This window comes from Notothenia rossii (assembly GCF_949606895.1).
Source record: "Notothenia rossii genome assembly, chromosome: 9".
Taxonomy (NCBI): Eukaryota; Metazoa; Chordata; class Actinopteri; order Perciformes; family Nototheniidae; genus Notothenia; species Notothenia rossii.
The window spans coordinates 37,326,087-37,470,265 of record NC_136907.1 but is presented as its reverse complement, the minus strand read 5'-3'; the positions used below and the strand labels follow the sequence as shown (position 1 = coordinate 37,470,265).

At 40.6% G+C, this 144,179-nt stretch overlaps 3 protein-coding genes and 6 long non-coding RNA genes across 12 annotated transcripts in view; 5 read left to right on the top strand and 4 right to left on the bottom strand.

Moving 5' to 3' along the window:
• Window positions 1–21,605: 21,605 nt before the first annotated feature.
• LOC307019689 (uncharacterized protein) lies at window positions 21,606–25,847 on the bottom strand. The gene is made up of 4 exons (XM_079650736.1): window positions 24,220–25,847; window positions 23,212–23,364; window positions 22,929–23,018; window positions 21,606–22,264 (listed from the first exon to the last, which is right to left on the bottom strand). The coding sequence occupies exons 1-4, from the start codon at window positions 25,228–25,230 to the stop codon at window positions 21,956–21,958; spliced, it is 1,563 nt and encodes a 520-aa protein (XP_079506862.1). The 5' UTR covers window positions 25,231–25,847; the 3' UTR covers window positions 21,606–21,955.
• Window positions 25,848–41,838: 15,991 nt separating this feature from the next.
• Window positions 41,839–43,915, bottom strand: LOC307019577. Its single transcript, XR_013802694.1, has 2 exons — window positions 42,436–43,915; window positions 41,839–41,972 (listed from the first exon to the last, which is right to left on the bottom strand). It is a non-coding gene; the product is annotated as an uncharacterized lncRNA (long non-coding RNA).
• Window positions 43,916–44,943: 1,028 nt separating this feature from the next.
• On the top strand, window positions 44,944–52,603 carry LOC307019688. The gene is made up of 5 exons (XR_013802723.1): window positions 44,944–46,992; window positions 47,707–50,654; window positions 50,748–50,903; window positions 50,989–51,081; window positions 51,453–52,603. It is a non-coding gene; the product is annotated as an uncharacterized lncRNA (long non-coding RNA).
• Window positions 52,604–60,059: 7,456 nt separating this feature from the next.
• Window positions 60,060–94,363, top strand: cUnh5orf22 (chromosome Un C5orf22 homolog). 2 transcript variants are annotated; one of them, XM_079647930.1, is made up of 10 exons: window positions 60,060–60,338; window positions 64,902–65,047; window positions 71,041–71,190; window positions 72,355–72,488; window positions 73,312–73,598; window positions 76,157–76,219; window positions 76,505–76,626; window positions 93,010–93,076; window positions 93,447–93,586; window positions 93,687–94,363. In XM_079647930.1, exons 1-10 carry the CDS (start codon window positions 60,270–60,272, stop codon window positions 93,841–93,843), a joined length of 1,335 nt encoding a protein of 444 aa, XP_079504056.1. In that variant the 5' UTR covers window positions 60,060–60,269; the 3' UTR covers window positions 93,844–94,363. The 2 variants fall into 2 exon arrangements, with proteins under 2 accessions (XP_079504056.1, XP_079504057.1); XM_079647931.1 differs by lacking the exon at window positions 64,902–65,047.
• A 1,947-nt stretch (window positions 94,364–96,310) lies between these two features.
• Window positions 96,311–128,923, top strand: LOC307017949 (uncharacterized protein). The gene is made up of 7 exons (XM_079647934.1): window positions 96,311–96,499; window positions 117,438–117,582; window positions 117,675–117,770; window positions 119,761–119,905; window positions 120,005–120,150; window positions 121,153–121,292; window positions 126,473–128,923. The coding sequence occupies exons 1-7, from the start codon at window positions 96,400–96,402 to the stop codon at window positions 126,619–126,621; spliced, it is 921 nt and encodes a 306-aa protein (XP_079504060.1). The 5' UTR covers window positions 96,311–96,399; the 3' UTR covers window positions 126,622–128,923.
• Window positions 100,400–101,650, top strand: LOC307017952. The gene is made up of 2 exons (XR_013802310.1): window positions 100,400–100,477; window positions 100,622–101,650. It is a non-coding gene; the product is annotated as an uncharacterized lncRNA (long non-coding RNA).
• On the top strand, window positions 103,125–114,543 carry LOC307017951. 3 transcript variants are annotated; one of them, XR_013802307.1, is made up of 5 exons: window positions 103,125–105,005; window positions 105,719–105,766; window positions 105,958–112,206; window positions 112,597–112,851; window positions 113,195–114,543. It is a non-coding gene; the product is annotated as an uncharacterized lncRNA (long non-coding RNA). The 3 variants fall into 3 exon arrangements; XR_013802308.1 differs by having other exon boundaries at window positions 105,958–112,851; window positions 113,195–113,320; window positions 113,500–114,543; XR_013802309.1 differs by having other exon boundaries at window positions 105,958–112,851.
• A 4,630-nt stretch (window positions 128,924–133,553) lies between the features above and the next one.
• On the bottom strand, window positions 133,554–135,442 carry LOC307020729. Its single transcript, XR_013802966.1, has 2 exons — window positions 134,531–135,442; window positions 133,554–134,359 (listed from the first exon to the last, which is right to left on the bottom strand). It is a non-coding gene; the product is annotated as an uncharacterized lncRNA (long non-coding RNA).
• A 3,026-nt stretch (window positions 135,443–138,468) lies between these two features.
• The window catches only part of LOC307018739, a 6,538-nt gene continuing 827 nt past the window's right edge, over window positions 138,469–144,179 (bottom strand). The window contains exons 1-2 of the long non-coding RNA XR_013802487.1: window positions 141,533–144,179; window positions 138,469–141,361 (exon numbers count right to left, since the gene is read on the bottom strand). The exon at window positions 141,533–144,179 is cut by the window's right edge and continues 827 nt beyond it. This is a non-coding gene — a long non-coding RNA (uncharacterized lncRNA). The remainder of the gene's footprint in view (window positions 141,362–141,532) is intronic.

Below are 144,179 nucleotides of genomic sequence, written 5' to 3'. Positions count from 1 at the left end.
TGGAGTAAGTCTCCCAAGGGGGATGCTCACATTCCACAGCTCCACAGCTCCATTGCACAACAGTTGTTGGGATGCACAGGCTCTTTAAACTGTCGCACTTTCTGTTGTTTCTATCGCGCATTGCCGGTATGAAAGGGTCTGTGCCGGAAATATCTAACATTTAATAAAAGTGAAAAACAATGAACAAGACTTAACGTATTAATAATAATTAATTGTATTTATTCCGTTTGGATGTAGGATTTTTGACTTTGTTTAGAGCAATGATCTTCAGCAGAGAGCTAAGTGCTGTCAGACCGGACCTAACCTTGAAAAGTATTATCATCTGAAATTAATCATTATGTTATTCATATTAAATACATATTGTACTTTTACAACTTGTATTTAGAAATACTCTGTTGTAATTATTGATGCATAAATGTGTGCATCCATTCAATGTGGCATCTGCTATAATGGGGTTAATGTATGATATTACTTAATAATACAATACATTATAATATATGATATGATAATTATATTTTAGTTTTATTCATTTCTTATTTCATAGTTTCTCATTATTATTATTTTTATCGCTCATCTTATTTTTGATTTTATTAATCTGTGTGAATCTGTGCTATCCTGTTTTTCACTCTTTCCCTGTTGCTGTTTGAACTACTGAATTTCCCAACTGGGATTAATAAAAGTCCATCTTATCTTATCTTAATGTATAAATTGATTTACTTCAATCTACTGTAATGTGTAAAAACACCCCAACAATATTACAAAAAATATACTGCATAAAGCAAACTATATACTTTATTTGATCTAAAATATTGATGTTTTTTCATTATAGTAGCCTGTGAAAACCATAACAAATAAGTGATTAAATGCTACAGTATTCAGCAAACACAACTGCAGAGCTGCAAACATTGCAAACAGAATAAGTTCTACAACACCCAGTTGTCTTTGTGTATTTGTGAATGAAGCGCCATCTCATGGTTAAATCCTGTAATTGAACAAATGGGGAAATTTGGCAACGCCCTCTAGCAATTTGGCAACACCCCCAGCCACTGGGATCTGCTGGGCTTTTGACTGGGACACACCCATGTGAGTCCTATCTGGAGTGCTACATCTGTATACATCCAAATCCGATTTTTCAGAAATTCAGATCTCTCTTCAATCGGATTTTAATATCTTACAGGACTGGCTATCACACAATAAACTACTGCTTAACAAAACAAAATCTTATACCATGGTCTTTGGTACCAGGCAGAAGCTCAAATCCAAACCTAATGTACTAATAACATGTAAGGATGGCACTTCTCTGCATAAAGTTGATAGCTTTACATATCTTGGTGTATGGCTAAACTCTGAACTTTAATTTAAACTACATATAAAGCATGTAATACAAAAAGTCAATTACGGAATCAGTGTTTTACACCGCTCTCGCAATTGTTTTACGCTCAGTGTCCGAAAGAGAATTGCTTCTCAACTTATTCTTCCGATTATGGACTATTGTGATATTGTCTACCAAAATGCACATAAATCAGATCTTGCTCCACTCAACATAGCCTACAATAGACTATGCATATTTGTTCTTGGTTGTCCTTTTCGTACACATCACTGCACAATGCAGAGGTGGGAGTAAGTCCTACATGTGCAAGTCATGAGCAAGTCTCAAGTCTTGACCTACAAGTATCAAGCAAGTCCCAAGTCACTGTGGTGAGAGTCAAGCAAGTCAAGTCAAGTCATTGCTCAGGTCAAGCAAGTCGAGTCAAGTCATAGGAAATTCTGATGAATAAGCCCAATTTCCGCATTTAAATCAGTTAAAAGACAGTGGTTATGAAAATGGATTCAACCCACACTATGATCTTCATTACATACACAGTTAATCATTTGAAATCCAATTTAGACCGATGACAATCATATTAGATTCATATTAACCCCAGAACTGTAGACAATATAGCTAGGACTCAAAAAGTCTGTTCAAAAAGGCAGAATTCCAGGTAAGAAAGTCATATATGGCATTTTCCATTACACATATTTAATTTAAATTTCTGTTAACACTAGAACCGCCAACAGCGTCAGCACCTACATAGATATGATTTTCAAACCATTTAATTTGTTCCTCTTCATAATTTCCTTATAACTAAGCAGAACGATTTAAAACTCACTTAATTGGGTTAATTTAGAAATGGCTTCAGTTTATCATCATAACAGATCAAAAAGTTCAGATTCATTTTACAATAAATCAAGGAATGATGCACTTCTACAAACAAAAACAACATAATTAAAACATTTAAACAAACTATTAAAAGTAGATGAACTACATTATTCAAAAGTTTCCAGTAACTTCTGATAATAACACAGGGGAAATAAACGAGGCATCTCTTTTCCTCTCTCTCTCTCCTGACATCCCGTCAGTATCAGGGTAAGTCAAAATGAATCCCTTGGCGGTTCTAGTGTTCATTTACCCCGTTTTGTCTGCTCTTTGCTTAATCGATTTGAAACCAAGTCTAACATAGCTTAAACTTAACGTTAGCTTTCTAGCTAACACAACACAGTCACGTAGCCGACCTTTCTCTGTGTTTTTTTTTTGTAGTGACGAATGAAGTTGGATGTTGTGGTGGTCCTGTCACTGATCTTTATGCTGCAGACCCTGTATACCGCTGTTCTCTTCTTATTAGCGTCATCGACAAAATAATCCTTGAATCGAAACTTAACTATTTTTGGAGTAAAGCTAGCCGCTGCCATGTTAACTGTTGCCAGGTTTGCGCGCATGGCGTTATAATCACGTTTTTCGAAAAAACTAAACATAATATCCCACTACAAAAACAAATGCAAATATTACATTTTAAACAGTCAAGTCCTTTCAAGTCATCTGTCTCAAGCTTAAGTCAAGTCTCAAGTCATGAATACCAAGTCAAAGTCAAGTCAAGTCTTTTATCAATGTTAGTCAAGCAAGTCTCAAGTCAAAAAATATGCGATTCGAGTCTGACTCGAGTCAAGTCATGTGACTCGAGTCCCCACCTCTGGCAAAATGTATAACCAACTTAAATGGCCTTCTTTAAATGTAAGAAGACACACGCATTGGCTTCAGCTGATATTTAAATTAGGGCCGGGACTTTAACGCGTTAATCAAGATTAATTAATTACACAAAAATTAACGCGTTAAAAAAATTAACGCATTTTAATCGCACTTATTTTTGCACCGCGGAACGTTTCTCACTGGATGAGTTTCAGGGGTACCGATCAGGGCCGGCCCGTAGCACTGGCGTTATAGATGTTCGCCTAGGGCGCCAGATCTGGGGAGGCGCTGCGCTGGTAGAAAAACATTTTTGACCGTTGGTGCTCATCCTAATTTTCGGCCTTGATGTAACAACATTCATAATTAAGTAAATGTAACACCCTTTTTTGACCCCGGTTACACTTTTCATTTGCCCTGTACGATGGGCGCTGTAAGTGATGAAAATGGGGGATGTTGGCTTATCTGGCGCCCGCAGCTCACAGCCAAAGTGCTAGTGAGCTTGGGAGCGAATGAGGGAGAGAGGGAGGGTGCACGGTTATGGCTAGAAAGGATCCGTCTAGTGTAAATATGACGTCACGTTCTCGTTGTAACTCTCGTTGTAATCGGAGCGGCTCGGAAACACATCTACAGAAGTAACATGATGCAGAGGCGTCAATTGGGTATGGCAAGGTATGGCAGCTGCCACACCTTGGCTCCAGGGGAAAATGTAAATGTTCGTTTTAAAAAAATAAATTTATGGAATTACTCTGTGTCAATTTGTATTGATTATTCTATTATTTAATACATATAAATTAAATACAAATGAAAATCAGAACAACACAATCGATTTCTCTAGTCTAGATATTATCTTTCCCAATACTTATCGTAACGTATCCCCCCTCCCTATCTTGAAATGTGGTATCTCCTGACGAGAAGCCGCCGGAGGTCAGAGCGGGTCATGTTATCGCGGTTTTTTTTATTTTTCGGCTAAGCTAATTAACTAAAATGAAAAGAAAGCAAAGAACTTTAGAATCTTTTTTTATCAAAAAAAAGGCAGGTGAAGGTGATGGCTCCAATGTTGCCCCAGCAGCAGAGGGAGAAGGACCAGGTAGTGAAGGTGGGATTCAAGCTGTTAACGAGGCTGTTAGCCACTCCAGCACCTGCGCCGGGGATGCAGATGCTAACAGGGAGACGGAGACTACATGCATGGAGGCTGAGAACTCGTCCACACCGACTTCTCGAATTGAATCCGAGTCTGAGTCCCCACCAATTTCTCAGATTGAAAGAGCTGGATCAGACGTGGACAGCGATAAGGAAGGTCAAGGCCCGGGTGCAGCAGCAGTAGCAGCCTCTGGGTCAACTGGAGCAGAGAAGAAGGATATTAGTGGATGTAAAACAGACGGACTCAGGCGTCCTCGTTTGACCCACTTCCCAACTAGAAATGGAAGACGCTTTAATGTCAGTGTGTATCAGGAATATGACTGGGTTGAATATTCTGCGCAAGAAGATGCAGTTTATTGCTTTGCATGCCGTCATTTTGGAGGAGCCTCAACTTTAACAGGTGACAGGCATGGACTGCGTGTGTTCATAGACACTGGATACACATGTTGGAAGAACATGAAAAAAAATCTCCGGGATCATCAAGGGAGCAGTAGACACAATTGTGCTGCATTAGCGTGGTCTAACTTTAAGGCTGTGATCAGCGGACATAAGGAATCCATCGCAAGTCGGATTGACGCAAACAGGACAGATGAGGTGCAGGAGAACCGGGCTCACGTCAAATCCTTGTTCAAAATCACGTCATTTCTGGGAAGACAGGCCCTCCCTCTCCGTGGCCACAACGAGAGAGATGAGGATGAAAATAAAGGAAATTTCCTTGAACTTTTGGACGTTATTGCAACAGATGACAGGAACGTGAAAAGCAAACAGGAACGCAGGTATGCGCACTATTCTTCCCCAGAAGCCCAGAATGATATGGTGAGAGTTATTGGGGAAAATATCAGAAGTATAATCATAAATGAAGTAGGAGAAGCACGGTACTTTTCAGTGTTAGTGGATGAAACGAAAGACCTGTCTAAGAAGGAGCAGCTGGCCATTTTGATCCGTTATGTACATGACGGGATTATAAAGGAAAGAGCCATTGGAACCTATCACATGAAGGACCTGACAGCTGAATCCCTGGCCCAGAAAATAATAAAGGAATTATCGAGTTTAGATATTCAGCTGTGTGTTGCACAATGCTACGATGGTGCAAGTGTTATGCGGGGTAATGTGCGTGGAGTGCAGGCTTTAATACGTGAAAAAGTGCCGCATGCAGCGTATATACACTGTCATGCACATAGACTAAATCTTAAATACCAGAGATGGCAGAGTTTTTTGGTGTTGTTCAAACACTATATACTTGTATTGCAAATAGCAATACCAGACACATGCTTTTCATTGAGGCTCAAAAGAAGTTGGGACACAACAAAATACTGCACTTGGAGCGCACCTGTCCCACTCGGTGGCTGTATTGGTATAGGGCTCTACAGAAGATAAAACTGCGCTACGAGGCTATACTAGCTGTGTTAGATGCCACTATTGACGCTCATGCAGAGGGTTCAACTGAAGCTGCTGGACTTCGGACAAATATGCTGACAGTCACTTTTGTTGTGCGTCTTCATGTCCTAGAAAAAAATCTTAAATCTCACTTATGGACTGTCTGAACAGCTTCAGACAAAAGACATTGCAATCACGATGGCTTCCAACCTCATACGGAGTACTAAGGCCCAGCTGGAAAAGATGAGGTCAGATAAAGAGTACCAGGACACACTGAGCAGAGCCAAGGCATTTTCCACAGAGCTCGGCCTCCCAAGCAGCGACACTGCCCCTCTGCGACCAGCAAGAGCACGGAGTGTGTCCAAAGCCTTGGCAGGGTTTATTGTCGGATCATCCAGTGGCCAGAGACAAACAGGAGATGACCAAGAAAAAAGACTATACTTTGAAACACTGGACCGCTTCATCTCTGAGTTAGATCGCCGATTTACAGATAATGATGAGCTACTTAATGCTATCCAGGCATTTGATTGTTCATCTCCCCATTTCATGGATGTAGTTAAAATGGAACAGTTTGCACAACTCTATGATGAACTGATCGACACCACCCTTCTCAGTTCCCAGTGTCACACAGCAAAAGCTTTCCTTGAACTTGAGATGAAGGAAGACGTGGAGGAGGAGAAAAACATAATGCTGGCTTTGACACGACTGAAGACCATGTCTGTCGCTTTTTCAGAGGTCATCAAGCTATTCAAGATCGCAGCAACAATTCCTGTCTCCACTGCATCCAACGAAAGATTCTTTTCCGTTTTAAAAAGAGTCAAGACTTACCTGCGGACCACCATGAGCGATGACAGGCTCGCAAACCTCATGTTGATGGCTGTTGAGCCTGCTGTCGTAAAATCCCTGGACGCAGATGAACTCGTCAATAACTTTGCTGCTTTGAGGACCCGCCGTTATCCACTTGTGGAATAATTAATAAAGTTCATCTCAAAGTAAGATACCCAAACATCTTATTAATATGATTTATCTTTCTCTTTTCTTCTCCCTCCCTCCCTCTCCTCTCTCCCTCCCTCCCTCCCTCCCTCTCCTCTTTATATTTGGACTTTAACAGTTTACAGCAGTTTACCTGGTATGTTCACGTGATATTGTTGCAATTACATAGTGAATGAAGTGAACAGAAAGAGTGAAATTGTGTCAGAAAGGCTATTCCTGCTGTCTAACCCTGCCGCTTGCTATCCATGGTGCTGAAAACGGATGCGTAACGGCGCATTTGACTGAATTGATTGATTGACGTGCGTAGTTAAGTGTTTGTGTCCATAGTTACTTGCGCTAGCGGGATGTGAGTGAGGCTGCATTTGAAAAAGTTCAAATTTTCCTAACCACACAGAAAAGCTACAAAGCAGACTTGTCACTTTTGTTATGATTATTTGCTGGGCATGTATATTGATTGATACTGTAGTTAAGTCATGTGACTAGTAACCTTGCCATACCTTAGCTTTGGCTGAATTGACGCCACTGACATGATGCAACAGCAACATACACATTAATGCAGCAGCAATATTAATAGAGAAACATCAGACATAATAGTAAAACACTGCAAGTGAACATTTTATTGCACCAGGAACTATCTTGGGACTTTTACTGCGACAACGTTGATTTGCCTTTGAATAAAAAATAAACCATAGTGTTGGTGATCTACAGTGTTGTCATTCTTCTTTGAACACCAGCAAGACCGCTAACACCCTATTTCAACAATCACACTCCCTGTAATTGACATAATTAATAGATAGTTTAGCTTCTCATCATCATTTGCTGTGGCCCACTGATGTTAACGATCGTAACTAAAAGGCTGCCTGCCAAACGTAAACATTCAGCCACGTGACATTCAGCCAAACTCTCGCGAGAGTTTTACACAAGACGGATCCTTTCTAGCCATAACCAGGGTGCACCGGTACCGGCGCTGTTGTTATTAGAATCTGGTGCTAGCTGCTCTAACGGATATTAGAAGAAGACGTTTCTACAATAATGTGGAGGGAGAGTCCTCTCCAGTCAGACTGAGAGGCTGATAACTACAGCTCAGTGAGGTAAAGGACTCTGAGTGTTTAGATAGTTAACTTTAGTCTAAGTTATCTCAATGGGTCTCAAACGGTTTGGTCACAATTGATGTAAACAAATATTTCCAAGGCACTCCTTTATAATTATTGGGATAAAACCGGTTTGAAATCATTTCAATGTATACTATAGGACAGTAAACCAAAAATATTGTTTTAAACTGGAGAGATTAAAAAAAATTCACGAATAAATAAATGTTAATAGGTCAAATAAGATATGAATGAACAACAAAAATAAAATAAGTTACATTTATTTGTTATTGGTTATGGTAGGTTATTAGTTATGTTCACATACTTATTTGATTTATGAAATGTAAACCAATCTTTTTCATATGGGTGTTTAGAGTTGTACCCCCTAGATCTAGTAGTAATTCTGCTTAAAGTGCACCAGATTGAAGCATTTTACTTTAAAGGTCACATGTCATGGCCATTTCCACTGATCATAATTCCATTGTTGAGGTATACTAAAATAGAGAAAATACTGTGCAATTTTCCAAACTCACATTTGTTTCACATACAGCATCTCTGTAAAGTATACATCACTGCAGCTCCTCCCTCCCCCCCCCCCCCCGCCCCTCCGTGATTTCCTTGTTTAGCGATACACAGCCAAACACAGCCAAACTCAACCTGAACACACACAAAGTCACAGCCGAAATTAAAAGAATAAGTGTGGCTTGATATTGAGTAAGAAAAAGGTTTATAGATTGATAAACGCTGTGAGAATGGGTCTGCAGAGAGAATTTTGCGCGATCCCAACTGTCTTTTATCAGCCTGCAGCACGGAGCAGAAATCAGCAGGGCTGCCTGCACTGAGTGTGTGTGTTTGGATTGGTCAATTTGGACCAATCAGCGGGGGCTTAACGTAACGGCTCCGCGGACGTAACGTAACGGCTCCACGGATTGGCCCATTTAGTTCCGGGTACGTGCTTTCGTAAGCACGTACCCGGAAGAATCAAATGGATGATGACGTCATGATGATGTTTCACCAACGAGGCGTTTTGGGGAGGTATTTTCTGTTTTAGAGTTTTACTCGCTACAGGGTGTACTTTGGGGGTTTGTGACTCTGCAGACCGTTTACATGCAGAAAAACCTTCATAACACACAAGGGGACAGGTAATAACCAGAAAAGCATGACATGTGACCTTTAAAATGTTAAAGAAGTCTTCCCGGGGGGGCATACCTCCGGACCCCCCTAGAGGATGTGACGTCCACCCCCCAATCTATTGTGTATTCCTTGGATACTCTATTGATCTTTATCTTTTCTATTGTACGATTCTCTGGCTGGGGCGCCAACTCAAATCTCGCCTAGGGCTGCAAATTGTCTAGAGCCGGCCCTGGTACCGATTATACTGGAGCACCAACTAACGTTCATGACTTCAGACAACAACAAACCACAGTGAACAATAGTCAAACATGAACGAAGAAGCTGATGAGACCGCTTTGGTTGGCCCCGTGGATGGGACATTTTGTTTTAAAAAACGGACGGATGTAAGCGTCGATAAGAGCGCTGTTGTTTGCAAATTATGCAAAAAGGAATTTGCATATCCCCGCAGTACATCAAGCCTCAAGTATCACCTCAATGCAAAACATATAGCAGCTAGCGTGGAAGCTAGCGTGGACGTTAGCCCGGCTCGGAGTACAAGGACCCACACCCAATTTGCGTTAATCAAACAGTGGCCTATGCAACAGAGAGATTTTATTTTTCATCAGGATATTGGAAGAATAGGAGGGATTGAGGTCAATCACTGGCACTTTTTTATTTTATTTTGAATGGTACACTTTATGTTGAACTATTTATTATGTTGTTGGTGCAACTGGCACTTTATGTTGAACTGTTTATTGTTTTGGCCAAGGTTATTGAGAGAGTTGGACTGAAATTGATTAGATTTTTTAAATCAACTGTTGGTAAATCAACAAAGTCTGTTATGGCCTCTGAAGCAACAGAGAGATGTTTTCTAATAGTCAGGGTTTCCAATGTTCTGAATGTACTTGAAAGTATTGTGTTTTACTTAAAAAACAAAGTGTTATAGTTTACAGAAGGTCTACCTACCTATAGGCTACCTGAATCTCTGAAATGTACTATATTCCTAAATATGCTATTGCTACACTTTATGGCAAAAATTGCACTTTTCTGTTGGTCTTGGTTAAGTACCACCTTGAAAAAAATAAACAATGTTTTGTTGCTTAAGCTTATGTATTCATTCATTATTCAATGGTATACTAAAATCCATGTGAAAAAAATTGCTTCTCACTGTTCTCAGGTCAAATATTGATGTGATTAAAAATGCGATTAATTTCGATTAATTAATTACAAAGCTACGGAGCCCCTAAAGGGACATGGAAAAAAAAAATGGAGAGAGAAAAAAAATAAAGTCAGGAAAACGGATTCGTTTCTCGTGCGCACGAGAAACAAATCCGTTTTCCTGACTTAATTTTTTTTGAGAAAGTTACCGATGCACCAAGGAGGAAGGGGAACACACATTAGACAACCATTTCATTGCAGACTGTTATGTTTACGTGGGGAAATGACAGAGCATACATTATTTGAGATAGACTATATTTTGAAGTCAGACTTAATTTTATGGACATTTCGGCCAGGGGTGTAGAGCTATTGGTTTAAGCACAGGATTGGCAAAACAGGAGAGTTTGTAAACCAGTCTGCTTTGATCTATGAATTAATGTCTGTGACTCGCAGAGTACCTGCTTCCCCCGCAGCTTCTTTATAGGGAAACAAACACTCAGAACACACACACAGAGCCAGTGGCGGACTGCCCCACCCAGGGCCGTGGGAAGTAGGGGTGCTGAGGGTGCTGCAGCACCCCCTGGTGGAGGACAGAGGATCTGCACTTCCACAAGATGTACCGGCGGGGATTGTTGTTAGCTTCTGCTGCGCTAACGGATATAAGAAGCTGTTTCTACAATAATGTGGAGAGAGAGTTCTGTCCTGTCAGACTGAGAGGCTCAGTGAGGTAAAGGACTCTGAGGGTTTAGATAGTTCACTTTAGTCTAAGTTATCTCAGTGGGTCTCAAACGTTTTGATCACAATTTATGTAAGCAAATACTTCAAAGGGACACCTTTATAATTATTAGGATAAATAAAAACAGGTTTGAAATCATTCCAATGTATACTATAGGACAGTAAACCAAAAATATTGTTTAAAACTGGAGAGATTTAAAAATATGCATAAATAAATGTTAACTGGTAAAATAAGATATAAATGAACCACAAAAATAAAACAAGTTAGCCTACATTTATTTGTTATTGGCTATGGTAGGTTATTGGTTATGTTCACATACAAACCGATCTTTTTCACATGGGTGTTTAGAGTTGTATCCCCTAGATCAGTCTCTAGTAATTGGGCGCTCAAAGTGCACCAGATTGAAGTATTTTACTTTAAAATGTTAAAAAAATCTTCCCGGGGGGACACCCCCGGACCCCCTTAGAGGATCTGAAGTCCACCCCCCAATTCAACATGTTCATGCAATACTAAATACATTTGAAGCCTTTTTATATAAGCTGTCCACCATATCAATTCGTTTCTCTTTTTGTAGTGTATTAGTCTTTTGTAGAGGTTTTTCATTGCCAGCTAAAATCTTGCCTAGTGCAGCAAATTGGTCAAAACCGGCCCTGGTGTCATCCCCACAGCACCCCCCATTTGAAACATGTTCCCACGGCTATGGCCCCACCCCCCTGATTTTTAGTCCCAGTCCGCCCATCATGCGTCCTGATGACCGGCGATCTCCTTCATAAAAGTAATAAAAGGGGGAGTAATCGGGCAGTTCGGTGTGTGTGTAGAGGTGTGTGTGGCTAAAACGGCCTGTGGTCACTCTTTATAGCTGTTCAATGAAGGTAAACACAGAAGGCGGTGCGTAAAAGCTCTTTGAGCGCTGGTGCTGCTCTTCTCTGAGTTACACGTCCCGCTGCCTCCTGGAGTGACCACACACCCCTGGCCGAAATGTCCTTAAAGTGAAGTCTGAGTAGGAAATATATCTCAAATAATGCACTGTCATTTCCCCACGTAAACATAACAGTCTGCAATGAAATGGTTGTGTCCTGTGCGCTGCACTTCCTCCTTGGCGCACCGGTAACTTTCTCCCCCAAAAAAAGTCAGGATAACGACTTAGTATCTCGTGCGCACGAGATAACTAACCCGTTATCCTGACTTTTTATTTTCTCTCTCTGTTTTTTTTTTTTTTTTTCATGTCCCTTTAGGGGCTCCGTACAAAGCCTCTAATTAATTAGATTATTTTTTTTAATCGAGTCCCGGCCCTAATTTAAATGCATTTGTCTTAACTATCCCCCTTACTTAAAGCAGTATTTAGTACCCTACTCGTCAAATCATCAAGTTAGACATTCTGTTCAGATTTATTTCTCTTTCCCCTCTGCAAAAAAAATTGATTGGCAGAAGAGCGTTCATTTTCAAAGCCCCAACAGACTGGAATACTTTACCTGCTGCTATTAGATCTCTTGTATCATTGGGTATGTTTAAAAATGCGAAATCATCTCACTTTCAACTGGTCTGTACTTGTTATTAATTAAACTGATATTGATGAAACTCATTTGCTCGACTGTATCTCAAATGGTAATGATTGTATGCATTGCTTGAATTGTACTTAACAGACTGTATGTGGTTTTTCTTGTGTCTCGTGTTTTGCATTTTGTCTTTTTGTTTATGTATGTCTGTAAGTTGTTGCTATTGTCGGGACCCCCTTGAAAACGAGATGGTGCATCTCAAGGGGTTTATCCCAATGAATACATTTTTTTATATATAACAAGACCTGAATTTAAATGTGCAACCTCTTTTTGAGATAGATTTTTGCATGAAATTATAATTCTTCTGAATTATATTCCTATTCACAGCTAGTTTCTATGTGAACATTATGAGATGGATAGCCAGAGAGAATACATGAAAAACAGTTATCCATAGATCTCTTAATTTTGCTCTAAATGCACCAGATTGATGCATTTAACTTCAATATTTAAAAAAGATCCCCCTCCCACCGCACCCGCACGCCGCACCCCCAACTCTGATTGACTTCCCGCGTCCCTGCCTTAGCCCATGGATGTATAATAAGAACTGGATAGTATACAGCGTGGAATGCGGGACCTCATTCATTCCTATGAGAGTTGCTCATTGGCGCATGGATGACAAAATGGCCCAACTTTTGAGAGAGTGAAAAGTCACAGATTACCCAGCATGCCTGAGAAGTACCCGCATGTGCGCTCATAGAGCATGCGCAACTTTAACCACGCCCCCCAAAAGGCTCGTTCACATCACAAGCACGTCAATTTGCGTACACGTAACAGCACCTCGCGTTCTGGATTGTTATTGTCACTACCCGATCCGTCCCCCTGCCCGATCTGTACTGCGCATGTGCGAGATGGTCCGCCATATTGGAGAACTCCGGACGGCAACCCAGGAAGGACAATGGATTTGATATTAACGAATAACGAGGCGGCCTCGGCAGTTAGCAGCTAGCAGCTAGCGGCTAGCTAGTGTAACGTCCGAGCCATTAGTAATTATGCTAATGTACACATCAATCATTATATACTTGTTTTCAAGGCAGGTCACTCAACAGAAACTGCTCTCCTTGCCAGTAGCGTGGCGTGGGGAAAAAATTAGGGGAAACCAATAATACGTCCTTTCTTTTGGGGTGGGGGGGGGGGGTTGTGGTGGTCAATGTAATAACGTAACCAGATGAGTGATTACAGCGCCCGGTATCATTTTACACACATTTGTATCATACAGATGCAGGACTTACACACGCCTGTTATCTGACCGACAGGTCCGCACGCACTCTCCAGCCGAAACTCTTAATAAGCATTCATTCACAAACTAAATCAGGAGACCTTTAACGTTTTATGTCCGGTTCGCTCCTTTGTTCCTCGCTGTACACAGATCCAGTTTGGGCATTGGCCTGTTATCAGATTGTATTTGTTGTTGCTGCTGCAGCGGAAGTTTAGTACAATCATTTTTGATTAAATACTGCAAATCTCCACCCTCCATAATTGCACTTGCTTCAGTTGCTTGCTACTTTCTAACGGCGGTGAGAGTGGTGCAGTGACGCTATCTATCTTCTATCGATTAGATTTATGATTCGAAAATTATAAAAGTAGGGTATACATGTGGATATTATCCGACTGAACAAAACGTGCATTTACCTAACAGGTTCTTTTTCCACTGACCTTTTTTCGAGCTATTTTCCAAAATCCTATGGAGAAATACCATTGCTATTTTGTCGAGGGAAACCGAGCGCAGCTTACTTCCGCTTTTTGGGACGCGTCACTGCACCACTAAGTTGATGCGATTTGATTGGATTGTGAGGCAAGGGAAGCCAGCCGCCTCTAGCTTCCCTTGGCATGGCCCTGACCAATCACAGGTTGGCAGGGGCATGACGTGAGCCTCATCTGATTGGTCAATCCCTCCATTTTTTTTCACCAAGGGAAGCACATTTCGTCTGGCCTCCTCTCGCAACAGAGAGTGCAATCTACTGTTTCACCATAACATCTAGAGGGGCGCTGTTTCACTCTTTGTAAAATACTCAATGAGAATGGAGGAGAGAAGCGCCGGCAGCAACACACAACAAAGAATTTTCGAAACTAAACAACTTATTTATTAAAATGATAACTACAATCCGAAAAAACAGGGGAAGCCTGGCTTCCCTTGGCCTCCAGGAGAAAACGCCACTGCTCCTTGCTGTCTCTGAGGAACTGCACACTGCTAAAGCAGCATCCCTCAGCTCTTTCATCATCCTTCTGGACCTGTCTGCTGCATTCGACACAGTGAACCATCAGATCCTCCTTCGCATTCTCCAAAAAGTTGGAGTTTCAGGCACTGCACTTTCCCTCCTCACCTCATACCTCAAAGACCGCACCTACAGGGTAACTTGGAGAGGGTCCGAGTCCGACCCTTGTCAATTAACTACAGGGGTCCCTCGTGGCTCGGTTCTTGGTCCCCTCCTCTTCTCCTTGTACACAAACTCGCTCGGATCTGTCATTAGCCCGCATGGTTTTTCATACCACTGCTACGCTGACGACACCCAATTAATTCTGTCCTTTCCCCGCTCAGAGACCCAGGTCGTCGCACGTATCTCTGCTTGTCTAGCTGACATCTCTTAGTGGATGTCTGCTCATCACCTCAAGCTCAACCTTGACAAGACTGAACTGCTTTTCCTTCCGGGAAAAGATTGTCCCACTCTTGATCTAACAATCAACATCGGCACCTCTGTTGTTTCCCCGACTCAGACTGCAAGGAATCTAGGTGTGACCCTAGATAACAAACTGTCCTTCACTGCAAACATTGCTGCTACAACCCGCTGCTGCAGATACGCGCTTTACAACATCAGGAGGATACGTCCCCAGCTGACCCAGAAAGCAGCGCAGATTCTGGTCCAGGCTCTCATCATCTCACGCCTAGACTACTGCAACTCCCTCCTGGCTGGTCTGCCTGCATGTGCCATCCGACCTCTGCAGCTCATCCAGAATGCAGCGGCTCGTCTGCTCGTCAAGCTTCCAAAATTCTCCCACACCACGCCGCTCCTCCGCTCCCTTCACTGGCTTCCGGTAACTGCTAGAATCCACTTCAAGACACTGGTACTTGCGTACCATGCTGCGAATGGATCTGGCCCTTCCTACATCCAGGACATGGTTAAACCATGCACTCCGCTCTGCATCAGCCAAACGGCTCGCTGCAACCGCACTGCGAGGGGGGCCCAAGTTCCCATCAGTAAAAACACGTGGGTTTGCTATCCTGGCTCCAAAATGGTGGAATGAGCTCCCCATTGAAATCAGGACAGCAGATAGCTTGCACATCTTCCGGCGCAGACTGAAAACTCATCTTTTACGACTCCACTTCGAGCGATAGAATTACTAACAAAGAACTGCTAACAGAGCACTTATATACTAATAAAGGACTGGCTTATCTATAGCCAGTTGAGTAGCACTTGAAATGTTTGGCTCTATGAAACCTGATGTACTTATATGATTCTGTTTTCTTCAAGGTTGTATCTTCCTGGTCGAATGTACTTATTGTAAATCGCTTTGGATAAAAGCGTCAGCTAAATGCAATGTAATGTAATGTTGTAAGGATATATATATATTGCATGTTAGTTCACCAGTCCACTAGGTGGCACTGTGACATTGAAGTTGTTGCCGTTCAATAGGCAGAGCAGAGGAACTGGGGGCTATGTTGTTATCCTAAATATGTGATGAACCGGAGTTGCAGTTCGGCGCTACCAGAAACAATAAACTCCACTATGCTCACCAGAAGCCTCCTGTGAGTTGCTACATAATGGCGACGAAGATAAAAGTACAGCAGATGCCTGGTGGAAATGCACGCAAATGCGCGAGACTGTGTTGAGTGGCTACGTTAACGGCACAAAACACCAGACAGTGGTGTGAGCTAGAAGATGGTGGCGGCAACGGTAGGAAACACCAACACACTCTCACTCTATAAACGTCCAGGAGCGACGCTTGGTCAGGGTCCCGTGGCGTGCAGTTGTGACGCTCCTTGGCTCCTTCAGCTTCATAAAGGGACGCAAATAGCTTTCAACTGATTGCAATGTATTCCCCATCTGCGGTTCACTACACTAACCAGAATCCCCAGCTATCGTTTAGGACTACACCATGTGCTCTGTTTGACAAACCCCGTGATTAGTTCTCAAGCTCTGTGATTGGTTGACCTCCAACTGCATTCCATTCATTCCAATGGCTGGCGTCTATAGCTGTGTCCCAATTCAGACTCCTGAGGACCAAGCCTCCGCGGACTGCGAAATGAAACGGTCTACGGAGCATGTCCTTGTACGTCACCGGCAGTTACCCCTACATTTTGCCGCCCCCGTCACCTAGCAACCAGCTGCAGTCACAAGTGCCGGTAATAATTTCTGACACTAGGCAAAATATTTTCAAACTGTTTTCAAACTGTTTTCAAACTGTTTTCAAAACTGTTTTCAAAACTGTTCAATATGGAGTCAGATCTAGCTGTACTTATTTTGGTGTTATATAATATTTTTAAATTATTTTCCCGAGGTCGCAACAGGCCCCCGTGAAGAGGGCTTCATTCTCCCCGCGCATCTGGATAAATTGCGCAGTCTGCTCCTTGCTCCCTATCAAAACAAAATTGTTGCAGTAAGATTTGTATAACAAAAGCAGTTAAATAAATAAATTAGCTTAATAATGAATCCCAACAATATGAAAACCAAACAGGGTTTAGAAATATTTTCACTTCATATTATTTTATGTATGTAATATAAAGAAGACATCTCCAATTGCCCGTATATTTAAATACGCAAATTAAATAGGTTTACTTTTCTTTCATGTCGTTTACTATTTGGGTGAGTACATTTAAAAACTAATCCAGCTGAAACCGTTGTAGCCGTTGATGGGACGTTACAAGCCATATATTTTTTTTAAAACTCATTCGTCACAGTCACCCGTTGCATCCTGGGATATGGTACACCGTGGAGTGTACATCAGATGTATCCTCTAAATCTGGGGAAAGAAAGCTGCATTTGCGGGCCGCATTCGGAGGAGTCTTGTCTTTTTTTAAAAATTGGGACAGCCTTCGTTTGGCGGAAGTGACGTATGCGGTCTCCGAATGCATCCTCAGGAGGATGCGGCCGCTGAATTGGGACACAGCTTATGTCACGTTATCTTCAAATTTGTCCCTGCAGAGAAAAAAAAACATGGCCGAACTTCGTTTTATTCTCGGTGGAAAATGCCTATTTTAAAGTTAGTTTGGCCATTAAAATGTGTTTTGATGTCATTTGATGCAAGAAATATGAGTTGTTATTTCAGATTATGTATGCAGTGGATGTACATGATCTTTAGTTTGCTAGTTATTACGAAGATTACTTCAGGAAATTGCGTCCATAGAACGTTTTCTTTGTTACCAAGGTGGTTGCTAGGGACGCTGCTATCGATATTATTTCTGTTATGTTGTGTAACTGTTTAATGGTGTTATCTTTATTGCTACCCCCTTCCCCGTCGATGTATAGGGTTGTTCCACAGCGCAAACGTATTCCAACAAAATCCGCATCTAAAATTGTGGCATAGATACGTTATTTTCCCCTGTGCAATTCCAGTCTCACATCTCACATCACATCGTCATTAACACATACCGGAAACAGATCAAAAACATTTTAAAAAAATTAAATAATACTTTATTCCGAGTGTGCTTGCTTTTCTCTTTCAAAGTCATCACATAACGGCATTGTAATACACGGTTCGGCTGCATTAAATATTACATATCTGCCGTAGTTCTCTATTTATAGAGCCCTGATGAGAAGACTTCTAGACAAACATGAGGAACTGCCGCCAGCACTGAAAACGTGAAGTGGATCATAAATATATCAGCAATTAAACAACATCTTACATTTCTTTTCACACAATACGTCTCCTAGCAGTATCAACAGTAATTCGGCTGACTTTTATATTTGATCCAATTGGTAGATAGGCTGTATTTACACCATAAAGGTGCACAGCTGATATAAAGGGACACCTAGTTGTTAAAGCATGTTATTGAATTTCATTATTTTTATTATTAGATATTAATAGGATCCCTATAAAGTATATTCATTACTCGTTATTCTCGACTAATAGTTCATAAAAGACTGTATATAATGACTATTTTGCACATCCCTTTCAAGATTTCAAGATTTTCTAAGGTTTATTGACATATCCAATTCACAAACGGTGTAGTTATGCAATGAATGAAAAACTTGGGTCGCAGGTTCCTCAATAGTGCATTACAAAGACATCTATCAATATTTGTGCATACCTCCAGCAATGTTAACTATGTTGAAGCACTTATTTTAACTGATATTATACATTACGTATTATACTCTTATAAGATGTATGTAGATATTTCATCTCCGACCTTGTCAGGTATTGAACAATCAATAAATAAAGAACACAGAATTATTAAATATAAAACACAGAATTTGTGTGATTATACTAAATGACGTGGTGGACCCGTTCAAATCCAGTTTTGGACAGTCTGCCGTGGTTCCATCCCATTTCAAGTGCTGTTCGACGCTCGGCGTAACCCTCGGAGCACACTCTCTGTTGGAGATTAGGAGGATGTTTAAAACCAACCTCGTCTCCGCGTGTCGTTTGATAAGCTGGGTAAATTCGTAAAAAGGAAGGGATTAAGAAACACCAGAATGCAAGTTAAACAATAATCTTGTTTTAATGATAAAAAGTAACAATACAAATACAAAGAAAGTACTTCCTGCTCTTCCTCCAATCTCACGGATCTGGTCAGTTTGAAGAAAAGAAGAGACTGAAAACACAGGCTTATATCCAAAAAACCCAGGAGGAGCTATGCGGCTGCCCCCCCCCCCCCCCGAGGGGTCCTCCACTTAGAAAAGACAGCCAATCAGCGCAAGCCAGAGGCGACCCTTACATTCGAGATAACAAACCCCTCCTTGCAAGGTTCACATACTTTTGGCATTTTATAAAGATAGGTTTAAGATATAGTTTTTTATAGTTGGATTATACAAATAACACATGTGAGTTACCTTAACCTCAAACAATAATAACAAGAGGAAAACATCAGCTCTGATCTCAAGCAGTTAAAAAGTACCGCACACTCATTTAGCCTGCAGCTCTTCCAGACACTTGAGCTATTGTTCTTTAAGAATATTCCTGCAGAATCTTTATTTCAAAAAAAGGTTTCACATTTCATATTTCCAGCTTCCTTTACACATACTGTTATTATTAATACAAAGTAATCAACCACACACATCTATTTAAAACAAGTAGATTTCCCTGATCATTGACATGCTGAAAATCTCAAGAAGAATATCCCCTCCCCCAGCTCTCTCGTCCCTGTCATAAAATCTGCTTCCATTTCATATAGAGTAATAAAACATGTTTAAGTTAATTTCTCCAAAATGTTTGTAGCCCTCCAGTACCCACATATGAAAGAATTGAAACAGAGGAATCAAATAAAACACCAATACAGGAATAGTTGATAAATGATTATACAGTAAGGAATACACACACATATTCTCTATGAAGTGACCCTTGTTATAGGTCCGAATGTCCTGTCCCCTGAAAGTCATGAGTTTTGGTTGATTAACAGAAGTTTAATTGTTCTTGTGGCTTAATGGCTTCCCTGAACTTCCCTTCACCCCAAAGTCAACTTACTAGGAATGAATACATTTTATTGATAAGCTCAAAAGAACGTTTATCTTGTTTACTGCTGGGTGACCCAAGTCTCAAGGCCTGCAGGATGTGGAGGAGATAAACATTAATTCTACAAGACTTTAACTGCCTTATATCTGAAAATGTATCTGGGAATTCCCCTGTTAATTGCAAGGACTATTGATAATTAACAGAGAGACCCTAGGGGCCTCTTCTTGGTATCTGCTAGGCAGAAGTCACTCAATGCAGAAATCACAAGTTTAACACACATTCTATATAAGGTGACATTAAAATGAATATACCAGATTGAACTTTCCTGCCATAACACATTACTTTAATCCTTCAAATAATTCAAATAATCCTTCAATTCAATCACAGAGCTTGAGGACTATCACAGGGTTTGTCAAGCGAAGCGGAGAGAATACTTACTTCCTGGTGCAATATTCTCTAAAGCAAATTAGCTGCTCCGACCCTCGATCCTGACGGATTCCAACTTGTGTTTATTAATCAAACAAATAAATAAACACAAGGATAATTATGTGTTATTGTTGAGTAAATGGAGAATTGCACAGGGGAAAATAACGTAGGCTATCTATGCCACAATTTTAGATGTGGATTTTGTTAAACTAATACGTTTGCGCTGTGGACCAACACTATAAATTGACGGGGAAGGGGGTAGCAATAAAGATAACACCATTAAACAGCTACACAACATAACAGAAATAATATCGATAGCAGCGCCCCTCGCAACAAGTTAATAATAATAAAAAACATTAAGAAAAAGGCATTTTAAACAGTCATTAAAAAGCAACACAATCTACCTGCATTACTCTAAACGTGTAATAAGTGCTTTAACCAGTAGGTGGTTTGGGTTAAAAAGCTGTCAAGTTTCCAGTGTTAACAAAATAAAATATACTGCTGCTTCTGGTTTAGTTTGACGGATATATTTAGTTATTGTTTTGATATTTGTAACACAAAAGCGATGGAAAAAACCCACAGCAACACAGAAAAGATGGGCTTAACATGACCCAGCGGTTTAGTAGTTAATAAAAAACAATAATATCAAAACAAAATATTACTACTAACTTTATTGTGAAATTCAAACTGAAGGTAAAAGAATAGTTTCCGGTCTATTCTGAGCCCGATCTCTGTAGATAAATAAAAATAAAGAACTATGACAGATGTGTAATATTTAATGCAGCCGAACCATTTATTACAATGCATTCATCTGATGACTTTCAAAGAGTAAAGCAAGCACTGCTGTATAAAGTATGATTTTATCTTTTACAAAACTTTTTTTTCATATGGAATGTATTTGGAGGTCAACCAATCACAGAGCTTGAGAACTAATCACGGGGTTTGTCAAACAGAGCACATGGTGTACACTGAAAAAAAGAACACATTGGATTTACTCAATTCAATTGTGGACATTTGTTGCACACAAATAATTTGCTTTGGCAGCAACCTATAGAATTGTTTTAAATCAACACAAACGATTTATGTCCAATCAACGCAATTACTTTGTGTTGATTCAAAGTTATTGAAATGTGTTTCAATAAAGTAAATTAAACACTTTCATCATTTTACTCCAACCCATGTTGATCACTTTATTCAAACACAATTCAATCCCTTTTATTCCAACACTATTTTATCACATAACTCTAGCAATATTTGTTATTTTAATATTCCCATGTCTATTACATGTTTTCAGAATTGTAATTTTTTTTGTTATACATTATATTTATAAATATAATTTTATGTAAATATGAAACAGATTTTAAAAGTAAACATAACCCACTTTTTTTGCATTGAAAACGATTAGAAAGTTTTGTTTCAAGACCTTTATTCAAGAACCTGGAGATTAAATAATCACTCAAGTCTTTCCAAAACTAATCTCCAATTTGAGAAGTACAAATATTAAAAAGGACCTTACATATTGTTTAGCAATTTCGTTACAACAACAACAACGTAAACTAAAAAACAATATATATATATATATATATATATATATAAATAAAGCATCCCCTGCTTTTTATAAGGCATCAATAACTGCGATGGTGGGAGAACCAGCCACACCACTCAGTCCAGGAATGTATACTCTGCATCTCAACTACAAGAACAGTGTAGGAACAGCGAGCCGTGAACATGGACAGTGAACATGGACAGTGAGCTCTCTTCACTCGTGCATTTTCCTCTTCAAGTTTTGGGCCTTTCTTGAAAGGTCAGATGCATCCACCTCCATTATAAGCTTCTGAATAACTTCTAAGGTGTTGCGGAGCTTCAACGGGTAATTCATGTTTAGGGCATACATGAGTCCAAACAGCATTACAGCTGCAAGAGCCACATTCTCCAGATCCTGAAGCACCACCACACCCTCGAGGATAACTCCGACATCAGAATAGTCACTGCTGGGAGTCTCTCTGGCAACATAGATCCCCACTGTTGTTTCTTCTACCTCACGTAGTGTGTTGGCCTCAGTCATGTCCTGGTGGAAGATAAATTATTTCTTTAAGGATAAGATTTTTTTTACTCGGACCTCATTAAGACACAATTTGCTTATTTGACTCTACTGTGGCACTACACTAATTAGCACAATGCTTGCGAAGAAGAATACCTGGTTTGTTTTCACCTGTGGGTTTCACCAGCCTGGCTATCAGATTGTAGGTTGTACATTAAATTGAGTGAATGGTAATTATTATTGGTAATATATATATCAGCGACTTTAAAAAGAGGAGAAGGTTGGAGAGAATAAACAGGTGAAATGAAATGACACCAAATGCTGGAGACTAATGAGCAAAGCATTAGGTACTACTCCTGATTCATAATTCATCCTATGTGATGTAATATAAGCCCTACAGGTGGAAGATACTGCAGCCTGAGGAGGATAGAGCTGTCCTTAAGACTATTGCATTAGTATTTGAATGTGTTTCTGGAATCAGAAGAACACAAATCATGATAGACCATGTTAATTCTAACAAAACCAATTATAATATCAATTTCAGGAAGACAGCTAAGTAACATGTCTGGTAATATGGTCTGGTATATCTGGTCAAATGAGGTTCTTTTAACTGAGGCTATTTTTCTTCTTAAAAACATGTTCAAACTAACTTCTTTTTTGTATGTGGCCTACTACTTTAGCACACACTTACCATGTACTCCTTCACCAGATCCTCAGGATCCTCATTGAGGTAGATGCAGAGTCCTTTAATGAGGCACTCCCTGTCAGCATCGATGTCTTCCTTAAGGATTAAAACAAAGAATATAGGGACATTTTAATCAAATTGAACCTATGGAGTGGTCACATTTTGGGATAATTTACCATTGTAATTGATTTTAGACTGACCTAATGCCAAAAAGGAAATATTATATATATACACACACACACACACACACACACATATCTACACATATACACAGTTCAAAAGTTCTTACCGTCATCATGGCAGCCATGTCTTTTAACTTCTTGCCCTGCTGCCCCGATTTTTTCGAGAACACCCTCAGCAGACTTGCGGAGTGTAGGTCAAGCTGTGACAGGAACCTTGACTGTAGAGCCATAGTTGTAATCCGCTTGAACTCTGCGTTAACCTGAAAAAAAAATGAAACCATTTTTTAACAACACGGCCCACTGACATACACACATTTGTTTCATTAAACTTACAGCTGCCAATCACATAACTGTATGCACTATGCATGTTTGCTCAGCATTTGATTTCGGCTATGGAATATTGGGTGTGAATGCTGAAAGCATTTTGCTCTACCGAGATGTAATCCAGCTTGACGCGATCTGATATATTTTAGACAAACTTATTTTTTTAGGCGGCTTTGATGTAGTGCTAACTTATACAATCATATTCGCCACAGTAGATACGAGATTTGGACCTGAAAATCGCCAATAATATGTTTGTGAATGTGTGACGAATCTGATGACAGAGGCAGACCACAACTGTTGTGTTCGGTAAACACAACATGTGGAAACCAGTTAGTCTGAAAACCAGTAGGGACATGACACCAGCAGTATGTGCTGTGTGTTTCTGTTCTCAAGGAGGTTTAATAAGAACTTGTGCTAAACAAAACTTGCAGTCATTTTAATTTATGACGTTATCACGGTATTTTTCCTTTTAACTCTAAGCCCAAATTCCTCGCTAAATAAATGTTCCTCCTCCTCAATCCTATTTTTTTCGGCCCCCGGGATGACGGACATCCTTAAACTCAAGCCCTACTCATCTGCTTCAATCATGTTCCCACTTTTTCAAATATTCCTACTACTTCACCTTCTTCTTACACATTTAAGCCAGCAATGCAGTGAAGCATCAGCTTTTCAACATCCAGCATTCATTTGCACCTACTTCTGAACAACATCGTAATGGGGCCAAGCTTTACTCTAACAGTTGCATATACCATCTACAGCACAAAAAGTTACACCATTATCTTTGTACTCACCTCCATTACACCAAAGAGAGCTGGCCATCTCTCTTGTACATCACTGGTCATGGGAACATCACTAATGACTTCTTGTCTTCTCAATGCAAATGTTTTCTCCATTTTAGCCTTAACTGTCTCTCTGTTATTACGCTTCTTGTAATCTGAAAGGAGTTCAACCCTCATCTTCTCCAAGGACTGGGCGCATTCTCCAAGTGGAAAGTCAGGGCAGTAGGCCACTTCACCCCTCTTTGGTTTCTTAACTTTAAAAGCAGGAGAACGTTTCCCTTCTGGTTTATGTTTCAAAGTATTTACACATACTTCAGGACATCCCACTTTCCGGAGATGTGTGCGGTAGTTGGACAACTTGTATTTGAGACTAGTCTTCCATCCCCCATAGCCAGAGGCTGAGCCTTTTTCTTGTAAACATGGATGCTTCATGACGAGCGCCTCTGCAACTTGGTCAAACTCCCTGTCCGTGGCGTAGACTTTGTGCTTAACTACCTCCTGAATCAACCCCTCTAGTATATCAGACTTGAGCTTTGAATCAGGGATCAACAGTGTCCCTTCTTCTCTGAGAACTCTGTGGGCCTTTTCAAGCTTAATCTCTGCATCATACGAAAAACGGGGAACATGGAACACACCTGGCCATGAAGACCGTGAAGAAGTGGACTCTGGAGATGTGAGAATCCCGGTGCTGTCGCCTAGAGAAGATGTGGTGTCATCAGGATGACTGGTTGGTGGAAAGGAGCAACTGTCCACACATTGATCTGCATCAGCATTGAGAGGTCTGCATGATGTGTATATGACCTTGACTGTAGCTTTGTCTTGTATTTCTCCCATGGAAGTTAAGTTCATAAATTCATCGCCAAAAAGCGTGTCCATGAACTGCAGCCGAAAGGGTTCCTTTACATTACACTGAGTCTTTATCTCATTCTCCAGTTCATTCACAGTTGAAGGCAGGCCAGCAGAAATCACCACCCTCTGACAGCTGTCAGCCCCTAGGATTACTCTGAGAACAGCTGATGTCATCACGGTCTTTCTTCACCGTCTGTTAGGAAAGAGAGTATATAAACAATAAAAGGTTTAGAATTAGTTTTATTTCAAGTACATGGGGCTTGGTAGAAGAGTGAATGCTTGTCATTTTTTAAAAGGGTTCATTGTGAAGAACAATAACAATGTTATTGGACCAATGTATAGGGTTGGGTACTGTTCACATTTGAACCCATAGATATAAACAATAGATGGCTCACCCATGCTGCTGGCCAATGGAGACCGACGTTGCAACATGGCCGCCATCTTGCTGCAGTCAGCTCGCTCATTCATAACATTATGGTTTACTATTTAAATAACCATAGTTTGCTCAATTTTCAAACGGGTTGGTTTGTTATAAACATCAAAGATGTAGTTATGGTACTGCATACTTATAATTATGATTTTTTTTTCAACATGTCTTGTTGTCTCCTGTATCATAGCCATGCTAATAACGTTTATAATAAACCAAACCGTTTGTAAATCAGTCAAGATTTCAGCGAGTTAAGAGTATTTTTGTGCAGATCACTCACCTTACAACAGTAGCTGGTGACTGCAGCAAGATGGCGGCCGGTGAGCTACGCTGGAAAATCTCCCATGAGCCATCTATTGTTTATATATATATATATGTGTTTGAACCGATACCAGTACCCAACGGTACCTATTCTCTGTACTTTAGTCTGTACCTGCCCAAGCAGTGTTTAATTTGTTACTTTACCTCAGACACAGATTGATCTCTTCAAGGTCACCATCCGCACACATCCAACCAGATAGGCGGCCAAGGGATACTCATCGACCAGTTCACAGACTTCCACAAGAGCAAGTTCTCGTGACGGAAATGGAGTCACCTCAAAGGCTCTGTAGTGCTCACTATACCATCCACACAGCAGTTTCAAGACAAAAAACACTCTCTGATGCAAAATGCATATTTGATGGATTTCCCCAAATTCGGGCAAGCCACCTTCCGACCCATGGACAACTACCATACCTGTCCTGTAGTTTATTCCCTTGCTCCAAACATTTTTTGCAAGGTGTATTTCAGATATGTCAGGATCTTTCTGTTTAAAAGCTTGAACTAGCTCCTCCTTCAAAACATCTAAGGGGACAGAAGATACATCTGAGACATCCAGCATTTGTTTATCAATACTTGGAGACGACAAGTGGTAGCCAATCATAAACTGATGTTTCACAGCCAGAGATAGGGGCACGTTTTTAAAGCAACTGGTGTGTTTGATTATGTTTTTAAAGAAACTGTGCTTTGCCTCAAACCTCATAGTCCAAAGTCCCACAAGAGGCCCAAAAAACCTTATTAGTTGTGGGTAATGTTCTATGTAGTGGTGTTTGGGACGCAGTCTATTGTTAGGAAAAACCTCTTGATACCTTTGTCTATGGTCTGAAATTTTGCTCTCAAGGTATGCAATAGACTCGTCGTTGTGAACTGGGGAAACCACAAGCTCAACAATCTGTTTTAGGTCCAACAAGACCTGCCATGCTGGATCATGCTCAGGAATCTTAGGCCCAATTATAAATGGGAGCAATCTTAACAAGCACCAGTTTTCATGGGCATTACCACCTATGGTTTTCCTGTGTGAGAGATTTTGTGGCAAAATATGAGGCTTATTTGTTTTGTCTGTCCACTTGTATGGGAAATGTAGAATGGAATTGTTAATATCTTCCAAGGTTATGTACTTCTTTGAGATTAGAAATGTTAGACAATGTGCTATTTCAACAGGCACAATGCCTTCAAAGAGATCGTGGGCAATGTCAGGAGGGTAGCCACTGATAACATTAAAATGAGAAAGCGCTTTAGTCAAAGGACAAGCTCTTTTAACTCCAAAACAGCTGCTGCCACTATCTAGGGCTGTTCTGACATGAGTGTCATGTATTTCTTTTGTTCTGAGGCTGAAAGTTCCTGCTCTAACCTCATTTGATGCAATGTCTGAAGCTGTTGCAGTACAAAAACGACAAAAATAGGTGCCTGAAAAATTCTCAACAAAACCCGCTAATCCATGAGCTCCTAAATTGTCTGCAGCAATAGTTTGAACTGTACCTTTGAGCGATGTTCCCAGTTGTGGGACAAAAATTCCATCAACTTCCAAAGACCTGAGATCACGTAGAAGTGGCTCTAAAACCTTGTCATAGCCATAGGTCTTAACATTGTCTGTTTTGCACAAAATAGCTAAGTAAATGGAGGACAAAGAGGAATGAGACCCTGGGGGTAGGTTACTCAGCACCCAGTACACAGCACAAAGTTTGTGGGTTTTACGGGAGGTGCCAAGAGGGTTACAGACCTCAAAGTCATCAACATACAAACCAATAGATACCCTTAACTCTTGACCTGACAATAAACTGTTTTGCTTACAATGCAGACCATCCCTGAAACACTTGTACACAATTTATTTTGCTGTCTCTGTTTCCCTTTGCGTTTTGTGACTACAAACTAACTTGTCCACAATATCTTTCCTATTCAACAGCACCTGTAGAGATTCAAGAATGGGGACATACTGGAAGGTTTTCTTCTCTTTAGCATCCAAAATACATTCAACTGGTTCAACAATATTAAAGTTTGCCTTGTAATACTGCTTACGTTGATATGTAGAACTCAAAGGACCACCCTTCTCTATGGCTTTATTTATAGGATTCCCAGTGCACAGAGAAGTGGTTATTTCCTCTATGATAGCTCTGTCAACCTGGAGTTTGTGCTTCTGAAAAATATCAACTAGAACGCCATCAGTGTGGGAACTCGAGAGAGAGCTAGTTAAGTTGTGAAGCTCTAGCAAAAAATCATTGATTGCTGTGCTTGGTACATGGGTTAAATGTTCCAACTTTAACAAAGCTGCTGCAAAAGTTTGTTCAATTACATTTGGAAGGTCATTCGGGGCATAAACACTGCAATCTGGTTGTGCATCAGAGTATGCCTCACCTATTTCATCATCTGAAGTATTTTGCGCAGATTCCAGAGAAACAAAGGTGGTTGATGTCACAATTTCTGGTTTAAAATCTGTAATTGAATAATAAGTATGTTTTCTGCTCCAGTGGGATTTAAATGTTCCGTAGATATTTGTTTGAAAGTTGCAATCTAAAAACATGCAAGTTACAACCTCATTTTTGTTAAGGTGTGCATTAATGTGAGCCCAGTAATACCTTTCCGAGACAAGATCCTTACAAGGACATAACTGGCACCTAAATATACAGCTCTTGGATTGATGACTGGTTTTAGTCACATGAAATCTATTCAAATGAATTAAAAGCGCATTCCACGTTTTAAAAGTGCAGGGGCAGCTTACATATACACAAGGAAAACGATTATTATTCCCATAATATCTATGTTTCACTCGATATTGTTTTAATATTTGGGACCTACTTGGTAAAACTGAGGGGCAGGCCTTACAACGCCACATTCACAGCAACATTCTGGCAAACTTGCAGCACCATTCACTGCAAAAGACAAATGGAAACAAAGAAGGATTAATGTCTAATGAGAAAATTCTGACAAAAATGTAAGACAAGCTGTCAAAATGAAATAACAAACATCAATCAATAATAAAATGGGGAAGGTCTAAGTAACAGTAGTGACACAACTGTTTATAAAAAGCATTTCAAAAAGTATGACACATCACACAATGGCCAATCACACCGAGTGGGACAGGGTTAAACCAAAATACAATTGTATTCTCACCACATCAATTTGAGCCCACAGTAAAAGCGCCGACTCCAGACACGCACAGAGTTCGCGTTTCAATCTGCTGCAACAAAGAGCAACACAAAAAACACTTATACAATGCAAAACAGTATTTCTATAGACAAAAATTGTAAATACTCTACACATACGGGAAGTAGGGGTTCTGGAGGTGCTGCAGCACCCCCTGTTGGTGAATGGTGTACATTTTTTAATGGTTACTATTATGTTCATGTTACTGTTGAAATCTCTCCCCACTTTTGGCCTCACCCCCTAAGTAAAATGACTTCCCACGGCTATGACTCTACAGGTCAACAGATTATGTTATTTTGAGGGATGATGCCAATCTTTTTTATAGCAGATCAACAAATAGCCAATATACATGTCTGCATCTGAAAATGTAAATGACACCATTGCTCCCTTCAATGTACATGTATATATACGGCTGGGTACCTACCGAAATAATCTGGTACCAAGTAGTATCGACTTCTCAAGTCAAAGGATACCTATCCTTATCATAATAATCACTGCTACATGGGGCACTGGGAAAGTCAGATGATGTCAGTCTGCATAATAATTAACCATGTGCTGCATAATAATTAGCCATGTGCTTCTGGTAACTAGAGCATATAGCCTGTCTGTATCACCTAGAATGACGCACAAACATATATGCCCTAAAGCTGATGCACCGGACTGCTAACCATGCTAAGCCGTTAGCCCTTAAGTAGCCGTTAGCCCCGTTAGTACCTGTTAACTGTGTTCGTTATTCTCCCGACCAGGGGAGAAGCTTTAAAATAGGAGACTAAATGGAGTCTCTGTGAAAGTTCAATTGGGTACTTTAATTTAAAAAGGCGCGGGTTGGTCACAAGCATGATATTGTTCAGTCAGACAAACAGCTGTGATCTGGCTCTCCTCGATAGGGAAGAGAAGAGAATAGATCTCTCCTCCGGTGCTGTTTATATATCCTCTGCTGGCTCCTCCCCGCCAGCCGGCTCACCTCGTCTCCAATGTCCGTTATTGCATTTAAACAGAGGATAGGTTCTTTTCACATTCAATATATGCTTAACACGCCGTTTCTCCTCATATTCTCTTTCATCACTTTTCATTTAACACATTCTAAACGCTGTAATCAATACTCTAAACAATACTTCTCGGCTCGTTTGGTTTCCGGTCATTCCGGATGTTGTCACATGCTACTCTCGTCTGTAAACAATAATGTATTCAAATAAACTGTACCTTCATTTAATATTCAGCATGGTAGTACCTCGACATCTATAGTTGTAGTGTTAAATCAGTAGGCTTCGGTTTGCACCACTCCATATCATTTCGCTACTAAATTCACCTCTTTAGGAAATCGTATATTAGCCACATGCTAAATGCTAACCGGAGATGAAGGATTTTCAGAATAAAAGCTTAACTGCTTGTGCACAAGAATTTCTGGTTTTTCAGTATAAAAGAGCATTAAAACTGACGGCATGTTTAAACTACATTTCCCCATTAAAACATTGATTTTAATTTCTAACATACCCCAATCAGGTTTTAAGGGTAGCCTACTGGTATCATAATTCTGATAAACGATACCCACACTTCTAATCCTGTTATTTACAGATAAAATACATACTCACCACAGAACTTGAGCCACAGCAGAGGCACTACGGTCGTCTGACGGCAATCTACAGCAGCAATCTGCAGCAGCAACAACAGCATTGACATTAAAAAAGTATTGCCGTTTTTCCCTTGCTAAAATTTAGCATAACTTTGGAGCGTGGCTTGGTTAAAAAGTGAGCGCCCCAGCCTCTTAATTAAAAGACAGTAATGTAAACTCGTACTGCTCGTTGACCAAAGCTTTCGTTTGAAAGCTAACGTTAATCCTAATGCGACGTTAGCTAACAATGGCTAAATTAACAGATAGCATTAAGTAACTACGAACCAACACCTTGCGGCGGGCCCCACCCGCCATTTTCACAGAGGAAACGTAGCACATGGTAATTCAACAGCACGAGAGCAAATAACTTCATGACAGTTCATTAACTTATGTTGGTGACTTTCAATGCATTATATTACATATAGTTACGCATTAACTAATATTCCAATGTATTCCAACCATCCATACTTACCGATCCAAGCTGGGTAATGGCGGGACAGAGCTGCCTTCCTTGCTGCTGTCTTCTTCCACAAAGAAATGCATTGCGCGATTTCGCGGGGTATATTGCGGTGGAATTGATACATTTATTTGATTGACTCATTTTATCCCAACATGACCTAAACAAGTTCATGTACTCTCTCCACATAAAATGTAGATTCTACTCAATACTATTACATTTTGCTTCGGAACATGAGGCAATTGTATAACATTCACACAATAGGCTTGGATAAATCCAACAGATGGCCAGTCCCCCTTTTTTCAGTGTAGTCCTAAACGATAGCTGGGGATTCTGCGTAGTGTAGTGTCTTCTGCCATCCTTTACTCCTTTATTGAACAATATAAAAGCATTGCACACAATTTAAACCGATCAATGTTGTGTAATTAACAAGGATAATCTGGTGTTTTTTAGTCGATGAGTAGTGCAGATATCACTGTAAAATCAATCGACAGTAAGGGGAATACTTACTTCCGGGTGTACAATTCTCCGTTATCCAATGGGAATGGACGCTCACATTGCCTTTAAGGGCAGTCGACACAAACGAATCCGGTGCTTCCATGAGCGTCAAATCCCGCGCAGATGGGAATACATTGCTATCAGTCACGGGACCCTGACCAAGCGTCGCTCCTGGACGTTTATGGAGTGAGAGTGTGTTGGAAACACAACTCCTTTTTTTTAATATATATATTAACAATATATTTATTGATTTTTTCAATTTTCACAACACAATAATGACGTAGCATATACATGACAAGTACATAATTACAAAGAAAAAAGACAAAACATGACAACAAAAAAAAACATTAAAAAAACCAACAAAAAAAACAGCTCAGTCTCAAACATATCCATATGAAGGTAGTTACAGGAATATCACATTTATGATTGATGATGAATTTATAATGACAGGCGATTCATGAGATTCCTTTAACAATAATAGCTGACAATTCAGGTCCAAGGAAATCTAAGTAAGGCTGCCAGATTTTATAGAACTGATCAGATTTGGCATGTAAAACATTTGTGAGATATTCTAGGGGAACCAACTCAAATATAATTTTGCGCCAGCCTTTGAGAGATGGGACCTGATCCTTAGTCCACTGTAACAAAATATTTTTCCTAGCAGCAAAAGTAAGGACATTATATAATCTTCTGTTCGCAGCAGTAGGTAGTGATTTGACTGGTAGACCTAAAATCAAAGACAGCGGGTCCATATCTAAATGTCTATGAAATATCTTCTCCATTTCAACTAATATGTCAGACCAATATTTCTGAAGTTCGCAGCATGACCAGAAGCAATGCGCAGGGTTTATATTTCTGTTTTACATTTTAGACACATGGGGGAGAGTGAGGGGTTAAAACAGTGCCTGCGATTAGGGGATATATGTATCCTGTGTATAATTCTCAACTGTATTGCTTTTGCTCTGGCACATATGGATATCTTTTTGGCATAATTCCAGACATCTTCCCATGTCTCCTCATCGATAGTCACTGACAATTCCCTCTCCCAAGCCCCTTTGACTCTTTGCGTATTATTAGGAGTCATGCCTCGCATTACTTCATAAAAAAAACTGAGAGACAATCTCCCTGGTTGACGGTACAGGAATTTCTCAATGACAGATACCTCCCTGTGATCCATAAGGGTTGTATTATTGGTGATATAATGCCTGATCTGCAAAAAACGAAAGAAGTCGTGCCTTCGGAGCTGATACTTTGTCCTTAATTGATCAAATGACATGAGACAACTGTCATTGAACAAGTCCCCCAATTTAGTTTAGCCTTTCTTACGCCACTGCTGAAAGCTAGGGTCCATTACTCCTGGCAAAAAGTCTGGGTTGTTGGTTATCGGGGTGAAAATGGAAGTCAATTTGTCTTCCATACGGCGAGATGACCGCCATGCTTTCAAAGCATTAATTGTGATTGGGTTGGTACATTTTTCTTTTATGTTTTTAAAACTCCCAAAATACAGTAAGTCCTGTAGAGCACATTTTGATAATGAGGATTCAATATCCAACCATGTAGAAGAGACATCATTCTTTATCCATTGAGATATTGCTGTCAGGTGAGCACAGAGCTGATACACTTTCATATTTGGCAGGTCTAAGCCACCCATAGAGCCAGGCAGCTGCAGCACTGACATTTTTTGTCTAGGTCTACGTTTGTCCCATATGAAAGAGCTAAGCCAGCTGTTCAGATCCTTAAGCACCCTGTTTGAAAATAAAATAGGAATCATCTGAATGGGATAAAGCAACCTGGGTAATACATTCATTTTAATCAGAGCTATTCGCCCAAGCCAGGAGATAGGGAGTGAGGTCCAGCGATCTAAATCTTGTTTTACCTTACCAAATAATGGAGTAAAATTGGCTTTGTACAGTTGATTAAATGACGGGGTAATAAATATACCTAAATATACAAAACCGGATGGAGACCATTTAAAAGGAAAGGATGGCATTGTATTTGGTATAGTCCTAAGACTACCCAGAGGCATAGCTTCGGATTTATTTAAAGTCCATGAAATGTCCAAAATAAACGTTATTCTGTGTTAATAAATCGCTTCATCACTTTCCACTGTTTCATTTGACATATCAACATTAATGATTCTTTCCATAAATACCCCCCAAATAACATGAAATGTGTGCCACTTTCCCGTGTTATTCCGCTCCGGTAGCGAAAAGCTTGCCAGCCATTAACCCAGCTGTGTGACGTCACACGTGGCAAACACCAGCCTCGTCTGGATTGTTTGTTTTGTATCCTTCCGCTATTTTCGCTCAACATATGTGTAACCGGACCACGCTAAACTTTTTTTATCTAACAATTCATGATGGGGAAGCGATGTGTAGTTGTGAGCTGTGAATGTTTCCTGATTGCTATAAACATTGATCATGGGTGCTGGAAGATTGTGCACAAAACTCGGGTCAGAATTAAGTTACTACAGGTGTTATGCCAGCTTGAGCTAAATGTCACCAGAGTACAGTGAACTTGCCTAGTGACTGAAATATATAAAAGGTGAAGTGAAATAAGTAAGGCCAAAAATGAATTACGTCTGAATATCTTTTATTATTTTTACCACTTTTAATTATTTGTGGGCTCGCACATATACCAAAATAGACTAATGTACACTGCAATAAAGATCAAATGTTACAAGTGAAAAATTAACAAAAGAACCCTTTTTTATTTATCAAACAGTAAATTAATACAATCTTACAAACTTGTGATTTGGAAAATGTTGTTATATTTACATGTTTCTTTGGAAAAATAATATTGTAAATGATGTACTTTGTAAATTATTTACATCATGCAAAGCCATTTTAACCAGTTCAGCTGCATGATTTATGTCAAATTACAGATTTGGCCATTGAAATCCCTGATAGCGGCCTCCCGGTTCAGGGTAAGTCTTCCGTATCTCGGTTACAGCACATGCAGGCAGCGGGACTCTGATTTTTGGGCCGAGTACACCCCAGCACCAACGTACAAACTGTCGATAAGCTGTATATCGATACTTCCTAATGAAAAAAGAGTATACAGATTATAAATATATTTGGAGAAAAATAAAATGTTATGTAGTACTATTATGTAGCAATGGTTACAAATTGGCTTATAACATGATATTTGTATTTTACTTGTACAAAATAAATATGAGGTTGTACATGACTGCTTGACAGATTCATAGACCTCTTATATATTTCCTCACATGTGTAGTTGTTTCTTTTCCCAAGCATACATTGAACTTGCATACACAGAAAAAATAAAAGCCAAGCTGTTTTTGACTGCTTGAAAGAGTTTAATGGTATCTTTAAAAGTGTACCATCATATCTGTAGCGACTAAAAGTATTATATGAAAGCAAAGCTGCAATAGGCAGTTGGGTCAATCAATATTTACTTACTGGTGTAGTGGGCCATCAACTGCTCTGTGTTGTTGTTTGTATTGAAGATACGCTATTTTCAGTGTCCAAACACTGAGACAGCCTTCTCTAAAGCCTGGGTGGCTAATAATGCACCTTGGTTTCTCGTCGGTGTCTTCTATCTGGCAGAGTCCTGCACGGGTCTGATTTTCAAGACCCGCTCCCGCCCCGCACCCGTGACGTGCAATACCGAACCCGCCCCGCTACCCGCACATATTGCCAATTAGTTCCGCAACCCGACCCGACCCGACGGCACAAGATCCGCGACCCGACCCGAACCCGCATATATATACAGTAAGCAGTGAAAACGTGCAATTATTAACACACGCAGTTGCATATTTGGCTCAAAAAGCCTGGGATGTTGGTTATTTTCTCCATCTAGGATGACACCAAAAGCCTCCCAGACGTTGGATTTCGCTCTTGAGGAAGAGTTATTGAAAATGCTGTATTCTCCGCTATAGAGAGCTTCACCTCAGCCATTCAGAATGTGGTGCGCTCAGCAGCAGATAGATGCACTGCAGAGGTTATGTGAGTGAGCGAGAGAGAGAGACCGTACCGGTACCGGAGATCGTTGTTGTTAGCTTCTGGTACTAGCGAGCTATGCTAACGGATGTTTTTCAACAACAAAGTGGAGGAGAGTCCTCTCCTGTCAGACTGAGAGACTCAGTGAGCTAAAGGACTCTCTCAGTGTTATCTCAGTGGGTCTCAAATGTTTTGGTCACCATTAATGTAAACAATTATTTCCGAGGCGCACGTTTACAGCTTCACGAATGTGCGTGTCATCCTGGCGTAGGAGCCATGCTAATCTTCTCTGTATCGTACCAATTTTATTATGTATATGATCATTATATATCTAAAAAAATAAGAGCATAAATGAAAAACAGGTATGAAATACTATATGACAGTAAAACAAGAATAAAGTTTAAAAGGGTGTTTTGTAAAATATCCATAAAGAAAAAGTAAATCTGTTTACAGTTCTGTTTCAAATGGGTGTTGAGAGATGTATCCATAGATCTCTTCATTTTGCTCTCAAAGTGCACCAGATTGATGCATTTAACTTCAATATTTTAAAAATAAATCTTCCCAGGGGAGCATGCCCCCGGACCCCCCTATGTGAGGTGCACACCCCACCTATAAAAACAGCACTTTACCCCTGCTTACACCTATATGCCGTGAGCTGATTATCGAGCCTTCATTGTAGCAGTCGCGGGTAAACTGTCTATATGCGTGGAGAGTGTTGCAGTAGAAGATTCCTCTGTAGCGCCCGGTACATTAATGGGAAACCCTAAATGTTTGAGCACCCTCTATGAAACGTCAAGCTACCCCACAGCACCCCCAAAATAAATCTCTGGCGCCGCCACTGAGCCTGACTCAGTGTGTTGGGGGGGGCCGACTTTTTTTTTCCTCCAAAGGGGTGGCCTGACAGAAAAAGTTTGAGAACAACTGGACTAATGCAATGTCTATATTTTCCTTCTGCAGAAAGGTAAATACTTTCCTGCATTTTATGGGGCTATGAATCCCTGGTATGTTCCATGTACAAATCCTAAATTTATTTGCCATTATCTAAACTTTTTATGTAGTTATATGACTGGGAATGTCCTGACACCTTCTCTTCAATAAACATAATGATGTAGTGACTGAGCTGTGTAACACAAAAAACTAAACAAAGCACATAAAATCCTAAACTAACACATAACAGAAATGGGGAAAAGTCCCTACTAAGCATGTAGGGAATCTCACTCTTCCTCCTTCCCACAGCCGACAGCCATGGGACAAACCAAGCATTATACTCACGCCTACAGTGAAAAAAAAAGGCTGTTGGATTAACATGATTTTAACATGGACATCGGTTGCACATCTTAAAAACATGTGTACTCAAAACTATTCCATTATGTTAAAGACACACAACTATGTCAAAGAAACATGAAATTGTTATGTTCATTTGAATATTTCCTTTAATATTAGGTATATTCATTTACCCTATGTTTAACCAACATGACTTTTTTATGTTCATTTTAGGCTTTTAATATGCTCAGTATATTTAACTTGTACCTGTTAAAGCAACATGATTTCTTCATTTAAACTTCACTGTAAAAAGTATGTTGGACTTAAGTAATAAAAAAACATGGACATTGTTTGCACATATTAAATTCATGTGTACTCAAAACCATTCCATTATGTTAGAGACACACAACTATGTTATGTCAAAGAAACAAGAAATTGTTATGTTCATTTGAATATTTCCTTTAATATTAGGTATATTCATTTACCCTATGTTTAACTAACATGACTTCTTATGTTCATTTTGCACGCTAAAAACAAATGCCTTGGCTCAACAAAGAAAATCAATGCAACAGTTTGCATCGATGTTTATTGAGTTAAGACAACTTCTAATGAAATTGTCTTAAAGCAACAAAGTTATTTGAGTTAGGGGAGAAGGCTTTTCCTCTACAATCAGAGTTGTTTTTAATTACCACTTACTTAATAATTGGTATTATAAACACAAGTTTTGAAGTTGATTACTCAAAAGATTAAGTTGTTCCGACTAGTTTTACCACATTATTTAAAAATAATTTAAAGTTGTATGTACTTAATTACCCTCATTCGGGATACAAGTTTTTACCATTTATAAATTAAGTTGCTCCAAATATATTGCATTCAATAGTTGTTTTTCTTAGCTTTTTCATGTTTTTGACTTTAAGAAAGAAATTAATTGATTCCACAACAAATATATTAGGCAATTCACTTTTTATTTTGAACTGCAGTTGTTTATTTCAACACATGATGTTTCAATCAGGAGAGAATTCATTTTGTTTGAACATTTATTGACACATGCCATATGATAAGGTGCATGAACACCTGAAATCACAAATGACAGCAGGAGAGAGGAGAACCATTTTATAGTTTGGCTGCAGCACGTTGATTGGCTGCTGGAGAATGAGGTGAAATGTAATAGGTTAAAGAGAACGCCTGTGATGAGCTGATTATATGCAGCCGGGAGTGAATGTAGATACACCCAGTCTTCCTGAAAGAACTTGTGCTGAGCTTCATTTCAATCTTGAAAAAAAAGATAAATAACACAAATTGAAATTGCCCCCAAAATAATAAATAAACACATTAGCCTTATTACCATGGGAAATGGGGACACAGCAAATAAATGCTGCCATCACAACAAAGTTAGAGGCCTTTGCATATTGAAAACCAGTGCCAAATATGTCAAATCTGTAAAGTCTTTGTACAACTACAGAAACAAACTCTCAATGGCCACCAATCTGCAGATCACACACATACGTTTTACAAAATATGTAACAAAGATGTTTCCACTGCCGACAGTCGTTATTTCAAACAGTATGAACACATTTAACGCAGAATGCTTGCTCATTCATTTGTTTCCCTCGACCACGATGGTTGCCATCGTATGGTCAGATCCTGGGGTGGACCGGTCACTGATGAAGGCGATATTCATGTCCTTTTGAAGCACATTAAATAATAGGTTAGCGCATAAGAGATAATGAATTAGGTAATTGCATACTTTTCAAACTGTCACTCTTAGCGAATTCAGAGCCATTATTACAAGCTGCTAAAGCAACGTTGGTATTGTTTTCACCTATTGAGTCTGCATGTGTGTGTCATCATGGCAATGTGGTCCTGAAGACACACAGAGGTGGTTTTGAGTACTTTGCCTAGTGTTTAAATGCATGTGGACAGATTTTGTCAATCACAACCATGCAAGTTTTTCTCATCTTTTGTGCAGGTTCCATACAATATTTGAACTGGTTAAGTGAAGAGCAGAAGCCACTTTTCAAATTGTACACAATCCTTTTCCCATGCCATTGCTGTCAACACCTATCCATGCTGAACGTTGCTAAGATATTATTGATTGGGGTGTGGCCAAAAGTGCAATATGCTTCGAAATGTAACTGACAGAGAGCAGTGCTTTTTTCCTTGGATTTTATTTTTATTTCAAGATTTTGAATTACGTCGCTAAACTCCTTGAAAAGGTCTCACAAGACCTCATGAAAGACGACACACGAAGTGAGGATAACCGGCCCGGAGGAAGCCCGGGGTCCCCTTCTGGAGCCAGGCCCAGAAGGAGGACTCGTCGGCGAGCGTTCTGGTGGCCGGGCTTGCCACGGAGCCCGGCCGGCAAAGCCCGAAAAGGCAACGCGGGCAACACCTCCGCTTCTCCGTCCCGCGGGCCCACCACCTACGGGAAACAGCGATGGGGTCGGGTGCGCTGCCAGAAGGGTGGCAGTGAAGGCAGAGGTTCTCGACGGACCAGACCCGGGCGGCAGAAGCTGGCTTTGGGGACATGGAACGTCACCTCTCTGGGGGGGAAGGAGTCCGAGCTTGTGCGGGAGGTGGAGCGTTACCAGTTGGATCTGGTTGGGCTCACCTCTACGCACAGCGTCGGCTCTGGAACCTTACTTCTGGATAGGGGTTGGACTCTTCTTTTCCGGAGTTGCTCAAGGTGTGAGGCGCCGGGCGGGTGTGGGGATACTCACAAGTCCCCGGTTGGGTGCTTTGTTGTTGGAGTTTACCCCAGTGGACGAGAGGGTCACCTCCCTACGCCTGCGGGTTATGGGGGGAAAACTCTGACTGTTGTGTGTGCTTATGCACCCAACAGCAGTTCAGAGTATACGGCCTTCTTGGAGACCCTGGAAAGAGTCCTGTATGGGGCTCCTGAAGGGGACTCTTTAATCTTGCTGGGAGACTTCAACGCACATGCGGGCAATGATGGAGACACTTGGAGGGGAGTGATTGGGAGGAACGGCCCCCCTGATCTGAACCGGAGTGGTGGTTTGTTACTGGACTTCTGTGCTAGTCATGGATTGGCCATAACAAACACCATGTTTGGACATAAGGATGCTCATAAGTGTACGTGGTACCAGAGCACCCTAGGCAGAAGGTCCATGATCGATTTCATTATCGTATCATCGGACCTGAGGCCGTATGTTTTGGACACTCAGGTAAAGAGAGGGGCGGAGTTGTCAACTGATCACCATCTGGTGGTGAGTTGGGTCGAGTGGCGGGGGAAGCCTCTGGATAGACCTGGTCAGCCCAAACGTGTAGTTCGGGTGAACTGGGAACGTCTGGAGGAGGCCCAAGTTCAGTAGGCCTTCAACTCACACCTCCGTCGGAGCTTTTCGGGCATTCCTGTGGAGGTTGGGGACATTGAACCAGCTGTGGTCTCAAGGTCCTAGGTGCCTCAAGGGGCGGTAACCCTCGAACCTCCTGGTGGACACCGGTGGTCAGGGAAGCCGTCCGACTGAAGAAGGAGGCCTTCAGGGATTTGTTATCCCGGGGGACTCCTGAGGCAGTTGCAAGGTACCGACAGGCCCGAAGGGCAGCAGCTTCAGCCGTGGCCGAGGCAAAGCAGTGGGTGTGGGAGAAGTTCGGAGAAGACATGGAAAAGGACTTTCGGGCGGCACCAAAGTTGTTCTGGAAAACTGTCCGACACCTCAGGAGGGGGAAGCAGGGAACCATCCAAGCTGTGTACATTAAGGATGGGACATTGTTGAGCTCAACTGATGGAGTGTTAGGGCGTTGGAAGGAGCACTTTGAGGAACTCCTGAACCCGACAACTCCGCCCTCTATGTTAGAGGCAGAGCTGGAGTATGACGGGGGATCGAAACCAATCTCCCGGGGGGAGGTCACTGAGGTCGTCAAACAACTTCATAGTGGCAAAGCCCCGGGGGTGGATGAGATCCGCCCATAAATGCTGAAGGCTCTGGGTGTTGAGAGACTGTCATGGTTGACACGTCTCATCAACGTTGCGTGGAAGTCGGAAACAGTACCGAAGGAGTGGCAGACCGGGGTGGTGGTTCCCCTTTTTAAAAAGGGGGATCAGAGGGTGTGTGCCAATTACAGAGGCATCACACTACTCAGCCTCCCCTGGAAAGTTTACTCTAAGGCAGCGCCGTATAGATAGAAGAGTTACGACAGCGGAAGTCCAAAAACGGTTATCGTCACGTGGTTCATGCAGACGAGAATTGTTCCCCGGAAGTTCATGGCGGGCAATGTGAATGCATTGATAACAGGAGATAGAACTTCGACTTTTGGTAATTATTAGTGAATAAAGGTTTTGATTTGCAATATTTATACAACAAATCGATATGTGTATGTATTTACATCAATATGTTTTAAAAAATAAAATAGAATTTGCTAATATTAAGTGATAATATTAGGATTAGTGTGAACAACTAGTTTACATGTTAGGCTAACAGTGCCTTGGTTAAAGAGCCTGTTGCTGTTTATTTATAGCTTTGAATTCTTTCAAACCAATATTATCTTCTTAAACTTGTATAGTAGTCAGGAGCATCACTTTCTAATGTTTATTGATATATTTAGAGGGAGGGGATCTAAAGGAATGCTTCAAAATTCAGATTAGATTAATTTCTACCATTTTCTTAAATTCATGGTAGTTTCAGTAATCCCATGGTAATTGAGGACACAAGTTATCTAAATGACTAATGTCATCTTTATGGCTTTCAGAAAGGACAGGAGACCGACAGGTGACTATCAAAGGACTAGCAGCAGCAGCAGCAGCAGCAGCAGCATGATGATGATGTTAAATGTGTTGTTTTAGGAACATCCATTGCAAATACATGGAATTCAATAAACATTGAATAGCATATCATGCAGTTTGTCTGTGCCTTTTCCTCCGTGTTGTCCTGGTTTGCTGTGCTGCCTGGGGATGCTCAAATTGCTCTGAGAAAGGAGTACGAATGTACGGCTTCCCCACTGACACAGAGCGGAGGAAAAAATGGCTTGCTCAAGTCAGCAGGAGCAATTTCATGACCAACAGCAAAAAAATATGTGAGGTTAGGTTATTGTATACAAACACTGCATTTGCACTTTTTCACAAAACGAAAACCACACCATTGGGAAAGCTTAATGTTTTGTTTAATACAAAAAAACAGAGAAAGGCTTGAAAAACACTGAGAGTTGAGACTCAGGGTGCAGGGTGAGGGTCTCAGTGCAGGTATTCAGGCTCCATTGAATCCCCCTCTGGTTCTTGTGCTGAAAGAGGGAGTAACAGACAGGAGAAAGGGTTATACACACCTATATAGCACACCTATTGGATGGGAAATTGCCTTGGGGAGATAAGGTGTGGTCTTTGTTCCCAACTGAAGTTATGGAACTTTATTATTTGTGAGTTTAACAAAGTATGACAAATGGCATCAGTAACAGATGTGATATGAATTTCTATAAAGTTGTCTCACATTCTTGATCATATTTTATATACAGTATATAATGAGTATAATATGTCCAGTAAGTATAAAGTGTTTCCTAATACTGTGTATTCAACCACTATGGTATAGTGTATGGTACTATGGTATGGTATAGCTTAATCTGTTATCTGTAAACGTTCCCTAAATCCACTAATTTAGGGATAATCCACTGACATCCTTTAATACACATGTTAATTTGAATCAGATGTACTGATAATATCCGCAATATAAATCTTTAAGCTTCTTCTTACCTTTAAAAGTCCGTCACGAACGGTCTATTATGCTGCAACTCTACAGCTCTGCTAGCCTTGGCGCTAACTTCCGGGGAACGATTGAGAGGCTCCACGATCCGCCATTGCTGTAAAAAAGTGGTCCATTGGAGTGAACGGAGATGACATAACTCTCAGTCTATACGGCGCTGCTCTAAGGTACTCGAAAGGAGGGTCAGGCCGATTGTCGAACCTCAGATTGAGGAGGAACAATACGGATTCCGTCCTGGTCGTGGAACGACAGATCAGCTTTTTACTCTCGCAAGGATCCTGGAGGGGGCCTGGGAGTACGCTTATCCAGTCTACATGTGTTTTGTAGACTTGGAGAAGGCGTATGACCGGGTTCCCAGGGAGTCACTGTGGGAGGTGCTGCGGGAGTATGGGGTGAGGGGGTCTCTACTCAGGGCCATCCGATCTCTGTACTCCCAAAGCGAGAGCTGTGTCCGGGTCCACGGCAGTAAGTCGGACCCATTTCCGGTGAGGGTTGGCCTCCGCCAGGCCTGCGCTTTGTCACCAATCCTGTTTGTAATATACATGGATCGGATTTCGAGGCGTAGTTGTTGGGGAGGGGGTCTGCAGTTCGGTGGACTAAGGATTGCACCACTGCTTTTTGCAGATGATGTGGTTCTGATGGCTTCATCGGTCTGCGACCTTCAGCACTCAATGGATTGGTTCGCAACCGAGTGAGAAGCGGCTGGGATGAGGATCAGCACCTCCAAATCTGAGGTCATGGTTCTCAGCAGGAAACCGATGGACTGTCCACTACAAGTAGGGAATGAGTCCTTACCCCAACTGAAGGAGTTCAAGTATCTCGGGGTCTTGTTCTCGAGTGAGGGAACAATGGAGCGTGAGATGGGTCGGAGAATCGGAGCAGCGGGAGCGGTACTGCAGTCGCTTTACCGCACCGTTGTGACGAAAAGGGAGCTGAGCCAGAAGGCAAAGCTCTCTGTCTACCGGGCCACTTTCGTTCCTACCCTCACCTATGGTCATGAAGGATGGGTCATGACCGAAAGAACGAGATCGCGGGTACAAGCGGCCGAGATGGGTTTTCTCCGCAGGGTGGCTGGTGTCTCCCTTAGGGATAAGGTGAGAAGTTCGGTCATCCGGGAGGGACTCGGAGTTGAACCGCTCCTCCTTCGCGTCGAAAGGAGCCAGTTGAGGTGGTTCGGGCACCTAGTTAGGATGCCACCTGGGCGCCTCCCTAGGGAGGTGTTCCAGGCACGTCCAGCTGGGAAGAGACCAAAGGGTAGACCTAGGACCAGGTGGAGGGATTATATCTCTTCGCTGGCCTGGGAGCGGCTTGGGATCCCCCAGTCAGAGCTGGTTGATGTGGCCTGGGAAAAGAAAGTTTGGGGCTCTCTGCTGGAACTGCTACCTCCGCGACCCGACCACGGATAAGAGAGAGAAGATGGATGGATGGATGGAACTCCTTGAAAAGGTCCTCTTCCTTTTCTCCAAGGTACACGACAAGGCAGCGGATGGCTATAGTTCTTTGCGTACTTCAATTGTATTGTGCTATTTTTGAAAAAGGAAAAAAAGAGAAATTACCTAAATGAATATATTCTGAATGGGTGACTGCCAACAACTTGCATTTCAATGAAAACTCTAAATAACGATCCTACCTCAAGAAGCATGTCCTTGATCCGCTTCGTTAATTGACTTAAAACAAAATTCAAGTTGTAGCAAGTAATGCAATTGGCTTGATAACTTAATTGTTCTACACCGTGAGTTAAGGATGTCAAGTCCACTCCCACTTAACATGCCTGGACAAGTTCCGACAGTTAAGACAAATAGAAATATACATTTTAATGTGAGTGTCATCTTTTGTCATTCAAATACAGTAGATAGCCTTGTTGCACTGTATAGGCAAATTGCTGTTGGACTAACATTTTGAACTGTGAATAGTTATGTGAGAGAATACAAAGTAGTAGAGGCTACTGCAATAGCCTCTACTACAGATGTAGCACTGAATTTCAGACTCCAGTTTACAGCTTCCTGCCTACGACCTGCCAAAGACCAGTATAGAGGAATCTTAAGCCCTCCCACTATTTTCCAAGAGGGCGTTGCCAGACTTTCAATTTCAGGTTTTAACCAGGAGATGGCGCTTCATTCACAAATACAGAAATGATGTTGCCTTTCGTAGTTGACAGAAACTGCTTTGAAGAGCATTTGAAAATATAGTCTTTATATGTTAAATAATCATAATAATAATGTAAATGTTTACATTACATTAAACCATGCATTTTGTAATGTCAGCATTTCATTTAGAAGAAAAGTAGTGATATTTGATATTTATACTCTATTCCAACAGATTAAACCGTTTTCCCACTGTAGGCCGATACATGAAATTCTTACATTTTTGCCAGTTATATTATGGAGCCGCTGTAAAAAAGGATTTGATCATTAAGTTATTGAAACTTTTGTCTTTAAGTTACTTTCACTTAACATATCAATTTATGCAATTTTTACTTATTTCATAAGTTGTTATTATTTCAACTCAGCTCTGTAAGCCAGTTCAATGACCTCTACATTCTATGAAGTCAATTTGACTGAACAGTGAGTTGTGATGTGTAACAATGTTCTGAAACTTTCCATGGCCTCTTAACATGGCAGTCGTGTTGACATATCCCTGCCCGGTGAAAATAGTCCCGGTCTCATAGTTGTTTTCATTAATTGAATGCATTTAACAGGGACATGAGTTTTTTTATTTTTTTACGATATACAGCAAGTGAACCACAGAGTTTGATTCGCCATTATCAAAAGAAGAACTTCCACCGGACAGATTGATGACTACGAAAAGCTAAGCGGCGGATGAATACGTTTTTGTGAAGCGATATGACAGTGATTTCGGCTGATGAACCACTGACGGACAGGCAAAGTCAGGTGAGTGGTTGCATATTTAATGGTTTCAGGCAAAACGAAAAGTAGCTAAATGGAGTTAAATCCACACCTAACTGGTGTTTGAATGTTTATAAAAGAGATCTTATTTCAGGGCAGTGTTATGAAAATGTCGGTTAACCAAGCTAACTTTACAGGATTATGATTATCTAAACTTTTATTAAATAAATAAGTTTCAAGTATTCTTACTCTTATGTATGACGCTTATTAATTTTTAAAAGGTTTAAATGGTAACTGCCTATATTTGTATCTTAATTTAGAGAGGTTTTGTTCATTCGTTCCAGTAATTAGCCGTGTCCCGGCTCTGTTCGGCTAAATATTTAAGCTAAATTAACGTGTTTTGGTGAGGTTGTGTGTGTTCCTGCCAGTAATTAGCCGTGTCCCGGCTCTCTGTTCGGCTAAGAATTGTAGCTTGTTAGCCCCCGCCATGGCTTTGAAATGGATGTCATTTGTGGATAAGTATAGGGGACTTGAAGATTGTTTTTTGTTTAGGCCGAGCAAGTGTTAAAGTGATTCTATCCTTGCAACGTTTTTCTGGTTCAGCTCACGCTAAACCTGCCCAGATACAGAGGGGGTGCCTCGCGCCATTGAACGAGTAAAATGCTAACTGTGTTCAGAAATAGTATTTATATTGTGTACAAATGCTATGTTCCACTCTTGAAATGGAGACAAATTTGTATTTCTGCTTTTTAGAAAATATTTTATAGAAAAGAAAGGAATATATTTAGTTTATTTTATTGAACTATGGTGCCCATAAACTACATGTCCAACAATGCATTTTGTTCTGTGACTTGCGCACTGAAATGTCTTAATATCAGCCGTTTCTAGCAGCGGGAACAGTCGGTGCTCAAGGCACTTAAAAATGTTGATCTTTGATTGATGAGATTATTGTTATTTAATCTAATAAATTAATGGGATGTATGTAATTATAACACAGGGAAAGTTTACTGTTCACCCACAATAATAAATAAGATGTGCAATAGAGAACCGCAGTGACGCGTCGTAAAACCCGGAAGTAAGTTAGCATTTTTAGCACTTCCGGTTCCTTCCTCAAAAAGCAATGCATTTTTTCCATAGGGTTTTGGAAAATAGCTCGAAATAAGGTCTGTGGTTGACACAAATTTAAGAGGTAATTGACGTTTTGTTCTACGACATTAAATACATCAGCAGTGACCCCACTGGGGATTTTTGAAGAGTTTACGTGTCTGAAAAACGATGGTTGTTACCGAATGGCTGAATAGGACTACAGAAATTGTCGAGGCCGTTGTACGTCATTACGCCGAACACGTAAACACTCCCGCTAAGTTTGTTTTCCCTTATGTTCTGCTTGAAAGCAAGTACCTGCCTATCTTTAGTATCTGTATATCTATATCTGACCATTAGAATCTGTATTTTTGAAATTGTCGTTTTTAACAACGTAGTTTTACAAATTATAGAATAATTAATTACCAGTGTTTTCCAATTTTACTCGGCAGTTCGTTTCGTTGGCTAACGTTAGCTAAAGCTAGCGCTACTAGTTAGCTACGCAATGGTTTGTTGCTTTGCTCCGGGTTGCAGCCACAGGTCTTCGCATGAAACGTGCTTGTTCTATCGTTTCCCGGCCAATGTTTTCCAAAGGAGAGTCTGGATTCGTGCCATGAGGTAAGCTGACGTTACATTTTTATCCATGTCACGGTGAAATGTAAATAATGGGTAGTGACTGTATCGCCGTTATAGAGATGGCGCTGCTGAAAAGACCGCAACATAAGTAAAGATAATGAATACATCCTATTAAAACCTGTGTGGCTTATATGATTAGTCTTATTAGTACAAGCAGCATAACGTTTCACCATGTAACTAAAGATTGTAGTCAGGGAAATCAGTTTGACATATTGAACTAATAACAAATCACCTCTGGCTGGCAGAGAACTCTCTGCTCCATAGCTTCTCTTGGACGTAAAATCACATGTACATTTTACATTTATATTCAATTTAATATTCCATCCCTCACATACTTTTGTATATATAATAACTTATATTTTGTTTTTCTTGTTATGCTGCTGCAACACAAACATTTCCCAAATTGGGATCAATACAGTAATATCTTATCTTAATTAATTAAGAAATATAACTATTATAATTAGTGTAGCAGCTGACACCTATTTTCAATATGGATTAATCTACCATTTATTTCTTTATTTCAATTTTCATCTATAAAAATGTCAAAATAGTGAAAATGTTCACGAGACTTATCAAAGTGCAAGGTTATATCTTTAGATGTTTTGTTTTAGCCTATGTACTGTATGTCTTAATGCTCTTACAGTATATGTGACGGTGTGACTTCCATGAAACTAATATTTTATATCTTCCCAACAGACGAGCTGACAGGAAACCTAACATTCTAACAACCACAACATTGCAAAGGCGAGTAAATGTAAATTAAAAACAATTCACAATTTTTTTATTTCTTCTTCTTTCTTGCAGTGAGGTGAAGCTGACCTTGCACTTGGTGCCAGTAAGGATGTTCCTCACGCAGGCTGAATGTTTCTCCTTCCTTACTGACACAGAAGCCCTTGATTTGCAATGCTTCACTAATTGTCATTTCCCTGGCTCCGTAGGGAAACTTTACCTCCAGCACAGCGGAAGACCCTACCAGACCATCCGGAAATCCCCCCGACAATCCTGATAGGGAGAGCCACAAATCTGACCCTGGCAATAAAGTAAGCAGTCACACGCTTTGACCTCAGGACAGCTCCAAAGTTGCTGGCAGTCAACCTTCCTTTCCTGAACAAATGCCAGTTTGGGTTGGTTCGCTGACCAGTGGTAGCCACCTGAATTGCCCTCTGTTGCTTTTCAGACAATGCCATGCTTGCCACAATTGCCTCAGGTCCCTGATGCCCAACAGATTTGATAATTTCAGGAACAGTAAGTGTTTCCAAGCTGTAGTGTTCCTCTTCTGGCTCGGGGGAGAGAAGCCAAGAAATTCCTGAAAACCTGCCCCCGAGTCTGTCCCTCAGCCAGTCACGATCTTCGGAGGTGGGCTCTCTTGTGAGCGGGTTAAATTAGTTTTTGGTTTCAACAGTCACATTAAAACAGTTACTAAATCAGCTTACTATCACTTAAAGAACATATCTAGGATTAAAAGACTAATGTCACAGCAGGATTTGGAAAAACGTGTCCATGCTTTTATCTTCAGTAGACTGGACTACTGCAATGGTGTCTTCACAGGTCTCACTAAAAAACCTATTAGAAAGCTGCAGCTGATTCAGAACACCGCTGCTCGAGTCCTTACCAACACTAAGAACGTGGATCACATCGCTCCAGTTCTGAAGTCTTTACACTAACTTCCTGTGTATCAAAGAATAGATTTCAAAATACTGCTGCTGTTTATAAAGCACTGAATGGTTTAGGACCAAAATGCATTTCTGACCTCATGCTAAATGATGAACCATCCAGATCTCTCAGGTCTTCAGGGACTGGTCAGCTTTCTGTCCCCAGAGTCAGAACTAAACATGGTAAAGCAGCGTACAGTTATTATGCTCCAAATATCTGGAACAAACTCCCAGAAACCTGCAGGTCCGCTGCAACTCTTACTACTTTTAAATCCAGGCTGAAGACTTTTCTTTTTGTCGCTGCTCTTAATTGAACTATTCATATCTTAGACTGCACTGTAACTTTTATCCATGTATTTTTTCTTTTAATGTTTCTTTTATTAGCTTTTCTTTTTAATGACTGATTTTAAATGCCATTTTCTTAATGTCTTTCATTTTTTGTAAAGCACTTTGAATTGCCTTGTGTTGAAAAGTGCTATATAAATAAACTTGCCTTGCCTTGCCTAATAAAGACTTCATGTGACACATACAATTGATTTGTTGATGGGAATTAATGTGAATAAATTAACTCGGTCTTAAAAGGTTAACGGTACTCTTGCTATCACTAATCACCGACACTATAAACCTTGTCCCTCATGCTAGCCCTGACAACACTGGTAAGCACACCTTCATCTAGGCTGCACTGTAACGTGTCCTGACTTGTAGTGGTTCTCTCCTCTATCTACACTCTTCTTGTCATCTTTGTAAAACGATATCAGACTGGTAATTGACACAGCCATGACTTCTAGTTAAATTCAGTGTGGCTAAAATTAAAAGCTTTGCTAAAATATGCAAGTGCGCGAAAGTCAAATTCAGCTTTATTGTCAAAAATTCTACATGTGTTATACATCCAGAAATATCGAAATATCGTTTCCCACAGTGTGACATGTATACATAAAACAAAAAGGGCCTAGATAAACGTGGTATACATTAAACAAAACGGGCCTAGATAACCGGGGTATACAGTTTAAAATGTTAATATATTTAAAGTGTTCAAAGTGCAGTTCCAGTGCAAGTCAGTTGAAACGATCTTAAGTTGGCGTGACGTTGAAGTCGTGCGACCCTGCTGCTGTACTGGCTTGTAGTTCGTTTATAGCATAACGTTAGCATTTCGCTTTTGGCGACTAGATTTATGATTCAAAAATTATAAAAGAAGGGTTGACATGTGGAGATTATCCGGCTGAACAAAACGTGATCCCTCTCTTAAATGTGTGTCAACCAAAGACCTTATTTCGAGCTATTTTCCAAAATCCTATGGAGAATTTGCATTGGTTTTTCGCGAAGGAACCGGAAGAAGTTTACTTCCGGGTTTTACGACGCGTCACTGCGGTTCTCTATGGTTGTAATTGTTAGATATTTATATTATAATAAAATAAATAATATTTATGATCAATAATTTTTCCTAAACTTCTGCTTTCAGAGGTAGTCAAGTTATTACTAAAAAAACAATAATAATCCACTGAATAGTCTATGGAAAATAACTGCAAGCAAATAATCAACAATTACAACCATTGTACAATTTATTTTAAGTTTGGTTAAAACAAATAATAGTTTTTTCATTGATATATTTGGCATGCACGTAGACAGAAAAATGCTCTATGTGGATTTACACTAACCTTTCCCTGTTATTATTACATGCATCCCATAAATTTATTTGATTGAATATGCCTCATCAATCAAAGATGAACATTTCAAGTTGTTTATTTATTTAAATGAAGTACTGTTTAAGTCTTTATCATATGAATTCAGGAATAATATTGTAATTGTGAAAGCCAAGGCTTGTAGTTTATGGGCAACGTGACTGTTGTAATTGTGTGCATCTTATTCTTTGTCATGTTCTCAGTTCTTATTACTTTATTAAGGCCTGCTTCATAATGTACCTAAATGTGTGTTCTCTATTACAGACAGATTTTCAAAGATGTCCCTTTTGCTGCAACTGGATGAAGTGGACTTGTAAGTTGTGCAGGTTTTCCAGTTACAATGAGAAGGCAACATGCACAGTTGCATACTGTAGGTAGAATATTTTCTATATGTCTGTCTCCTCAGATTCAGGCAGAGTTCCAGAGAATTGTCACTACGGACCTGCTTTCATCGTTTCTGGATGGACTCGATGGCCTGGCATTGCTGGAGGTCTACAAAGGTGCATCCAGGACTGGAAAGAAGCCGGCACTAAAAGGCCTTTTGGACTGCCTTGAGAAAGATGTAAGTGGAGATGCTGATGACCATAATTTAGCCACCATTTGTTTGCTACAAATGTTTATATCCCAGTGCATTTGTTGTCCTGCAGGACACAAATGAGAGGAGGAGGACTGCTGCTCTCTTGGGACTATCACACTACATGTCTGGCGAAAATCAGGAAAATGTCATCAGGATGTGTGATGTAAGATCATAACTGTCTTGAATTACTTTATGTAATTGTACATTTGAACATAAATCACCCTGTGCCCAAAGTTTCCTTCAAAAGTAATGTTTACAATTACCTTAATTTAACTAAAATAATTGCAATAAAGAATGATACATTTAATATAAACAAAAACAGCAAGAAAACGTAACTATTAAATAATATAAATAAATATAAAACTCAAACTGTGAAAAGAGAGGCAGTTGAAATGATGTTTCATCACATTGCACTTTTACACTGTGAACTGTAGATTTTAGCTTCTATGTTTATAGCAGAAGCCTCTTAATTAGCTTTGTAGAGAAAAAGTACTTGTAGTAGACTGAGCTCACTTTTATTTCTCCTTTTTTAAGGCTCATGGAGACACTCTCGAGGAAGCCATGAAGGTGATGCAAGTTGGTCTACTCATAGGCTACGAAGGTGAATGGGATGCCTTTCCTCAGCAGATCTTCAATGTGGCAGTTGTGGTCGAGGAGACAATTGTGCTCCACAACCTGAAAGATGTGGCTTTGCGATGCTTCTTGGACTAATATATTGCTTCCGTCTTCAGTATACTCTGGAAATGAAATATTCATTTGAGTTTATCCAGAGGGTTGTTATGAAGATACAGCCAGACCAAGCCTCTGCCAAAATACATGGACTAAAAAACAAACTAGGTAGGAGGTAGATCATCAAAGATTGTAGAAAGTAAGCTCAATTTGGTGTTGTTCATTTGTATGTTCAAGTATTTTGTGTCTCTACAGTGACATGCTTTTTAAAAAATAAAATGTTTTAGGTTAGTGAGAATTCCATTTATGTTGGAAGTGTCACGAATAAACTTGCATTTTAAGAGGACATTTAATGTTCATTTCAGTATTTACTAGTGTCTTGAAAGAGTCCTCTCCTGCTGATGTTCAGAAAGCTCTCTATTTTTTTTCGTACTGTTTGTGCTGCACCCTCTGTCCTATTTGTAAAATTAATAACATAAATGTGATGTTATAATTTGTATGCATGTATATCTGTTGTATACTGTATGTTTATACTTGAAAAATAAAACTTTAAGCCTTATAGATAATCACAGCTAACTGCCTGCCGTTAGATTTCATTTAAAAAAAACATGTCTGATTTTAAACTTGTATCTTCAGTAGACTCGATTACTGCAATGGTGTCTTCACAGGCCTCACTGCTTTCACACCGTCTACAGTTTGATTTGCATAGAGGGAGCTCTGTGGCTGAATAGCCAGCAATTAGGTGTGGCCCATTTATCATAGGTGATCAGAGCTACGTGTGATTCTCATGGGGGGATGGGCACATAAGGCGCACACACACACACACACACACACACACCTGTAACTGCCTGCCATCTGATTTTAAGACATTCTGCGCTCATAAAGAATGATAAGAATAATGCGTATTGAACTGGTTTCATTAATTAGTGAGTTTATTTAACACTAGAACCGCCAATCGGGTCAATTTGTGTGATACGGTGTGTGTGCAATGTAACTTTTTTCAATAAAATATTAAAGTCTCCCAGTCCGTGACTTTTCCTGAAAGTGTGTTATGTAGCACCCTATGTTTTTAAAAATTGCATTCTAATAGCGGGATATATTCATGGCCATGTTACCATTTGAAACCTATGAGAACATGGTCAGAATCACAAACTGGAGCGGGAGCAAAGGGGAAATTCCCCTTCCCCTCAATGTGAGGCAGACACTTTAGTCCAGTGTCTCCCGTCGGTTCCCAGGCCTGACCACGGACCAGTGGCATAAAATTAGCGAAGAAGCATGGTTGTCATGGTTACCCTTCTGTTTATTCTCTGCGGTGGGGGCCGAGCAAGCCCCTAGGAAGTACAACGGACTCTGAGTAGAATATTCGTCGTGGCCAAACGGCGGTACTACACTTCCTTTAGGTTGCTGGGCCCGGAAACACTTTTTCCCATTGACTTACATGGGGAAAGAATGGTCTGTAAATCGTTGGATACTTTTTTTTAAACTAAATAATCCACCCAGTATGAACACTTGTATAGCCCTAATAAAAAACATTCGTTCCTCAAGTTGTAAAAATGTACTAATAACGTTATTCTGAGAGTTATATCCCTCTGCATTATGAACGCGCATCTAACCCACGGGACCGCGCCGCCCGGCACGTTCATGTTACGTGTTCATCAGGTTCAGCACTACATGCGTTTATCTTTACCCATGGATGCACAATAACAACGGACCCATATCGTCTCACTGCCATCTCACGGAGCTGTAATAATGGATATATTGCACATGTTTGCTGTAATTCCTCATTTGTAAAATATTATACTACATGGGCTGTATTATTAAATATTGTACCGTAAATGTTGTATTCAATTAAGTCAATATTACCGACGTTAGATTAACGTCCCTGTAGCTACTTATTGCACAAAGAAGCTTATTGCACTGTGTATATATATATGTATATATATATATGTATATTAATATATATATATATATATATATATATATATATATTAATATACATATATATATATACAGTGCAATAATTATTTGCATTTTGGTTAAAGTTGCGCATGCGCTATGAGCGCACATACGGGTACTTCTCAGGCATGCCGGGTAATCTGTGACGTTTCGCTCTCTCAAAAGTTGGGCCATTTTATCATCATGCGCCAAGCAACTCTCATAGGAATGATTGAGGCCCCGCCTCCCACGCTGTATCCAGTTCTTATTATACATCCATGGGGCAGAGGTCAACGTGTATTAAAGTTTAAATCTTCTGGACAAAATTATAAAAAGTGCCGGTCAAAGGTCTTCTTTGTTATTTATTGAGCTTTAAAACAAATGAATAACGACTCTATATAATAATAAAATACACGGAGCCTCTCTTTTTCCTCCCTCTCTTCGGACAGCGTCAGTGTCTGTCTCATGCAGCAGCTGATCCAGTAATGAGTGACCTGGCCGACAGTAAAAATAAACATATATATAACTAGTTTAGGTAGTTCGAGAGGTAATTAAAATAACTAAGGGCGATGATCTGACTGAAGTGTGTGTTTTACTCCCGCTGCATCACAGCGGGAGGAGCTGCAGGTGAGCAGAGCTGCGTGTCTCCGTCCTGTCCGATTAGACTTCACTCGCGTTTATGTCAATATCGAGAGAAAGATAAATAATCTGAATTCAGTGTGCAGTTTACTTTGACGCGGGGGTGAGCAGCAGAGGTGGGGAGAGGCGGGGCTATTGCGTCATCATTATCAGAACATGATCGTATAATTACTGATTTTAGCCACGTTAATAACGTTTTAATGAAGTTGAATACAGTATATTCATATTTGTCAGTGATTTCAAGTCAATTTGGCAAACATAAACATAAATGATCGTGGTGAAGATGATGATTAAATTAGGATTAAAAATCGAGAGCCGGGCTGCATTTCCTCCCGTTCGTTTTTTTAGACTAAACAACATTAAGTTCCGCTGTACATCCAGTGTAGTGTACAGTATCTGACTTTATTTCACATGAGCTCCAGTGTGGAACCCCATTGCACCCCCTGGTGGATCAATGATCCATTGCAGCTGGCTTCATTATAATTACATTTATTTATCACGGGGGAGGTCTCAAATCAAGCTGGAGGTTTTCCCTTGAGCGAGGGCAGATCACGTACCAATCACGGCCCTCGCGTTTCAAACTGTCTGAAATTAAGTGCTACATCTGTACTTTGTATTCTCTCACATAACTATTCACTACTATTCTACTTTTTATTCTCTCACTTAACTATTCACAGTTCAACATTTTAGTCAAACAGCAATTTGCCTATACAGTTTATAGTTCATTGTTGCTGCAGGAGAGAACAGAAAAAGTGAATTATTTAGTGAAACTAGCTTTTTGAAATGCACATTGTGACGGTTTAACTACTTTAGACAGACTGAGTTCATTTACTTATTTCCTGTTTCATACGCGTAACAAGCACATGGACGTGGACTATGCCCCTCCCCCCCAAACATATATTAAAATGTCGGCCAGCGTTAGTACTGTCATGTGTAAAACAAAAGCGATTAAGATAACGTATAACTCACACTTTAACACCAACGTATGTAGCCGTAATTAAGACAAATATTTTTCACACACCACTTATGAGCTAATGTAGCTAAACTAGTTTAAGCTTATGTTTAACGTGAGCTAGCTAGCTAGCCGTCCGCAAGAATAATTTCACATTAATGTTGCTTTGCTGATTATGGCGAAAGCATTTCTCAGACTTAGAACAGTTCAGTATGTATGATGAACCATGCGAGTAAAGGCTTAAAAAAAAGCCCCAATTATTAAATCTAAGCAAAACATGTATCAGACTTTAGTGACCCAACTTACTTTGTCAGAGGATGGATCGCAATGCCGGTGGCAGCGTCTTTGGCCAATAGGTGGTGCTCTGAATGATGTAATTTCCTGTACCGATTATACAATAAAATATTAATACATTTCCTATATTTTGACACGATAACTCTTTAATAACCTAAGTAGCCTACGGACAAAAACTAAAAAGTATATATTGCCTTATAAAATGCAGAAAAGTTTAAACATCTAACATGATAATAATAAATAAAAAATAATGATATCTTAAACCAAAATAAATAAAATGGAAAATGAACCGACAACAACAATTTAACATAAATAAAACAAGGATTAAAACAAGGATAAGTTTGACTCAATGTTGTGTAAAGTACACGTTATGGTTAAAACAAATATTTTTTTATTTGTATTTTTTGAAAATAATACAGCTTCCAGTTTCCCGAGACACGAAGAGGAGACACGAACAATTCTTCCACTTGAAATGCGTTAAAACTGTGTCAGAGAGATGTTTAATCGGTTCATTTTAATTGGTTAATAATTGTTGTTTAATACTGGCAACTTCTAATTGTTGGGGGGGGGGGCGGCGTTCGATCCAGTTTCGATTCCGTAACCTTGGCGCACTGGCACTCCAACATCCGATCCCGATTTGAAGTTTAATCACGGGGACTGTAGTCCTAAACGATAGCTGGGGATTATGTGTATTATTAGTGTCTTCGGCCATCCTAAACTCGATGATGCTCGAAATGTCCCTTATAGGCCTACGTCTGTTTCCGGTTATTTTTATTTTGAAATTCAGTTTCTGAAGGACGGCAAAAAAGCCAGAGATTATAGAATTAAACAAATAAATAAAAACAAGGATAATTGTGTGTTATTGTTGACTAAATAACAGTGTGTTATTTTGAAAAGAATAACAAATTAGAAGGAAAAATGAGCCCCATTTATTTTCCTCACAGACAGCAACAAAAGTCCGAAATGATACGATTTTAAATAAAAGCAATAATCGTGGCTTGATATTGAGTAAGAACATGTTTTTATGAACCACACAGCTTCCGGTCTTCCTATAACACGTAATGCCGTGAGACTACCAACAGAAATACATTGCTTTTAAAATCGTGCTGTGCAACACGAAAAAAAAGGGGAAAGACTACCAACAGAAATACATTGCTTTTAAAATCGTGCTGTGCAACACGAAAAAAAAGGGGAAAGACTACCAATAGAAATACATTGCTTTTAAAATCGTGCTGTGCAACACGAAAAAAAGGGGAAAATCGTGTTGGTGAACACGAATCAATAGATTAAAAATCGTGTTGGTGAACACGAAATGCCGTGAGACTGGGTTGTTATTTAATACAAGATTTACATCATACAGCCCATGTAGTATAATATTTTACAAATTATGAATTACAGCAAACATGTGCAATATATCCATTATTACAGCTCCGTGGGCTGGCAGTAAGGCGATATGGGTCCATTCTTATTGTGCATCCATGGGTAAAGGTAAAACCATAGGGTAAAATCATGTCGTACTGAACACGTCACATCACAATGTAGAGGGAAATAACTCTCAGAATAACGTTATTAGCACATTTTTACAACTTGAGGAACACATGTTTTTAATAAGGGCTATACAAGTGTTCATACTGGGTAGTTTTCATTTAGTTTAAATAAAAATGATCCAACGATTTACAGACCACTCTTTCCCAATGTAAGTCAATGGGAAAAAATGTTTCCGGGCCTGGCAACCAAACGGAAGTGAAGTACCGCCGTTTGGCCACCACGAATATTTTCATCTGAGTCCGGCGCACTTCCTGGGGGCTCGCCTTAGCCCCACCATGAAAAATGATGTTAAAGTAAGTAAAAAAAAGTCCGCCTACTCCCGCCGAGTAAATTGCACAGACAGCAGCTAGTAAGATTGATTTCAGTAGCCACTTGTCTGGAAATGCTGCAGACTAGAAACGGTTTTGAAAACGTTTGTCACGTAGTGATCGTCTTCTCAATAAAATATCTTTGCTAATGTCTTCTGGCCAATCAGAACCACGATAACGGCGGTGGTGTTGTTGCAGGAAGTCCCGACGGGGAATCATTTTGCGGTCGAACTTCTTTAAAAAAAAATGTAATATGTCGTGTAGTAATATATATATTTATTTTCTTCTCAAGAGAGTACCATAATGTGTATTTTATGTTAGTATTTCAAAAAAGAGAGATAATCCCCCCAGACAATCCGTGTATCTAACGTCCAATTGTTTTTCTTTATTTAACATGTAAACGGAAGAGCGTTTGAGAGGCGTTTTTGCTTTTTGTTTTTTACCTTACTAAATGGTCTCATGGTCATTGGAGCGAGGGGTGGGTGCGAAACTCACGGAAGTGATTTCAAAACAAAAGCGGTGATAATATTATAAACAAAAGGAAACAAGGTGAATTTAGCAATCACAACGAAAACGGCCAAGACACATATTGAGCCCAGAAAATGGATGTTACTAAGGGCTGTAAATATAATAAGCCTCTGTCTAAAATGGACAACATTGTTAGGAGATTCAAACTATACAGCGATTCTGCACTGCGGTCAACTCAGCCGCCTCTCGCGTTTGTTTTTTCACATCAGCTGCTCTTCATTATTCCTGCTATATTTGACGAGTGATACAAATATGTTTTACCACAAGTTCTTAAGAAAACTGACACTGTTGGATTCGGTTCTAGTTCAGGGTTGCCAACTTTGGGTACCTGGCTGGAGTGAGATTTTGATATTATGGGTTTAATTCTATGGTTTAATTACGCAAACTAAATGACTGCTATTGTGTCAGTAGCGGGACCTTAGCATAGGATATACAATATACAATATTGGACACAGACTATAAAGGGCACAAAGTTTCATTCACTAATGAAAGTCAAACACATGTTTGTATCCACTGTTTTATTGTGTTCATAGGCCTGTCGCGATAAGCAATTAATTGACTTATCGTATGATAAATAAAAATGAACTCGATAACTTTTCTGACCTCGATAAATTGCCATTTACATGAGGATGTGACTAGCAGTTTGAAAGGATGTACTTGAATTATTATTATCATATATTATCATTATGTCAGTGGTCTAAAATGGTCATACAACGGTGCCAACACTATTATCGTTTATCGCAATAATTTCCGGTAAAATGTATCCAACACAATTAATTATCGTGAGAGGCCACATGCACACAGAAGGATTCACACTTTTATTTCATGATGCGCAAAAGGATTCAGACTTGTATTTCCGGATCCACACTTGTGTTTTTCAATGCACACACAAATGTGTTCCGTGTCATATACATGTAAATAAAATCCAAATACAGAAAAAAGTTTTACATATGTATTTTTGATCCTCACATATTTGTTTTCCGTTCAAAACCTCTGAACTTGCAAACACAAACCGCTTTCTGTGCATGGATCGCTGTGCATTCGTGTGTGGGTTTTTTGAGACTCCCCTGACGCTCACCCGATACTTGTAATTTCTCTACTCTATAGCCAATCGGATGTCTCCTCCAGTCTAAGCCAATCACATGAGCGCGCCCCCACGAGGGTATGATTTATTGCGTTCATGACACTTCATATACGCATTTTGCGCAGTCCGGTCAGCTCGCTAAACAGAGGGCGGAGCATCAGGTGATCATGCAGAGCTGCGTGTCTCCGTCAGACTCAGCAGCTGATCCGATCTCTCTCTCGCTTCCGGTTATACTTCACTAGCGTTTATGTCCATATCGATCAGATCCAGCTCTCCTGATCGGCCTTTATAGATAGCACCGATCAAACTATTTAGAGTGAATATCGGCCAATAATGACCGGCGGGGCTCCCCCCGTTGACAGTTCATTGTCTAGCACTGGCTTCGTAGTGCACTGATCGATTAGGCTAAGCTAACCTGTAGCTGCTCCCTCCACACTCACAACAACTTCATACAGACATAAATAAAGCAGCTGTATTCGCCATACAGGAAACACACATTTAAAACGGTTGCCGTTTTTGTGTACACACAAGCTTTCATCAATGGTTCGGAAAGTGGCGCTGTACCTTCATAATATAAAGGCTTGTATTTGCGTGCATTTCCTGTTCGGAAAGTGGCAATGTACTGAGAGTGGAGGTGTCCTGAGATTAGCGCCTGCAGGCAGGCTTCATGGACTTGTCAGCTCCGGACTGCACAAAATGCGTACATGAAGCGCTACGTCATGAACGCAAGAAATCTACCCTCGTGGGGGCGCGCTCATGTGATTGGCTTAGAATTGAGGAGACATCTGATTGGCTATAGATAGAAAAAATTACAAGTACGAATCGGCGGACCGTCAGGGGAGTCTAAAAAAAAACACACCGAATGCACAGCGATCCGTGCACAGAAAGCGGTTTGTGTTTGCAGTTTCAGAGGTTTTAAACGGAAAACAAATATGTGTGGATCAAAAATACATATGTAAAACTTTTTTCTGTGTTTGGATTTTATTTAAACGGAACACATTTGTGTGTGCGTTGAAAAACACAAGTGTGGATCCGGAAATACAAGTGTGAATCCTTTGGCACATCATGAAATACAAGTTTTAATCCTTCTGTTTGCATGTGTGTATTATGAGACTGTTCTGAGCCCATAACACCCTGCCCCACACTAGGAACCTTTATTTTATCATGATTTGTGTTTCCACACGGACATGAAAACAATGCATGGTGTAATTTCCGGTGGTTCAATCATGCGAGCAGCCAGCCAGTTTAAAATGCTCGTGGATGTATTAACAGCACGAGTGAATGCTTCAGCTGTTTCTGTCTGACGGAACGTGGGAGGGTGTGTGAGAACGTGCGGTCAGTGAGCTAACGGCTCGTGAAGGGATAGTGTACCGTTATCTGAAGGAGCGGAGAAGATGAGCCGATTCCCGCTTAAGAGGCTCTACACGGAACTGCCGCTGTGGGTGGTGGAGGACCACCACGATGTAAGCCGGCCCTTTATACTGACACACTGAGGGGTCTCTGGAGAACTGCGCAACATAACATAATGTCGTGTGTTGCTAACGTTAGCTAGCTGTAATTGCCTAATTCACCACTTATTGGTTTATTAGTGACAGCCAGTGGTGTAATGTGATGTACATTTACTGAAGTATTACTTATGTACGATTTGGGGGTACTTTTACTTGAGTATTTCCATTTCATGCTACTTTATATTTCCACTAAATTACATTGTGGAAGTCAATATTGGACTTGTTACTCTTTTTACTACATCAATCTAACAAAATCAGTTACTTCTAACTTTACATATGCAGATTATAAGTCAAAACATAAATAAAGTTTACATAAACTATGATATATAATTATAGGTTAAGATATTCAATAGTAGTAGTATACAGTAATACAATTAGCTCCACCTGTACCTAGCTGTGATGAACACATTAATGCATCAAGTACTTTTACTTTTGGTACTTTAAGTATATTTTGATGCCAATACTTTTGTAATTTTACTTAATTAAGATTTTGTAAAAATGTATTCACATGTGTGTTTTCTGTTTGATGTACCTTCATATTGGCAGTCTTCACACTGATTAGTGAAATATTCAGCTTTTTAAACTCTTTTTTTTAACTAACTCAATGGGAGGAACCTTCAAATCCTCTTTTACCTACACCTTGCGCCAAGTGCTACTCCTTCCACATACTTACAGCTAGAGATTTCATTCCAACTTTAAAATAATCACAAGACATTCAGCTTTTTCAGATTTTTGATATATTTTACACTTTATGAGATATTTAACTTAGTTTGGAGCTTGGTAAAGAGGCCTTCTTCAGATTTTAACATGAGTGTGTATTGCGCAGCTCGTTAAGGCTTAGAGTGCGTGATGTCACAGCTAGAGTGGAGGAGAGCTTGAAATTCGCTTTACTTTTTTAATTTTTTTAAACTGCCATAATTCCCAAACCCTACACCCCTGGGACATAATGTTATGCTTGAATTGTAGGAAAACCTCTCTTACGTTGAACAAAAAAGATTGAGCAAAATTCCTCCTGAGGGCATGAAGTGACAAACACGTTCAACATGTCTCCATTAAGAGCCATTGTAAATTCAGCCTGATCTGTCATCAGAGCAGCAGCTGCTCACCTTTAGTAAATCAGCCAAAAATGCCACATTATTGACCCGAAAGTGCACAAAAAGCACACTTCAGACGCTCAGGGTCCTGGACATGCTTCACGCGTTGACATTTTACCGAAAGCAGCTAACGTTTTTAAACTATAGTTAACATGTAAGAGGTTTATTTCTCATTCAGAACAATGGAAATGCCCTCCTTTCACAGCACATCTCCATGGAAACCTTTGATCTCTGGGCTCGTACACAGGTGTTTGATAACGTTGTCACCGTGGTAACTAGGGATGCACCGAATATTCGGCCACCGAAAATTATCGGCCGAAAATGGTTAAAAAGGCCCTTTCGGCCGTACGCGTTTTGATTACGTCATCACAACAACACGTTAGGTTACCAAACTTATAGGTGCATTTGTTGTTGTTGAAGGCCTGGCTGTTACAGTCAGAGAAAAGAAAATGCACTTGACTTGGAATTAATGTACTGTATGCATTCAAAAGTGCTGAATAAATGTTTTATGGACCCATAATAGTGATTATTATTTAAGTTATCATAATCATGTCTTTTTCCATAATCAGGTAGCTGAACAACATTGGTAAAAAATGTATACATTATATATATATATATATATATATATATATATATTTCTATATATTTCTATTAATCATTTTCGGCCTTTCGGCATTCGGTTTTCGGCCAACTGTTTCCTATTTTCGCATCGGTTTCGGCCAAGAATTTCCCATTCGGTGCACCCCTAGTGGTAACCTTTGATCTCTGGGCTTACACACCCAAACAGGTGTTTCATAACGTAGTCACCTCAAACACTGACAAACAGACTGCACTTTAACAGACTGTCTCAGCCTATTTTCTGTCTGATGGAGACTTCACACTGACTTCAACAGGTTCCACATATTTTATACATTATTGGTGACGTTTGTTTTTAATTCAAAAGTCTGCTATTAAAATATTCTGATGCTTTTCAAAGCGCTTTTACTTTATTTTCTCTTCTTAATACACATTCATTCTCTACTACTTACATTTAATATCTAACTCCTTCAGCCTACTTTCAGCTACAGAAACCATTCAACTATTAACTTATTCAGCTATTTCAGGACATTGAGGCTATACATTTAGTTGTTTATAGCTTTTTTAAACCTTCAAATTTTGTCCTACTCTTCCAGTTTAACATTTCACTTTCAAGTTTTCAACAAAGTCATTGCAATGCATTTGAGCTGTAACAATTTTGATTCAAATCATTTAACTTTTCTGCATTTCTCCGCTAAGTTCAGCAACACACTTAGTTGGTCTTTGTAGCTAAAAGCAGCTACAGAGACCATTCAACTAATAACATATTCAGCTTTTTCTGCATTTTCAGCTAAATTCAGCCACAAATGTTCACAGTTTAAAGCATTCGCATGCATTTTCTAGTTTTATTTGTGTCAGCCATTTCAGTGTTGTTTTCAACCGACTCTGCCAAGAAGCAGCCTGTTGGAAGGCTGTGCAGTCAGTGTGTACCAAAGATAGCCTGAACACTGCTCACATATCAGCCTACTGAGACACACACACACACACACACACACACACACACACACACACACACACACACACACACACACACACACACACACACACACTAGGAGTGTTTCCCTCAGAATTTGATTCTATTTGTGGGGGCAAGAAATACCAAAGGCCCCTTAACCTATTCGGTTGGCCCACGCATCCACCCCCTCCCCCCCTCAAATAAGAAAATACATGCGAGTTCATGGCTACTGTAGACAACGTTCTTGTTGCTCTGTGTTGCGTTGTTAATGAGTGAGACACACCGGAGTTGAGGATCTGTGGGGTTTATTCTCCCAGAAATATAATTTAAAATTTAGCAGACGCCTTATTCCAAAGCAACTTACAATGACCAATTACAGGGACGTTCTCCCTGGGCTAAGTGCCTTACTCGAGGGCACAATAGTAGTGGTGTTCCAGGCGGGATTTGAACTCGCAACCTTCCGATTATCAGCCCACCTCACTATCCATTAGACCTAAAAAAAAAAATATATATATATTTCTTTTTTTATCAGATCCATTTGTGGCGGACGATATTTAATTATGGCGGCCCGCCAGAAATAAATCAATGTATGGGAAACACTGACTAGGGCTGTACGCAAATATTCGTTCGTTGGAGTACTATTCGGGTTTCAATTTCGTTATTCATTAAAAAAAAAAAAAATTGTTATTGAAATCTCCAATATCAACGTAAGAGCTTGTGCCTCTTCGGGGGGTGCTAACACTTAACCATAAATGTTATCGTTTACTTTCTCAGTCTTTCTATGTAGATATTGCTTTTCTCCGTTAATCTCCGTCACGTTGTTTTCATAGCAACAACAACTTCCTGTCAACAGCGCTAACTCCTTCAAAATAAAAGCATGTCCATAAAAAATAGGAAGCCAAGCCAAATTACACTTAAGATACAACTGCAACGAAAGTAACAAACACAATGCAATATCCTTTTCAATTTCAAAGACCACAAATTGGGTTACATTAACAAATAACTATAACATAACAATACTTTAGAATAACAAAATGAATGCCGTGAATAAACTGAAATACACGTGTTGATTACTACGCCCCCCCCCCCCCCCCCCGCGTGCGGGCCGAATATCCGCTGCTGATTACTGCCGAATATCCGGAGCCCGAAAAACCAGCCTACTGAGACACACAAACCAGCCTACTGAGACACACACACACACACACACACACACACACACACACACACACACACACACACGCCTACTGAGACACACACACACACCTCTCCACCTCTCTGTTTTTGATTCAACCCTCTAATCATCTTGGTTTCTCCAGCCTTACTTTGGTGTTCACGGTCTGTTTTAACTGCTCTTACATTAACACTAAAACGATTCATCATCACCAAATTGTATTTAACACACTTGTAAACAATGACATGAATACCTGAATATACAAATAATAGACAGTGAAAATGTCTTCCAAAATTAACATGTTATCGATTTGGTTGTTTATTATCTGATGGACAAACATAATCTAGTGTTACCCATTCCTTTGCAATGGCATTCATTTTTTACATAGATGTTGCAATCAAATGTAAAAAAAAAACAATGATAGTTGAAGATAGGAGGGTTAATCGAACCACATACATAATGGAGTCAGTTATGATCAAAAGTCTATTTTTAAAAGTAATGTCCCTTATCTGTCAACCCCTCTTTTTTGATTTGTCAGCCACTTGACACTTGCCTGTCAATCAAACAACATTAGCTTGTTTTGTTTTCAGAGTGCATGTTTGATTGTGCTGGTTCTTCTATTGAATATCTTCAACCTTAGATGAGATGTCAGTTTTATCATGACATTCTAAAGAGTCAAATGTCTAAATTGCTAATTTTACTCTATCTTGGTTCTGTACTAGGTGGTACGTCATATTTATCGTGCCATTGCATCGAGACACCTCCCCCTGCAGAACATAAAGATGGTTCATCTAGACTCCCACCCTGATCTGCTCATCCCCGTCAACATGTCAGCTGACACCGTCTTTGACAAGGAGAAACTCTTCAGGTACGTTTCACTGACTGCTGACATGTTAAAAAGCCTACATCTGCATATGTTTATGATGGCGATTGTCAGTGCTGGGGGGAAACGATTATTTTGAAAACGATTAATTGGGCGATTATTTAATCGATTAGTCGACTAATCTAACGATTATTTTTCTGTTTGATTTATGAAAAAACATAATGTATCTCAAATAAATACCAAAAAACATTACTTCATTCATGACAACTGCGCACCAGCTTACGTGCAGCCCTGGCCTGGACATTGCTTGGCTCCGTTAGTTGACATACATTGATACTATAAGCTGACTAACGTTAGTCTAATGTTATGTTTGACTCGTAAACGACCACAACATGAGTTAGCTCTCTGTGCAGTTTGTTCTTTCCGGGTTAGTGGCGGCTAGATAGCGGTGTTCTGCAGACGTAAACCAGCTACCATTCCATCCAAAATTAAATGCTGACAAACGTTAACTAACACACAGCTGGCGCCGCTAGCTAGGTAGCTAACATTAACTACTAACCAACCAAGCACGAACAAACCGCACGGAGAGCTATAAGATAGTTAGCACTACCGAAGTGCACAGAACTCAAGCTGCACAACACACTAGGGCTGTTCCTATTTATGAATATGCTTTTATTTTGAAGGAAAGGTAGCGCTGTTGACAGGAAGTTGTTGTTGCTATGGAAAGAACGTGACGGAGATTAACGGAGAAAAGTAATATCTACATATAAAGACGGAGAAAGTAAACGATAAAGTTTATGGTTAAGTGTTAGCACCCCCTGAACAAGCTCTTACGTTGATATTGGAGATTTCAATAAATTCAATTTGAAAGACCTAGGGCGAGATGTTTTTGTTTGGGGGCTTTTTGCAGGGCTTCATGCGCAATCCTGTGAGGAGGAGGTGGTAGCCGTTTCAGTCTCCATAGTGTTTAAAGTGCGATTGCGAACTGCTTGTTGTTGTTTCGGGTGACCCACGTGTGTGTGGCGATGCATCGACGAGGAAATATGTCGTCGACGATATTTTGAAGTCGACGCATCGCTACAGCACTAGCCACTTATCACCTTTTTAAAGGGTTGCTATTTTCTTCAGAAGACAGTTCCCTTTGAAGCTGTTTACAGCATCTACTTTGAATTATTCGGACACCCAGACTGTCTTGCTAGTTTGTTTACAGGGATGCAAAGTAGTCACCTTTCGGTGAAATTCGCCGTTTTGAATCCAAAATAGGACGTTTGTGTGATTCATATAGATCTGCAATAAAAATATTTTTGGGGTATGGGGGGGTCTGGGACCCGGAGTAATCTGCGGCCGCGAGTTGTTATGTGCAATCAAGCACGCATGGTGTTCTTTTTTTATATATAATAATGAAGCGCGAGCTGTGTGCTCGAGTCTTCCTGCCTGTCGGCTCTGCTCATGGATGTATAATAAGGCTCTGTTGCTCCGCGATGATGGTCTAGCTTCAGCAGCTACAACATTACCTACGTTCGTTAATATTAACTGTGCGGTCCGGAGTCACTGTGGCACAGACTGGACCGCTGGTGAACAGCTGTTAGAACGGGCCGTTCAGGTGTTCAGAGCAGAGCTCCCTGTCGGAGCGGCAGACTTTGATGTGCACTGAAAAGTTTTTCTGTCGCAATATTATCGTTGTGCTGGCTAACTAGCATACATTGTCACTATCTGCTAACGTTAGCTTTAGCCTTCGTTTTCTAATATTTTTTTTCATAGCTCTTCTTGGGAGGACGTTGCATTTATTTAGCTGTTCTTCTGTTTCACAAAATACATCACAGACCTTTGTTTTTCTGCTTTCCCGTTTCACTTCCAGAAACATATACACGTTCCCTCACTGTCGCTCTACCATTCACAAACACACATGCACAAGCCGCACCCCTCTCTCTCTCTCTTAAAGGGACAGCGATCTCATCTCATCTCACTTTGCATGACCCTAATATCATAACTTGTGTGTTCTGGAGAATCACAGAACGGACGATCGTCATTATTATGCCGTTTAAACCAATTATTTAAATGTGTTTGTTAAATTCGGCATCATGTAAGCTCCTCAACCCCCCGACCCCCCCCCCCCCCCCCCCCCCGTTGATAATTATCGATCGTTGGCACGCTGATAACATTTTTTTTTTAAATGGCACTTCATATCAAAAAGGTTGTCGACCCCTGCTATACGCCATACATTCATAATGTCAGCGGGAGGGAGGGGGGAGCATCGCTACGTAAAAGCATTAGTGCGAGGGAGAGCTGTCATCTTCCCTTTACAAGCTTCAAACATGTATTTATCGGGAGATTTTGGCAATAAAAGTTTCATATTCTGAAAAAGATTCCCTGGAAACTTCCAAAACCCTTACACAGAAAGAGGATCTCTGCACACGCTTCTTTTTATATCAGCTTTGTGTTTCAATGGTTTTGTCCTAACCTTGGAGAGCCGTATGTTTACTGCCACCCTAAAAGGACCTCAAAAATGTTAAAAGTGTTAATAAAGAATTTATTGAAAAGTTAGTTGGCTGATTGTTTTATATTGGCTCAGCCAGGTTATATTGGATGCCCAGTCTACTATATATGATATGGGTCACTCATTTTACAATATTAAACTTTGTTTTCTTATCTTTAATTTGTCATCCTTATGTAGAATGCTATTACGAAACACACATTTGGTTGTTTATAGCATAAAGAACATCGGATTTAATGTGAGGTAGGGAAATAATCATTTGAGTATAAGTATGTGCATATAAATATGTAATTTACAACAGCTGTACGCTGCTTGAAAAGCTTGAAAATGCACCTTGAAAATGCTTGAAAAGTGCTTGAATTTGACTTTGGAAAAGGTGTAAGAACCCTGATAAAGTCTGATTTAACACTTGATTATATTTCACATCATTCATCCACATCTGTGAAGTAACTAAAGGGATTAAATACCATTTACCTCTGAACTGTAGAGGAGAAGAAGAACAAAGTAGCAAAACATTGAAATACTTAAAAAAAGTAAAAGTATCTCAAACTGTACCCAAGTATAGTACTTGAGTTTATGAACTTAGTTACTTTACACCAGTGGCTATAAAGATAGAAAGACTAAGCCTTGCACAGAGGCATGAAAATACATTTTCAAAATGCTCAACAGTCCTGCCAAAATGATAAACTGACTGCTACACAATTAAAATAAATGCTTTTATATATTTCTATGAGATGTGACTCTTTGGCGTTTCTGTTATTATTACAACTGCTGCTTTAGTTGTTCTGACTGCTAAAATCCTCTGTTATTCCTCATTTTAAAGCCGATATTCCGTGGCGTCGGAGGGGTCGGATCCTTGTCACCTTTGTCATACCTGATGAGTTTGCATCCCTGGTTTAAATAAAAAAAATCAAATCATATTTAATGGAAATGGAGGTTCCGAAAGAAACCCTCTTTATTTTACAAGTACACAGCAATTTGGCCTCTGCCTTTAACCCATCCTCGTACTTGGAGCAGTGAGCAGAAATTATACAGGCTACTATTATACTCTCATAGCAGTGGATCTTTCAAAGTACCAGTCTACACCCTGTAATGGTCTGTTTGGGGACTTGAACTGGCAACCTCAAGTTCCCAAGGGGGCAAGATTCAAAGCTCTGGAGTACTAAAACCAAAACAATCTGCTTGGCTACTTATCTCAAAGGGTTAATGGAGAATAAGTTATCTTGTCCTGGATGTACAATGAAGTTAATTATTTTGCTGGTACCTAGCGGAAAACTCGCAAAATATTTATATTGGGGATAAAAGAGACATGGTTCATGGAGAAGTACATGTGGGGGCTTAGCAGGTGAGCACAAACATGTTTTTCTGGAGGAAGCAGAAATACAAATTATTGTGCACTATTTTTAACATCTGTATCAGCTTATAAAAATTAAGCATAATCAACTGAATGTTTTAACGTTGCCATTCAAATGATTATGAATGATAACTTACAGAAACAATGCATGCAATAGTCCATCCTCTCTTCCCTCTCTCAAGCACACAGAGAGCATGTTGCTCCTCTTCCCTGTCATTGTCCCACTCTCAGTACTAAGCCATTGACAACACAACATTTATACAGATATGTGTGAATTTCAAAGATTCACACACTTCATTTTTTTATTATCCAAATATTATGTCTATATTGAAATGTTTTGTGTTTACCCTTTATGTTCATGTTCACTGTTGGGCTGTACCAGAATATTCGTTTGTTGGAGTACTTTTCAGGTTTCAATTTCGTTATTCGTTTTGTTTGTTTTTCCCCCGTTTTTTTTTCAAATTGAATTTATAGAAAACTCCAATATCAACGTAAGAGCTTGTGCCTCTTCGGGGGGTGCTAACACTTAACCATACACTTTATCGTTTACTTTCTCCGTCTTCATAGGTCGATATTACTTTTCTCCACTAATCTCCGTCACGTTGTTTCCATAGCAACAAAGAAATTCCTGTCAACAGTGCTACCTCTCCTTCAAAATAAAAGCGTGTCCATAAATAGGAAGCCACGCCAAATTACACTTAAGACATATACAACTGCAACGAAAGTAACAAACACAATGCAATATCCTTTTTAAATTTCAAAGAACACACAACAAATAACTATAAAACAACAATACTGTAGAACAACAAAAAGAATGCCGTGAATAAACCGAAATACACGTGTTGACGCGGTTCGCTCGGGCCGAATATTCACTGCTGATTACTATCGAATATCCGGAGCCCGAAAAATGTAATTCGGGACAGCCCTAGTTCACTGTGCTCAAAAACGCGTCAAAGTAAAAAGTCTATATATTTATATTTTGGGCCACCAGAGATCATTTCAGGTTGTCTGTTGACCAGTGGCGTTTTGTCCTGGAGGCCAAGGGAAGCCAGGCTTCCCCTGTTTTTTCGGATTGTAGTTATAATTTTAATAAATAAATAAAAACACTTTGTTTAGTTTCGGAAATTCTTTGTTGTGTGTTGCTGCCGGCCAGTCTCTCCCCCATTCTCATTGAGTATTTTACAAAGAGTGAAACAGCGCCCCTCTAGATGTTACGGTGAAACAGTAGATTGCACTCTCTGTTGCGAAAGGAGGCCAACCGAAATTGGCTTCCCTTGGTGAAAAAAAATGGAGGGATTGACCAATCAGACAAGGCTCACGTCATGCCCCTGCCAACCTGTGATTGGTCAGGGCCATGCCAAGGGAAGCCAGAGGCGGCTGGCTTCCCTTTTCTCACAATCCAATCAAATCACATCAACTTAGTTTTGCAGTGACGCGTCATAAAACCCGGAAGTGAGCTGCGCTCGGTTTCCCTCATGGATTTATAAAGACAAATCGACAAAAAAGCAATGGGATTTCTCCATAGGATTTTGGAAAATAGCTCGAAATAAGGTCAGTGGAAAACGAACCTGTTAGATAAATGCACGTTTTGTTCAGTCGGATAATATCCACATGTATACCCTACTTTTATAATTTTCGAATCATAAATGTAATCCATAGAAGATAGATAGCTTCACTGCACCACTCTCACTGCCGTTAGAAAGTAGCAAGCAACTGAAACAAGTGCAATTATGGAGGGTTGAGATTTGGAGTATTTTATAAAAAATAATTGTACTAAACTTCCGCTACAGCAGCAACAACAAATAAAATCTGATGACAGACCAATTCCCAAACTGGAGCTGTGTACAGCGAGGAAAAAAGGAGCGAACCGGACGTAAAACGTTAAAGGTCTCCTGATTTAGTTTGTGAATGAATGCTTATTAGAGTTTCGGCTGTAGAGTGCGTGCGGACCTGTCGGTCAGATAACAGGCGTGTGTAAGTCCTGCATCTGTATGATACAAATGTCTGTAAAATGATACCGGGCGCTGTAATCACTCATCTGGTTACGTTATTACATTGACCACCACACCCCCGACCCATAAGAAAGGACGTATTATTGGCTTCCCCTCATTTTTTCCCCACGCCACGCTACTGCTGTTGACAACAAATGCCCGTTTGTTGACTCCTCTATTATCTGTGTATGTTTCTCAGTGAGTTGAGTATAGAGAACTGGATCATGCCCATGGTGTATGCGGGCCATGTGTCCTGTGTGGCCTGGCTGCATCCATACTGGGCCCAGCAGATCACAGAGGGGGAGCACAGGATGGCTGTGGGAAGAGACTCCTCCACCACCACCATCAGGTAGGAATACACACACCCTCATTAAACTCCTATCAGCTGTGAAGTGTGGATCTTTAGTTAAAGCCCCCACACAGGTGCTTCCCTTGTGTTGCACACTGGGCTTGTTTGTCAGTTCCTCCACTCTCATGTTAGCTTGCACCTGTTAGGGCATCACACACTGCTATGAAAGCTGCTGTTGAATTTTCCCCAAAAAATCACATCCAATATCTTTTTCTAAATCAGATTAATTAACCTCAGGGTTAGAGTAAAGGGTTAAAGAATGATGTGAAAGAGAATGTATGCAGACTTTGGAAAAGAGATGGTCTATACACTGGGCGATGTCATTATGACAACCCTAACCCACAACACCACCACAGTCGCCCACAAACAGAACATGTTCCATAGATGGAATACATGTAGATACTTTACCCCATGCATTCTTATCATGTTGTTTCAGCTGGGCTTGTATAAATGTGGACAAAAGTGAAACATGTATATTTTCAGTACCAAGGTTTGAATTCAAATACAAAATGGCAATTGTTGCTTCCTGCTTCTATTCATATTAATTGAAAATGAATCTCAATTAGTGTGATTGTATGAAACTATTTGAATAAATAATACTTTATGCAATACATCTACTACTGTGCATATTTTTCTTTAAAGTTGGAAACATATGAGCACTTTAGCAAGATTTATGTAATATGACGGAAAATACTTATAAAGCAGTGTTACTTAAATGATCTGCGTTTCTCGGTCATCATCGGTTGTTTCCGTGAACGTACGAATGGTGCATCACTTTCTCCTCTCTTCTGTAAAGCAATGACCCAGTGTATCCTGAGCTAAAGGGGATACTGAAGGGGATACTGAAGGGGATACTGAAGGTGATACTAAAACTAAAGGGGATACTGAAGGGGATACTAAAACTGAAGGGGATACTGAAGGGGATACTGAAGGGGATACTAAAGGGACTATTGAAGCTCCTCTCCTATCATTTAATGAATTTGACAGCTCTCATCATGGCTGCCATTTCAGTTCTTACGGGTCATTTCACTCTGTTAGGAACCCTAATAGCAAAAAAAACGATTTGCCTGTAACAAATGTTTCTAGGAGCTTTAAGATCAGATGTTTCCCTTTGGTTTCTCATGAACGTCACTTCCTGTATCTGTTTCTCTCCTTGTTGTGCAGGGTGACCAGCACAGACGACTACTTCCTCAGTGACGGTCTGTATGTTTCTGAGAAGCTGCTGGAGAACCCCAAAGCTCTGAGGCTGAACGTGGTCAAAGTCAATCCTGTTAAACGGAGCCAAAGCTCACTGACGGGTGAGGTCTAACACTGAGTGCAACATTAGAAGATATCTAAACAGAAATGTGAGGTGCCTCATTGATATATTCATTTCTATAAGGATTGTGTATCTTGTGCATGCACAAGTATGAATTTACCGAGGATGTACCTGTTCCTGCTGCCAGTCTGAGGCCTAGAGTCCAACACCAGGGAGGTAGAGCGAACCAACAGGAGCGTTGCAAAGTTGCTACTTTTTTAGATTTGTTCGTCTGAAATGTTGGTCACTAATTCCAGAACTGAAGTGATTGACTCCTTTCAGAGCACAGCCACTTAATTGTAATTTGCCTCGCTTTGAAAGCACACTTTAAGGTTGATTGGGTGATTTCATTCTCTCCTCAGGGAATCCAGGCCTCGCTGTGAAATACACATGCTTGTAAATTACCTGGTTACTTCTAAGAAGGGGAGTACACTAAATAATAGCATTTACTTTGCTTTAACTCAAAAAACACGTTTCCTTTATAGGATATTTAAATGCTTCATCAGTTTTCAGGGTTCTTCTCCTCTGTATAATGTTATTTGCGGTCGTACAAACATTGAAAAAAAGATGGTTCCCTGAAATCTTAAGCCTTAACCGGATTTATTCAAGACTTATCAGTCATCATTCAACAATGTTAATATATGAGTGATTGTTTCCCTTTCTTTTAATCAAATGTTTTTAACACATGTGTTATTTAGTAGTTTCTTTATTTCCTTCTCTATATCCAATGATTTTTTAGATCATATTGAAGATTTTCTCTTCTTTTACTGATAGGACATATTTCCATTTGACCCTGTTTTTGATTTGTTCTTGTGACATTCCAGAAGTGCAGAGTGCAGAGGACATAGACAGAGGTTGTGTTAAGAGAGGCCGAACAGAGTGCAGGGCTGAAGGGTCCAGCTGCTCGGAGCCCCCCCTCACATGTACTGACCCGCTGCGACCTGCAGAGGGCAGCAGCAGGTCGAGCTCCAATGAAGATGATGAGGAAGGATCCACCAGTTATGTTGTGAAGATAATATCTTCATTTCTAAGTGAGACAGAGCCGTATATCCTGGACATTGATTTGGATTTCTTCTCATGTAAGAATCCCTTCAAGGAGTTATACACAGAGGTACACATCCCACCTGATCTTTCTCACTGCTCTATACACAGAGGTACACATCCCACCTGATCTCTCTCACTGCTCTATAGAGGTACATCCCACCTGATCTCTCTCACTGCTCTATACACAGAGGTACACATCCCACCTGATCTTTCTCACTGCTCTATACACAGAGGTACATCCCACCTGATCTCTCTCACTGCTCTATAGAGGTACATCCCACCTGATCTCTCTCACTGCTCTATACACAGAGGTACACATCCCACCTGATCTTTCTCACTGCTCTATACACAGAGGTACATCCCACCTGATCTCTCTCACTGCTCTATAGAGGTACATCCCACCTGATCTCTCTCACTGCTCTATACACAGAGGTACACATCCCACCTGATCTTTCTCACTGCTCTATACACAGAGGTACATCCCACCTGATCTCTCTCACTGCTCTATAGAGGTACATCCCACCTGATCTCTCTCACTGCTCTATACACAGAGGTACACATCCCACCTGATCTCTCTCACTGCTCTATACACAGAGGAACATCCCACCTGATCTCTCTCACTGCTCGATAGAGGTACATCCCATCTGATCTCTCTCACTGCTCTATACACAGAGGTACATCCCACCTGATCTCTCTCACTGCTCAATAGAGGTACATCCCACCTGATCTCTCTCACTGCTCTATAGAGGTACATCCCACCTGATCTCTCTCACTGCTCTATAGAGGTACATCCCACCTGATCTCTCTCACTGCTCTATACACAGAGGTAAATCCCACCAGATCTCACTCACTGCTCTATAGAGGTACATCCCACCTGATCTCTCTCACTGCTCTATAGAGGTACATCCCACCTGATCTCTCTCACTGATCTATAGAGGTACATCCCACCTGATCTCTCTCACTGCTCTATACACAGAGGTACATCCCACCTGATCTCTCTCACTGCTCTATAGAGGTACATCCCACCTGATCTCTCTCACTGCTCTATACACAGAGGTACATCTCACCTGATCTCTCTCACTGCTCTATAGACAGAGATACATCCCACCTGATCTCTCTCACTGCTCTATAGAGGTACATCCCACCTGATCTCTCTCACTGCTCTATACACAGAGGTACATCCCACCTGATCTCTCTCACTGCTCTATAGAGGTACATCCCACCTGATCTCTCTCACTGCTCTATACACAGAGGTACATCCCACCTGATCTCTCTCACTGCTCTATAGAGGTACATCCCACCTGATCTCTCTCACTGCTCTATAGAGGTACATCCCACCTGATCTCTCTCACTGCTCTATACACAGAGGTACATCCCACCTGATCTCTCTCACTGCTCTATAGAGGTACATCCCACCTGATCTCTCTCACTGCTCTATACACAGAGGTACATCTCACCTGATCTCTCTCACTGCTCTATAGACAGAGATACATCCCACCTGATCTCTCTCACTGCTCTATAGAGGTACATCCCACCTGATCTCTCTCACTGCTCTATACACAGAGGTACATCCCACCAGATCTCACTCACTGCTCTATAGAGGTACATCCCACCTGATCTCTCTCACTGCTCTATAGAGGTACATCCCACCTGATCTCTCTCACTGCTCTATACACAGAGGTACATCCCACCAGATCTCACTCACTGCTCTATAGAGGTACATCCCACCTGATCTCTCTCACTGCTCTATAGAGGTACATCCCACCTGATCTCTCTCACTGCTCTATACACAGAGGTACATCCCACCTGTTCTCACTCATTGCTTTTATCTTCAAAAAAGCTAAACATAATGATATTTTATAAACAAACGTCTACCAATGCAGCAACATGCTTTATAGAAAACACTTTGTTTAACTATAAGAGATGTCGCCTTCCTGAAAAACAGGAAGTAAGAATTTGAAAAAAGAGTTTGGAATTATGCCTGGGCTAGACAGGAAGTCTCCAGAAACGACTCCATGAGGCTTTCAGAGTAACAATCCTTTATCCAAATGGGAACAAAACTTAAGTATATTTTGTTGGACAACAGAACAATGTGACCTTAGAAAAGAAGAGACCAAGATGTTTAGGATCAAAAATGATGTTATTGATAGGAAAAGCTGCCTTTCATCCAGCATATTCAGGCAGAATAATAGAAGAATTTTAATACAAGTTAATGATCAACACAAATATGGACAAATTATTTTTTACACAGGCAAAGATGCAGTCTTTCACCAGTTTATCTTTTTAGATAAAACAAAGAAGACCAATTAAAGTACAGTGGATGTGCCAGAGTCCATATAAGATACGGTATTATTTTAATGGTCAGATCAAGTCTGAAATTTGACTTGCGTCACAGCAGCTCCATTTGCAACATCAACAATGACAGATATTAAGACACAATACAAGAAAAACAAACATTTAACATAACATCGAGATCACTGAGAGAATCCCGCTCAAGACCCTTTTGCATCCATTTCACCTGGGATTTAGCTCTGTATTTACTGTTGGAAATCTACATAGGGATCTTTTGTAGTGTGAATGTAAAACGTGTTTAATTGAAGTCTGTGTGTGTGTGTGTGTGTGTAGGAAGAGTACACCATCCTGAAGGAGCTCTACAGCTTCAAAGGACCGCGCTCCCATGCTGTTGAGGTGAGTCAGTGACTGAGTGAGTCATTTTACTGATCTAAAGTCTTCCATGTGTATTCCTTCAAGTAGTTTGGGTAAGTTGGATTATAAATGTTTTTGCTCATCAATTCCCAATCCATTGATGGTATAATGCTGAAGAGATAATTTTCCCATTTATCTTTTACATTGCTAATACTTAATAAAGCTTCTATACTTACTATAGGAGTTCATGGTAATGTTGTTTTCTCTGAAGCTTATTTTGGTCCTTTTTAAGAGTTATACCAAACCTTTTTTTGTGTGTGTTTTCAGGAGGAGCTGGATGAGTGTGTGGATAAGCGTGTCCGTCAGCTGGAGGACCTGGAGGCTACGTTCGCTGACCTGCTGGAGGATGATGGGGAGGACACAGTGACACGCTGGGCCAGGAACCCCGGGTAATCAACCCTTAGCATTTTAAACTAATGGAATTATTAAAGTTGCACCCCAGTTTTCTTATTATTGGGGATTGTGTCCTCAACCTGTGAAAACTGTCGTTGTTTTTTACATGTGCACACTTATTATCAGGACTGTGTGTTGGTGTAAAAGCTTCCTAGCCAATAACAACGGCTCTGTTCCATTGAGCTAGCTTGTGTAGCCTGGGCTAAATATAGTGCTCAATGTTTATCCTCTGCTGTTTTATTGGAGATAATGCTCTGCAGTTTCCTCAGTGGAATGAAAAAAAGACGATTGCATGTACACCATACACTGTCACAGGGCTGATAAAGTTCCCCCCTTTTCCCTGGGTCTTGTTCCGGTTTGGAGCCGGTGCCCAATTGAGAACAAGTTGTTTGTGTTTCCACTGCAGCCACTCTTAGCCCTGAAAAGCCCACTCTTAGCCCTTTTTTTATTTATTTTTTATTTATTCTACTAAAATCATACAAAAACAAAAACGTATAATTCATACACACAAATGAACAAAATTAGTAGAAGCGGGAGGGCTGAAGCATAGCTTATGGGGAGTAGCCCTCCCGTGCATCATCATTAGCATCAATATAATCCATCCATCCATCTTCTCCCGCTTATCCGTGGTCGGGTCGTGGAGGTAGCAGTTACAGCTGAGAGCCAAAGACTTTCCTTTCCCTGGCCACATCAACCAGCTCTGACTGGGGGATCCCAAGGCGCTCCCAGGCCAGCGAAAATATATAATCCCTCCACCTGGTTCTAGGTCTACCCCTTGGTCTCTTCCCAGCTGGACGTGCCTGGAACACCTCCCTAGGGAGGCGCCCAGGTGGCATCCTAACTTGGTACCCGAACCAACTCAACTGGCTCCTTTCGACGCGAAGGAGGAGCGGTTCAACTCCGAGTCCCTCCCGGATGACCGAACTTCTCACCTTATCCCTAAGGGAGACACCAGCCACCCTGCGGAGAAAACCCATCTCGGCCGCTTGTACCCGCGATCTCGTTCTTTCGGTCATGACCCATCCTTCATGACCATAGGTGAGGGTAGGAACGAAAGTGGCCCGGTAGACAGAGAGCTTTGCCTTCTGGCTCAGCTCCCTTTTCGTCACAACGGTGCGGTAAAGCGACTGCAGTACCGCTCCCGCTGCTCCGATTCTCCGACCCATCTCACGCTCCATTGTTCCCTCACTCGAGAACAAGACCCCGAGATACTTGAACTCCTTCACTTGGGGTAAGGACTCATTCCCTACTTGTAGTGGACAGTCCATCGGTTTCCTGCTGAGAACCATGACCTCAGATTTGGAGGTGCTGATCCTCATCCCAGCCGCTTCTCACTCGGTTGCGAACCAATCCATTGAGTGCTGAAGGTCGCAGACCGATGAAGCCATCAGAACCACATCATCTGCAAAAAGCAGTGGTGCAATCCTTAGTCCACCGAACTGCAGACCCCCTCCCCAACAACTACGCCTCGAAATCCGATCCATGTATATTACAAACAGGATTGGTGACAAAGCGCAGGCCTGGCGGAGGCCAACCCTCACCGGAAATGGGTCCGACTTACTGCCGAGGACCCGGACACAGCTCTCGCTTTGGGAATACAGAGATTGGATGGCCCTGAGTAGAGACCCCCTCACCCCATACTCCCGCAGCACCTCCCACAGTAACTCCCTGGGAACCCGGTCATACGCCTTCTCCAAGTCTACAAAACACATGTAGACTGGATGAGCGTACTCCCAGGCCCCCTCCAGGATCCTTGCGAGAGTAAAAAGCTGATCTGTCGTTCCACGACCAGGACGGAATCCGTATTGTTCCTCCTCAATCTGAGGTTCGACAATCGGCCTGACCCTCCTTTCGAGTACCTTAGAGCAGTGATTCTTAACCATAGGGCCGCGGCCCACACTTGGGCCGCCAGCGCCCCCCAGAGGGCCACAAAAAACTTTCAGTTTTGCACCTGTGGGCCGCAAGGGCCGCGAGACTGCGTGCAGCTTTCGACCACGTGGTGGCGTTTTTTTTTTTGTCAATGTATCTTTATTACCACTCAGTTGTTAACAAGCGCCAATACACATAGATGAAGCGGCAAAAATGGAGAAGTTTTTAAAAAGAAAAAATGAAGACGAATGTCCTGCCAACCCCCCCACCCAAAAGACAAAGTTTTTACGGAAATACAATCTCGACTTCATTAAATACGGTTTCGTAAATGGAGGAACAGAGGCAGTGCCAAAAGCCCAGTGTGTGGAGTGTGGGCTAATGCTGTCCAACGAAGCCCTCAAGCCCTCAAAACTACAGCGGCATCTAGAGACCAAGCACCCGAATCTCGTGGGAAAGCCGGTGGAATATTTTAAGAGGAAGGAAAGTGGGCTGCAGATGCAGAAAAGGTCTGTCGTGTCACTGACAAGCAACTCTAAATGTGCATTGAAAGCGAGCTACCTCGTAGCCAGACGTGTGGCACAGAGTAAGAAAGCATTCACCATAGCGGAGGAGTTGGTTCTGCCTGCCGCTGTTGATATGTGCCGTGAGATGGTCGGAGAGGCCGCTGCAAAAAAGCTGCTGACCATCCCACTCTCAAACGACACTGTGAGTCACCGTATCGCGGACATGGCATCAGACATACAGCATCAACTTATAGAAAGAATAAAAAGCAGCCCTTTTTTTTCTTTGCAATTAGACGAGTCCACGGATGTCACGAATGCTGCACTGCTGCTTGTTTTTGTTCGCTATCGCTGGGACAGTAGTTTGCACGAAGACATACTATTTTGTGGAGAGCTACCAACACGAACTACGGCTCAGGAATGTTTCCGCTGCATGGATAACTACTTCACTAAGAACGGCCTGGACTGGCAGAACTGTGTCGGGGTGTGCAGTGACGGTGCAGCATCAATGACTGGCAGGCATCATGGTGTCATTAGACGGATCCTTGATCGTGCACCAGAAGCTAAATGGACACACTGTTTTCTCCACCGTGAAAGCCTTGCAGCAAAAAAGATGTCACCAGACCTCCACCAGGTGATGGATGTAAGTGTGAAAACCATAAACTTTATTAAAAACAATGCTGTGAACTCCAGATGTTTTGCTAAGCTTTGTGAGGACATAGAAGCAGATCATGTCCAACTGCTATATCACAGTGAAGTGAGATGGCTTTCCAGAGGACTGGTCCTCAATCGTTTGTTTGAACTGAGGAATGAGGTCTTCTCTTTTCTCAGTGAGAAAAAATCTAATCTTGTAGATTACTATGCTGACACAATGTTCACAGCAAAACTTGCCTACCTCTGTGACATTTTTTCACTACTGAACCAACTGAACACCTCACTTCAAGGAAGAAACAGCAACATATTTTGTGTTGCAGACAAAGTTGAAGCTTTCAAGAGGAAACTTGCTTTGTGGACCAAGAGGGCCCAGGAAAATAGGATGGACATGTTTCCACTTTTGTCTGACATTTTGGAAAACTCCCCTCAGGTGAAGATCAGCGACTCAGTCTCCCAGCACCTCTCACAACTGGCAGAGAAATTTGGTGACTACTTTCCTGAGGATCCCAGAGAGGGAAACATGTGGATTTTGGACCCATTTTCAGTGGATCCCACTGCAAATGATGTTGCTTTGCCCTCACACCTGGAATCCCAGCTTCTGGACGTTTCCACTGACAGCACTTTAAAGCTGCAGTGGGGCAAACTGGACCTGGGCTCATTCTGGGTTGCTGTCTCAAAGGAGTACCCATGTCTTGCACTGAGGGCTGTGAAACTCCTTCTCCCATTCACAACTACGTACCTGTGTGAATCAGGATTCTCCATTGTGGCCACAACTAAGACCAAAGCCCGAAACAGACTCAGAGCAACACTGGAGCCTACTCTGAGAGTGAGCCTTTCTCCCATTCCACCCAGACTGGATCTGATTATGTCTCAGAAGCAGGCCCAAGTGTCTCATTAAGAGGTCAAGATAAAAAGGGAGTTGTATTATTGTTGTTCATTGTTGTTATTATTTGTGTCATTGTTCATTTGTCACAGATATAAAGATTATTCTGGTTCTGCCATGCAAAAATGGAGACTGCTGAAGCAATTTTCAAATAGCTTTGCAGATTATAAGGCTATAGTTTCATTTGCACTTTATTTCAATTTCATTTAGTTTATTTATTTAATTTAAAAATAGATTTATATTATTTGAATGCATTTATTTTATCACCCCCTTTTATTGATTTATTGATTATTTATTTATATATATATATATATATATATATATATATATATATATATATATTATTAATTTAAAGTAAAATCCTAATATTGGTCTTTTTTATTATTATTTAAAAGCCTGACTTGATCCTTGACATTTTTTCTTGTCACAGCTTGATTTGGTCCAGGAATTATCAGCCTGTTCGGTGTCTTGATACAGTATGTGTAGGTTTACATACACATGTTTAATAAAAGTATTTGTGATGATCCCATTTTATCATGTCATTTTATTTGATAAGGTTTTTGCTTGTTAAACAGTTAGTGGATTTGGTTTATTATTGAATACAAATCAAACCGAGAATGAGGTCAATTAAACCTATACAGTGTTAATATTTAATGGGCCCCGGGCCACTTTGTACTATAAAAATTGGGCCTCAAGGTCAAAAAGGTTAAGAACCCCTGCCTTAGAGTAAACTTTCCCGGGAAGGCTGAGTAGTGTGATGTCTCTGTAATTGGCACACACCCTCTGATCCCCCTTTTTAAAAAGGGAAACCACCACCCCGGTCTGCCACTCCTTCGGTACTGTTTCCGACTTCCACGCAACGTTGATGAGACGTGTCAGCCATGACAGTCCCTCAACACCTAGAGCCTTCATCATTTCTGGGCGGATCTCATCCACCCCCGGGGCTTTGCCACTGTGAAGTTGTTTGACGACCTCAGTGACCTCCCCCCGGGAGATTGGTGTCGATCCCCCGTCATACTCCAGCTCTGCCTCTAACATAGAGGGCGGAGTTGTCGGGTTCAGGAGTTCCTCAAAGGGTTCCTTCCAACGCCCTAACACTCCAGCAGTTGAGGTCAATAATGGCATTTATTTCGTCAAAAAGGTATAGAAATTAAGGAGTACAAAAAAATAAAGAAAACCTAATGAAAACTGGGATTTTTTTAAAAAATAAAATAAAAGTTAGAGCAAGACAAAAGTAAATGCATATGTGACCCGCTCTATCAAAATCAGTCGGAAGTCGCAACGGCTCATTTCAAAATAAACGTGGATTTGCGTTTACTATTTTTTCGGGGTTCGGGTGTTTTGTTTGATTTTAAACAAACAAAGTCTTGGCTTTCAGAATATGAAACTTTTATTTCCAAACTCACAAGATAAATACATTCTTTAAGCTTGTAAAGGGAAGATGACAGGCAATCTGCTCTTCCGCAGCGCCACCCCCCCTCCCTCCGGCTGACATTATGAATGCGTAGAGTAATCAACACACACACACACTCGTGAGCTTCTCCCAGACTAGTAATCCAAACGAAAATGTCTTCCCTCCGTAGTATTTTGATCATTTGCTCTGCTAATAATCAATTTCTACACGGACCACTATTGCGGTAAGCATGTTGTAACTTCCGGTTGTTGTTGTCATCTCCGGGTATCCCGTGTGCCTGTTCTGTTGCTGATAGCTTGTTATCTTAACTTAATCGATCGTTTTAAAACTCTTGATCACGGCAACTGCCTGACGTTGTAATCACACGTTACTACAGCTTAAGCACTCACAAACTCTCCTTCTCTTAGCGACTGTAACTCCACAGTTGCCTACACTCTTTTCGGGTTTGCTAACGGTAGCTACTTTAGCTTGATAGCTAGCCATGGCTCTTTCCCCACCCTCGGGTGCTATTTCCTGCTCTAACTGTCTCATGTTTGGTTACTCCCCTACCTCCTTTACTGGTACCGATACATGTGTTAAATGTAGTATAGTTGTTAGGTTGGAGGCGGGAATCATAGCCATAGAAGCCCGGCTCCGCATCTTAGAAAATAACTCAGCTACAGTAAAGCCCATGTTAGCCGGTGCGGACCGGCAAAAGGTAGCTCCTCTTAGCCGTCCCCCGGCAACTCCCGAGCAGCAGGGAGAATGGGTGACTGTTCAGAAGGGGCATAACGCGAAACCCGCAGGTCCCCACCAACCCGTTCACGTATCTAACAGATATTCCCCACTCAGCGAGACACCCGCTGAGAAGCCAACTCTGGTTATTGGTAGCTCTATTATGAGACACGTGAATTTAGAGACCGATGCCTCCACAGTCACATGCATTCCGGGGGCCAGAGCGGGCGACGTTGAGGCGCATCTTAAACTGCTGGCTAAAAATAAACGTAAATACAGTAGGATTGTTATTCACGTCGGTGGTAATGATGTTCGTTTACGCCAATCAGAATGCACCAAACTTAATGTGGCGTCGGTGTGTAGTTATGCTAAAACAATGTCGGACACCGTAATCTTCTCTGGTCCCCTCCCCAATCTGATCAATGATGACATGTATAGCCGCATGTCATCATTTCAGCGCTGGTTGTCTTGGTGGTGCCCAGCAAACAATGTGGGCTTCGTGAATAATTGGACAGCCTTCTGGGGAAAACCTGGTCTGATTAAGAGAGACGGCATTCATCCTACTTTGGAAGGTGCAAATCTCATTTCGGCAAACATTTCAGGGCTCTGTGGACTTAATCCATGACAAACTGGAGTTGAGACCAGGAGGCAGAGTCGCAGTCTTACACGCTTCTCTGCGCTCTCTCCTAGGCAGTCATCCATAGGAATCCCGACCCCAATAAAATACCCAATATTAACGGTGTGTGTGTCTGCCCAAGGACAATTTAAGGTAAAACCTAATAGAGGTGTCATACATAATAACCTAATAAAAGTAAATGTAACAACTACTACAGTGCAACAAAACAGGAAGATTAAATGTGGTCTCTTAAACATAAGATCTCTAGCATCTAAAGCAATACTGGTAAATGATTTAATATCAGATTATAATATTGATATATGCTGTCTCACTGAAACTTGGTTGAGACATGAAGAATATGTCAGCATAAATGAGGCCACTCCACCCAGCCATATCAATACTCATATTGCCCGAGGCACGGGCCGAGGAGGTGGAGTTGCAGCAATCTTTGACTCAAGTTTACTTATCAATACTAAACAAAAATTAAATTATACCTCCTTTGAAAGCCTCATTTTCAGTCTTACGCATCCGACCTGGAAAACTTTGCAGCCAATCTTATTTGTTACAGTGTACCGTGCACCAGGTCCTTATTCAGAATTCTTATCAGAATTCTCTGAGTTTTTATCAGCTTTGGTACTTAAAACAGATAAAGTAATTATCGTAGGTGACTTTAATATTCATGTTGACGATGATAAAAATAGCCTTACTGTTGCATTTAATTCTATATTAGATTCTGTTGGTTTCTGTCAGAGTGTAAATAAACCAACCCACTGCTATAATCACACTCTTGACCTTGTTCTGACTTATGGTATTGAAATTGAGCAACTATTAGTCGAACCGCATAATCCTGCTTTATCCGACCATTTCTTAGTAACTTTTGAAGTACTGTTACTAGACTACAAAGCATTAGCCAAAAGCTCCTGCAGCAGAAACCTATCTGTTAGTGCTATAGCCAAATTTAAGGAAGAGATTCCACCAATACTTAACTCGATAGCATGTCTGCATGTAGGGGAGGAAACTTATACAAAATGTACACCCCCCCAAATTGATCATGTTGTTGATAGTGCTACAGATGCGCTGCGAATAAAATTAGACTCTGTTGCTCCTTTGAAAAAGAAGAAAATAAAACAACATAGATTAGCTCCATGGCATAATGCCGAAACCCGCAAAATAAAGCAAAAGTCGAGACAACTTGAAAGGATATGGCGTTCCACTAAACTTGAAGAATCTCGTTTAATTTGGCATATTACTCTCAATGAATATAAGAAAGCACTGCGTAAAGCGAGAGCAGCATACTACTCTTCATTAATAGATGAGAATAAGAATAATACAAGATTTCTTTTCAGCACTGTAGCCAGGCTGACAGAGAGCCACAGCTCGACTGAGCCTTCTATTCCCATAGCACTCAGTAGTAATGATTTTATGTGCTTTTTTAACGATAAAATTGTTACTCTTAGAAACAAAATCAATGACCTCTTGCCTTTGACCAGTATAGTGTTATCAACAGCTCCCGGAAACGTAAGTTCTAATAATATTACACTAGATAGTAAACTAGAATGCTTTTCAGCCATAAACCTTGAACAATTAAATTCAATGATTCTCTCTTCTAAACCATCAACGTGTATCTTAGACCCGATTCCAACTAAGCTGTTAAAAGAAGTTTTTCCATTAATTAGCACTTCTTTATTAAATATTATGAATATGTCTTTATTATCAGGCTATGTTCCAAAATCATTCAAAGTAGCAGTGATAAAACCGCTTCTTAAAAAGCACAACCTCGATCCAGAGGTTTTAGCCAACTATAGACCTATTTCTAATCTTCCGTTCCTCTCAAAAATTCTTGAGAAAGCAGTCGCAAAACAGCTGTGTGATTACTTAAGAAACTATGATTTATTTGAAGATTTTCAGTCTGGCTTTAGAACACAACATAGCACAGAGACAGCTCTGGTTAAAGTCACAAATGACATTCTAATAGCCTCTGACAAGGGACTTGTCTCTATTCTTGTCTTACTCGATCTTAGTGCTGCATTTGATACTATCGACCATGATATCCTATTGCAAAGACTAGAGCACTTAGTTGGCATACAGGGAACTGCTTTAGGCTGGTTTAGGTCTTATCTATCTGAACGCTCTCAGTTTGTACGTGTCAACGATGAATCTTCCATGCAAACCAAAGTTAGCCATGGAGTGCCACAGGGCTCAGTGCTTGGACCTATTTTGTTCACCCTATATATGCTTCCATTAGGCAATATTATAAGGAATCATTCTGTAAACTTTCATTGTTATGCGGATGATACTCAACTATATTTATCAATCAAGCCTGATGAAATTAATCATCTAAATAAAATTCAAGACTGCCTCAAGGACTTAAAAACGTGGATGACCTTAAATTTTTTGATGTTAAACACGACCAAAACTGAAGTTATTGTACTTGGCCCGAAGAATCTACGAAACAAATTATCTAAAGATATATTAACTATGGATGGCATTAATTTGGCCTCCAGTGAGACTGTAAGGAATCTTGGTGTTATATTTGATCAGGATTTATCCTTTAACGCCCACATAAAATCAATTTCAAGGACCGCCTACTTCCATCTACGTAACATTGCAAAAATCAGGCATATCTTGCCTCAAAACGATGCAGAGAAACTAGTCCATGCATTTGTTACTTCAAGGCTGGATTATTGTAACTCCTTATTATCAGGGTGTACCAAGAAGTCAGTCAAGTCGCTTCAGCTGATTCAAAATGCTGCAGCTCGTGTACTAACCAGAGTTAGGAAAAGGGACCACATTACTCCTGTTCTGGCTGCCTTACACTGGCTCCCTATAGAACACAGGATAGAATTTAAAATTCTTCTTCTCGCCTACAAAGCCCTTAATGGGCAGGCGCCATCTTACCTTAAAGAACTCATTATACCCTATTGTCCTACTAGGGCATTGCGTTCCAAGAATGCAGGGTTGTTGGTTGTTCCTAGAGTCTCTAAAAGTACAATGGGAGCCAGAGCCTTTTCTTATCAAGCTCCACTTTTGTGGAATCAGCTTCCAGTTTGTGTTCGGACGGCAGACACCCTATCCGTTTTTAAGAGTGCGCTTAAGACTTTCCTTTTTGATAAAGCTTATAGTTAGGGCTGATTAGATTCAGCCCCTAGTTTTGCTGATATAGGCTTAGTTTGTCGGGGGACATCTTACTTCTTCCTTCTCTCTGTCTATACCTGTGTACTCTCATGTTCCGATTAACCCAGCTTCCCCAAATGTCTTTCTTTTTGGTGTCTATATACGCCGGGATCCGGAGTCATGGATGATCCTGCGGTCCTGTGTCATGGATTGCGAGTCCTGGATCTTGAGACGTGGCTGCGGTCCTGGATCATAAGTCCTGGATGGATATCCTCGTGGATTCATCTTCTTATTATACACACATGCATTTCAAAACATTTGGACTACCTATGTTGCAAATGTATTATCTTTTCAATTTACACACGGCATCTATTGCACGTCTGTCCGTCCTGGGAGAGGGATCCCTCCTCTGTTGCTCTCCCTGAGGTTTCTCCCATTTTTCCCTTTAAACTGTGGGGTTTTCTCTGGAAGTTTTTCCTTGTACGATGTGAGGGTCTAAGGACAGAGGGTGTCGTATTGTCATACTGATATTCTGTACAAACTGTGAAGTCCACTGAGACAAATGTAACATTTGTGATATTGGGCTATATAAATAAACATTGATTGATTGATTGATTGAATCAGATCGATGGATTCCAGAGAAGAGGAAACTTTGAAGGCCTTTTTCTCAAAATGATGACCCGGTGACAGTCATTATATAATGTGACATATTTCGCTTAATATTTGGAGTAAAAAAACAATCCTGATATCATTAGAAAGCTAGGAACATCCTCTTTCCAGCAGTGTATACAACTCAAAATGTGTCTTCGGGTCTATGCGACTGATTTCGATAGAGCAGGTCACAAATATACAGTGGGGCAAAGAAGTATTTAGTCAGCCACCAATTGTGCAAGTTCTCCCACTTAAAAAGATGAGAGAGAGGCCTGTAATTTTCATCCTAGGTATACCTCAACTATTAGAGACAAAATGAGAAGAAAAAAACTGAAATGCTTGAAATGCTTCTTACGAAGCCACTCCTTCGTTGCCCGGGCGGTGTGTTTGGGATCATGGTCATGCTGAAAGACCCAGCCACGTTTCATCTTCAATGATGGAAGGAGGTTGTCACTCAAAATCTCACGATACATGGCCCCATTCATTCTTTCCTTTACACGGATCAGTCGTCCTGGTCCCTTTGCAGAAAAACAGCCCCAAAGCATGATGTTTCCACCCCCATGTTTCACAGTAGGTATGGTGTTCTTTGGATGCAACTCAGCATTCTTTCTCCACGTCTAGTTGAGTTTTTACCAGAAAGTTCTATTTTGGTTTCATCTGACAATATGACATTCTCCCAATCCTCTTCTGGATCATCTAAATGCTCTCTAGAAAACTTCAGACGGGCCTGGACATGTACTGGCTTAAGCAGGGGGACACGTCTGGCACTGCAGGATTTGAGTCCCTGGCGGCGTAGTGTGTTACTGATGGTAGACTTTGTTACTTTGGTCCCAGCTCTCTGCAGGTCACTGACTGGGTCCCCCCGTGTGGTTCTGGGATTTTTGCTCACCGTTCTTGTGATCATTTTGACCCCACGGGCTGAGATCTTGCGTGGAGCCCAAGATCGAGGGAGATTATCAGTGGTCTTGTATGTCTTCCATTTTCTAATAATTGCTCCCACAGTTGATTTCTTCACACCAAGCTGCTTCCCTATTGTAGATTCAGTCTTCCCAGCCTGGTGCAGGTCTACAATTTTGTTTCTGGTGTCCTTTGACAGCTCTTTGGTCTTGGCCATAGTGGAGTTTGGAGTGTGACTGTTTGAGGTTGTGGACAGGTGTCTTTTATACTGATAACGAGTTCAAACAGGTGCCATTAATACAGTTAACAAGTGGAGGACAGAGGAGGCTCTTAAAGAAGAAGTTACAGGTCTGTGAGAGGCAGAAATCTTGTTTGTTTGTAGGTGACCAAATACTTATTTTCCACCATAATTTGCAAATAAATTCTTTAAAAATCAGACAATGTGATTTTCTGGATTTTTCTTTTTTTTTTTCTTTTTCATTTCGTCTCTCATAGTTGAGGTATACCAAGGATGAAAATTACAGGCCTCTCATCTTTTTAAGTGGGAGAACTTGGACAATTGGTGGCTGACTAAATACTTTTTTGCCCCACTGTAAGTAATACTGGGAATATCCAATACTTGTTAGCTGGAGTAATTAGTAGGCATTTTGTTAAGGAAAATGTTGTGCATAATCAGTACTGTTTTAAGCTTAACTATATCAACACATTTGAATAGATTGAGTTTTTTAAATATGGGAGTTGTGTGTTAATATTTACCAACACAACAGACTATTCGTAATACTTTTTTTTTAGATGTTATTATTTTTTGTAGATTTGTTGAGTACGTGTTTCCCCATATTTCGGAGCAGTAATAAAGGTAAGGGAGAAATAGACTGTTATAAAGAGTTCTGAGCATCTTTTCCTCGAGAATGTTCTTAGTACGATACAAAATACCTATTGTTTTTGACAGTTTAGTTTGTACATCATTTATATGGTGCTTCCAGTTGAGTTTTTCATCAACAATGAGTCCTAAAAATTGCACCAACTTTCTCTATCTCAGTATTGCAAATCCATATAATACATTCATTTCTACTCTCAGACTTCGTATTGAATAACATGTCATTTGTTTTGGCCACATTAAGGGATAATTTATTTACTGCAAACCAGTTACATAGTATTTCTAATTCTGCATTAACAATTTTAACAAGATCACCAAGATTATGATGGGAGCAGAAAATGGTGGTATCATCGGCAAACAAAATGAATTTTAACATGTCGGAGGTGTTGATTATGTCATTGATATAAATCAGGAACAGTTTTGGACCTAAAATTGATCCTTGAGGGACTCCACATGTTATAGGAAGATTGTTTGATTTTGCCTCGTCTATATCCACATATTGTAGCCTATTTATCAGATAACTCTTGACTCATTATTTGGCTTGACCCCTTATGCCATAATGTTCCAATTTGTGTAGCAGTATGGTATGGTTTACAGTATCAGAAGCCTTTTTAAGGTCAATGAATATGCCAGCTGTAATAATTTTTTTCTCAATGTTGTTGGTAAATTCTTCAACCAGTTCAATTACTGCTGAAGAAGTAGAGTGATTTTTCTGAAATCCATATTGGCTGGGGCATAGTATATTACATTTCATGGGGAATGAATGCTGTTAAAGAGTTTTTCCAGGATTTTGGAGAATTGTGGTAGTAAAGAAATCGGTCTATAATTATTAAAACTAGATTTATCACCAGATTTGAAAACCGGAATCACCTTCGCGATTTTCATTTCATTGGAAAAAATACCTTGTTGGAACGATTTATTGCATATATTTACTAGGTGGGCTACAATGTTTGGTGCAACTTGTTTAACAATATTCATACTAAGTCCTAAATAATCTTTGGACTGTTTACTCTGTTGAGTATTAACAATATCAAGCAGTTATTTTTCTTTAATTGGGCTCAGAAACATACTCTGTTGGTTGCAGTTTTTCAGAAAATCATCCACTTTAGATGAAGTTGGGCTGATTTTACTCGCCAGATTGGGGCCAGTTTCAGTAAAGAACTCATTAAAGCTATTTGCAACATCCGTTGGGGTTTTTACTTCGGTTTGGAATTTCTTGAATTCATTTCTGTTGTCAGTTCTTTTCTTCTTAATTATGCTATTAATTACCTTCCAAGTGGTTTTCATATCTCCTATAGCATTTTCTAATTTTTCAGAGAAGTATCGTTTTTTACAGTTTCTAAGGATTGTAGTCAATTTGTTTTTATACAATTTATAACGACTTTCATCTTCAGTACTTTTACTTTTCAAAAATGTCCTATATAGTGCATTTTTTTTTTTACAGCAAGCGTTTTTCAGTCCACGAGTGAACCAGGGTTTTGAGTCATTATTATTCCTGTTGCCAATCTTAATTTTAATATATGGACAACATTCGTTCATGTTTTGCATGAAAATCCTTACAAACTCATTATAGGATTTGTTTACATCTTGAATCTCCAATACTTTTGCCATTTTTCATTTTTTAAGTTGATATTTAATTTATTTAGAGAACTGTCATTTAATGTCCGCTTAGTTATGTATTTCTTTTGTTCTTTGTTATTTACAGGTTATTTTCCGCAAATTGTGAATATTGGCAGGTGATCACTGACATCAGTGATCAGGGCCCCACTATTATGTTCCGTTTCAAGGACGTTAGTGAAAATGTTATCAATTAAGGTTTCAGTAGTGCTAGTTAACCTGGTTGGTTTGGTTATTAGAGGGAGAAGCCAGAGAGAAGAAAACATATCCATGAAGTGTCTCGACTGTTGGAGCGAGTTGTATTTTGATATATTAACGTTGAAATCTCCTCACACATAAAGGTTTTTAATTCTGTGAGGTCTGAGCATTTTTTCTACTTGTTCATTAAATTCCTCAAGATTACTTCCAGGCTTTTTATACATGCATGAGACGAGTATATGTTTTTTCTGTTTTAGCTCAATGTCTACGGTGACAGATTCAAAGAGGTTGTTGCAGCAGAGGGAGAGACTTTCTACCAATCTCGCAGAAAGTTTGTTTTTAACAAACAGTGAAACCCCTCCACCTCTTTGGAGTTTGCGATTCATATGAAAAGCCACATAATCGGGTAAAAAATTGTCAACAGTGTTTGAGTCAGTTTGCCAGGTCTCTGAGATTGCAATGATGTCAAAAGACCTATTTATGAGTTGAAGATATAGTTTGATTTTGTCACTATTTGCATTAAGGCTACGGTCATTAAAGTGTATTAATGAAAAGCCATTAATAGCTTTAAGTTCTAAGTTAAAAAGTGTTTTGCTATAGTAGCAGCAGTTGTTGGTAAGATTCCTGAAGAAATTAGAGTCTGGGTCAATGTGAGAATCGAAACAGTTATGTCTTATTAGATTTTCATCAAAGAGATTTAAATCCTTAGAGTTTACTCCGGTCACTGTGGTCACTGGGACTGGGTGATTTAAGTTGATGGTGCATACACGGAGGTAAATTCATGACTGATCATACAATACAGGAGATTAATTTTAACACACAGGACAAAATACAAAACTAAATATAACGGATTATTATCGAGTGGTCGATGGAACTTTTGGCTCACGCTTAATGAATGAAGTGAGGGAAAATAGCGCATAGATGTAATTGCATTATTTGTCAATACTTTACCAATAGCGGGAGTAATATTCTTATCCTCAGAGTTCATTAAAATATAGATAAGTCCTCACTGTCCTTCACAATCGATACTTTTCCTTTGTTTGTTTTGATGAATATTTTACAGTCCCTGGTCCAGGTAGCTTCGATTTTGTTCCTCTTCTTCAGGTCTCTCGCAGTTCTTGCAATATCCACGTTCCTTTTCGTGTGGTGCTCGTTAATGTAGATTCCGGTCCCTTTCAGTTTCTTGGCGTTTATCATCATACGAACTTTTGTCTTTCTGCTCACACGTTTTATGATCACCGTTTGGAATCCACTTTCCGACGGCTTCCCAAGTGTGTGGCAGATCTCAATCTCCTCAGACTTCAGGTACACGCCACGATCGTTAAGTGCCTCGAGCACCTGTGTTTCGACCGAATCATGTCCGTCTCCGTCTGTAGAAGGCACAGAATCTCCTTTCACTACCTGGGAATATGGTTTTATGATTTTTAATCCGATCACGATAACATCCTCTTTTCGGGTGTGTTGTTCAAGCTCCTCGATCCTTCTCTCCAGCGTGAAAATCTTCTCGTCTTTTTCCTTCATTATCCTCTCCATGCTTCCGATCGTTTCCAGCAGTTTTTTAATTGTTATGCTATCATCCTTTCGGGTCTTATTTAAGTCACTTATATCCTTGGTAATGCTGGATAAAGCGTCCTTAATTTCTAGGAGATCAGCGTTCGCTGCGTTTGCAGCATTCGCAGCATTCGCTCGTGTCGCCATCTTGTCGCCAGTGATTGGGTTGAACTGCCATAAGGCATAACGCATACATAAGAGGCTAGTGCAGAGCAACATCAGTTCATGGCGAGATTAGAAAGATGTTGCAGGAGTGCCGAGATCGCAAAGTGACTGGAACGCAATTCCACATATTGTACATATAGACGTTATGGAACATTAACCAGGCAGTATGTTACATAATTCGTTTTTAACACTACTTTAAGGCCAATAATTAATTTGCCTTATGCATCACATTATTGTGAGGCACACTCGCTGGCGTTGATGGGATATAAACGGTGGCGTTAAAACCCGGCTCCTCTCAGACTCAACAAACTGAACCAATCTAGCCCCAACACAGAACTACAACGGAATTCATTTGAATGGAAAAGATGTATCATGTAACATGTACACACCCACACAGTGAGAACAGGTCCAACATGTCCAACCAGATGAAAGCATGTGTGTGATGTGACGATTATGAAGTGACTTCTCTCCCTATATGAAATGGGTGCTTATTGATCATGATCATTGAGCATCAGCACTGATGTAGGAAGTGTAGCACGTCTGTAATTATCCAGATCCTTCATTGTGTGACTGTTAATTCCATGCACATTACTTTATTCTGTCCATTGTTCCACCAGGCACACCTAAAGTGCATTATCTTCCTGTTTTCTGTTTTCCAGCATGTCTTCATTAGCCCGACTGGTTTCCAGTTTAAAGTCCAGAAACCCATGCCCTGACTATGAAATGGTAAGAATGTTAAGGCCCTTATGAACTGTGAGTGTACTGATACAACAGCTTCTACTATACTGATTATTACAGGTTTTGTGAAACTCAAGCAATAATTGACAAATTCATACAGAGGTGTCTATGTACGTAGATTATTCACACATTACAAATGAAAACCTTAGAGGTTGCGACATGGGATGGAACTGTTCACTCAGAATGACAATCGCTCATTCACCTGTCAGTGTGACGTGAATAAAACACTCGGCAGTGATTTGATAATGATAAAGTACAGGGACTTTCAAAGTAAAGGCATGAATACAATGAAATACATCAGGGTTGTTTTATTCCCTCTCACATCTGATCTCTCTGCTCTCTCCCTGTGTTCCCTCAGGTCCATCAGGCTGGGTTGACCTGTGACTCGGGGGAGCTGCCGCACCACATCAGCTCCGACGAGGAGATCGACAGACTCATCTCCGCCGTGCAGCTGTTTCTCAAGGCTCTGCCCAAACCCACACTGGTCACCATGTCCAGGTAAATAACAGCATGCAGAGCCTCATGGGAGTTACAGATGTACTTAATAAGAGTCAGAGTTAAAAAATAAATGAAATGTGTTTTTGAACGTGTGGTCCAGGTCCAGTCTGGATGAATACTGCCCCGTAGAGCAGGTGGACTCGGTGCAGAGCAGAGTACTGGCTGTATTGGAGAACCTGTACGGACCACTGGAATTACACAGAGACTATGAGAACAGCAGCACAGAGACTCAGGACTGCCAACCACAGGCCTCCTAACACACACACTCACAAACCAGCCTACTGAGACACACACACAAACACACACATTTAATGGATGTACAGTTTGTAATAGACAAGCACTTGAAAAAATGACATGTCAGATACAGTTGTAATGAACTTGAAGTAAATTCATATTTTATGTCCAAAAGCTGGAACATGTTCTGAGACTGTCGGTCATTATTTATGCATGTAATATGTTAACATTTGAAATCTGGTAATATTCTATGTTTTTCATCGTAAACAAATCCCATGTGCAGACTCAGGCCAGCATTGAATGAATATTGGTGCCCTTTTCAGGGAGTTTATATTCAAGAATTTAGAGCAATCCCAGCAGTAATGTTGTCGGTTTTTTCTTAACATTGATAATTGATAAACTACGGTACTATAGTATCTCCACAAATCTACAAACATGCTTACTACAGCTGGGTGCAATACTGAAGGCTTTGTTTCATTTAAAATAATTCCTCATCTGTCTTTAATGTCAATAAACCACAACTTGCAGTTGCTACACAAGAGACTCCTGAAAAAGAAAAAAGATAATTTGTCATTAGAGAAAAATCTCCACACATTTGTTTAGCTCACTGTTTTTCTTCATATGGTATAAGAAAAACAGCTCACAAACTGAGACACGACTTATATTTGAACACTGAAACAAATGGGTATTGCTCGCATTTGCGCATAAGATGAGGCCCTACGCAATGCACGTGTTCTGCGCGTAGGGAGGGGTGGCCCTGTATAACTTTTCAAATGTTTTGCTCAGGGTTGTAAGCATTTTCTCTCCGATTATTGTATTGAATACAATACACTTCTATTAAACAAAAACGTATCACTATAATTCCAAACATGTGTAAAATATATATTATCTTAATGCCAATATATGGGTAAAAGTGTATTCAGCAGCCAATAAGAAATGTCATTACAAAAAAAGCAAAGGTATTTTTGAGGTCATGTTAGACAAGGCAGTTTTGAGAAAATAGGATCAAACATGTTCATCTAAAGTGCATAACATCTGGATGAAGCAATTTTCCTGACATGGAAGCACTGATGTATTGGAGAGAAAGTGAGGGAATGATGGTGTTAGTTTCAAGCAAAGGGACACCCTGGAACCTTATCTTCAAAGAAAAGTCTTCTGGTTTATAAGGACCCTGTCCCTGTCCCACTATTAAACATAGACTTAACACAAGTGAAAGATAATGTTTCCGCCCCTAAATCAGATCCTCTCGGAGTTATTTTAATTTTAATTGGGTAGGCCTACTTCCTTTGCCTTTCCCTCTGCTATTCGAGGTCACAACCAGGCTAATTTCTGCCAAATATATAAATATAAATGAAAACGTAGCACTTAAGTCAGGGGTGGGGAACCTTTTTCCTCTCAAGGGCCATTTCAATTTTTACAACATCCTCCGAGGGCCGTACAAATTATTGACCTCTGCTTAAAAATACTAAAATCACAGCCCATTCATTTCGCCTTTCTTTCATGCTGTGCAAAGAAACAGCAACCTCTGAATCCAGATATCTCACCATGACTCGTGCAAGCATGCAAGCAAATGTATTTAGTATCCTATCCATGTGAACATGATTTAAGTGTGGGGGGGGGACCGAACCTCCTCTAGGGGGTGTCCATCCTCCCCCGGGAAGATTTTTTTTTTAAATGTTGAAGTTAAAAGCATCAATCTGATGCACTTTGAGAGCAACATGAAGAGATCTATGGATACATCTCACAACACCCATACGAAACAGAACTGTAAGCAGATTTCTTTTTCTTTATGGATATTTTACAAATCACTCCCCTTTCAAACTGTATTCTTGTTTATTAATAACAACTTTTTTTACTGTCATATAGTATTTTATACCGGTTTACTTTATTCTCTTATTTTGTTATAACTATAATGACCATATAAAGATGTGCCTTTACCTCACTGGTTGTAGAAAAAGCTTCTTATATTCGTTAGCATAGCTAGCTAACCAGATGCTAATAACAACAAAGTTATTGACTGTATGACAGATGAACAGATCGCCTCTGGGCTTTCAACTAAAGACACAGCCACCGAGCCACGCAAAAACTGCGGCATGTGTACGGCTCCTTATGGGTAGGCCTACTGCAATTTGTGAAGTGTTGGAGCCGTGTTCTGGTGCTCTCCGTCAGAACTGCACCCCTGTCAGACGAGACATATACCACGTGATGACACGTTAGGCTCGTGTTGTGTTCAAGGACCCTGACCTTGGCCAGGAAAAACAGGTACTTGCATGTTTAATTTTGTTTGCGGTCTAGATTTTTTAATTTTTTTTCTTTTTTGCGTGTGTTTATAAATTACCTCGAGGGCCGTACCAAATGGTCTCGCGGGCCGTATACGGCCCGGAGGCTGGAGGTTCCCCACCCCTGACTTAAGTCAATAGAGACGTTTGTTGAAGGCGTAGAAGGGGTGTGGGCGTTTACATATTGTGCTTGAAGGCATCAGTTGGTCACGGTTTGTGTTGTTCTCTGACGGTCAGTGACAGCTAACAGCAGCTAGCAGCTAACAGCGGAGAACAGAGGAGAAGAAGCAGCTCACCAACATGAGGGCCAACAGTTTGAACCGAATTGTACTCATTACCATATGTACGGTGGTGTTCATTGCAGTTTTAATTGTCAACGCTTTGGCTGGAGCGGGAAAGGGTGAGTTCAGTAACCTTGTTCTGACACTTAAATGTTTTGTTTTGCGCTTCGTTACAGACAAAGTTAAGTTCCCTAAAACGTTGGACACATGTTTACTGTAACCTTAACGTCACAATGTTTGTAACATGTTAAAATTGGAATAAGGACTTATATGTTCTCCTCACCCACTGGTTACGAAACCATTTTCACTGGGAGGGAGACTCCCAGTTAATGTTCTTTGTGTTGTGTCGTTACATACAAACATGAGCACTTATTTCCATGACAGTGCTTGTGTAACTTTGACGTTATTTTAACTTGACCAACTACTAACTAGAGGCAAAGTATAGTAGTGATGTATAAATATTTCAAATACGCTACTCTGTATTTCAAGAGCGTGCGGTTTGTTTCCAGGAGAAAGGATAAGTCACAGATGAGAGAATGCTCTTGCGCCGCGTTAAAAGGTCCGTTCACCCCAATAACAAAATGAAAAAAAAAAGTTCTTACTTTCCTCTAAATGTTACGTCAGTGGTATTGCACGCTGCATTCAAAACATTTTACACCATTTCACTTTTAAATCACTTTGTACAAAAATAAACACTCCAAATGAACGAAAGCACGACCGCTTGTAACATCTGGTCCTGAAACCCACCGGTGCCCATGGAGGGGGGTGGGGGGCACACCCATGTAGGCTGGAATAAACATCAAATTCCTTCCTCTCAAGTCATCAGTGGGTCAAGTTTTGATATGTATTGCTGTTTTCTCGGCATCATTTATATTTTATTTGGATAAAACTGTATTTTAATGTCACATCCTTGCGTTGTTGAAAGCAATCCCTATGAACCATCAACTGTAACATATGTAGTTCCTTTTTGTAGATGTATAATACACTTTCTGTCTTGTGTCCTCTTACAAAGACACAGTAACCATCCCTTTATCATGTGTCTAAAGTTATTATTTGTCCATTCAAGAGACATTTTCCCTAAAAATGTCTCTTGAATGGAAAATTACTAAATTGCTAAAAGACTTTATAAAAGTCTCCAAAACCATACCAGTTTGTCTAGTCCTCTTTTTTTTCTTAATCATCTCACAATTAAGACTTAGTAGGGGCCGGGAGCCACCTAACTAAGCTATGTAACTCAATATAAAGAAGGTAATAAGGGGCTCATATTTAAGCTACATCAGTAAAATACTACGTACACATTAAAGCTGCAATGTGTGGTTTCATGTTCAACATGATTTTGAAAATATTTTTGCTTAGATGTCTGACATAAGGTCTGTGATTATCACAAGCGGAAGAGATTTTCACGTTTCGTCATACATACATATATAAATATGTCTGTAAATAACCCACTGGTGAATGTCTAAAGTTTCTATGTGTTATAAAAACAGCATTTGCTGACAAGTATCTTAAATGAGACCACTAAACGCCATCTTGCCAAACAAAAACCGCCTTTAGCTCAGTGGTGGTGATGTTGAGTCATGCAGCCTTGATGTAGTTTGTTTTCTAGTCAAACGTTAAGTTGTATTTCTGGTAATTGTTTTGTTATGTTCCAAAAATGACGGTGTGGTGTGGTGTGGTGATTATCCTGTTGAACAAAACAAAAATCCATTGGAAAAATCCCATTGCTTTTTTTTTTTTAGGAAGCCCTTGCGATGCCTGTATGGGATTAGTTTTGTATCATAAAGATAAAGCATCACTTTCTCAGAATAAAGCAAAACTATGAGTTTAAAAGAAAAAAAAAACTGAGTCAAGCAAAATAAAATACATTTCAAAAATAAAACTATAAGTTGCAAACAAATAATTTGTGTAATCATGTAAACTATAAGTCTTTTTTCTTTGTTTTAACATAGGTTTTTGTTTGCAGTTCTTGTTTCTTGCTAGTGGATCGCCGGAGCTGTTAGATTAACATTAACATGCTTATATTGTAGTTCTAAGTCAGGGGTTCTCAAAGTTTTGATGAGTGAGGGCCAATTTAGGTACCCAATATTGGATTGAGGGCCGCCCAAGAAAAAACGGAACACAAAATTCCAAAACAAATCTTTTCTTTATTGCACACACACAAACACACACACACACACACACACACACACACACACACACACACACACACACACAGAGAGAGTATTGCGCTGGAGTTAGTGATATGCTGTGGATTTCCTGTCTTATCAGCAGGGCCCTGTTTCAGAACCAATTCCAGCTACTCAAGCACCACAGGATAGTCTCTGCAAGACAAATACAGAGAGACAGAGAGGGGGGAGGGAGAGAAAGAGACTTTTAAAATAGAAGCTTACCAAAGACCACAATAACACAGTATTCATCATCATCATTGTTATTATTATTGTTGTTGTATTTGTAACACAAATCGACTATTATTGCCTGTCATCAACATACCTTTTCCTACTTTGAATGGGATTTATGGTGCTGTCGTCTGTTGGCTACTATTCCTTTGATGTCCGGTTCCATCTCCGTTGTTGCTATACGAAGGACAGCATGTAGATGGGATTCCGTCAGCCTGGATCTCAGCTGGGATTTGTTGATGGCCATGGTGGAGAAGGTTTTCTCACAAATGTATGTGCTTCCGAACAGAGAGGCCATTCTGATGGCATGTTGGCGAAGTGCAGGGTACGTAGATGGGGAAAGTCCTTTGTAGAATTCGATGAGATTCTTGTCTCGATATGCTGCTCTGGCCTCAGAGCTCTCCTGCAGGTCGATGAGCTCGAACTGCATTTCTGCAGGCTCTTCTTCGGGTGCACATGTGAAGGGATCTTGGAATAGGTTGAATGACTTCTCGTGGTCACTGAAGTCCGAGAAGCGGTGGTGGAATTCCTCTTGGAGTTTTTCCATGAGGTTGTGGTTCTTGTCTGAACACAGGTGATGTAAAACGTCACATTCACCTGCGAGCACCTTGCAGGTGGGGAAATGGGTTAGATCCCCCTCTCTGAGCTGTCCCTGCACTAGTTGAAGTTTTCGCTGGAAAGCTTTAACGCTTTCAAACAATGTGGAAATGAGCTTCCCATGGCCCTGCAGCTTCACATTGAGATCGCTGAGAAAGGTGTTCAGGTCAACAAGGAACGCTAGGTCACAAAGCCATTCAGTGTCACTTAACTGTGGCAGATCTTGTCCTTTTGATTGCATGAACTCAGCGATTTCTTTCCTCAAATTAAAAAAACGCTTCAGTGCTGCACCTCTGCTCAGCCACCTGACAGCAGTGAAGTATATGACGTCATCAAATTCAGCCTCTGATTGCACCAAAAAAGTTTTGAATTGACGGTGATTCAGACCTCTGGACTTTATGAAATTCACTGTCTTGACAACAATGTCCATGACATGTTTCATTTCAAGCGTATGAGCAGCAAGGGCTTCTTGGTGAATTATGCAGTGATATTTGATTAGGTTCTCACCTCCGTTATTGGCCACTTTGTCGCTGAGCAAAGAGACAGCGCCCGCCTTTCTCCCGACCATGGCTGGCGCTCCATCTGTTGTGACACCGACCATGGATGTCAGCTCCACATTTTATGCATCGAGACTACGACACACAGCATCACAAATGTCGATTCCCCTTGTTTTGTCTTTGATACTCTCCATGCTTAGCAGTTCCTCGCCTATTTCAAAGTCCTCCGTGACCGTTCGAATGAAAATCAGCAGTTGTGCAGTATCAGAAATGTCTGTACTCTCATCCAGTGCTATAGAAAAGGACCCCTTGCCTAGGCCTTCCACACGTAGTCCCAATTGCTCTTTGAGATCATTGGCCAGATCTTCGATTCGTCGTGTCACTGTGTCATTCGATAAACTTATGTCACGGAACTTTGACTTTTGTTCAGGGCATACAATGTCAGCCACTTTCAAAATGCAGTCTCGCACGAATTCTCCATCACTGAACGGCTTGTTCCGCCTGGCAATTTCGTGAGCTACTACATAACTAGCCTGTGTTACAGCTTCACCGGATTTTGCAAGATTTGTGAAAACTGACTGCTGGGCAGTTAAACCTCTTTGAAGTTGTTCAAGTTTAGTTCTGCGCTCCTTGCCCATGAACTTGTCATACATTTTATGATTGGTATCATAATGGCGTTTTATGTTATACTCCTTGAGCATTGCATTCACCTGCTTGCAGATGAGGCATATCACTTTATCCGACCCCTGAGGTAAAACGAAGTAAGCGTTGCTCCATTTCTCCTGGAACTTCCTTTTCTCCTCACTGACAAAACGTTTTTTACGCGACGGCCCTGGCTCCTCCATCTCGCTTACACAACGAAAACTTCAAACAAATTTTGTTTCCGCTGTTCACGTGAACACTTTGCCGCCTTTGGGACGTGCATCCAATCAGGGAGTGAGTTTGGGGATGCTCGCGCTGGGGGTATTCAGTGGAAATAACAGTGTGCCTGAGTGTGGACGTTGGGAGAGACAGCTTGTTGTTTTATTATTGTATAACCGGACTTTTGTGTGCGTTCATATACTTAACCACACACGCAAACACACACACTCTTTCTCTGCCGTTACATAGCAGACACTACTTTATCTGTCAAGTTGTCTCCGATGCCACCACAACTTCCTGTCAAACACGTTATCTCGCCTTCAAAATAAAAGCATGCAAACGGAACTGGAAGTTAACCTAAATTAAATCCAAAATACACATAAAACTACAACGAAGGCAACAAAAACAATGCAACATCTCCTTCAGTCTCAGAGGACACAAAGTTGGGTTATCTACAGACAATGACTAGCTAAAATCGCTAGCTAACTCCCGTTTCTGATAACTTACAACAGATTTTCCGCTTAACTGCAACTCGCGAGATTTGCGAGATTCAGGTTACCAAATAAGGAGTGAGAGTGACGCGTAGAGGAACCGGAAGCTGCGCTAGCCTCCGGTGGCTACCATAATGCTATCATTTAGTTTCTCCGATTTTTGCACAAAAATGGATTGATGGACCATCAATAAATAAGCCATGCCTGCTTCATGTATGGAAGAGGACCAGCGCCTCAAGAAAGCAATCATATCATCAGGTGTGGTCTCTAACATTTATAAATTATTATCTAGGGCTGCCCCGAATACCTATTCTCCTGTCCAACTGTCCTGGGAGCATACCTTGAATATCTCTCTGTCTGCTTTGCAATGGAACTCCATTTGGCAGTCAGCTATGTTCTCTTCTAAATGTGTAAGATTCAGGATCATACAGTTCAAAATTCTCAATAGAGCTTACGTCACCCCTGTTACAAAATCCAAGACGGACAATAAACACAGAGATTTATGCTGGCATGAATGTGGCAAGCGAGGTACATTGTTGCACCTACTCTGGGAATGCCCAGCGGTAAAAAAAACTTTGGTCAGAAGTAATATCCTTATTGTCTGAATCTTTAAAAGTTAATTTCCCTACATGTCCCATTGCATGTCTACTGGGTCTCAAGCCAGATGGCAATCCTGCAAGGACTACCGATCGGCTCTGGACATTGGCCTGTTTAGCCACAAAAAGACTCATCCTATTAAACTGGAAGGAACGCAAACCAGCCTGCTTTACTAGGGACTCATGGCTGAGGGAGTATCTGGACCTACTGAACATGGAGCGTGCAGCTTCTCTGCTGGGGGATTTTGAGGGGAGACAGGAGGATTGCGGTTCACTGTCCGCAGCTCTCCTATCTAACCCTGTCAATATGGCATCTCCTGTGTAATGTATAATGTATTGTGTATGTAATGTCCTGTGCATGTCACAGTCAGCTGTCTTAGGAAGTCATCCTTGCATCCACCCCCCCCCCCCCCCACCCTCCCCCATTACGTTTTGTTTAGTTGTTTGTTGTTACATGTTTTGATGTACGGTTTGTTATCTGGAGCAATGTCTGTTAAAAAAATAAAATAATAATAATAATAATAATTACTGTACTTGGGGTTTAACAGGTTAACTATCGCGGGCCGCCAGAAACATTTCCGAGGGCCGCCATTGGCCCGCGGGCCGCACTTTGAGAACCCCTGTTCTAAGTGCACTGCCTTGCGGCCTGTAGCACCATCCTTGATGCAGCATATGTGCGGGCAGGAAAGGAGTGAGCAGAGAGTAGAGTAGTTGTCGATTTTTCTTCAGTTTTCTGTGACTATCTGCCTCACCCTCTCAGACTTTCAGTCGCGCGCTACTAAAGAGACGTGTTACTAGGGCTGGGCGATATATCGAGTTTACACGATACATCGTGGATTGCACTCCATGCGATGTCGTAAATGACCACATCGTGAACATCGAGTATTATGTTGTCAAATCAATTTCCCGCCGCGGCCAAAATGAGCTTTCCTTTCTCCCTCATAGACACAGTCACACACGCAGGCACACACGCAGGCCCCGTCTAACTTGCACACAAACATTACACACATGCACAGTGACAGAGAGCAGGGCTCGACATTATAAATGGCCCGCTGGCTCGGAAGCACTATTTAGACACCCCGGGCCAGCATAACGTACTTTCCACTTGCCCGCTCGGGCCACTAAAAATATTGCTTAAAAAAATAAAATTGTCCTGTGGTATAGGTACTTTGACAAGCAATGTTGTTAAATTGTTTCGTTTATTAACACTACAACATAGCGTTTCGTGAGGCGGTTGTCGTTGTTGGGTGAAAGGCAAACGGGAGCCTGCTCGCGCTGGCTCCGAAGCAGCTGCTGCGGAGCCAGCGCGAGCAGGCTCCCGTTTGCCCGTGAGCGCCGGGCAAAAAACTATCTTCAAATAAAAGAAAGTCACCGGAGGAGTTAAAGGAGAGTGACAGGTAGCATGAGAAGAAGAGGGAGAGAAAGTTTCAGCCAGCTTGATCGATGGAGTTGGCTTCTAGTGGTGCAGTGACGCGTCCTAAAACCCTTTTATAATCTATCGATTAGATTTATGATTCGAACATTATTAAAGTAGGGAAGACATGTGGAGATTATCCGGCTGAACAAAACGTGCATTTATCAAACAGGTTTGTTTTCCACAGACCTTATTTCCAGCTATTTTCCAAAACCCTGTGGAGAAATCCCATTGCTTTTGTCGAGGGAACCAGCAGCTTACTTCCTGGTTTTAGGACGCGTCACTGCACCTCTCAATATGATGCCAATATAAACAAGGTCTTCTGTCGGCTCTGTACATCAATGCCGACCTATGCTGACAAGTAAGTGAGGAGAAGAAAATATAAAGGTATTGGCTATAGGGAAATGTCCCAGCAGTTTAGGAGAATGAAGGTTCAAATCTAATCTACTAGATAGCCATTACATTTCTAACTCCTGATAATGACAGGAAGACAGAAAGCGCATTATACTAATAATAATAATAATAATAATACTACTCATAATAATAGCAGACATTTTTGAACAATGACCACAATATCATTATTTTCATAAACCAAATATGAACAATTGAGGAAAATGAGGAAGAACTGATGATTCAAATGTTGTAGTACAAGTAGTAATGTAGTTAGTGCATAAATTACTAAGGCAGCAAATGTGTTCATTTTCTTCATTATTAGTCGATTTTTTTAATGCAGACATATGTTGCAGGGAATCATCATACTGGCGTGACTGTAAACATCAAGGTTTTTTTTTTTTTTAGAGGACATTTCAGAATATCGCGAGATATATCGTATATCGCGATATAGTCAGTAAATATCGCGATATCATTTAGAGACCATATCGCCCAGCCCTACGTGTTACCATGGAAACCAAACAATGGTGTAGCTGTATTAAAGTCAGAGTGGAAACAGTCCTGAGTAAATCTGATTTTGTCAGAAATCAGGAGAAATGCGGGAGAAATATGACCCCAGGAGGAAACCGGGAGAGGGCAAGGAAATCGGGAGTCTCCCGCGAAAATCGGGAGGGTTAACAAGTATGAGTTGCAGTAGAAAATTCAACTGTAGCGCTGGTGCATAGAGAACCGCAGTGACGCGTCTTAAAACCCGGAGGTAAGTTAGCATTTTTAGCACTTCCGGTTCTTTCCTCAAAAAGCAATGCATTTTTTCCATAGGGTTTTGGAAAATAGCTCGAAATAAGGTCTGTGGTTGACACAAATTTAAGAGGTAATTGACGTTTTGTTCTACGATATTAAATACATCAGCAGTGACCCCACTGGGGATTTTTGAAGAGTTTACGTGTCTGAAAAACGATGGTTGTTACCGAATGGCTGAATAGGACTACAGAAATTGTCGAGGCCGTTGTACTTCACTACGCCGAACACGTAAACACTCCCGCTAAGTTTGTTTTCCCCTGTGTTGTGCTTGAAAGCAAGTACCTGCCTATCTTTAGTATCTGTATATCTATATCTGACCATTAGAATCTGTATTTTTGAAATTGTCGTTTTTAACACTGTAGTTTTACAAATTAGAGACTAATTAATTACCAGTGTTTTCCAATTTTACTTGGCAGTTCGTTTCGTTGGCTAACGTTAGCTAAAGCTAGAGCTACTAGTTAGCTACGCAATGGTTTGTTGCTTTGCTCCGGGTTGCAGCCACAGGTCTTCGCATGAAACGTGCTTGTTCTATCGTTTCCCGGCCAATGTTTTCCAAAGGAGAGTCTGGATTCGTGCCATGAGGTAAGCTGACGTTACATTTTTGTCCATGTCACGGTGAAATGTAAATAATGGGTAGTGACTGTATCGCCGTTATAGAGATGGCACTGCTGAAAAGACCGCAACATAAGTAAAGATAATGAATACATCCTATTAAAACCTGTGTGGCTTATATGATAAGTCTTATTAGTACAAGCAGCATAACGTTTCACCATGTAACTAAAGATTGTAGTCAGGGAAATCAGTTTGACATATTGAACTAATAACAAATCACCTCTGGCTGGCAGAGAACTCTCTGCTCCATAGCTTCTCTTGGACGTAAAATCTCATGTACATTTTACATTTATATTCAATTTAATATTCCATCCCTCACATACTTTTGTATATATAATAAATTATATTTTGTTTTTCTTGTTATGCTGCTGCAACACAAACATTTCCCAAATTGGGATCAATACAGTAATATCTTATCTTAATTAATTAAGAAATATAACTATTATAATTAGTTTAGCAGCTGACACCTATTTTCAATATGGATTAATCTACCATTTATTTCTTTAGTTCAATTTTCATCTATAAAAATGTCAAAATAGTGAAAATGTTCACGAGACTTATCAAAGTGCAAGGTTATATCTTTAGATGTTTTGTTTTAGCCTATGTACTGTATGTCTTAATGCTCTTACAGTATATGTGACGGTGTGAGTTCCATGAAACTATATTTTATATCTTCCCAACAGATGAGCTGACAGGAAACCTAACACTCTAACAACCACAACATTGCAAAGGCGAGTAAATGTAAATTAAAAACAATTCACCATTTTTTTATTTCTTCTTCCTTGCAGTGAGGTGAAGCTGACCTTGCAGTTGGTGCCAGTAAGGATGTTCCTCACGCAGGCTGAATGTTTCTCCTTCCTTACTGACACAGAAGCCCTTGATTTGCAATGCTTCACTAATTGTCATTTCCCTGGCTCCGTAGGGACACTTTACCTCCAGCACAGCGGAAGACCCTACCTGACCATCCGGAGATGCCCCCAACAATCCTGATAGGGAGAGCCACAAATCTGACTCATGGACCTGCATCTGAGTTGCAGTGGTGAATGCCCTGACGCCCTCACATTCATTCATAGTCCCCCACTGTACAGACAAAACACCATCAAGGGCCTGTTGTTGCCCTAGCACCCTGGCAATAATGGAAGCAGTCACACGCTTTGACCTCAGGACAGCTCCAAAGTTGCTGGCAGTCAACCTTCCTTTCCTGAACAAATGCCAGTTTGGGCTGGTTCGCTGACCAGTTGTAGCCACCTGAATTGCCCTCTGTTGCTCTTCAGACAATGCCGTGCTTGCCACAATTGCCTCAGGTCCCTGATGCCCAACAGATTTGATAATTTCAGGAACAGTAAGTGTTTCCAAGCTGTAGTGTTCCTCTTCTGGCTCGGGGGAGAGAAGCCAAGAAATTCCTGAGAACCTGCCCCCGAGTCTGTCCCTCAGCCAGTCACGATCTTCGGAGGTGGGCTCTCTTGTCAGCGGGTTAAATTTGTTATTGGTTTCAACAGTCACATTAAAACAGTTACTAAATCAGCTTACTATCACCTAATGAACATATCTAGGATTTGGAAAAATGTGTCCATGCTTTTATCTTCAGTAGACTGGACTACTGCAATGGTGTCTTCACAGGTCTCACTAAAAAATCTATTAGAAAGCTGCAGCTGATTCAGAACAACGCTGCTCGAGTCCTCACTAACACTAAGAAAGAGGATCACATCACTCCTGTTCTGAAGTCTTTACACTGGTTCCTCACTGACACTAAGAAAGTGGATCAGATCGCTCCAGTTCTGAAGTCTTTACACTAGCTTCCTGTGTGTCAAAGAATAGATTTCAAAATACTGCTGGTGTTTATAAAGCACTGAATGGTTTAGGACCAAAATGCATTTCTGACCTCCTGCTAAATTATGAACCATCCAGATCTCTCAGGTCTTCAGGGACGGGTCAGCTTTCTGTCCCCAGAGTCAGAACTAAACATGGTAAAGCAGCGTACAGTTATTATGCTCCAAATATCTGGAGCAAACTCCCAGAAACCTGCAGGTCCGCTGCAACTTACTACTTTTAAATCCAGGCTGAGGACTTTTCTTTTTGTCGCTGCTTTTAATTGAACTATTCATATCTTAGACTGCACTGTAACTTTTATCCATGTATTTTTTCTTTTAATGTTTATTTTATTAGCTTTTCTTTTTAATGACTGATTTTAAATGCCATTTTCTTAATGTCTTTCATTTTTTGTAAAGCACTTTGAATTGCCTTGTGTTGAAAAGTGCTATATAAATAAACTTGCCTTGCCTTGCCTAATAAAGATTTCATGTGACACATACAATTGATTTGTTGATGGGAATTAATGTGAATAAATTAACTCGGTCTTAAAAGGTTAACGGTACTCTTGCTATCACTACTCACCGACACTATAAACCTTGTCCCTCATGCTAGCCCTGACAACACCGGTAAGCACACCTTCATCTAGGCTGCACTGTTAAGTGTCCTGACTTGTAGTGGTTCTCTCCTCTATCTACACTCTTCTTGTCATCTTTGTAAAACGATATCAGACTGGTAATTGACACAGCCATGACTTCTAGTTAAATTCAGTGTGGCTAAAATGAAAAGCTCTGTTAAAATATGCAAGCACGCAAAAGTCAAATTCAGCTTTATTGTCAAAAATTCTACATGTGTTATACATCCAGAAATATTGAAATATCGTTTCCCACAGTGTGACATGTATACATAAAAGAAAAAGGGCCTAGATAAACGTGGTATACATTAAACAAAACGGGCCTAGATAACCGGGGTATACAGTTTAAAATGTTAATATATTTAAAGTGTTCAAAGTGCAGTTTCAGTGCAAGTCAGTTGAAACGATCTTAAGTTGGCATGACGTTGAAGTCGTGCGACCCTGCTGCTGTACTGGCTTGTAGTTCGTTTATAGCATAACGTTAGCATTTCGCTTTTGGCGACTAGATTTATGAATCAAAAATTATAAAAGTAGGGTTGACATGTGGAGATTATCCGGCTGAACAAAACGTGATCCCTCTCTTAAATGTGTGTCAACCACAGACCTTATTTCGAGCTATTTTCCAAAATCCTATGGAGAATTTGCATTGGTTTTTCGTGAAGGAACCGGAAGAAGTTTACTTCCGGGTTTTACGACGCGTCACTGCGGTTCTCTATTAATGGGAAACCCTGAAAGTTTGAGCACCCTCTATGAAATGTCAAGCTACCCCACAGCACCCCCTAGAGAAAATCTCTGGCGCCGCCACTGATAATACTACAAGTGAAAATATATGTAAGTATTGATCATTTGTGTTGTTTGTGCTGTACTATACGGTCTGTTTCTTTATTGTGGTAAGTGAGAAGTAAAGCTGTGCTATGAAAGTTAGCTTTTGCTACCTTTAGATCCATAACAATGCAAGCTGAATAGCCTAACAGTTGGCTACATAGCTAGCAGTGTGAGTGAGCGTTCAGACACCGGCGCACACACTCAAACTGACTCGTTTGCCTGACTCTACCAACAGGCTTTCAAGATTCTGTTTAGATATGCAAGTATAAGCCATGATAGCTTATTTTATTAACACGCTAATTTGATATGAAAACCAATGGAGGCTGAATTAACTTTGTAGGAAAACCTACCGTCCATGACTGCCCCTGAGCTGTGTTTTATTTGTTAAATTCATATTTTTAATTTCCTAAAACATTAATTTTTCTCTCATATTAACAGTGTGGATCATTGACACAGCGTGGTGTCCAGAGTCTTATCCCGCTTTCCCACTTCCTCTGAGGGGACAGCATGGAGGGGGGGCATGAAGAAAGAACTGCACCAGCTTCATCCACGCTGGCGTTACTGTTATCACTGGCTCAGTGTCATTTCATTTGACCAAATGCCTTTACATATACATTTAATAGATTTTATTATTATCCACCTTTTTGTTTTATGTCCTTTTTATTTAAAACATTCTTTGAGAATTCATCTTCTGGTTCAAATTTCAATAAATGTAATTTGTATAATCACTCTTTTGTCTTTATTCTACATGAAAATGTAAGAGATTCCATTCAAATCTGTTGATTATTCATATCTTCCTCAGGCTAGGAATAGTATGTCGCGTTTTTAATGCTAAATGTATATAATTTTCTCACAGGATATAGAATGAAACAACACAGTTTGTATCCATTGTGGGTGAATGCTTCAGCTCTTCAGACCAACATAGTAAGATGTGAGCATGTTCCTAATTGTGTTGGTATGCAGGCAGCCTAGGTCTGGTCTATTTAATCAAATCTGCCACTTTTATATTGTAGAATTTGTTAAATTAAAGCAGTCTTTAATTGTTTGTCCTAAACATAGCAATATGCTTTTGAAATGTAACAGTATACAGTTTTATATTGTGTATCACCTTTAGCTTGAAAATAAATAGATGTGTTTTTTTAATCTAAATAAATAGACAGCAGTGCATGACATTAAGGATTTTGGGAGATGGCCCTGTGGGCCATCTAAGCTAATTTACAAATGGCCCTGAGCCAAATAGAGATTGCCCTGAAAAATGCGCGTGGACGAAATGACACACGAAGGGTTTGGGGGGCCTCCCCCTAGAACATTTAGATTTTTGCAGGCCTTAGATGCTGTCTGGTGCATTCTCTAGACTGAATTATAAGATGAACCACCACAATATTATATTGTACAATTTCAATGTTATTCTTCATTTCACTTGTTTGTTTGTACTTGTTTGTGTTTGCTCTCTTGCATGTCCTGCATAGCTATAAGAAATACTTAAGTTGTTGGTCAAGACAATTTCCATCTGATGAAGGCAAATGCCTTCCCAGATGTAAAAAAGTAGAAAACATTACATTCAGTTGTAACTGCCAAAACAAACATTATTTACACTATTATGGCCCCTGTTAAAAATGTTTGTAATGTTATCTACTGTAAGTTGGTCGAACGAATGCCTCCTCATCCGGAAGCTGACCGAGCAGACCCAGGCAGCAGTCGAGAGGAGCCGAGCGCATCCGCGAAGCACACAAAATGGCGACGTCAGAATTCCTGTTAGCCGGCAAATCTAAATCTCTTCGGTCAAAATAATTTCCCTTTAGCGCAATACCGCTTCAGTTGCGCCACTTATGTGACAGACAAGAATAGTCAATTCTAATGTCTAACACTTAATGTGGAGAAAGAGATGTGCTGTATGGTTTGATTGTGCGTTGATCTGTTGGTAATGCCTCAGGGTTCCGGTGGGCATGTAAACAAATGCATAATGCTGCGCTATACTGTGTGGGCTCACCCAGTTGCATAGCGACACTTATTGTTTAGGTGTCTTTTAATAAGCAGGTAGTCCTATCATTAGCTAGAACTAGCTGGATCTGATCGATATAGACATAAACGCGAGTGAAGTCTAATCTGACGGGAGAGAGTCAGCTGCTGCTGACGAGTCGACACGCAGCTCTGCATGATCACATGCAGCGGTGAGCGGACAAAACACACACTTCAGGCTAGAATATCACACGTAGCTATTTTAATTACCTCTCAAACTACCGTAACTAGTTATATATATGTTTAGTTTCACTGTCGGGTGAAACTCATTGCTGGATCCGCAAGCTGCATGACACTGGCATAATAGATTGCCCGATCGGGCAACCAGCAGGTGAGGCTTCATTGCCCGAGCTAAATACTAGATGGCCCCGGGCCATCGGGCAGCCCTTAATGTCGAGCCCTGGACAGACACTTTATCAATCCCAAATTGGGAAATTATTTAACAGCAGCAGTGTGTTCAGGTATTAAAATATTTAAAGTTGGAATAAAGTATAAACTACACAACACAAGTCTAATGCACAGCAATCCATAAGATAAGTCCGATATGTATACTACGAAGCAGGATTTTCGCTTAGCCGGCTAACTTCAGGGAAAACTCCGGCTTTCCGGTCCTACGAAGCTGGTTCTCTTTTCAGCAGGCTAGATCTCCATGGTAACTTATGCTTAGCGGATAACCTGGTCGGGACCAGGGGGGTATACTACGAAGCAGGATTTTCGTTTAGCAAGATAACTTCTGGGATTTCCGGTACTACGAAGCTGGTTCACTTTTTAGCGGGCTAGATCTCCATGGGGACTTATCCTGGAACCTAGTCTGTGCTCCGAAGCAGGATAGGTTCCAGGATAAGAGATCAACTCAGCGAAAGCACCACGCCTTCTGACCAATCAGAGCTCAGTGTGCGGAGGAAATACAGTTTAAACTGCCGTTGCAGGAAAGACGGCTGGCCAAAATCACCGCTGTGTGAACGTGAAAATGAATAAAATATCACCTCCCATCTTCAGAGCAATCGAACTATTATAACTATTATTATACTATTATGTTAAGAAAGCTTAATTGAATATCTGCCACAACATAAGTAACCGGATCAAAGTAACAATACGTAGCCTACAGTCCGCGGCATTGTGAGTGCAGACGTCGATGTGTCCCATTATCATTCATATCACATCATATCACATCATAATGTATCATATATTTCCTTATCTGAGTCAGCTGAGCCGTATCTGGCCGTGCAACACTCACAGTGTCACATACTGTCTGCAGAAGTATTATTTTAAGCAACACATTAAGTTGACGAAACACTCGAGCCAAATGTAATTAAAGTCAGATCGTGTCTTAGACAGGGCAGCGATATCATAAACACTTTTTCTGTTACCAGCTGTATTCACCTTGCATGTGCAGCTATGTGGCATTTATCCTGGATAAAGTGTTTAAGTCATGGATGTTTAAAGTTTAACTTCTTCATATTTTACTAATATTAAAGTTCACTTTTCATTCAGGAAGTACGACGCTGCGCTGTCAGTACGCTTCTCCATGTTTGTGATTGGTCGAATGCTCCAAATACCACCTCTTTCATGTGAACGCGCACCTAACTAGATGGGGCACGGCTGGCTTGAGCGATCAACTTGATAACCCGCGTCGTTGTACCGTTTAGCGAGAGCGCGTATGTTTTGGATTAGGCCAACCGGCTAACTCAAACATATCCAGGTTAGGTTGAACCAGCGCCGTATAGACTGAGAGTTACGTCATCTCCGTTCACTCCAATGGACCACTTTTTTACAGCAATGGCGGATCGTGGAGCCTCTCAATCGTTCCCCGGAAGTTAGCGCCAAGGCTAGCAGAGCTGTAGAGTTGCAGCATAATAGACCGTTCGTGACGGACTTTTAAAGGTAAGAAGAAGTTTAAAGATTTATATTGCGGATATTATCAGTACATCTGATTCAAATTAACATGTGTATTAAAGGATGTCAGTGGGTTATCCCTAAATTAGTAGATTTAGGGAACGTTTACAGATAACAGATAAAGCTAGGATAACGGATCAAGTTAGCAACACAGGTTGAACAGCCTTTTAATTGTAAATTCCGTTCTCTTAATGTCATTTCGTCCAACGTTGTTGAATTAGAGAAGAGGGGCTTCTAAACAGGATTGTATGCGGGGGTGGAGGGAGTTAAATATTAGATGAATATAACTTTGGTGCGTGTAAGAGTGAGTGTTTTTAGCAGAGCCATATTGTGTCCTTGTGATTATGTTGATTATTACCTGTCTCTATAATGTTGCAGCTCAGCTGATTTTGGATTGATGGCAAAGGGAGAGGGACTTAAGTGAGAGTGAAAACACAAGGTAAGTTTAATACTACTGTTTTATATAAGTAAGCATACTAAACATGTATTCTATCACTGTATTATATAAGTAATCTTGTTAGTAACCTACTGTATGGCAGGTGGAGGGGCAGTGATGTTACAGGTGGAGGAGCAAAACTGCAAGACTGCAAACTCACAAGACAGAGAAATCAAAGTTTGTTCTCCAGAGAAGAGGTTGATTTCACTTCATTTATTTCATATTTTCTAAAGATGTGCAAATGGCAACAAAAAAAAACTTGAGAGCTGTAACCAAGACAACTGTAACAACATGAGTAGAGAGCCACCAAGGTTTTTCAAGTCCCTCTCTTACTCCATTTTGCCAACCCAAACTTCCAGGTACATGACGGGACACCTTGCTTGCTTGTTTTTGTTGTTTGCGCTCCTCTGGCTGGGTGCTGGCAGGTGGAGGGCAGAGATGTTGGCGGGTGGAGGGGCATTGATGTTACGGGTGGAGGGGCATTGATGTTAGCTGTTACACACCAGGCTCAAACTTAACACATTGCATCCTTCTTTGCAGTGTCCTTAATCCTGGAAGGGGAATCTGCAATTCCTGCAGAGTTTTGTAACCCGTTTTGGTCCGCACGCAAAGCGAATTTTTAAAGCCTTCTTAATTGTCTCATTGCTCCATTTCATCCCCTTTGTGGTGAGTCTGCCTAATGCCTTAAGTTGGTCTTTTGAAAACTTTTTCATATATTTGTTGTCCCTAATTTTCATTGTTTTCTGGAGAGCTGCATTTTCCTTCCTGATTTTTCTTCGTGCAGACTTTGCTTTTTTGGTGATTCCTTCTTGGCTCTTTAATTTTCTCTTTAATTTTTTTAATAGATCTGTTTGACTGGCTGCTGGTTCCCTCGTATGCTGACTGGCTGCTGTTTCCCTCGTGTGCTGACCAGCTGCTGGTTCCCTCGTATGCTGACTGGCTGCTGGTTCCCTCGTATGCTGACTGGCTGCTGGCTGAGTGGGTGGTGTCCACCCTCCCTGTCTCTCCTCACTAGCCATGTCTTCTCTTTCTTCACCCTCACTTTCCTTTCTCTCAGTCTCCTCATCCCTTCTTCCCTCAATCTTTGAGACTAATGTAAGTAGAAGACATGGCACTGTAGATTTTCGAACATTTAAAATATTATACCACTTAAAAATAAGAAATATGACTTTTGTTACTAAGAGTTCATACTTATTATACCTGTGGCACCTTTCACACTATAGCTGTGATCATGAGCTATGGGCTTTGTAGATACAGGTCCCGGGGTGAATCGTGGTGCAGGGGCCCTTCTCTTTTTGACCACAGGGCGATGCACGAAGATGGTGGGCATAGCCTCTGCTCTCAGCCTAGTCTTGCCCTTTTTTGTCTTGACAAACTGGTCTGTATCAAAATGTGCCTGCGGAGTGACTTGAGGTTACTTCACACACAGAACAACTCAGTTTTGTCTGCCCACATACATATTCCATAGTGGTTGAATACACGGTATTAGGAAACACTTTATACTTACTGGACATGTTATACTCATTACATACTGTATATAAAATATGACCAAGAATGTGAGACAACTTTATAGAAATTCATATCACATCTGTTACTGATGCCATTTGTCATACTTTGTTAAACTCACAAATAATAAAGTTCCATAACTTCAGTTGGGAACAAAGACCACACCTTATCTCCCCAAGGCAATTTCCCATCCAATAGGTGTGCTATATAGGTGTGTATAACCCTTTCTCCTGTCTGTTACTCCCTCTTTCAGCACAAGAACCAGAGGGGGATTCAATGGAGCCTGAATACCTGCACTGAGACCCTCACCCTGCACCCTGAGTCTCAACTCTGTTTTTCAAGCCTTTCCCTGTTTTTTTGTATTAAACAAAACATTAAGCTTTCCCAATGGTGTGGTTTTCGTTTTGTGAAAAAGTGCAAATGCAGTGTTTGTATATAATAACCTCACATATTTTTTTGCTGTTGGTCGTGAAATTGCTCCTGCTGACTTGAGCCAGCCATTTTTTCCTCCGCTCTGTGTCAGTGGGGAAGCCGTAAATTCGTACTCCTTTCTCGGAGCGATTTGAGCATCCCCAGGCAGCACAGCAAACCATGGTGGCGACTAGGAGGCAGCACAGCAAACCAGGACAACACGGAGGAAAAGGCACAGACAAACTGCATGATATGCTATTCAATGTTTATTGAATTCCATGTATTTGCAATGGATTTTCCTAAAACAACACATTTAACATCATCATCATGCTGCTGCTGCTGCTGCTGCTGCTGCTAGTCCTTTGATAGTCACCTGTCGGTCTCCTGTAAGCCATAAAGATGATATTAGTCATTTACAGTGATGCAAATTAGTCGCTTTTCGGCGCCTCCCGCTTTTTTAACGCTGATTTGGGTGACTTGTGTAATTCGCGGAAAACCGAAGAGTTTTCGTTTTGGGGGTGGGGGGGGGGTCCGTCCGCCCGTCCGTCAGTCCGACTAACGGACAACTTTTCACTTAAAAAAAGAAGAAGAAATCTAGATCGCAAAATAATTAAACAAGCGAGTGCCTGTTTTTCCTGGCCAAGGGCAGGTTCCTTGAACACAACACGAGCGTAACGTGTCTTCACGTGGTATATGTCTCGTCGGAAAGGAGTGTAGACTAGAGTGCTGACGGAGAGCACCGGAACGCCGCTCCAGCTCTTCAAATATTGCTGTACCTATAAGGAGCCGTACACACCGCAGTGTTTGCGTGGCTGTCTTTAGTTGTAAGCACAGTGGCGATCTGTTGTTATTAGCATCTGGTTAGCTAGCTATGCTAACGAATTTAAAGAGCTTTTCTACAACCAGGTGGAAGAGAGCTCTCTCCTGAGAGGCTCAAATAACCTCAGCTCAGTGAGGTTAAGGCACACCTTGACATCGTTATAGTTATTAATGAGACATTAGAGTCTAAATGAAAAACAGGTATAAAATACAATATGACAGTAACAAAAAAGTTGTTAAAAATAACAAGAATAGAGTTTAAAAGGGGAGTGATTTGTAAAATATCCAAAAAGAAGAATCTGCTTACAGTTTTGTTTCATATGGGTGTTGAGATGTATCCATAGATCTCTTCAGGTTGCTCTCAAAGTGCACCAGATTGATGCTTTTAACTTCAATATTTAAAAAAAAATCTTCCTGAGGGAGCATGCCCCTGGACCCCACTAGAGGAGGTAAAGTCCCCCCCACTTAAATCATGTTCACATGGATAGGATACTTAATACATTTGCACACATCTTGTGTCCATATCTTTCTGTGCGTGCGTGCGTGCATGCGCGAGTCATGGTAAAATATCTGGATTAAGAGGTAGCTTTTTCTTTGCACAGCATGAAAGAAAGGCCAAATTAATGGGCTGTGATTTTAGTTTTTTTTAAGCAGTTCAATAATTTGTACGGCCCTCGGAGGATGTTGTAAAAATTGAAAGGAACAAGGTTCCCCACCCCTGCTGTAAATAATAAGAAAACCCCTTGATTTATAACTTAACATCTCTGTCTTCTATTGATCTGAGTATATTATAAAGAATAGCCAGTTAATTGAAGCATTATAGCACAGGCCTTTGTTAGATGGTATATTACGCAGTTTTTTTTCTGCTTCGAATAGTTCTCTCTTTTTTCACCATATGTGTGTTTGCATCCCTGCATTTAGATAACTTGTGTCCTCAATTAACATGGGATTACTGAAACTACCATGAATTTAAGAAAATGGTAGAAATTAATCTAATCTGAATTTTGAAGCATTCCTTTAGATCCCCTCCCTCTAAATATATCAATAAACATTAGAAAGTGATGCTCCTGACTACCATACAAGTTTAAGAAGATAATATTGGTTTTAAAGAATTCAAAGCTATAAACAGCAACAGGCTCTTTAACCAAGGCACTGTTAGCCTAACATGTAAACTAGTTGTTCACACTAATCCTAATATTATCACTTAATATTAGCAAATTCTATTTTATTTTTTAAAACATATTGATGTAAATACATACACATATCGATTTGTTGTATAAATATTGCAAATCAAAACCTTTATTCACTAATAATTACCAAAAATCGTAGTTCTATCTCCTGTTATCAATGCATTCACATTGCCCGCCATGAACTTTCGGGGGACAATCCTCGTCTGCATGAACCACATGACGATAACCGTTTTTGGACTTCCGCTGTCGTAACTCTTCTATCTATATGGCGCTGGGTTGAACCAGCTTCGTAGTACAGGCCCCAACACTAACGTGGCCGAGTGGACTCCGGAGTTTGCTGCATGAGTTGCACTGTATGATCTGTGGTGTAGTGGGCTGTCACTCAAAAACTGAGTAGCCAATGGGGACACACCCCTGAAAGTCCCGCCCACCTGGGATGTTTGTGTCAAAATCTCAAACGAAAAATGAGGGAGCGCAAACGAGAAAGCTGCAGCGAGAGCAAAAGTCTGATCATTGAGAAAGAAGAAACAAGAACTGCAAACAAAAATCTATGTTAAAACAAAGAAAAAATACTTATAGTTTACATGATTACACAAATGATTTGTTTGTAACTTATAGTTTTATTTTTAACATTTATTTTATTTTGCTTGACTCTGTTTTTTTAAACTCATAGTTTTGCTTTATTCTGAGAAAGTGTTGCTTTATCTTTATTATGATACAAAACTAATCCCATATGCTAGCCTCCAGGTGTTGGTTTTTTCCCTTTCCTCTTTGAACACGACAATGCCCACACTGTATACGCTGATATGACATCACTGTGGCCTTCAGGAACCTCTCATGCTGTGTCTGTCCTCCAGGTCCTTTCCACTCCTCCACAGGGAATGTCTCCGGCCTCTATGAGACGGACATCACCCCTGCTGGCTGGACCTTCTCCATCTGGGGCGTCATCTACACCTGGCTCACCCTCCTGGTCATATACACCACTTCATATGTCTTCAGAGGGTAAGCCCACATCAACATATGTATAATGCGGATGAGAGCTGTGTGCAGATGAAACTGACCCCCCCTTCCCCCCTCTCTCTTCCTCTGAATAGATCCTGGGCTCAGAGCCTGCTGCCCTACACCTTCTATTTCTGCTGGATGGCTAACTTGGTGCTGAACATGATCTGGCTGCTACTGTGGGACAGAGAGTATGTCTGACACCTATATTTCTTACTTTTATATTTGCACAGAAACACTGAAAAGCTATAATACAAAGACTGTGACTGTCATGGGGGTTACTGTAGGTAAGCTTTAACCCGTCAACATTAAGTAAGTAGGGACTAAGGACAGTGCAAACATTAGTATGAAAAGAGTAAATTAAGTGTACTGTTGATTTATGATGGAATTAACTAAATATTCTACTCATTCACCCCTAAATAGGTATCTGTTTTGTAATTTTCTGCCTCACCCAGTACTGAGGAAATTAATATAATTAATTTGTCGCACAGAATGATCAAATTACATCTAAAAACACATTTAAAAATATATATATTTACGGGAAAAAATAATAAAACAATGTATCAAAGCCACTGCTCAGAAATAGTCCCTGTGAAAACTGTTGATGAGCCAGAAAACCATAGAGTTTGTTTGTGGAATCCACATTGCTGTTTTTTATTGTTTAGTTTGTGCTATATGCTATATTTACTTTATATGTGCTATACTGTATATGCCATATACACAACATATACAAATTCCATTCCCCTCAAAAGTGAAGCGAAGGAGGCAGAGTTCTCTATGCCAGATATAAAATATAAAAAAATGTTAAACTCCTGACAGTCCTGCCAAAAAACTAAATCAACTTTTGCCCTCAAAAACGCATCCTTTCGGCTACTTTCTCAGTTCCTTCGCTCCGACTCCTAAATATAAGCCCTAGTACAAACTGCAGGAAGGTGTGACATTTATGTAAGTTACTTGGTATGGAGTCAGATTTGGGTCAGTATTCTAAAACACAAAACAAGCTACTCACGAGCGGAAAATGTGCTTTTACAAGCGCATGAAATGACCCTCGCGCGCAGATTAAACCCCCGCGAGCAGAGACAGCCCTCTTGCTCGCTCGCGGGAGTGTCAGCCTCACTCGCTCGCGGAGTATGTCTGTGCGCGCGTGAAAATGTTCTGACACTTTGGGGCGGAGCCACTGGAATTTGATTGACAGCTGCCAGGAAACCTGGAGTTGCCAGGTTTGAGCGAGTGAGGCTGACACTCCCGCGAGCGAGCAAGAGGGCTGTCTGCGTGCGAGGGTCATTTCATGCGCATGTAAAAGCAAATGTTCCGCTCGTGAGTAGCTTGTTTTGCGCGCTAGAATATTGACCCAAATCTGATTCCATACTTGGCTGTCATGTTAGTTCTTCACAATTAGAATGTGGATAATAATAATGTTCTATGATGCAAGGTAGGGAAGTGATTTACAGGCAGTATTCCCATATTTGACACATTAACATTTTTCTGTTTTCTACAAACCACTGTCATATAGTTTAGGTTAGTTTAACAGTTTGTAAGAAAGTTGAATCTGATATAGCACATTGGCACAAATCTTTATTATTTATTTACAAATGGATGTGTTGCCTTGTTTGTTATCTACAAACATAATCAGGTTTTAGTTAATCAGTCAGCCTCATCTATGATACACAATAAGGTTTGGGGTGATAATATTAGTAATACTGCAAAAAGAAACAAAGTAGTGTCTGCCAGCTCATGGAATCCTACTGTGAACCCGGAAATGATGACTTCCCCAAAGTTTTATGTTAGAAATGTATAGTAAGGGTCGGATGCTAACTTTTATATGTAGGGCAATTAGCATAGTTAGCACAATCAGAAACAGAATTCCTTTATTCGTCCCACAGAGGGGAAATCTAAGTTTGTTACAGCAAAGTATAGAGACGAAGAAAGTTGAACACTATCACGTAAAAAGGCATGCACATAGTATTTAAAAAAATTAATAAATAAATTAACAATTATTATAACTTAAAACGAGTGGTTTTGCGGATTATTGAGGATGCTGGATACATTTATGTGAAATATTTGTATTCCCAGTGGGCTGGTATTGATGAATTCTGTCGATTTGAAAGTTTTAGGGAAGTCAAACTCACTGAATGTGACCTAGAATTGACCCCCCCCCCCCCCCCCCCCCCCCCTGTGCAGGTTGATGCTGGCAGCTCTGGTTGTATTGATCCTAATGGTGATCACCAGCTGCACCGCTCTGTTCTGCTGCTGCTTCGCCACAGATTACTACGGGCTGTGGTTGCAGGCGTACCATCGCAAAGACCTGTTCTGCCTCAGGGTCCTGGTGAGTGCTGCTCTTCATTCACTGAACAAAGTCTCTATTTTTAAGAATGTGCCATGAGAATGATGTCATCTCTGTGCTCATAAATGCTCCCATATACAGGTCCAGAATGGTTTGGCTCTCTACACCACATGGACTTCCATTGCGTCTCTGATCAACTTCTCATTGGTTCTCCACCTGTGGGGCGTAGCCAAGAGCACCGCGGCGACAGCATCTCTCTGCACCCTGTTTGCAGAGGTGGTGGCATGGTAGGCTCTGATTGGACGAAGTCATTTCAATAGTGACCCTACTGTTACTAGTTACCTGTGGAAAAAAGTAATCAGTAACCTTTTCTGTGAATTCATAGATGGACCACCAATCAGCTCCTGTCTTCACAGTAACTCGCACAGACGAGCTTCTTTCATTTAACCCTTCACATTCCAAAAGAAACTGAATAGGCGGATTCAAAGGATTTATTTCTTTGGAAATGATATTTTAAATACAATTTAAATCAAGTTATTTTGGTAAAACTAATTTAAAAAAAAAATGTTTTTAAATATTATTTTGTAGAATATCTTCGCCCCTCAGAGAGGGCCCTGACGGCTCGCCACTGTTGATAGGAAAAGCTGTCTTTCACTCAGCATATTCAGGCAGCAGCCTAACAATGAAACACATGAGCACATACTACAGTTTAAAAAAGCAGAAATATAATCTGAGCTCAGTTTTGGTTTAATGCAGTTAAGCTCACACACTATTTTATGAACATATAGGTTCACCTGCTGAATTAAAAACAGAACCAAAGAAAGTGAAAACCATAAAGCAGATTCAGGCAGTAGTGGGATGGGAATGTATTTATAAAATGTGGATAGAGAATGAAACCATTCAGCTGTCTTTGTCATATTTTATTTCTTGCCAGAAAGTTCAGTCAGTCATACAGTCTGTGAGTGAAAGACAAAGAGTAGAGTTTGGGTTGCATATTTAAACACAGAGAGAGGAGAAAGGGAGGGGTGAAGCTTGGTGATAACAAAGGAGCATTCTGGGAGTTAGGGAGGCCATATTAGTTTTTACAGTGTGTGTGTGTGTGTGTGTGTGTGTGTGTGTGTGTGTGTGTGTGTGTGTGTGTGTGTGTGTGTGTGTGTGTGTGTGTGTGTGTGTGTGTGTGTGTGTGTGTGTGTGTGTGTGTGTGTGTGTGTGTGTGTGTGTGTGTGTGTGTGTGTGTGTGTGTGTGTGTGTGTGTGTGTGTGTGTGTGTGTGTGTGTGTGTGTGTGTAGGTTCCTGATGGAGAACTGGCTGCTGGACCGCTGGGTGCGTAACATCCTGACGGTTTACCCGGTGGTGATCTTGGCTCTGGTCGGAAACGTCTTCAAACATTTTAACCCCGATGATCCCACTCCAAACTCTGTGTTCATGGGTGAGTTTACCATAATAACCAGCCCCTTCTTTCTGCAGTGAATATATGGATATTTATATATAAATCTGAGGACACCAGAGCCTCGCTGCGGGGAAACTTTAGCGCTGTTCCGAGTTTGTTCTAATCTGTCAAAATGCTTTCAGATTTTTCCAGTTTTCAGTGAGCTGCATGAGACGGATACTGACGGGCTGTCAGGAGAGAGAGAGAAGGAGAGGGAGAGAGGAAAAGAAAAGAGAGCTGTTGTGTTCAAAATTCCAGGACAGACAGACAACTTCTAAGTTTAACTATTTATTATAAGAGAGCAAAAGATATATATTCACTTGTCTGAATATGACGATAAGAGTTTTGTATTCTCAAAGCCAAAAAATGTGTTTTAAAATTGACCAAAATCACTATTATCTCAGAATGCATCCTAGTGAAATATCAATTATATTGGCATGTCGCATTCTCTTTAAGCCTCTAAAGCTCTGACCCAATCACTGCAGAGGTGGGAGTAAGTCCTACATGTGCAAGTCATGAGCAAGTCTCAAGTCTTGACCTACAAGTATCAAGCAAGTCCCAAGTCACTGTGGTGAGAGGCAAGCAAGTCAAGTCAAGTCATTGCTCAGGTCAAGCAAGTCAAGTCAAGTCATACAAAATTCTGATGAATAAGCCCAGTTTCCGCATTTAAATCAGTTAAAAGACAGTGGTTATGAAAATGGATTCAACCCACACTATGATCTTCATTACATCCACAGTTAATCATTTGAAATCTAATTTAGACCGATGACAATCATATTAGATTCATATTAACCCCAGAACTGTAGACAATATAGCTAGGACTCAAAAAGTCTGTTCAAAAAGGCAGAATTCCATATATGGCATTTTCCATTACACATATTTAATTTAAATGTCTGTTAACACTAGAACTGCAAACAGCGTCAGCACCTACATAGATATCATTTTCAAATCATTTAATTTGTTCCTCTTCATTATTTCCTTATAAACTAAGTAGGACGATTTAAAACTCACTTAATTGGGTTAATTTAGAAATGGCTTCAGTTTATCATCATAACAGATCAAAAAGTTCAGATAAATTTGACAATAAATCAAGGAATGATGCACTTCTACAAACAAAAACAACATAATTAAAACATTTAAACAAACTACTAAAAGTAGATGAACTACATTATTCAAAAGTTTCCAGTAACTTCTGATAATAACACAGGGGAAATAAACGAGACATCTCTTTTCCTCTCTCCCTCTCCTGACAGCCCGTGAGTATCAGGGTTAGTCAAAATGAATCCCTTGGCGGTTCTAGTATTCATTTACCCCGTTTTGTCTTCTCTTTGCTTAATCGATTTGAAACCAAGTGTAACGTAGCTTAAACTTAACATTAGCTTTCTAGCTAACACAACACAGTCATGTAGCCCAGGGGTTCCCAACCCCCGGTCCGCGGACCGGTACCAGGCCGCGGAGGTGTTACTGCCGGGCCGCGAAATAGCTGTGAGTTTATCGTAATATTTGCAGAATTATAAATATTTTAAAATATTTTATCAAACATTTTTTTTATTTAAATTTTATTTTTGCACCTATACCAGTCATATTATTTCATCCAAAACATACAAAATGAATCAAAATTGGTTAGCATAAGGTCTCAGCCTCTCGTGCACAGAGAAAGTTACCGGTGCGCCAATAGGAAGTGGAGCACACAGGAGACAACCGTTTAATCGCAGACTGCTATGTTTATGTTGGGAAATAGCAGTGCATACATTATTTGAGATATATTTCGAACTCGGACTTCATTTTAAGGACATTGCGGCCAGGGGTGTAGAGCTATTTTTTTTATTTGTAAAACCTCCTTCACTTCACTCCTTCACTCACGAAGGCAGCCTCTGAGAAGTGCAGCACCAGCGCGTACACACCGCCTTCACTGTGTCCCCACTGCAGGCTGCTACGTTTCACACACACACATCAAACGGCCCGATTATTTTCCCTATTACTCGTTGTATGAAGGAAATGTCCGGTCACAAAGGCGCATGATGTGTATGTGCTCTGCTCAGCTCTGCTGTGTGTGTGTGTGTGTGTGTGTGTGTGTGTGTGTGTGTGTGTGTGTGTGTGTGTGTGTGTGTGTGTGTGTGTGTGTGTGTGTGTGTGTGTGTGTGTGTGTGTGTGTGTGTGTGTGTGTGTGTGTGTGTGTGTGTGTGTGTGTGTGTGTGTGTGTGTGTGTGTGTGTGTGTGTGTGTGTGTGTGAGAGAGAGTTGCAGGTGCAGGCAGACAGTCGGACACCCAGTGTGTGTGTGTGTGTGTGTGTGTGTGTGTGTGTGTGTGTGTGTGTGTGTGTGTGTGTGTGTGTGTGTGTGTGTGTGTGTGTGTGTGTGTGTGTGTGTGTGTGTGTGTGTGTGTGTGTGTGTGTGTGTGTGTGTGGGTGGGTGGGTGGGTGGGTGGGTGTGTGTGTGTGTATTTTCGGTGTGTTTGTGTGTCCAACAACGGAATTTGTTTTCAAATGACCATGAACAGTAATTTATACACATCTGGCCAACTCCATAGGTATGTGGTTGTTCCCAAAATAAGTTAGTTTAATCTTAATCTCGATGTAGTGCTAAATGCTGTCGGAGTGCAAAGGAACGAACGCCCCGGTATGACGTTATTATGGCTGGCAAACAAGCCCAGGGGTCTCCCTGACATTTCAGTTACAGTGGGGCAAAAAAGTATTTAGTCAGCCACCAATTGTGCAAGTTCTCCCACTTAAAAAGATGAGAAAGGCCTGTAATTTTCATCCTAGGTATACCTCAACTATGAGAGACAAAATGAGGGGGAAAATATCCAGAAAATCACATTGTCTGATTATTAAAGAATTTATTTGCAAATTATGGTGGAAAATAAGTATTTGGTCAATAACAAAAGTTCATCTCAATACTTTGTTATAAAACCCTTTGTTGGCAATGACAGAGGTCAAACGTTTTCTGTAAGTCTTCACAAGGTTTTCACACACTGTTGCTGGTATTTTGGCCCATTCCTCCATGCAGATCTCCTCTAGAGCAGTAATGTTTTGGGGCTGTCGCTGGGCAACACGGACTTTCAACTCCCTCCAAAGATTTTCTATGGGGTTGATATCTGGAGACTGGCTAGGCCACTCCAGGACCTTGAAATGCTTCTTACGAAGCCACTCCTTCGTTGCCCGGGCGGTGTGTTTGGGATCATTGTCATGCTGAAAGACCCAGCCACGTTTCATCTTCAATGCCCTTGCTGATGGAAGGAGGTTATCACTCAAAATCTCACGATACATGGCCCCATTCATTCTTTCCTTTACACGGATCAGTCGTCCTGGTCCCTTTGGAGAAAAACAGCCCCAAAGCATGATGTTTCCACCCCCATGTTTCACAGTAGGTATGGTGTTATTTGGATGCAACTCAGCATTCTTTCTCCTCCAAACACGTCTAGTTGAGTTTTTACCAAAAAGTTCTATTTTGGTTTCATCTGACCATATGACATTCTCCCAATCTTCTTCTGGATCATCTAAATGCTCTCTAGCAAACTTCAGACGGGCCCGGACATGTACTGGCTTAAGCAGGGGGACACGTCTGGCACTGCAGGATTTGAGTCCCTGGCGGCGTAGTGTGTTACTGATGGTAGTGTTACTTTGGTCCCAGCTCTCTGCAGGTCATTGGCTAGGTCCCCCCGTGTGGTTCTGGGATTTTTGCTCACCGTTCTTGTGATCATTTTGACCCCACGGGGTGAGATCTTGCGTGGAGCCCCAGATCGAGGGAGATTATCAGTGGTCTTGTATGTCTTCCATTTTCTAATAATTGCTCCCACAGTTGATTTCTTCACACCAAGCTGCTTCCCTATTGTAGATTCAGTCTTCCCAGCCTGGTGCAGGTCTACAATTTTGTTTCTGGTGTCCTTTGACAGCTCTTTGGTCTTGGCCATAGTGGAGTTTGGAGTGTGACTGTTTGAGGTTGTGGACAGGTGTCTTTTATACTGATAACGAGTTCAAACAGGTGCCATTAATACAGTTAACAAGTGGAGGACAGAGGAGGTTCTTAAAGAAGAAGTTACAGGTCTGTGAGAGCCAGAAATCTTGTTTGTTTAATTTGCAAATAAATTCTTTAAAAATCAGACAATGTGATTTTCTGGATTTTTTTTTTTCTCATTTTGTCTCTCATAGTTGAGGTATACCTAGGAGGAAAATTATAGGCCTCTCTCGTCTTTTTAAGTGGGAGAACTTGCACAATTGGTGGCTGACTAAATACTTTTTTGCCCCATATCAATATGTGTACAGTGGTCCTAATTTGTTTTAATTGTATCCTGGTTTTAAACGTTGTTAATATGTTTTGGATACATATTGTTCTATTATTTTTTCAGGCTTTTACATACAATTAGTCACTGTTGCCACCTATATTAGGCTATATTATATATTATATTAATATTTGTAAAGCGGTCCTAATTTTTTGTTTTAATTGTATCCTGGTTTTAAACGTTATTAATATGTTTTGGAGGCATATTGGTATTTCTTCAGGCTGTTAAATACAGTTAGCCTCTGTTGCCACCTGCTGGTGAGTAAATATTAAATCAGCTCAATTGACAACAGGTCCGCACATTTTTTTAATGCATCTGCTGGTCCTTGGCACAATAAAGGTTGGGAACCCCTGATGTAGTCTACCTTTCTCTGTGTTTTTTTTTTGTAGTGACGGATGAAGGTGGATGTTGTGGTGGTCCTGTCACTGAGCTTTATGCTGCAGACCCTGCATACCGCTGTTCTCTTCTTATTAGCGTCATCGACAAAATAACCCTTGAATCCAAACTTCACTATTTTTGGAGTAAAGCTAGCCGCTGCCATGTTAACTGACACTCCTGCCGTCTAGTGGGTTGCCAGGTTTGCGCGCATGGCGTTATAATCACGTTTTTCGAAAAAACTAAACGTAATATCCCACTACAAAAAGAAACGCAAATATTTAATTTTAAACAGTCAAGTCCTTTCAAGTCATCTGTCTCAAGCTTAAGTCAAGTCTCGAGTCATGAATATCAAGTCCAAGTCAAGTCTTTTATCAATGTTAGTCAAGCAAGTCTCAAGTCAAAAAATATGCGACTCGAGTCAAGTCATGCGGCTCGAGTCTGACTCGAGTCAAGTCATGTGACTCGAGTCCCCACCTCTGAATCACTGACTGTGTCCTTTTGTTCCCTTATGTGTCCATCAGTGGTTCTGCTGGTGTTGGCCTGTGTGCTGCTGATCTCCCGCCTCATCACCGTCATCTGGAGGAACATGTGGCGGCCCCTCCACTCCCCCGGCTCGGCCCGGCTCATGGTGTCCCCCCTCGATGGCGGAGCGTTCAAGATCTTAACCTAATCACCGGGAAGCTGTGCATCAGCTCCTGTGGCCCTGCTGCCTCTAAAGTCTACAGGACCCTCTCCTGTGGCCCTGCTGCCTCTAAAGTCTACAGTAGGCCTGTCACGATAAATAATTTTGTTGGACGATAAATGTTCCTGGAAATTATTGCGATAAACGATAATATTGTCGGCACCATTGTAAGACCATTTTAGACCACTGACATACTGATAATATATCATAATAATTCTAGTACATCCTTTCAAACAGAACTTTTTATTGAACATTCAACATTGCAAATGAAATGTGAAATAATATTCAAATATATAAATGATATATAATAAATAAAACTAATTAATTAAATTATAATAAATTAATTAAATCACAAACAACCAAAACAATAAATTAAATAGACTCAGGCTGGAAAACAGAGCTCTCAATCCATCTATCTATCCATCTCTATATAGATGGATAGATAAATATATATAAATATATATATAAATAAATCAATATGAGCACACATTGTCTCACAAGCAAAAAAAATCTCCTTAAAACAACAGTCATGTGTACAGTCCACTGTCCATACAAAGGCCCAGATGCCTCAACAGGCCATATCCAAATCTGTTTTTCAAAGTTTTCGAGCAAGGAACACCAACATGTTTGCATTGCCGGGCAAATGCATCTTTGATTGTAAACTGTCGGGAAGGTGGGGGCTCTCCATCTCCATCTGCCGTGTTTGCTACCAGCTGGGAAAACGGAATGGAGTGGTTGTGTTTTAGGTGTAGTTTAAAATGCGTGGTATTGCCTGCTTTTGTCGCTACCTTTTTTAAAGAAATGCGACACACCGCCCGGCTCATTCAAGTCCGTAGGTTGGCCTCGTTGATTTGGCTTGAATCCAAAATACTGCCACACCGGAGAATCGAGATGTGTAGGTTTTGTAACCAATTCCATTTCACTTTAAATTCCCCGCGAGTAAGTCACACGTTGTCTCCCGCTTGTCGCTATATTATTAATTTGGCTGCTACGCTGCTGTACGTGCACACAGTGTACTGACCTGGCTCTGTGTCAGCCCCGCCCCTCACAGCGCGCATGGACGGCAGCCACAGCTCGTCTGGCAGCCACAGCGCTCCTAGCTAAAATGCTGGTCACATCCTTATGTAAACAAACACGCATGTAAACGGCAATTTATCGAGCTCAGAAAAGTTATCGAGTCCATTTTAATTTATCGTACGATAAGTCAATTTATCGATTATCGCGACAGGCCTAGTCTACAGGACCCTCTCCTGTGGCCCTGCTGCCTCTAAACTCTACAGGACTCTCTCCTGTGGCCCTGCTGCCTCTAAAGTCTACAGGACCCTCTCCTGTGGCCCTGCTGCCTCTAAACTCTACAGGACTCTCTCCTGTGGCCCTGCTGCCTCTAAAGTCTACAGGACCCTCTAAACTCTACAGGGCTCTCTAAACTCTACAGGGCTCTCTCCTGTGGCCCTGCTGCCTCTAAACTCTACAGGGCTCTCTAAACTCTACAGGGCTCTCTAACCTCTACAGGACTCTCTCCTGGTGCCCTGCTGCCTCTAAACTCTACAGGGCTCTCTAAACTCTACAGGGCTCTCTCCTGTGGCCCTGTTGCCTCTAAACTCTACAGGGCTCTCTAAACTCTACAGGGCTCTCTAACCTCTACAGGACTCTCTCCTGGTGCCCTGCTGCCTCTAAACTCTACAGGGCTCTCTAAACTCTACAGGACTCTCTCCTGTGGCCCTGCTGCCTCTAAACTCTACAGGGCTCTCTAAACTCTACAGGACTCTCTCCTGTGGCCCTGCTGCCTCTAAACTCTACAGGACCCTCTCCTGTGGCACTGCTGCCTCTAAACTCTACAGGGCTCTCTCCTTTGGCCCTGCAAAGCTCCACAAGGGTCTGCACTCATGAAGGAGTGTAGCTAGTGATGGGGGTGCATACACAACATGGATAAGCACTTGTGTAAAAGAGAAAGCACTGAGTTTTTTCCTCTTCTCTCTAACTGAAATTCAGACAATACTACACTATCTTATAAATAATAATTCACTATTACGTCTGTTTACCACTACTTGCCATCAACACTGTCTATATGAAATACTTTTCATACAAATGCATGTGGTTTGAATATGTTTTATATTACTATTTTGAAGCAGTTTTATGGTTGCACGAATGGATCATTTTTTTGTACCCATTCAGTGACAATATATTCTGTCTATATATGCTGGCTTTCATACAGTAACATTTGAACTTGTTTAAAGTGTTGTTGAGTTCTTACCTATTTGCCAATTAAAGCTGCCATTTTATAATCTTATGCTGTTTGATTTCCTGAAAATCTGTTAAACATATAATCTGATTAGCACGTTATGTTTCCTCACTGTGGAAAAAAATAGATAAAAGATGATTAAAGTAAAGACAACATTAATAAGCGTTAAAAACACTTCTGAGAAGTTTACTTACCTTATTACTAAGATCTTTAGCTTCCTTTTGCTACCAGTGCCGCTCATGTAATGATTGCTGCATCGTCAGAAAGCAGCAGCCATTGGTTCTCTATTTCTGTAAACTGAAGGTTGTGTTTGTCATGGCTCGATGTCTTTTTATTTGACTGTTTATTGTGTTTTCTGCCATCTAGTGGTCATAATTGAGGAATGCAGATTAAATAACATTAATGTTATGAAGTCCTTGTCAAATAATATTTTATATTTAACGGCTTTGTTTGCTGTTGAACAAAATCTATTTAAACGAAATACTCCTTTCCTTGAATTTAATATAATTTTTACACAGAATACCACAATATAATTACATTTTTAAATCAGCACACATTCAAAGCAAATATATTTAGTTCCAGTGGGAGGAATCAGGGTACAGCAGAATGTCAGAAACAGAGGTTTGAAATGAGTTGCCGAATAGAAAACCTATTAAACACAAAAATAAAAGGAAGAATAATAAGGACAATGAATACTACAATGCCAATTATAAATGAACACGGATCATGTGTGACCCGAGGCCTGTACTACGAAGCCGGTTCAACATAACCTGGATATGTTTGAGTTACCCGAGGCCTGTACTACGAAGCTGGTTCAACCCAGAGTCATAGAGAGATAAGAAAATAAAATAATAATAATAAAATAGAGAGATTTCTCTCTAGGGCTCTGGCTCAACCTAACCTGGATATGTTTGAGTTAGCCGGTTGGCCTAATCCAAAACATACGCGCTCTCGCTAAACTGTCCTACGACGCTGGCTATCAACTCGATCGCTTAAGCCAGCCGTGTCCTATCTAGTTAGGTGCGCGTTCACATGAAAGGGGTGGTATTTGGAGCATTCGACCAATCACAAACATGGACACGCGTACTGAAGGGCAGCGCAGCGTCATACTTCCTGAATGAAATAATACATATATATATAAATAAATATATATATATATATATATATAAATAAATATATATATATATATATATATATATAAATAAATATATATATATATATATATATATATATATATATATATATATATATATATATATATATATATATAATTAGACAAATATGAAGAGGTTAAACTTTAAACATCCGACTTAAACACTTTATCCAGGATAAAAGCCACATAGTTGCACCTGCAAGGTGAATACAGAGAAAAAGTGTTTGAATGCGTACATTAACAGGTTTATGATATCACTGCCTCGTCTAAGACACGAGTGGATTTGTCTCGAGTGTTTCGTCAACTTAATGTGTTGCTTAAAAAATAATACTTCTGCATACAGTATGTGACACTGTGAGTGTTGCATGGCCAGATACGGCTCAGCTGACTCAGCTAAAGTAATATATGATACATGATGTGATATGTCGAGGACTGTACTTAATTTTACTCTGATCCGGTTACTTATGTTGTGGCAGATATTTAAGTAAGCTTTCTTAACGCTAATGTTATAATAGTCAGATTGCTCTGAAGATGGGGGGTGATATTCTATTAATGTTCACGTTCACACAGTCGGTGATTTTTGCCGGCCGTCTTTCCTAGATTTCCTGTCTCCTGTAATATGAATCGATCGCTTTAAACTCCGCACACTGAGCTCTGATTGGTCAGCAGGCAGTGCTTTCACTGAGTTGAGCTCTTACCCCTAGATTCCACCGGGTCCGTCTGCGTCGCGTTGCGGCTGTGCCGCGGTTTTGGTCCGGTCTCCTCCGGCGTCATACCCTACCGTGCGCGTTTCAGAAGCATTTCAGAAGCGGAGCGTCTTGCCTGCCAGCTCGCAGTTTTTGTTGATTTGGGCATATTTCCTGGACAGGCTACTTTGTACAGACAAAGTTAATAATAATTGTAATATTCCAGTTATAAACGACATGAATCGAAGATGTCTTGCTGTATTTTAGTGGTAAAAAAATGCACCTGGGGGGTATACTACGAAGCAGGATTTTCGTTTAGCAAGATAACTTCTGGGATTTCCGGTACTACGAAGCTGGTTCACTTTTTAGCGGGCTAGATCTCCATGGGGATTTATCCTGGAACCTAGTCTGTGCCAGGTCCGGCTCCAGGATGAAATTACTGAGGGGGGTGTGAAAAAATCCCAGGGGGCGATTTTTTTTTCACAACAACGAAAAATACTGGCAATGTAATGAATTGACACACCAAGCTTTTTTCCTTCTCACTGCTCTACAATCTCTTTGCTTCTTTATTTTTATTCTGGATTTACCCCTCTCGTTCTGTTATTTTCCTCTAATCTTTAATCATAGATAGTAGATAGTTGATAGATAGATAGATGGCTGCACTTTGGTTAACAGACTAACATTGATTTCCTCAATTTATGAATGGACAGGCTCTGTAATTATACCATAACCTGTTCTCCTCTATCACTTAACTCGTCTTCCTATACAGATTTACTTACTTACTATCTACTCTAGTCAGGTCAGGATTAAAGAAACATTAATCTGGTTGATTTTTTATTTTCAGGATTGAATGTTCAAATCAAGGCCTAAAACCTGGCATTTCATAAGAAAGTGACTAATATATAAACCAAATGTAATATTGGATCAAATACTACACCAAATGGACGGACACAGATTAAAAATAAAAATAAAGTCCCATGGTTAGTCTCTAGAGTCTAACTGCCATGAGAAAAATCAAATCAATGTTCCAAAATCCGTCACTAGATGTCGCTCATTGTACCAATACGGTTGATATAATACATAACATATTATTATTATAGTAAAAGGGCTCGCTTTGGCAAAAACCTGATCCATACAGGCAGCCCTAAATAATAACAAGTAACCACCATGTGTGGTGCTATCTGTAGTTGTCTGTCTTATTTTGTGTTGATGTCAAACAACAGGGATTTCAAGTCAATATACGAAAGTAAATCAAGAAATGAAGTAAATAAGCTGATCTTCAAGTTCCTCAAAAACACTGCTCTGAGGACAAGGATTTCATATAAACATTTAATAAATCAACAGTAGGTGGTGATATATGCTCCAAGTGGAAGCGATTCGCCATTAAAGACAAAAGAAGAAGAAGAAGAAGAAGTAGTAGAAGAAGAAGAAATACGCTAACGCTACAAACAGGCACAACACTGTTACTCTGTTTTTACTGACATGTAACATTTTATTTCACCTTGCTCTATTTTTTTAACGCACGTTCAAAAACTGGAAAATGTTCGGTAGTTTCAACCGGGTACCAGCCACCGAAAACGGGGACTCCGAGCTTTAAAAACATTTAGTGGCACCAGATTGCTCAGTTTCCATTTCAATTGCAGACTGTTCCAAGACAGTGGACATCTAAATGCTATCTTCACTAAGATAGTCCTAGCAGTTGGCACATTTAATAAAACTATCGCATGCGATCTCAGGCATGGCCCGTTGGCATGGCCAGGCCTGTCATAAAATGCACCCCCCCCCCAAAAAGAGGTTTCTATTAATCCCACCCTCAAGCATTTTTCAGGGTATGGTTCTAGGACTGGTACCAATAAATGGAGCAAGTTTCATGAATGTAACACTTTTATTTTGTAAGATAGCAAGGGGGGGGCATATTGTGATGGCCAGGCCTGTCCTAAAATGCCCCCCCCCCCCCCCAAAAAAAGAGGTTTCTATTAATCCCACCCTCAAAAATATCTTTCAGGGTATGGTTCTAGGACTGGTACCAATAAATGGAGCAAGTTTCATGTAGGTGACACTTTTATTATGTAAGATAGCAAGGGGTGCATAGCGTGGCAAAAATATGCTGACAAAGACTATGTAACATAAACATATATTTTGATGATTAGATGACAACTATGTAAAATTAAACAATACATTTTAATGCACGTTTATACAGACAGGCCGTAACAATAATAATAAAAAGAAAGATTAAAAAAAAAAAAAACTGGAAAGGAAGTGACGAATTAATTTCGACACCACTACAGTACCATCAAATACGGAGCGAAAAGTTAAACCAGAATAATCAAGACTATATGAGCTACCACTAAACAACTCACAGTCTGAAAATGACCATTAATAAAAACCCTGAACGTTTACTTTTCGTTTTAAACATCGTTTTAAGGTATTAACGTGTCATTTAGAAATGCGCGTTCCCGTGACAAGGGGTGCATTTCATGACGGGGGTGCATAATTTGACACAACACCGGCCAAAATCACTGACTGTGTGAATGTGAAAATGAATAGAATATCACCTCCCATCTTCAGAGCAATCTGACTATTATAACTAGGCTATTATACTATTATGTTAAGAAAGCTTAATTAAATATCTGCCACAACATAAGTAACCGGATCAAAGTAACATTACGTCCTACAGTCCGCGGCACTGAGTGCAGACGTCGATGTGTCCCATTATCTGTCGGATTATATATATGGTGCTATGTTGCTTTTATCCTGGATAAAGTGTTTAAGTCATGGATGTTTAAAGTTTAACTTCTTCATATTTGTCTAATATTATAGTTGACTTTTCATTCAGGAAGTATGATGCTGCACTCTCAGTACGCTTCTCCAGGTTTTTTGTGATTGGTCGAATGCTCCAGATACCACCCCTTTTATGTGAACGCGCACCTAACTAGATAGGACACGGCTGGCTTGAGCGAACGAGTTGATAGCCATGCGTTGTAGGACAGTTTAGCGAGAGCGGCTTTGTTTTGGATTAAGTCAACCGGATAACTCAAAACATATCCAGGATAGGTTGAACTAGATTCGTAGTATACCCCCCTGGTCCCGACCAGGTTAGCCGCACAGCATAAGTTACCATGGATACCATCTAGCCTGCTAAAAAGAGAACCAGCTTCGTAGGACCGGAAACCCCGAGTTTTCCCTGAAGTGTTGGAGATTTGGAGGATGTTGAAAACCAACCTCGTCTCCGCGTGTCGTTTGACAAGCTGGGTGAGTTCGGGAAAAGGGAGGGATTAAGGAACACCAGAATACAAGTTAAACAATAATCCTGCTTTAATGATATACAGTAACGATACAAAATACAAATACAAAGAAATCACGAAGCACTCTGCAGAGTACTCCGGGCTCAGGTTCTACCACGTGTGAGACAGGTCTCAGGAACGGCCGGTGAAAAACAAGAGCGCGAACCAAAGGAAAACACAGTCTTTCATACTAAAACACAGGAGGAGGAGGTGTACGTGCTTTCCCCCAGAGGTCATCTTATTGGCAGAGACCAACACATGGCCTGTCGCACCCAATCAGTGCGACACAGCAGCTTGTAGCCAGCACACACACATCTCCTTTATGGCCCTTGGTCCCTGAGTCCATCTTCCCGCCTCCTGACTGCCACACACAAGTTAAAAGTATGTTTTAAGATATAGTTGTTATAGTTGGCTAAATATACGTAATACATGTTAATTACTTTCATATCAATAACAACGAGGAACACATTACCTATGCTCTTAAGCAGTATTAGAGATGCTTTTCAAATAGTCCAACTTCTCACAGGCTTACCTATAGCCCCTCCATTTGTTTGAGCTATTGTTCACATCTTTACTTCAAATAAAAGGTTTCACATTGTATATTTTCAGCTTCCTTTACACATACTGCTATTATTAACACAAAGTAACTAACCACACACCTCTATTGAAAACAAGTCGATTCCCCTGACAATTGACCTGCTGAACCTCTTCGGAATGTGTCCCTCCCCCACCTCTCTCGTCCCTGTCATAAAAACTGCTTCCATTTCATATAGAGTAATAAAAGATGTTTAAGCTAATTTCTCCACAATGTTTGTAGCCATTTAGTACCCACACATGAAAGAATAAGAACAGAGGTATAGTTGACCAGTAATCATGTAGCAGATCTATTTACTGCAATGAAAACACACACACACACATCTGCTTCAAGCCTGTGTAAGCACCCCCTTCTTTTACGAGGGGAACATTCCAGCGTCTGGCACTATTCCCAAATATGGTGTCCCCTTCTCACCTCTCTCTCCATACACAAGGACTTCACCTCAATATATTGGGGGAGGGAAAAGATACTTTGTCCTTTCTAATTTAACACACATGAATATAAATAAGGTGGCATTAAAAGGAATATACCAGATTTAACTTTCCTGTCATACCACGTTACTTTAATACTTCAAATAATTCAAATAATCCTTCAATTCCCCCTTTTTGGTCTCGCATTCACGAGACCAACACACATAAGACATTTGAAACAACAAAACTACTGTTGTACTGTGGCAGCTGATAGGGAGGGGGAGATGCGGCCTTTCCTTCAAAGGTGGAACTGATTAATCTGATCAGAGAGAAGTAGACTCCTCTGCTGCCTCGAGAAGTCCCCCAGCCCGCTGACGCCTCCTTCCAAGTCGTCTGCTGTAGGGATGTCCGCGAGGTCCTTCTCCTCCAGTCCCCTGATGCCTGCTTCCAAGTCGTCTGCTGTAGGGATGTCCGCGTTGACGATAGCCAGGTCCATCCTGATGTCCTCCAAGGTCCTATCCGCACACTGGCTCCAGTAGTACCAGATGTCCCCCTTTGCTCCTCGGCGGACGGCATGAGATGTCCTCTGGGTCACTCTGTAGAGGCCGGAGAACCTGGGGTTGAGTCACGTAGGCCTGACGACCTTCAGCCAGACGAACTCCGCTGTGTCGGCCTCCTGCTCCTCGGGTCCCCCTTTTGGCGTCAGCATCCTGTGTGGAGAAATCTGATACCCACCCCTCCAGTCTACGCTCAGTGCTTCTGGGCCCTCAGGTGTTTGACCCACCGCTGGTAGGCCACTTCAGAATTCTAATACTTGGCCTGTGTCAACAAAATAAACCCCAACATCTTCAGGTGAACTAAATAACATATTTGAATAGCTCTGAATTCCTGACAAGCATCTGTGTTATTATAAATGAAATCTTTGAGATCCCATTTAAAATCTAAATATAATATGAACTGCTAACGTCTCTGGTAATGGAACACACTAATATTATGGATTAAAAACAACTAAAATCATGATACTGACAAAGTGAATAATTTCCAGGCGAGACTGCTTCTACCTGTCCCTGCTTGGATATTATCAAGCTGAAAAATGAATACAGAAATCCAACATACTGTCATCAAATGTCTTTCTATTATGACTTTAAATTAAATGTACATCCCCATAATGATCTAAACAGTCTATGGCTTTTACTTCTTTACCAGGCTAGTTACAAGATGTTGTCTAAATTAAATTCTATCTCATTACATTACTATGTTTTAACTTAGCTGTAATATGTTCTTTCTACATTTCAAACCTCAGTTACTTTAATACCTGTTGAAATATTACAAAATTGTTTCATTATCACAGTTCACCCTCTCATTCTCATTCTGGAATGACATCTCTCTCAGTAGCCCCTTGGCCACTGATTCTGCATCTGTGTTACCTGTTATAACTCAATCAATATTAGAAACATGTCAACATTAATCAAACATTATCTTATCCCCAGATAGGGAGCAGGTTAAATCTAAAACTGTCAATCAATGGTCAGATTGAACATCTGAGTTGGGGCGGCAGGTTTCTTCCAGTCCCTAAATGAAAATATCCCACACTCCCCCTTTTTACACATGTAAACATGTGTAATAAAATCCTGTATGGGAAGAAAACCTTCAGGTAACCAGTGGTTATAAGAAAATACCAAACATCATTCACAAAAGTACATCCATCATTTTTCACAGTAAACACTCCAGGGAAAATAAGTGTTCATTTCCAGCTGGCAGTCCTAAAAGAAACAGAATCTTTAGATTTTAGTTTGAGTTTTACATTTGCAAACCGCCAACTCCTGTGGGAATTAGAAACGGGTCACATGTGCATTTTTCCAAATGTGTGAAATCGTAGGAAACCTGTGTTTCCCATGGAGCTCCAAAATAATGTATTAGTCTAAAGACATGCTCGGTTAGTTATTGTTTTAGAATCATGCAGTTACACTGATCACATGCAGAAATTCCTCCACACTCACTCTGTCAGGTTGTAAAGTCAAGTTTGGTCAGCCCCAGAGTCAGTCATTGATAGTGCTTTTCTCAAGTCACACTGTCAGTCAGGGTCAAAGGTCATTCGGTCTCAGTTTCATTGGCCATGTGTCGTGCTCTGCAGAGACTTTGATATTTCAGCATAGGCCAGTATCCTTTGTCTACAAAAATCAGTCACATATGGAGCGCCATCATTTATCAATTCACGATTACCACCTTAAGTCAGATATCTCTAACTTGTCATCGGGACGGCTGCTTCCCACATTTCCTGCAACTTGGTACAAAACTCACTTCATAATAGTACTACTACTACTGCAATTTATTTACAACTAAGTAGTATTAAAATGTCTAAGAAATCTAATTCAGAAACTTGTGTACATAACTATTATCTTAAGTCAAAACATTACTAGGATCTGTGTAGCTCTGCATTTCATAGCTCATTATACTCATTTATCTTCAATTCTGGTCTACTTAAAAACAATGTTAAACTCTTTAGCAGTGTGTGGAACCTTGGGTGTCCGAACATGCAACCATCACCCTTTACTCTATCAAGGATTAAAAACAGTTTCCATCCTAAAGCCCTCCTATGGTAATAACTATGCCACAATGGTGAAATCAATATTGTAACAAATGAGATCACTACTTTATTCACACATGAATAAAAATCTCTTGAAGAATAATGTATTAATATGATGGAAAGATTGAAGAATATGGTTCTACACTGTGCTACTCCAAAACCCCCTGCTTAAAGTGTAGTGCATATTTCCCTCATGTCTCCCCCTTTAACCCTCAGTGTGTTTTTAGGATGATTTTCTCATTTTACATTAATAGTTTCCTCTGTACTGCTATTTTGAATTTACCAATCGATTAATTCATGGTTAATACCTCTTTTTATCTTTACTTATTTATCAAGTCAATTCAAGTTCTTTAAATGTGGTGTCTTCTATGCGCGTTTTGTGAATAAGTGTGTTTATGTGTAAACTCACTCATTCCCGTTTTCCTTTTCTCCTCCCCTGGTTGTCTCAAGCCGTGACCCCGACCTCCTCACTTCAAATCGACTATGCCAACTCCTCTGATTCTGTCTTCTCTTCAGTCCATCAGCTCTTGAATCCATCCGCTGTAACTGTTTTAGGCAGCCTTTGGCCCAGTCACATCTGCAGCCCACATCATGCCACTGTTCTTGCACTGCTTTGCATTTCATCTCCCCTTTACAGCCTCTCTGCTGCTTCATGGAGGGCGGATTCTGCTCTCATGTCCCCCACTCTGCTCCTGTGCCAAATCTCGTGGCTCAGCTTCATGCCCTGTCTGAGGGACTGATGAGAGTATTTCTGTATGTCAGCAAGCGGTTTGGTTCTGGATGCCTCAGGTGGAGACGGTTCAGCTCCGGTTCTCTGTCTGTTTGATGGAGAAGGAGGAGCCTCCTTTTGGGTTGGGTCTTTTGTCTGCTTGGAGGGACGGGGTCGTAGCCTTTCTAACTCAGAGGGGGAGTCCAGGTCCCGGGACGCATTATCCATAAGAAATCTAGCACACTGAGATTGAATCAATCCAACCCTTTCCACTCTGTCTCTTTCTAATCATACTATATGTCTTAGTTGCTAAATGCCATCTAAACAACACCATTAATGTCTACTAATGATATTACAAAAACTCCCTCTATAAATTGTTTCATCCATTGTTACATATCTACCCAACCTGAGTCTTTCAGGAAACCATTTTCTTCCATAAATTGAAATACCTGTTTCAAGCATTACATATTTCACACACTACGAAAGAACATCTCCATACTTTCTCCAATATTTTAAATCCCACTGTTACTTAGAACAATAGTAAACCGTGCAGAGCACACTGATCAGATCACAGTAATATAATTTGACTCAAGTGTAGGCCCATGTCTACTTTCCATTTTACTTATTACTTTTGGTGAATATTTATTTATATTGTCTAAATACCTTGTCTATGATGTGCAAAAAGTTAGAGTATAAAAATGTGTTTTTCTTAATGTATTTACACTCCACGGATTCTTGAGTTTACTCATCTCCTGGTGTTGTCGTTCCTAAAAATGTTAGCAAACACAAAACTCCCACTACAACATTTATAGATAAATTGATCTAGCAAAATGAACTCTTTTCTAATTCAAAATGTGACAAAAGAACAATGATTTGTCTTTCACAAGATGGTGGTCTAACAGAATGACTCTTGACCTCATGGGGTCAAATAGATTTAGCCATGAGGCGGCTGACTTTAAAATGAACTGGGACAAAGAAACCACATGCATGTGGGTACATTATAGTCTAGAAATATAAAACAAAACAACACTACTTAAAAATAATAACAATTCAAATGACTTCTGGTGAAAAGCATGAAGAACAAAACAACTTAATCTACTCTCAATGTTCATGTACACCATCACTGTGTATTTAATCAGTAGTTACCGGTTGTATCCTTAATCAAACTATTTCACCATCTTCACTTATTTTAGGTTACTCATTCAACAATATGACATTCTCCCGAATAGTAGTTAACTTTATATAACTTTTACTCTCTATATTTTAGCAACAACCTTACTTTTCTCTCTCTCTCTGTCTACTCTCCAAAACATCTCATTTCTCCTGACCACAAGTTTCTCATAAATCACCCCTTTGTGTAACCGTGTGAGATGGCCGGAGCAAAACCTCGTGCAGGACCTCTGTCATGCTTAAACATTAACAGATTCCCTCTGACGAACTTACAAAAATCTTCTCTTTACTTTCTACTCTTTTGTTCCTGTATTTAATATAATTTTCCCCTTGGAATATAATTAAGTACAATCCTTAGTTAATGACAAATACCATGAAATTCACAACGCAATGCAACGGTATCAATCAGTTGTCAAAGACTATATTTAAACAACAGCAAATCATTGTTTATTAATTTCAATATATCTACCACTTCAAATCACACCTTGATCTGTTAATTTTCTATGTATTTTGCTCCAACTTCAGATCACTAGAGACAAAAGCAAGCAGACACCCTCCGGGCCGCTGCTGCTCTCGAGAGGAAAAAGGGTGGGGGGAACTCTCACAGACAAATACTGACACCCCCTTCTCTCTCCCCTGCTGTAGCTCTCAGCCTCTCCTTTGGAAAAGGGGGGCTTCTTTCAACAATTAACACTTCTGCTATCCTTTTATTCAATTTTTTTGCTTGAACCCACTGTCCTCGTAAGCTCTCAACTCACGCTCCTCTCGTTAAAATTTTCCCTTCATTATGACTTCGTATCTATTCATCTGACTTAGGCTGTTTCTGTTACCAGTCAATATTCACAGACTTCATATCTATTGATCTGACTTACTGTCCTTGTTACCAGTAAATATTCACAGATTCAACCCCCACAGAACAAAGGATTAATGAGGTCCGGTCACTTCAAAATTGCTTTTTGAAGGTTGCGTTACTCTCCTTTGGATTTTACTTATAACTCAACTTCGATTCCTATGAACCAAAGAATTGTTATTCAGATTCGTCTCCTGGATGCCGTCTGAAAACGGTCACTGGACGTCCCCCAACGAGTCTTCAGCCGTCTCCTTTCTGAAAAAAGTACGGGGCCTTTCACCTTCGTCTTACATACCTCGTTGATTCACTTTTATGTTATATAACTTTCCTACCTATCTAAAATATGTATTTGTATATTCCACCGCAACAACTATGACACCGGAATATGTCTCTGACAACTCTAAAATTTAGTTTAGCCAATTACAGACCTTCGATAGAAACAGGCTTGTCTGCTCACCTTTCAATTGAAGGATCCTCGTTTTAGTTGTCAGAGATTATTCTAGGCCTCTTCTCCGGACCATTCGTCCGCTTGCCGCTGGTGGTCTCTTCCCCGAAAACACCCCACTCAGACACGTCGGGTCACCATTTGTTGGAGATTTGGAGGATGTTGAAAACCAACCTCGTCTCCGCGTGTCGTTTGACAAGCTGGGTGAGTTCGGGAAAAGGGAGGGATTAAGGAACACCAGAATACAAGTTAAACAATAATCCTGCTTTAATGATATACAGTAACGATACAAAATACAAATACAAAGAAATCACGAAGCACTCTGCAGAGTACTCCGGGCTCAGGTTCTACCACGTGTGAGACAGGTCTCAGGAACGGCCGGTGAAAAACAAGAGCGCGAACCAAAGGAAAACACAGTCTTTCATACTAAAACACAGGAGGAGGAGGTGTACGTGCTTTCCCCCAGAGGTCATCTTATTGGCAGAGACCAACACATGGCCTGTCGCACCCAATCAGTGCGACACAGCAGCTTGTAGCCAGCACACACACATCTCCTTTATGGCCCTTGGTCCCTGAGTCCATCTTCCCGCCTCCTGACTGCCACACACAAGTTAAAAGTATGTTTTAAGATATAGTTGTTATAGTTGGCTAAATATACGTAATACATGTTAATTACTTTCATATCAATAACAACGAGGAACACATTACCTATGCTCTTAAGCAGTATTAGAGATGCTTTTCAAATAGTCCAACTTCTCACAGGCTTACCTATAGCCCCTCCATTTGTTTGAGCTATTGTTCACATCTTTACTTCAAATAAAAGGTTTCACATTGTATATTTCCAGCTTCCTTTACACATACTGCTATTATTAACACAAAGTAACTAACCACACACCTCTATTGAAAACAAGTCGATTCCACTGACAATTGACCTGCTGAAACTCTTCGGAATGTGTCCCTCCCCCACCTCTCTCGTCCCTGTCATAAAAACTGCTTCCATTTCATATAGAGTAATAAAAGATGTTTAAGCTAATTTCTCCACAATGTTTGTAGCCATTTAGTACCCACACATGAAAGAATAAGAACAGAGGTATAGTTGACCAGTAATCATGTAGCAGATCTATTTACTGCAATGAAAACACACACACACACATCTGCTTCAAGCCTGTGTAAGCACCCCCTTCTTTTACGAGGGGAACATTCCAGCGTCTGGCACTATTCCCAAATATGGTGTCCCCTTCTCACCTCTCTCTCCATACACAAGGACTTCACCTCAATATATTGGGGGAGGGAAAAGATACTTTGTCCTTTCTAATTTAACACACATGAATATAAATAAGGTGGCATTAAAAGGAATATACCAGATTTAACTTTCCTGTCATACCACGTTACTTTAATACTTCAAATAATTCAAATAATCCTTCAGAAGTTAGCCGGCTAAGCAAAAATCCTGCTTCATAGCATACCCCACTGGTTTACCTAATCCAAAACAAACACGCTCTGGCTAAGCGGTCCTACAACGCTGGTTATCAGCTCGTTAACTCAATCCAGCTTTGCCCTATCTAGTTATGTGCGCGTTGCCGCGTTCACATTAAAGGAGCGGGGTTAGCAACATTTGACCCATCACAAACATGGAGAAGCCAGCGCCATATAGAGAGAAGAGTTACGACAACGGAAGTCCAAAATGCTTGATCGTCACGTGGTTCAGGGAGACTCAATAGTTCCCCGGAAGTTCGTGGTGGGACATTTGAATGCATGATTACCGGAGATAGAACTACGATTTTTGGTAATAAGTAGTGAATAAAGGTTTTGATTTGCAATATTTATACAACATATCGATGTGTATGTAGTTACATCAATATTTAAAAAAGTTAAATTTGCTAATATTTGAGGAGTAAGATAAAATAAGAAGTACTTTATTGATACCAATTTGGGAAATGTTTGCTTTGCAGAAGCAAAAGACAAGGCATTAGTATCAATATTCATCCCGCTTCCATCACATTAGTATGCATACAAAGTGACAGGTGCTGTGACAGGTCACACCTCTCCCTACTTATGCTAATGAGCTAAGTCCCGCCTCCCCTTTGATCGAGGTGTGAGATCTCAAGTAGGTGTGATATCCCAAGTAGGTGTGAGATCCGTCGATAGGAGGGGGGTGATGTGTATTCACAGGTGTGAAAAGCCCCCACTGTTGCGCATGGTGTATAATAAAAAATGTTTCAATCACATTAGTATGCATAAAAAGTGACAGGTGGGCCCGCCCCCAAGTGTGTGTGTGTGTGTGTGTGTGTGTGTGTGTGTGTGTGTGTGTGTGTGTGTGTGTGTGTGTGTGTGTGTGTGTGTGTGTGTGTGTGTGTGTGTGTGTGTGTGTGTGTGTGTGTGTGTGTGTGTGTGTGTGTGTGTGTGTGTGTGTGTGTGTGTGTGTGTGTGTGTGTGTGTGTGTGTGTGTGTGTGTGTGTGCCAAAATCCACCTAGGCCATTAAAAAGAAACCGAATTCCACGTTTTACAAATGAACAGACACAAATGCAGACTTGACTACTTGGCCTTTGATTAAAGCAGATTTGTCCTTTTTCATCTCTCAAAGGTTTGGGTCCTGTTCAACACTGGGTACAGAAATATATTCAATATACAGTCATTTGTACACTTAGAAATATACATTTGATTGCATTTAAAGTGGCTGTAGACAACTTATCATAATGAAGTAGTTGATTGCACAAATTTGTAACGGATGTAAAATAAAGACGACATTAGCATTTAAATTGGCTCCCTATAAGACTCGCTTTCTCTATGAAATGATGTCTGGCTCTGAGTAGTGTTCTCCCTTTCACAATAAAAAGCCCAAACACAATACTTTCTGAATCACTGCCGGAAGTAATGTGCTAAAATGCAAATACAAATAGCTTACAGTAGCTCCCAATTAGTGGAACAATTGGAAAACCGCAAGGACTGTGGAAACACCTACTGGCAAAGGATTGTGGATGCAAATTATGCAAAGAGGAAGAAAAAACATTCTATCTAAAGCTATATAACACAATCTACGTATTGACAGTATGAGTACAACAAAAACAGTATGCATGTTGATGCAAACGACAATGTTCAGTAAACGATCAATCAAAATCGAAGGATCCAATGTATTTTTCAATGGAGCAGAAATAGAACTGATCTCCCAGTTCAAGTATCTTGAACAGGGAGTGTCATATTGGACTCGCACTTGACTTTTTAAGAAACATATCCAGAAAGTATCCAATACCATTAAATTCAAATTGCAACATTTTAAACAAATTAGACCTTTTCTTAACTGTCAATGCTGCACAGTCATACCTCCACTGTATGATTCTATCCCACATTGAATACTGTTTTACAAACTGGTCGTTTGCTTGTGCCACACACCTGAAACCCATAGAACAGCTGTTC

Bases quoted from the DNA above. Each gene is read 5' to 3' on its own strand.
- LOC307019689 (XM_079650736.1), bottom strand. From the start codon at position 25,230: ATGACATCAGCTGTTCTCAGAGTAATCCTAGGGGCTGACAGCTGTCAG. The intron at 23,365-24,219 runs GTGAGTACAAAG...TTTTTTTTTCAG, and splicing joins CTCTCTTTGGTGTAATGGAG to GTTAACGCAGAGTTCAAGCG. The intron at 23,019-23,211 runs GTAAGAACTTTT...TTAATCCTTAAG, and splicing joins ACATGGCTGCCATGATGACG to GAAGACATCGATGCTGACAG.
- cUnh5orf22 (XM_079647930.1), top strand. From the start codon at position 60,270: ATGAGCCGATTCCCGCTTAAGAGGCTCTACACGGAACTGCCGCTGTGG. The intron at 65,048-71,040 runs GTACGTTTCACT...TATGTTTCTCAG, and splicing joins GACAAGGAGAAACTCTTCAG to TGAGTTGAGTATAGAGAACT. The intron at 73,599-76,156 runs GTACACATCCCA...GTGTGTGTGTAG, and splicing joins TCAAGGAGTTATACACAGAG to GAAGAGTACACCATCCTGAA.
- LOC307017949 (XM_079647934.1), top strand. From the start codon at position 96,400: ATGAGGGCCAACAGTTTGAACCGAATTGTACTCATTACCATATGTACG. The intron at 96,500-117,437 runs GTGAGTTCAGTA...TCTGTCCTCCAG, and splicing joins TTTGGCTGGAGCGGGAAAGG to GTCCTTTCCACTCCTCCACA. The intron at 120,151-121,152 runs GTAGGCTCTGAT...GTGTGTGTGTAG, and splicing joins TTTGCAGAGGTGGTGGCATG to GTTCCTGATGGAGAACTGGC.